Genomic DNA, 117,468 nt, shown 5'->3' on the forward strand with positions numbered 1-117,468 from the left:
ATCTTTTGTCAGTGGGCAGCTCAGATCCACTGTGAATGTGACATGAGGTGAACATAGAATGGGTACTCCAATTTCTGATGCTGACACAAGGGCAGTCCATTGTAACCAATACAGGTGGCCCAGTTTATACTACCAGGAAGAAACATATGAATCCTACAGCACCCACAGCCACCTAAAAGCTGCAGCTTGGATCCTCCATTTAAAAGACTATCTCACAAGATTGAAGTTTGACCATTCTGTCACCTGAAATGTTTTGCTCTGAGGGGTTTTCATCCATATGGGATCTAGTCACACAGTGCAGGATTAAGGTGTCTGAATTTGTTTTTGTTATATAAAGGAAGAATTCAGCATGATCAATTTGCTGGTGTTGTAGTGGCAGAATGTTTTGTTTGTGGTTTTATTTGCATCATCCAATTAGAAATGTGAGAAGTCAGAGCGGATACAGATAAACTTATTCTGACAGGAAAGAAAATAATCATACAAAGGCAAGAGTTGAGCAGCTTATTGTGTGCATTTTCTTGAGAAGTACAGTAAATAGACAGGCATGCAAACTTCTGTTTACACTGTAAGACTGTTTTGTTTGTAAAATGAAGCTGATTGCAGTTCCTGGTTTGGCAGCTGTCTTTGGAACTAGGTCTACTGATATTAGTAAAAAATTGAAATAAAGAAAATCGTGAACCATACACACATTTCATATTAGTTTCTAAATTCAGTCCAACTGAAAAGATGGTTCTGTGTATTGCTGATAAATACCTCAGCGTTGCTAAGTGCTTACTCAATAACACCAGTGACTTGCTGATTTGTGCAATTATATTATGCAAATAAATAACAAGAGTAAAGACAACACAAAACACTTAATACATGGAAAACCTATCTGTACACGATATCTTCATATGCTGTTTTGACAAGAGGGCCAGAATGTAAGGTTACAATACAGGACTCACTTTAATTGATATTTTACTTTAATACTGTACAAATAAATGAGAATTTGTAAATTGTGTTTGTTTAAAGCAGTGATCACAATATGGAAAAAATAATTTGCCATAGCATTTGTATTTCTGTGCAGTTGATGTCTGACTATCGGTACATGAAGTTGTTTGATTCCTGGTCTGATGTGAGTTCACAGTTTCCCTGTGCTCCCCTGAGTTTCCTCCCGCCGTCACATGGGTGGATGTCTGTAAATAGTCCTCAGGTATGAGGGTATGAGGTATACAGGCTTTGAATGGGAGTGTCTGTGTTTCAGTGGCAGCCCTGTGATGCATTGGAGACTTTTTCCAGGGTGCCCCAGAGCATGCTGGGACTGGCTGCCAGCCCACAAACCCTGGCAGAGGAATCAAAATGTTCCGCCTGGAATCTCTGGTGAGCAGTATATTATACTAACATGCATGCCTTATATTATACAGTCCCTTTCATTTAACATGAATGCATCACCACTTGAAATAAGAAGTGCTCGTTCCATATGCGTCAAGCGTATTAAAATGAGCAGGACCAATACAGGAAGTTGTTGAATGTTCACTTCAGAGTAAAACGGTGGATGTGAACGTCTGTGGTTTTGGTTCAAGGTGGAGTAAGGGATTTGACAACAAGCTTTCTCTAGAATCGCTGACAATGACAGCTGACATAAAAGAAGCTTGAAGGATTAATTGATTTTCATTAAATTTACAAAACTATGTTTGTTGGTACTACTGTGTGATCAATGACTGGTTGTGTTTCATCATTAGGCTATATTAACAAGCTAAGTTAGTGTTTACAAGGTCAATCATTTCGTTTTTATCAGTAGACCTAGCTGACTATGGCTATGAGTGTGCGACATAAAAGTGTACTTGTATGCCCATTTACTGCATCTCATTTTAATTTACATTTATTGTTCTGTTGTTTGGTCATATTTCCAAGCATGTGCCACATTGACGCAAGTGGTGCACGGCTTTTATTTTGAAGGTTTTGACCGGACCTGGTGTTCCTCGTTGTCGTCACTTTGACGCTGGTCTGCTGGAAGGGCTGGTTAGACTCGTTGACTGCGGCGAACGCAATTTCGGCAACATGGGAGACGTGGTGGGATTTATTCCAAACGGATTTTAAGAACTGTCGGGGAAAATGGCAGAGAGGTGAGTCCAAATACTACAACAACACACACACATTCCATCATTTAGTTTTTAATTCTAATTGTTCCCTCGGTGGCTGTTTTTACGAGACGCCTCATCTGAGAGGGAGGCAGCCAGCCCCGCGCCGAGGCTAGCAGCGGTTCGTTTGGTCGCTGTGCTTGAAACGGGTGTAAGCTAGCTCTACGACTTATTCGCTCAAACGGTTCAACAATTTTTTCAAGGAAAAAAAGACATCGTATCACATCCAGGCGTGTTTTTTTGCCCGCTCACTGGGTTGTTGGTTGTCGTATTGGGGCAATTTTCTCTGGGTATTTGTCAAGGTGGAGTGGAGGGGCTCGGCGGAAGGAGGCTGTGCACGGCTGGATGGTGATGGTGATGCTGTTGCACCTGTCGGTCTAAATCGCCGTCTCCTTTGCAGGAATGCGGCTGCTGCTAGCTGGATGCTATGGGCTATAGCAGCGAAAGCCACCTATGCAAGTTACCCGTTATGGTCGTGGATAGATGTTCGGCTATCCCGGGTTATATAAATCCTTCCTCGCAGGCAGCATCTCTCATCCACTATGATGGATGGAGGCGCCTCCCATGAGAGGAGGCGCTGGAAATGGAGAAGTGTGGCATCATCCTGTTCCCCCATCCAACCCCATCTTATTGAGCCCTGTACTTGTTGTCCAGATGTGGCACGCTGGGGTCCCAATCTGTGCCCTCACCAAATCACCTTACAGACATTTCAATTTCATGTTAACTTGCTAAATGGCAAATCTATATCACTTAACATAGGCCATCATAACACATCATTTATATTTTTTTAAATCAGGAGTTCCCCTTGGGAAATTCAAAGTACACATTCATACTAGAGAGCACATGTTAAAAATGCCCCAAACTATTTCCATGTTGGGTACTTGGCATGTAAACTTGCCACTGCTTAAGCAAACATTAAGAACGGCTGGGATTTGCAAATGGGTTCGGCCCAAAGCAGATGAAACTATAGCTGAACAAAGCATGTGATGGAAAAATGTTGTGTTTTAATTAGGTTCATTACCTTTTTAAAGTGAGGGGCTGAATTGAATGTAGACAGTGGCCGTTTCTCCCCCAGTAGCAAGCTAGCTCATAAGTCTGAGTAAATAATTGATGGCCGTTAAATTTGTGTTGTGAGGGTCATTCAGCCTCATGTAAATCACTCCTGCAGGTCTGGCCCTGTGCGCTCTGACGCATCAGATAAATCCCGGCATGTTCGCCCCGAGTCCTTTCACACATGTGTAGGCGCACCACGATGACTGATGAGAGACAGCTTCTGGTCCCTTGATCATATGTTGGTCAGCTGCTAGGGTCTATTGTAATATTGTCTGTTGAGATAATGCGTTCCTAGTGCGTTTCTGGACTTGTCTTATGACAAAAAGTGAAGGAGGTAGGCATCACATCAGAGCCTGCTTCTGGCCACTCTGTGTCTGTCCATCTTTTCCTTGAGGTTATATATTGGTTGCACTCACTCGGGAGAAAAAGAATTCCCCGGGGACAGAGGGAGCATTTTAAGCTCTGTCAGGACCGCACTGAGGTCTTGTTTAGGGTTGGTTGAAAGTATTTACATTGTTGTATTGACCCGTGACAGCAAGGTGGCTTAGGTTGAAAATGATAAATTATACTTTAAGATAAGATAAGATACAACTTTATTAATCCCCCGTAGGAGAAATGTGTTTGTTGCAACAGCTCAGCAGCAGTGGAAGGACACAGGATAAAAATTACGATGCAATAAATACAATAAATAAAAAGTGCTAATGCACAAGTAGACACTTATAGTTAAAGGAAAGACAACAACAAGACAAACAGAACCAATGATGATTAGTGATGCATGTACACATATATATGCGTACCTGAACACACACACACACACATGTATATGCAGACACATTGACATACACAAACACAAACATCAGGCACTGTTGAACAGCCTAATGGCTGCCGGCACAAAGGAGCACCTGAAACGCTCCGTCTTGCACCTGGGGAACATGAATCTTGTTTGGTATACCAAGATTTGGCTATTATATTTGTTTCAAACGATACCCAGTCCTACTTCATGGCCGAGGAAATGGAACCAGGCCTGGTAATATTGTAACAGCACAAGAGAAAGGAACTTAGGAAGAAAAAATACTTTAGGAAAAAGGAAATGTTGCTCTGAAATGGACCACCGCCAGCAGCTGAAAATATAGCCAGATTGTGTAATTTATTCCAAGTGACAATTGATTGGTGCTGGTTTATTGTAGGATGGCTGTGATTCACGCTGAATGTAATCCAAACTCATTAAGGTTTTTTCCCATTGCTGAATCCTGAATCTGTCATTTGTTTGACTTAAAAGTTGTTCAGTAACAGAGTCTCCAGACCCTAGCAGACAATGAGCTTTTCGTACCTTCAATAAAACATTTTAAAAGAATGATGCAAATCTCACAAGGAAGGTTTTACCAGTGGGCTGTGTGTTTGAGACAGGACCATTTTTTTAAATGTTTGTGGTAGAGTGACCACATACCTTTGGTAAATACCTTTCATAACCTGTAATGTTTCTTCTGCTCCTCAGTCCTCACTTGTCTTGTCACAATGTCATTCACATTGCCTTTCCACAACATTTATTGAGTTTGACACTTGCACTTAAGTAATTTTTCCTGGGTTTTAAGAAGGCTATGGTGATTTCTGGGAGGGCATTTCAAATTATTTGATGAAATAATATATTTTTATTATGTTTTTTTTCACGTGGTTATCCTTAACATATTTGTGAATGAAACTTGTCGTGTAAAGCAACCAATGCGATAGAACTCTGTTGTTCTTACATTTATTTTGATACGTCACTTAAATGCCTTTTTTACTTTGATTCAGCTTAAGTTGCCAAGCGAAAACACTTTGCTACACCTTAGCCTTTCTAATGTTGTAATAACCTTCAATGCACATACACAGATTGTGTGTCTGATCGCAGCTGCTGTCCAAACTCAGATCCTCCTAACATGTGTTGTGGTGGTTGTGCTGCATTCCAGTCTGTTGCGTGACTCTGTTGAGAACTTTTTGTGATTTTTTTCCTCCCCATCATGATTGTTGAACAAGGCAACTATTGATAGCTCTGAAAAGACGCTATTAATAGGAATTCTCCAAAAAAAATATGTTGACCATTTATTCACAAAAAAAGAAAAGAAAAAACTGATGTCAGTGAAGCACTGAAGAGCAGAGCAGTGCAGCAGATGTTTATTTTTATTTTGAACACTCTCACAGTTCCTAATTCCTTTAATCCAGTGCTGAAATTGAGGCCTCCTGAAAATTGTTTGTTGACAATCAGAATCCATACATACCCCCGCACATGTTTGGCTCCACGCCGCATGCATGTCTGGCAGCCAGCTTGACATTTGATCTCAGCAGTAGGGTGGGGCACAGAGCGTATGTGTTGTGCCAGCAGCACGTGGTTGAAATATTCATATCTCCGTGGTCGAGCCACCGAGCCACTGCCATATGTGTCACATACACTCCAGTTGTCTCCTGTTGGGAGACAAATAGAGAGGCCAGGTATCGCTGGGGGGGGGGGGAGCGCTGATATCTAGCTTCCATCGGTACTAACCAAACACTGCTGCCCATTGCCCTGTAGTTTATTACAAGCTGATCTCAACGTGATGTGACAGTTAACTAACACTGGGAGGTTATATAAAGAGCAGTGACGGTGAATGCAGCCTGCTGAAATATTTACAATTACAATGAGTGTCTTACCGAGATTCTGCATTATTAGTATTATTCACTACACTTTATTGTTTAATTATTTAAAACCCCCTTGGTTCCCAACTCACACTATGACCACACATCTCCGCCAGATGTTAACACGGGATCTGTGTCTGGATAATCTGTAATGACATCCAAGTCACTGACCTTTACAACTAAAGGAGAAGACATTTTACACATGGAATCCAGTCTGCTGCTCATAATGAGGAGTCCCAGTCAGCCCCTGAGAGCAGTTGTTTAAGGTCGTTTGTGGCTCCAGAAGAGCTATGTCACATTTGATCAAATCTAATATTGTGTTTATTAAACTTCAGGGAAATAAAGTATTGTTGGCTACGTCACACTGCAAATGTCACATAATCAATGAGTGAGGCAATTGATACCAGACTATTGTCTAATATCAATCAATCCATCACTTGATCTGCTTATTACATTGTGAGTTTGCTTTACAGTAATCCATCGAAGCACAGTGTGGATGACTCTGTTAATAAGTTGTAAATCGTTATTTCCCCTTCACTCGTTGGGATTGGAAATCTATGCAAAGAGGTATGCTGAGCTGTCGAGTCTTGTCGACAAACATGGCGTGTGTCAGGTCAACGGAAGCAATGTGGGGATACTCGAGGGACGGCTAGCACAGGCACGGAGAGGGTCATGTGACAGACACAGCTGAAAGCTCCTGCTATACTACACTTTAGGTTACGTCTTCCTGAGTGCATTTACACCTGCATGGCATGCTGCATTCATTTGTATTTTCTCTGATCCACACACACAGATCACTGATAAAATAAGGTCATTAAATCACAACACTTTAGTAACACCAACTGATCCACACTGGTTTAACTTTTGTCTCCCAAAGACTTTGTCTATTGCTTCAAGAGCCAATCCAGCTTGGACTTGCTATCTACAGTGTTAATGTCACTACTAGGGATGCACAATATACATGCTGCTGAGAACAAATTTTATAGCCTAACTAACTAGCTATATGCCTAAAAAGTAAGTTGAGTTCTTTTTCACAGAGGCTGAGGCTAACCAGTAAGCCAGTGGGTTAAGCTCACATGATTGTGGTGTTTTCATGTAAGCCACATTCACACTCGGATCCAAAGCACAGGTATGAGATTACAGTGCGGCACTATGACCTTTGCCACACAAATGATTTTCACATTTTCAGGCACACTGAATGATAATTACCCCAAGCATCGCCCGCTCATCTGTCATTTCGGACGGCTCGGTTATATCTCTCCATTTTATTCCTGCACATCTGTTTGAATGTGTTTGTGTGTGTTCAGTGAGGCAGCGAGCACGTGTGTGTGTGTGTGTGTGTGTGTGTGTGTGTGTGTGTGTGTGTGTGTGTGTGTGTGTGTGTGTGTGTGTGTGTGTGTGTGTGTGTGTGTGTGTGTGTGTGTGTGTGTGTGTGTGTGTGTGTGTGTGTGTGTGTGTGTGTGTGTGTGTGTGTGTGTGTGTGTGTGTGTGTGTGTGTGTGTGTGTGTGTGTGTGTGTGTGTGTGTGTGTGTGTGTGTGTGTGTGTGTGTGTGTGTGTGTGTGTGTGTGTGTGTGTGTGTGTGTGTGTGTGTGTGTGTGTGTGTGTGCGTCGTAGAGCAAGCATTTAGCGAGCAGCAGCACACCAGGCTGTTGGCTTAATAAAATGTTGATACACCACCTCAGGGTTGTTGTGTTTTGCTCTCCTGGGCTCCATCTCCATCCGTCGCCCTCCCTTATATTACCTCCACATGAAAGACTACAGCAAACGGTTCACTTCCTATTGATGTTGTGATATGAAAAGACAGCAAGTTGTGCCGTTTGAGCTGTTCATTTATCATCTGTGTAATCAGTGGTGGGGAGAAGAAGCATCAGGCAGACACATGTCACTGTATGCCAGGTTTATATCTACGGGAAGTTTGACTTGAGTGGGCCGGACATTGAAGGGCTCAGTATGCCTCAAAGGAACGACTTTGTGTGAAAAGTATTATTTTCTTCCTGTTCCGACTAGTTCTGATACACAAACCACAACCAAATTGGAACATTTCATAAGAGAAACAATTAGGTAGCAGCATCTTACTTTTTTTCTCTCTCTCTCTCTCTCTGGAAATTTCCTCAAAAGGACAGATTTTTCAAAGGACCTAAAGTAATTTGTATCCTGTCAAATTACCGCTCTATCTCTTCATCATTCCAGAGGATTGTTTTTTTTCTCATAAATCTCATGGTTGTGTAGTGGACTTTATTAAACATGACCCTACTGGAATTCAGAATTATAACATAATAGATTCTAAGGAATAAGTGGTGAAAAAGTTGAGGCTGGGTTGGCTTTCAGGTCTTGTAGATTCTAAAGTCAGAAATTCAGAAAATGATTAAGAAGTCAATCAGGGGGTGGTGTAGTGGTTAGTACTTGCTCAGTCCTTCTCGCAGCGGAACCAGGTTTGACTCCGGCAGTTCACTACATGTCATCCCCTCCCTCTCTCTCTCTCTCGCTCTCCATTTCCACTGTCAAATTAAAGGTATAAAAACCTTTTTAAAAACAAACATAATGAGGTAGAGGATCAGAAAAGTTTGAAAATACCCAGGCCATTTAGTAATAAACTATAGGATTATACTTTACTTATAATACCACTTATTGTTGTCTGACACACACAAGTGTTTTTTGGTGGATATGAATGTTATTATACCAACAAACAGGGAGAGTAGAAAGTCTGAGGAGAAATCGAAGATAAGTTGCAGTGAGACCAGACACTGCACTCTCAATTAAATAGACTTGTTAGGTCTGTAGGTGAGCTCTTTATGTCTGCTGCAGGCGGACTTGTTAAATGGGATTTCATGTGCGGGAAGGATGCTGGGAAATATGTATCACAAAAAGAAAAAAAGTTGCATTAGCTGTCCATTGTGATTATTAAAAAATCCATTCCTGTTAAGTTGGTTCATCTTTCTCATGCCACAGTTCATTGAGAGATGTATTGGCCATTGTCCTTGACGATGCTGATTGCTGAATAGGATATAAGGACAAAAGGTCATAATAACTCAAAATGTTCCAAACTTAAGTCGGACCAATGCGTTTAATTGTGTGGCATTCATCAAGGTCATCATTACTGTATAACACATAACACAGAACATTCAAATAATATAAATCTAAATGGTTAAATTGAGTTTTTACCCTTTTTTTTCCTTTCTCCCTGCACATTGGAAGGTAAGCTTGTGCCAGAAAGCCCCATTCTGCAGCTGAACTAACTCCTGCTGCCTAACAAATTACACCATTTGAATTGCCTCATTAAATCATATGTGAGATGGATGACCCTGACTGGCCAATACCCTTTGTTCATAAAAAAGTCTGTCTATTGATGTTGATTTCCCTATATCCAGTAATACATAAAAAAACAAAACAAGAAGCACTTTCCGTCTGCCAATTGCAGATACTTCAAACATGTCACTTGCATGTCATGTTTAATCCGTGTCATGTGTGAAATGATTTGTTGTAGCCATGCAGCTCTAATCTTTAGCTGGTCCGTGTGGGCTGGCAGAGGGCCGAGTGCTGGACAGGGGATGGAGAGAAGAGGATAGGGGGCTGGAGGGGGGAGGGGAGAGGGGGAAGCGACAAAGCCATGAGGGAATATTGACGGGCGGTTACAGTGGAAAAAGTAGCAACATTGCAATGAGAACAGCATGTCACCTGCATTGCTTTGTAGCCCCCAAAATGAATCTGACACAGTGTCGAGCTGTCAAGCACTCTGCTGCTGTTGTTGTTGGATGCTGATCGCTCGTGGCTGCAGAAAAGCCTGTTTGAATTAGAATAGGAAAGTGAGCAGAGATAGCAGCGTTATTGACTGGCATTGACAGTGGATGGAGGGGGGGTGAACGACATTGGGGGAAGTATCGACGGATGAAGAGAGAGCGCGCATGCGAGAGAGAGAGAGAGAGCACTTTCCCTCTCTAATAGGATTACTGTGCAAATGCGTTTTTTTGTGAGGGGCTGCCCCTAGAGTCTAGCAAACCTGTGTGTGTGCATGTGTGTGTGGCCCGAGTGGTAGATAATGAAGCGAAGCATGGATGTGCGACTGGCCACGTATTTTGCTGCCATCTCACTTACAGATCTGCTTTAGTGTCCCTGTTGGTATGTGTGTGGACGATAAAGCCAGTTCGGATCCAAGTATTCCAGAAAACCACCCTAAGAGACACAACATCTGAGGAAATGGTTGTCACAATCACAAACTTTAGTACGAAGAGTCATGGTTTTTCATTTATATCTGTGTTTCCTTTTCACATTTATTTGCGCATTTCCGCCTCATCATGCAAAAATGGGGAGGCTGAGATTTAGAGTGTGCCATGGAGTCCACTTTGCATCTATTGGTTGATCGACATCAGGGTGCAGGGATGGACTAGCCTCACTCGCACACTCCAGGCTAGGAGAGCTGAATAGCTAAGCTATTCTATCATAATATTATCAATCAGTCAATGCAAGACCAGTGGCCAAAGCTTGCTCATCAAAACACGTGGCTAGCGGATCATTTAATTTGGAGGACACGCCTATTATAGCCTTCACGGCAAATGGATTGAAACTGAACAGCTGAGAGGCTTCTATGGGAAACATTTGGCAATGCTTTCATCATCCTGAGTCCCGGTAATGTTCATGAGCCTCGTTACAGGGTTTATGGCAGGCCATTAGGTAGCATCCCGTCACCATGGAACAGGGATGTTTTTATTGTTGTGGGCATTTATTGTATTCATCAGTAAAATCAGCACTTCTGGTTGACATAGTGGTAAACTGTTGTTCCAGCAGGATGTTCATTTCCTAATGCTCTTTTATCAGCCCACTGTCCTGTGTCAGGGGCTGCTCACACTAAAACCTGCCTGTCAGCCTGTCTGCTCCCATTTACAGAAATCCACCCACACAGATGGAAAAACAAAAGCACTGCAAATATGCCAGCCCTCATAACTCCAAATGGAGTCTTGTGTATGACTGTGTGACAAATATTCATCACATTTATACCAGTAGTATTATTATGAATAGTATGATATCGGACACTCTTCTGTATTATTGTCACATGGGCAAGGTGTTGGAGCAGAGAGGATTATGGAGGGTCTACTTTTCCCTGATCCACCGGCGGAGGGAATCCTGTGCCGAGGCCTTCCTGTCCAACATACACACTGATTCAATAGCTACTCTTATCTGCACAGCCACACACTATACACACACAACAGGACTGCATTACAGTGCACATCACAGGAGTGTCCGTTTGTTGAGAATACACTTTGGGTGGTAATGTATGTGTGTTGTCCTCTGATCCTCAGTTACAGGTATTAGAGGCAGAAATGACACATTGATCGGGGGGCTCACTGTTTGTTTTTCACACCACAGGGGTTGCGTGTTGTCGTTGAATGGATATCGATTGGTTCTGTTGGTGGGGTGATGATGCCGTGGCAGGAAGGGTGGTTGAATGTGACCTCAGCTGCAGCAAACAACTCCATTACGTTTGCCAAATTGCCACATGCAGGCCGGGCTCTACACACTCACATAATTGAAACTGTTAAATTGTCGAGTACTTAAAGTTGCAGTATTTACACATCTGGTGTAAATGATGTCAATTCATTTCAAAGGCTACAAAGGTCATTCATTCAGTAAACCCATTCTGTATGGGTTTGATTGTATGACTAGATATCACTGTCATCCTTTCTATACGTTTTGGTTTACCTATTTAAGAGGAGTCATTTTACCGTCTAACCAAAATGATGTTCCGCACCGATTCTTTGGGGTCAGGATTATCCGATCAGCGGGGCCTCGCTTTCTGGTGTCCTCCGTCGTTGTCATTGATTAGCTGAGTGTAATGATAGGTCGATAGGGCATTCAATAAGTCAACCAAGGTAATTTTAACACTTTTTACTGCACCATAAGGCAACAAAACAATTGTTTCACCATTTAAGTTGCAATATTTAAAACGTTCAAATTCTTAATTAAAAGTGACAGCCCTATCGTGCAATTTCATGTAAGTCATGAATGAATATGCCTTTTGTGTATTAGGTTTGAGTGTTCTGATTTGTGTGCGTGTCCATGTTTTAGGCAAGATAAACTAATTATGAATCACCTAAAGCTGGCAGGATTCCTGATGAAGCAGGAGCCACCAGAGGTTTGCTTTGGAGCGGGTGGGAGGGAGGGTGGGCTTTCTCGACAAACGGGAGGCAATCTTAATTAGCCACGCTGCTGTCAAAGAACAAATCAGCTTTATGCGGGGGGGGGGGGGGGGGGGGTTAACACACACACACACACACACACACACACACGAGCACTTAGGAAGCTAGTGGAAATGAAAACATCCCCCGTAAGGCATTGTTAACGCGGAGCTGTGGGGGTGAAGTGGAGTGGGACACTTTGACTTGTATACAATCAACAGTCAGGCAACCCCAGTTTTTATTTAGCCCCTCATCCTCTTTGCATCAGGTTTTCTCCCCCCACCTCTTTTTTCATGGTGTGGTGGTAAGCCTGATGGAAAACAGTATGTGGCTTCATTGCGGAACATGGCAGCAGGACACACCCAACTAAACTAATCCTTCGAATGGAAATACGTTTTTACATAATGTTTTATAGGACCAAATAAGCCATGGAAGTCATCCCCAAAGCACTGTTTATGAAGGGATACGAAATGTTTCATGTACTTTCAGACACGTACCCCTTTATGTCCTAATAAAAACTCTGCATGGTCACTTTTACATCAAGCCAAGGTGACGATCTTATTATAGGTAAAACCCTGTAACATTTCCATAACACTTTAAACACGCATAATGCATATTCTAAAGTACAGATTATCCTTATTATATGATTGTCAGATTAATTTAAAAACAGTAGGCTCCGTACAACATTAGAAAGAAAGATTAATGTAACACCGTTTTTAAATCACTGTAATTAATGTGTTATCGGTCACTAGGAAAGGAGATTCCTCACCTGTGTGCTCAGAAAAACTATTTCACCCTTGCGGTGCTAAGAGGGGAAAAACAGGGTCTCTCTCTTTCTGTTCCTCTTTGTCTGTGAACTGCTCCTCTCGTGCTAAACATATTTTTATTCTGGGTCTAATGTGCTGTCATGTCTAAATAAAGCAGTAAGGGACATTAATGTTAAATGTACGTACTGTATGTCTGAATGACACAAAGCTATCACATTAAGCAACAGATGAAGTCAGTAATATGGGTTATTTTGTCCTGCCAGGCCTCTTAATCCAGCCTGTTCAGACCCAACCCCTCTTTCCTCCTACCAATGCCTCTGGTTGGTCCACAGTGTGTTGGCAAGAGGAGTGCAGGGGTCAAACACAGATACTAGTGTTCTGCTTACTATTCAAGAAGTACAAAGCCACTTAAAATCAGCCGTGTAGGGGAGGAAAAGTAACACAATATATGCTGTTTGTTGTTTGTAGGGCTGGCCCGAATGCCATTTTTCAGGCTCCGAGTATTTGTTGGTTTTTCCGAGCAAATATTCGGACATTCGTTCCAGAAAAACACACCATCAAACCAACATTAATAATGCCAATGTACTCACTGAAACCGAGTGTGTGAGCCGAGACAAGCTGCGTAGTTTGTTGATGCTTTAATAACTTTCGAACGGTAGTAAAGTCGGAGTTCCTTACTTTTTCCCCGTGTAGGCAAACAGCTGTTTTTCCGTTGCAAATCAGCTGTCCTCCGCACCATCGTAACCCATACAGGAGCTTATCAATTCATCCAGGAACGTGCATCTTTTCGGCAATTTATAAATCCATACAAAGATCCAATATTGATAGTCTTTTGTGTCCATATTATATCCATTATTGATTGCCTATCCCATGATGCAAGCAAGTCACGGTTGATGATGGCATGGCTGAATGTAAACAAACAAAGGGCAACTGCCAACTAGGTCAAAGTTCAAATAATTCGATAATATATTTTAAATGAACGTCTAATTTGTATTTTACAATTGTTTTATAACTTGTATATCCAAATATTATTTGCTGACAAAATATACTGCAGTTTGAGCTACCTTTTTGAAAAAAAATTAAAATAAAAAAAACTAATATCCCGAATACTGAATTGAGCTCCGAATACTAATTTAACAAACGAATACTCGAATATTCGAATAATTCGGGCCAGCCCTAGTTGTTTGCTGTATGAGCTGCTTGTTGATAAGACACGTTTAAAAAAAATAAAAAAATTAAACCTACCTATTGACGACCTACGAGATTTGTGATGGCTATGTTGTTTATTAGTTCAAAGCATGTCAGAAGTTGAACTTAACGTCACTTTAAAGTAACACACACTTTTAAGATCCACTTCCACTCAGAAACTGGTTCCAGCTTCTGAAATGGGTGCTGAATGTGAATGAAGTGTCTGCAAAATGGCTTTCACTTGAAAGAGACGGAGAAGACGAGAAGTAAACGAGGGCGGGGAAGATGCAACAAAGACCCTCAAAACTGTCGATGTTGCATTTCACCCCAAACCCTGCAGGCTCCAAATCATAGGGGCTATCATTTATTTTTCATCCAATGAATGTAAGATTCAATAGAGCTTCACAAGATATGTTGCTGGTGTTGTGAAGGAAGAGTCATGCATCAAGTCATATCAGAAGAAATACCTCATAAAATGACATCATTTTGTTTGCCTCAATTTAGATCCAAATTCATTGTAGGGGAGAGTGGCCTAAGTTGTGCATTTTGGAAGTTGTTCCACCCTTTGTTTCTAGAAAACCGTGGAAGAAATTGGAAATGTGACCACATATTTAAGAAGAGCCATCCATTTGACTCATCCTGTAAAGAAGGGAGACACAAGGAATAAGATATAATCACATTTAAGCTCAAAAAACTGTGTTTTGCCTTTCAAAGTAAAATTTCCATGATCAAGGTTTTTTGATTATTGTGTCTGAACAATTATAGACAAGTTTGAAAACATTTGACACATGTTTTAGTGCTTTGGTATGTTACATGTTGAGTCTATACAGTTAGCACGATGTCAGCCCTAAACTGCTGCATCATGCTTATTATCCAAAATTCTGGGGATGGGGTGATTTGTGCCAAAGGGCCTGGGTGAGCTATAAGTAAGTAAGTAAGTAAAATGTATTTATAAAAGCACATTTATGACAGTTTGCACTGTCCAAAGTGCTGTAGTGCATTCAGTAGGTAAACTATGAAGGTAAAATAACAATAACCAAAATAAAAGACGTAAAGCCCATACATCCACATAAACACAGATAGTAGTGCAGAGGTAAGATAGTTAATGGGGAGGAAACACCAGGGTGTACATATGGGTTTTGAGCCTTGATTTAAAGGCAGAAATGTAGGGGAATCACATTTGTCAGGTGGCAGTTGGTTCCACAAGCACGGAGCAACTAGTGCAAAGTACATTTCTGAGAGTTGTGCCAGTGGCATGGCTGTATACGCTGGTCACCAAAAGAAAGTGATTGTCTACAGTAGCTCAGAAGAGAGTGACATCTCAATTCCACTTAACGACACCACTGATGAGAGTTCAGATGGCTAGAAAGATGATGATGGTGACTTTGTCATTGTGAGCTTTGCAGGTAAAACCATTAGATCTGCTAGGCCTTTTTTAAGAAAATTGTCCTTCAATCTTTGTCAACTATTTACTTTATTTACTTTAAATAAACCTTAAATAAGTAATTGTCTGGATTTGTCTTGCATTACAGTTTATGAGATATATAGCAATGGCACAATTCACCCCATGGTATTCTCTCCAACTGCACAACTTACACCACACCGGGGGCAAGTTGTGCATCAAGACAACTTTTTTTCCGAAAGCTATATTTCTTTAACAGTTTATTCCAGATCCAAAGTTTTTATTGCCAGGGATGCACAACACCCTGAAATATATGTACATATAGTTGGAGACTTTACTGTCAAGGCCTTACTTTAAAGTCACTTTGAGTGAAAAGTTGCACAACTTAGGCCACTCTCCCCTATAGCCAATTTGCTCAGATATGTTTGGTCTGACAAGCGTGCATCATCACTCTTCCCATTTCTTCAACGACTCTTCCCGGTTGATGCCCACACTTGTTAGATAGCTTCTGGCAGTTGAATAGGGAACTCTCATGGATATTGTATCCCATCTAAATCCAGTCATTTGGATATTTGCTGTTACTTTTTCAGATATGTGACAATATAAAACGATTTCGTGCTCCACATTTAAATAGTTATTTTGTTCTCTGGATGTGATTTAGAATCGTGTGAATTCAGCCACCGTTAAGGACCTGTCTATGATCCATCAGCTTTGCTATTTTTGGACATTTCTCAAAACAACCCTTTATTTCCCAAAGTCTTGAGAAACTGGGGTGGAACAACCTCTTGTGGAGCAAAATAACCACAGAAGTCTGTGGCGTGGATCAGAGGGCCCGCTGATCATGCAATGGTAGAGGTGACTGGATTCTAGGAAGAGATGGACAAAAGTTTTCTTGCTTGTTTGTCTTCTTGAACAAAGCTGAGGTGTTGAGGGTGCAAGAGATGTCCCTGTGAGATGCGGACACTGAGAAACCTAAAGCTGGTGACAGGCTCAAGCCAGGATGTTGTCAATGCATCTCACCACCTGGTGATGGACCTTCTCCATGTTGTTGTTGAATTCAGTCACCCTTGTATCATCTGCAAGCTTGACGACGGTGTAGGAACCATGGACAGATACAGTCGTAGGACAGAGCACAGTTGTGAGGGTTGGTTAGGAAGGCCAATATCCAGTTCCAGAGGAAAGTGTGGAAGCCAAGAGGGTATCATGGTATTGATTGCGGAGCTCAAAGTGATATACAGCATTCTAACATATGCGTTTTGTTTGTCGGTAAAGGGGGGGAATGTAGCACCATGGAAATGTTATCCTCCGTATGTCACCTGCACTGGCAGTTTTGAAATGCATTAACCACTGACATGGACTTTTCCTATCCTATTCATTACCTACAAGGCTTTACATGGCCAGGTGTTAAGAGTGCATCAGTGAACTTTTAACTCCATACTGTCCCAAAAGGCCTCTTGCTGGCTAAAGCCTTTTAGCAGGTTACGGTCAAGGGGTGATCAAGCTTTTGCTGCACTGGCACCTCTGCTTCGTCCAGTCTGCCAGTTAGTATTTGGTCTGCTCGTGCTCTTTAGCAGTCTGCGGTATCACTGTAACTCTCTCAGTCCTACGCTTATCATACTCCGGTCTTATCGTAGCTGAATCCCTGTCTGGCTGTTTGCTATTCGAAAACTGACACATAATCTTTTACCAGAAGCAACTCGTGTCTCACATTTGCAGACTGCCGCTCTGTCTGATGTTGTTATCTTAGACTTTCCATGCACGGGGAACCACTGACTATCATGTGTCAACATCCATCTCTGATAATAGTCTTGTGTCCCGATAATCCCTTATGTTTTGAGTTCTTTTCTGCTTTTCTCTAAAGTTTATTTCCCTCTCCTTCAGACAGCCTTATCTTGCACTTATCTTTGACAAAGGAGGACAGCGAGTTGTTTTCAGACATCACGATGCTCTTACTCTGGGCCACACAGTCCTCTGTTGAATTAATATCAAGTAAAGCAATGTTCTGCACACCACTGGTTTAGATTACAGCCTGCTTTTACACACTGATTTTAGTGGTGCAGCTATTAGGGTAATTTCACATGTCCATCCATGCATGACAAATACCTGTGTGTGTGTGTGTGTGTGTGTGTGTGTGTGTGTGTGTGTGTGTGTGTGTGTGTGTGTGTGTGTGTGTGTGTGTGTGTGTGTGTGTGTGTGTGTGTGTGTGTGTGTGTGTGTGTGTGTGTGTGTGTGTGTGTGTGTGTGTGTGTGTGTGTGTGTGTGTGTGTGTGTGTGTGTGTGTGTGTGTGTGTGTGTGTGTGTGTGTGTGTGTGTGTGTGTGTGTGTGACACTGACTGTTTGCGTGTGTGGCAGGTATTCTATTTCCAGACCTACTACACACGTGCAGTATCCAAGGGGTCACGGAATTGCAAAGGCCACGTTGCTAGGAGACGATCTCCCCACGCTTTTGTGTTCAAGAGCCTCCAGCCTACATACTGCACACATCACACCTACAGACACACACACACACAAGGGCCTCGTGTCCACACGCAGAAGCAAGCAGAGAGAGAGAGTGTGTGTGTGTGTGAGTGAACAGACAACAGAGACAGATGGCTAAAGAATGGCTGCGATAAGTTAGGAGCTGGAGATGTTTTTGGTTTCCCTTTTACGGACTATACACTATATCAGGGATTTCTACGTAGCAGCTATTATGTTAGGCTAGTAGTGTGTCAGCATTATATTAATCAATAAAGGACATGTTCATAGTTGTACAAAGGATCATTGAAAACCCAATGTCACTTAAGCTGTTAGGTTCAGAAGTGCTGCTGCTGAAGTCTATTATTTTCGCAATTGATTAATGTACCAAACAAGTAATGATTTGGTTCATAGAAAAGTCAGAAAATAGTTGACATTTTCAAAGACAGAGAAAAGCAGCACATCCTCATAATTTAGAAGCTGGAACCAATAGGACTTCACTTGATTGCATAAAACTATTAATTGTTCATAAAAATAGTCAATTTGTTTTCTATTAAATGGTTTATCAATTACTGACATTTTCCAAACACTTCCCATTGATTAATCAAATTAAACATGTCCGGTGGGGATGAAGAATGAAATCTGATTAAAAGGAGGCAAAATAGTGGTACTAAGCTCTGATTCCTCCATCAGTTGGAAGGGGGTGGGGAATTGCTGCTGCTGCTGCAAAAAAAGGAAATACTGTACTGTAGCTTCATACTGAAGAATGAGTCAGTAATGATGAGCAATACTGCTGACGGATCACTGTGATTATGGGGTAGCCACGGCCTGTCATGAATATTTTGTATATATGTGTATCAGTTTTGGAAGATGCTGAGAAATGATGGTGCCCTGCCGGTATGGGCATCACAATCCATGTAGGTTCCTGTACACACAAACCTACATAGTTTGGGTAGAAAACTTTTGAATGTGTGAAATGTTTCATTTCCCCTCAAAACTCAATGGTACCGAATCATTTATAGAAACATGCCAGATTAAAAAAGAGAAAATAACTTAAGCAAATGGTGGTTTTTGGATCAAGTTATCTGATGGAGAGTCTGTTGTTCTGAGGCTGTGTCTAGACCAGAGAATACATAACTAAAGCATAATACACACACACACACCTTGTAATGCTAAAGGGTAAAATCTGTTTCTGAAAGCTGCTGTTGGGAAGCTTGTCTGTCTATAGAGTATGTGAAAACACTGCTGCTCCTGCTGCTGCTGCTGCTGGTGCAGCTATTTTTAGTGTGTGGGTGTTGAGAGGTCCAGATCAGCCTACCAGATCATGGAAGCTCCACAGAGACGCTACCTCTGGTACAGGAACACACGGAGCACTACATAACAGTATTTGTGGGGGTGATGATGAATAATGAAATCTGATTAAAAGGAGCCAAAAGTAGTGGTACTAATAACATAACTAATTCCTCCATCAGTTGAAAGGGGGTTGGGGAACTGCTGAAGAAGATGAGATACCAAAGCTTCAAATGGAACAATATGTCAGTAATGAGCAATACTGCAGTGCTATGCGGAATAATCACAGTGCTCCAACTGATTAGAGGGTAGCCACGGCTAAGGGTCAGGAAACTGTCATGAATATTTTCTTAATGGTGATTTGAAATTTCCTTGATCGATACTCACTGAAATCTTCATTCCAAGAACTTAGTCTTACAACAATCTATTTAGATAAAGCAGTTTAAGTAAAACTTTTAAAAATAAAAAAATATTCAGAGCTAGTAAAAGCCAGAGGTAGCCTGGCTCCGCCCGCCCACCTACTTCCGCTCAATTTTCATTTCACTTCAGTAGTCAGTCTGGGGCTGGGGTGTGTTCATGAAATTCTGCTCGTCAAGATTTTTGGTTATCCAATCAGCGAACAGAGTGGCTGAGAATGATGACGTCAAAGTCGCGCTCCAGTTTCAGTTGAATGCTGCGTTCCTTTATACTCGGAACTCGGAAATTTCCGACTTGGTTCTTCCGAGTTCCGACATGTCTGTGTTCCAGTGCATCTGCTCGAGAAAGTATGGACGCCTACAACCTTTCTCATCCAAATAACTAAACGTTAGGCTCTAGCAAGTTACCGTTGCCAGGTACCGGTAGATCCATAGACTACAATATGTAGTGAAGTCAGAAATTTCCGAGTTCCCTGTACAACTGAAACGCACCGTCAGAAGCCGACTCATGACGTACGTCTGACTAAACGTGATGCGATTGGTTGGCTAATCCAGAGTGGCACTGGGCAGATCCAATAGTTTTTTTTTTTTTTATATATTTTTTGGGCAATGCTTTATTGATAGTGCAGAGAGACAGAGGTGAAATGGGGCAGAGAGGGGAGTGACATGCAGAGATAGACCGCGGGCGGGAATCGAACCCGGGTCTGCTGCTGGGCCCGGCCGGGGGGGGGGGGGGGGAGGACACCCTACCAACTGAGCTAAGGGTGCCCCCAAGATCCAATAGTTTCCAACTTCAACAGACACCCGCCTCCAAGTGAGTGAACATTTGCCAATTACAGCACTTCCAGACCTTCTGTACAAATTAAATGATGTATGATCGTCTGGTTGGACCAGGCTAAGCCAGAGGCTCTGAGCCAAACAATGAGCACATGCCATCTATGGCAGCATGTAGTGTTGGTTGTCTGTAGACTGTATAAGGGTACGGCACAAATGGTAACCTAACATTACTTCATCCAAGAACCACATGTGCAAATAACTTCCCTGATTAAGGCTGAGTAGAAACGCGTAATCGCTAACTTTCGCAGAGCTAACGTGACAAGTTGAACAGGGTCAGAGGAAAGCTTCGTTGTTCAAGCGGTACATCATTTGTTTTGTTTTTGTGTTGTACTTACACGGCTTCGCAGTGTTTACAATTAAGTTAAATTTTTTGGTTCTAAAGCAGTCCGAAGCCAAACCGCGTCAGGTCATGTTTGTTTGACATCTACAGCAGCTTGTGGGCTGTTGAGGCTGTTCTGTACTTTTCTGTTCTGATACAACAAGTGAAGTATCTTCCCCTGCTGGTCATATGTCTCATTGCTGCCCGTACAATGTATGTTGCTGCCACATAGTGAAATTCATTGCATTGCTTCAGGACTGGACAAAATTCTTCTTTCAAAGGTTTTTTTATTAAATGTTAGTAACAACGGAATTGTAGCACAGCGAGTACAATTTTTTTCCCCTTTTTCTCCTGAACATACCCCACCCACATCCCACCCTCACACCCAACAACACAAAACACACACCACAAGAAACAAAAACAAACAATCAATATGAAGAAAAAAAGAAAAGAAAAGAAAAGAACACATAAAGAAATGAAATTTAAATCAAATAAAAGAGGGGAGGGGGTAGCTACTCTTCTATAATTATGCCATAATGTCTCTAATCCAATGTGAGTGGGAAGGAGGAGCAGGATCTTTCCACTTGAGTAAGATAACCCTACGAGCAAGTAATGAAGTAAAGGCCAGTACCTTCAGCTTCACTTTAGGCAAGCCCGGATTTGGAGCAATGCCAAAAATTGCAGTGAAAGGGTTCGGCTCAATTTGATGCTGAATTACTTCAGAAATTGTTTGAAAAACTGATGTCCAGAACTCAGTCAAGGTGGGACACAACCAGTACATGTGAAAGAGTGATGCCGGTGCGCTCTTACAGCTATCACAGGTCGGGTCTACATCGGGGAACATACGAGCTAATTTAGTTTTAGATATGTGGATACGATGTACTACTTTAAATTGCACAAGAGCGTGTCGGGCGCACATGGAGGTAGAGTGTATCCGATCCAGGACTGAATCCCACATGTGATCTGTGAAGGCAGAGCCTAGGTCCTGCTCCCACAGGGTTCTTATAGCTGCTAAAGAGGGGCTATGCAACTTTGAAATAAGTTGAAAAACACAGAAATTGAGCCTTTTAATGTGGGGTTTACAGAAAGAAACAAATCGACATGATTGGCTGGCGGTTTATAAGGGAATTGGGGAATTAACTTCTGTGTAAAATGCCTGATTTGCAGAAATCGGAAAAAGACTGGACAAAATTCTTAACGATCAATGATCGGTCATTGATTATTCATGCCCATCCCTAATTTGTACTCTGGCTGGTGCTGAGAAATGATGTTGTCCTGCCAATAGGGACATCTAATTAGAAACGCTATAGGTTGTTTCTAAAGACAATGGACAGCTGGTTTGGATTGTATGTTTTCAGTGTCAAAAAGCCAAAGTCACAAACAGAAAGCTGCCCCATGTGAGCATGCATGGTACCTTGCCACTGCTGCCTTACTTGACACTATTTGAACCTATTCAGCTGACCTGAAGCTGGAAAGGTTTCCTGAGAGGAGGACGTTATGGCAAAAAGCAGAGGACATAATTCTACTGCGTAATGTTAGCCAAGGAGGAGAGAGAGCATTTATTGATTTGTTAATGAAGGAAATGAGAGGGAGAATGAAGGCACAAATGGAGAGCAGCCTCAGGGCAATCTCTGTGCACTCTGGATGGGATTGGTGTAGATATTGCTGGCTTTTGCATCTTATGGTCTTGATCAGTGCGGCAGCCCTCAAGAAGCAGGCGTTGAGCACATCAGTGTGTTAAGTAGACAGTGATTTGCTTTTTGAGCTTGTTTCAGAGCCTGCAAGTGGTTGTGGTTTATAGTTTCTTCTTACGCGCGTGTTGGGGACAAGTATCCGATTAAATTAAGTTTAGTGTGTCACTTCTGTGTGTCCTCTAAGGAGAATGTTAGTGTCGGGGGCCGGGCCACATAATGATGTTGTCATGTGTGACCTGAAGTAATTACAGCGTCAAATTTGAAAGGAAACCCCAGAGACGTTCACACTCTTTACTGTGTCTGTCCTCCCGGGATTGAACCCACTGTGCTTGTTTTAATTCATTGGATTTTCACAGCTGGCTAGGCCACTGGGAATACTTAGCAGAATAATAATATGATGGTGATGAAGAGAGGGAAGAGTTCACTTGACTTTAGAGCAGAAAGACAGGCGAGAATGTGCTACAAGATCTCCCCAAGCTGCCAGTGTCAGCCTCCAGCCTGGCTGCAGTTGGCCGCGTGTCACACCAGTGACTGTGAGAGTCACACAGAAATTTATAGGATTCATATCGTAACACTGTCATAACAACATACATCGTTACATGAGGCTTTGTTTACTGACACCAAATGTCTGAGAACATTTTGACGTCATTTTTACGCAAACAAGAATGTTCCTCAGAATGTGTAAGGAATTTGGTAAGACAGGAATCCTTTTCTGCAAAGTGAAATAGTTAGAAAATAAATCACTGATTTTACATGTATTTTGTCTCATTCAAAATCTGATGTTTAATTTTTCCTAATTACACTGTGCTATAACAAATGTAATTTTAAATACTATATGTGTTTTGAGTGAGATTTGGAGTCGTTATGTGGTGGTGGTGGCACTTTATTTTGAAGACTATTTGTTATATTTGGATATTAGGGCAGGATTATGGTCAATCAAGCTGATAATTCTATCCCAACCAGTCCCATGGGTCACTCTTAGGTCAGCATAGATTGAGATTAATCATGATTGCTAATATTAAGATTAGTGACTGAGGGTGCATGTGTGCGTGTGGAAAGTGAAAGAGCAGGCCATGCATTTAACATGAGGCTTCTTGAAACTGGACAGAGCAGCCATGAATGTTTCATTAGATCCAGACAGTTTATTAGTGTGTGTGTGTGTGTGTGTGTGTGTGTGTGTGTGTGTGTGTGTGTGTGTGTGTGTGTGTGTGTGTGTGTGTGTGTGTTTTCTCTACACAAAACCTCTCATAAAACACAACAACAAACAGACAAATTAAAAGAAAAAAAGAACGTAAACAGTGTGTTTAGTGTTTATCTGCTGCCATTCTACTTCCCACAGTGACCAGTGAGCAGCTGGTTGAGTTAGGGAGCAGGCGGTGTCTTAAAGGAAAGGAATCACAGCTTCAGAGCCCTGGGGGGTGGGTTTAGCGCTGACAGGCTGAGCTACTACTGTCGGTTTGGTATGTGGACGCTCACGTGCCAATATATTCTTCTCACAGTTTCTGTGTGCGCTTCAACGCACATTTCAGCTGTGATTTTGAAGTGAAGCAGCTGAGGATGTGAAACTTTTACAAAGAGAAATTTGAGTTTTAGGATTTGTTCAATTTGAAATATTGAAAAAAAACTTCAAACTGCTGATCAGGGCGCAGTGTGGTAGCAGTGCTGGGTTGATAATCAGTTACACCATGTTTAATGCAAATGCTATAGTGCTTAGTAGTTGAGCCTAGCCCAACTGCTTTCACTCCCTCTTATGAAAGATAGAAACAATCATCTACTCCCAATTGACTCTGCTGCTGCGACTTACATTTATTTTCATTATTGATACAATTTCAACATTGATTTATTTGCCATAGATTAATCATTTGATCTGTTAAACGCCAATAAACAAAAGTCCTCCAAAATATCCTAAAGCCCAAGGTTGACTTTCAGATATATTCACATTTGAGAGATGCTGCAACCAGAGAATTGCATCCTTTTTTTTTTTTTTTTAAACAGTTGTCGATAAATGTTCGTAATTGTTATTAACATTTAACTTTAATTGTGAATGTGTTGTGTGAAGAGTGCAGTGGTGATGTGAAACAGAGCTGTGCTGATATTCTTGTGAGGTGCAGTGAATGGCTGAAGGCTATTGTTACCGCTGCCATTCAAGATGAAGTGGGAGTTGTTTTTTCTGAGTGTAACTCATAATAAAACACAAACTGAAAAACACATTTGCTGTTTGAACTTGTCAGCCTTTCAATTTGGCTGCGAGGTTTGTTATTTTGTTAACACCGTTTGTGATTCTGCAATGATCGTAGATTTTGTAAACAGGTCTGAACTCAGTACTACTGAGTCTAAAGCTCCCATGTCCTGAGTAAAAGAACGCACCACTGCAGCGCAGTTAATATGGCCCCTCCGACAGTATAACAGGGCAAAGCAGCAAATACAGGCGTTTACATCATTGGGTCATATGCTCAATCATCATTGTTTTAGCTCACTATTTTATAAGAGCATAAAAGACAATCAATTAGATGTTAATGTGTCATATATTACATCTTTAACAGAACAAAATAGAAAGTTTATAGTCAATAAAGACATGCAATAATATTTCATCTTGAGTATCTGTAGCCGACAGCTGGCTCCGGGTCTCGGCTGGGACTCAAGAAGGAATTCAAGGAATTCACTGAGGAGATTCTGCGCTTTTTATTCTGGTGGCAACAAGGAATCTCTGTGGTGTGTGCTGGTAGGACAGAGCAGATGGAGGGGGAGGGAGGGTCTCCCTCTGCTGTCACACTGAACATTGAATAGTTCCTAAAGACGGCTCCTAAATGAATGAATGACATCCATTTGCCAGATTGGGGTGGGGACCAAGTCCTTTTTGAACATGGTGGTAGGATGAGTCTCTGTTCCCACTGTGTTCTAACCCTCCAGCATCAGGCCCGCTGGCCCCTCGCACAGAAAACCCGATTGAGCCAATTGAGAGCAGACAAAGCCACATGAAGGAGATGAGTGAAAGGAGAGAGGCCTGAGTCCCACTGGTGCTCAGCCAAGAAGGAATAATACTACCACCAGTGGAGTGTGGATGAGGTCTAGACCGGTTCCTCTTTATCCATGTGGAGTGAAGTTCCATCTGTTAATTGAGTCTCTTTTATATATATCTACTTCACTGAATTAACATGGGGGATGGATTCACACTTGTTACATCATTATGATATGTCAGTCTTTGTTAACTTAGAATCAATATGCAAAGTGCCAATTTGTAAGGTTCATTTATGGTACACTTATGAAGGACAACACTAACCGTCACTTTGGTAAACTATTTTTTTCCAGGATAATTCAACAATAATTTGGAAACAAATATCACAATAAAACATTAAAGCTTTGACTGTTAATGTCAACAACATATAGCTGCGCACACACTGATTAACACGTTGATGTAGTTTTAATACCTACTTGCTGCTCTGTGGCATTTTAAATGATTGAAAGTAGTTCTTTGGTCCACATTGTTTTTCTGTTCCTGTTTAAGGGACAGGTTAAGCAGCTTCCAAAGATTCCTCAGGAACAAAACTGTCAGAAATAAATACATACCTCCCCACACAATTACTTTCTCACATCTACACATATGCAAATCGCACACATGGCTGCAGATGCCTGAGGCCAGTGAATGTCCTCCCCACATTGTCTTTCATTTCACTCCTGCCTTTTAGTCCATTATCCTGCCGGCTGCTTCATTCATTTGCGCACACCAGTTGCCCTCCCACCCCTGTCCCCTCCCCCGTCAGTCTTATCCCCTCTCAGCCTGCGTCTCCAACAACCTGTCTGCTCAACAACTCCCTCTTCATCTCTGTTGCCTCCTTCTCCACATAATTCACTGCAGGCATATTAGGCGTGCATGTGTGTGTGTGTGTGTTCGTGCGTGCGCACGTATACACAAACTGCAGCAAAATCTACCTCCTGTCCCCATATGCCACTTGATCACGGACTGAGCCTGAGAGGGTGGTTACTCGTCCAGCCTTTGATCACGGAGCTACATGTGGCTATCTAGGGGCAGTTCAGATGAAAAAATGGTAACACTTTACAATAAGGTACACAAAAAAGAGTAGTTACTTTTCAAAAAAGAGTAGTTACCCTTCAAAAAACTATTTTTTCAACAGTAACTACTCTTTTTTGTGTTATGGAAAAAAGTCAAGGTGACAGGATGCATTTATAGAACCCGTACTTGTGCTAAATGTTACGCTATTTTTAGATTTAAATGTTGTGTAAAACGTTGATTTTAACAAGTGTAAGAAATAATTACTTTCTCAACTTCATGCAAACTCAAAAAAAATATCTGTTTCAGACAGAATACTTGACAAAACTTTGTGAGCATTTCGGTCTGGTTGTGGTTTTTCATAAGGTCCGCTTTGCCTCATCAAGGTCGCTCTTGTCTTTGTCATTTGAACACATTTTGTTCCCATTTTAAACATCCACCACGCTAATAATACAAATATGAACCCTAATTGGGAGATTTTCCTTGCCATCACCTTTTGCCTGAAGCGGTTACATTGAAGATCACTCTTACGCAGTACTCTTTGTAATAGTTATGAAAATGTGTGTGAAAATCATAATTCTGAAAACCTGGTATTTTTTCTGTGGTTGCTTGCTGTAAACGGAAGCGAAGGACGTCCTGCATCAAACTAAGGAAAACTCAGGTGACAGTACTGCTCAGCAGACAGTAGAACTGATGTAGGTCAATAGTAATAAGATGTTCCTGTCTGGCTGACATCTCTAGATGGTGTTTGCTAAGATGCCATCTGATCAAGCAGTCCGGTAGATCTACCCCTAGCCTATTTGCTGCCAAGAATAAAATACCTCAAATCTTACCTGAGAGAGGCGGGAGAGCAGGCAGCAGGACAGTGCTGCAAGCTACTGGCCAGGCTAGCTCCCAGCTGGAGTGTGACAGCCCTACTGCAGAGATGGGGACATGTAAAAGAGGCTGTGCTGATCTAGAAAAAGTCATCATGAGTACTTGTTTTTTGCTTGTTTGTAGTTCTATTATACTTTATTGAATTGAGACCCAAATTCTGTGATCCCCGTAACTTGTCAAAATGTCTTTCAGCAAGACATTACTTATACAATGCTTTGTTAGGGTAAAAGAATAAGCAAGTTGCAACTTTTTTGATAATTGATTCACTGTAGAAATTATTCTTTAAGTGAAAAATCTGAACATGGTCAGCTGGTTCTGAAACGCGTGAATTCACAGCCTTCATTTGGGTTTTTGAACTGTTGGTCGGATATAACAAAACATTTATTTATTGATGTCGTCTTGTAAGAAATTATGATGTCCAGTTGAATTCAAAGATCAAAGTTCTTAATTGTCGAGTGCTCAACAATTACCAAAGCAGTCGTTGGCAATGAAATTCCTTTGAAAAGGAAATGTTCAATATTCTTATCTGGCTCTGTCCAAGTTCATTAACACACATGTTAACTGCTAGAGACTGCAAGTGTGAGAGTAGATAGTGCGGGAAGGAGTGATCCTTTGTTTTCACATAAAAACAGAAGTGTTTTTTATTCACACACATTAAAGTGTGAAAGGGGAGGCAGTGTGGGAGAAAGCGCTATGGGTCATAGGCCTCCTGCATACTCTTCACAGGATGAATGGGACTCCCTGCTCCCCTTGCACCCCCACTTTAGCCTTGCTGCCCTCTCTCCTCCCCACCTCCCAAGGGCACCGGGGTCGGCAGAGAGCAGCAAACTTGACTGAGAGCCCCGTGAATGAAAAAGAGGGTGAGAGAAACGGGAGAAACGAAGGAGAACAAAGCCAGTGAGACAGACGAGAGACATTCGATAGGGGCAGCATATGCTCGGTCAGCCGTCTACTTTGTAAAGCATCGATTGTGGCTGGTCGTGCTGTAAAGGCCAGCGGTATGACTGGAAGTGGAGCCACATGTTAGAGCCACACTGCTTTAGCTACACACCCAGAACCTCTCCTGCACTGCCGTCGGATTCATCGCTGTGTGCAGCCTCAGGAGCTGTGAGTTTAGAAGACCACTCCACATTAATTATAAAAAGTTATTTTCTGTTCTGTCCATTTACTGCCAATTCTATGCGTAAAGCTACTGCTCATACTCATCACTCCCTGCATTCGCATTTATACTGTAAGTAACCGTATTATAACGGGAAGGCAGTGGATAGCTTTTACTGTGAGGCCATTTTCTATATGAAAAGATTTATAATATAGATTTCTAAAATGATATCCTTTACTTTGAATAATGTAACATCTGATCGTAACTGCTGGAGTTGAAAAAAAAACACTGAGCTATGTAACACGAGTTCGGCAGTTAGCGTTTTTGTTTGTGAGAAAAAGAAAACGGAAATGTTTAATCCTGTGATTAACACATTTTCCCTTTCCCAATTTTTGCTGCTCCAAACTATTGTCATTATATTAGCCATTAACAATCAACGGTCGGTCAGTTTCTGACTTCTCTGTACCGACATTTTGATAAGCTCATGGACAAATGGCACTGTTATCGTGTAATGTTACTTCATTCTAACATTTTCAAATTCTTATCTGTCCCCCATGATGATGAAGCTGCCGGCATCAGGTGGTGATAACGTTAGACGTTGTGTAACTGACAAGGCAAAACGTTCTAAAGCTCAAGCTCACATTACTGAATTAAATGAAAGAGTTGCTGAGTTCAAAATATGTCTAGTAGTGTAAAGCAAGTAACACCAGCAACCTCATGAAACAAATACAAAAGTCTATCAATCGGAAGCATTCTAGTTTCTTAAGTGGGTGCTGCATCTACATTCTTAGTGCAGCCTCCCGGCTAGGATGCTGACAGGATTTGCCACTCAATAACTTAAAATTCGGCTGTCTCTGCCTCTGCCATATCAAGTGACAGTAACACTTGTTATTGTCTGTTACGAGCTGGCAGATAGCCATGTTGAGATATTATAATCGGTATCAGGAGAGAAAAAGTCAGTGGTTCATCTCTGGTACCTTTGTGCATTACTGTATGACATTCAATGACATTATTTGATTTAAAATATTTATTTGAAGAAATAAAAAGGCCAAGAATTGTGTCAGTTTAAAAATATTCCAACACACTGACAACGTCTGGTTCATTTGTTGTTGTGGGACTAGGTATCAAAAGGACAAGCAGGGGACAGGTGTTCAGGTTAATCCTATCTCCCTGTGCACATCTGTAAGCCTTTTCTCCTTTCTCTTCTTCACTGTCTGTATGTCCCACCTCCCAGAGCACACCACATACTCACACACAGATTACACTATTCAATCTTGATTAGAATCGCAGTGTCAGACTGCTGAATGCTGCCTTGCAGAGCGGAAAAGAGAGATGAAGGGGATGAAGGGACAAGGGCAAAAACGAAATATGTAAAGAACGGGTAAAGCAACATCCTTGCTGTTTTTGTCTGTCTGATCTGTCAGTATGTAAGACGACTCTGTATGATGATGTTGTCTGGCATAGCAGTAGAAGATATGAGGAACTGGACGTCTCCAGCAGACTCGGATAATCAGATAGAGTTGAGGAAATCTTATCAGGCAAACCTTTTTACTGTAAGTCTCATACTGTGTTTGAAACTATTACTGGCACTCTGCTAAGCTTATGTGTTCGAAAATGTATTTATCTGTGACCGACAGGTCAGTATTTCTTGTAAAATTTCTCCTTCAGTCTCACTTGCTCGAAAGAGGGGGAAAAAGGCAAACAGCAAAATGACTGCTCAAACTTTTGGTTGTATATCTATCAAAGTTTACGGACCCACAACCAGACCCACCAGCCCGCTTGAGCAGTAGAAATAGGATATGATATAGAATATGATGTCCAAAGGACAGGTTCAGGGAGGAGGCCTCTATCATCTTCATTACATTATATTTCAAGTTTAAAGCTTAACCAAACTGTAAAATACATCTCTCCTACTATCTATCTCCTACTGGCACTGCTATCCTCTATATTCTTATGATGAAAGTAAAAATAAATAAATAATACAATTACAATTCAGCTCCTAGTCCTGTAATAAATAACTACGTAAGTACAAATAAGTCTTTATGGAGTCGAAGAAGGCCGTTGGACCCTTGAAAAGAGCAGTCTCAGTGCCTTGATGAAACTGCAGTCTATATTGTCAAAGTAACTGGACATTAAAATATGCTGAGTTGGAAGAAGTTCTAACTATTTTACAATTTCTGACATTTATCTAGAGTTGAGGTGGTGGCAGAAGGATATGCAAGATAGTCCAGACGCCCCTCTTCCAAGCATTGCTTTCCGGCTTCTTCCTTGGGGATCCTTTCACATTCCCCAGTCAGATAAGACATTTAATCACTCCTGCGTGTTCTGGGTCCACTCCTCGTCTCCTACCTTATGTACGTGCTTAGAAAACATCTGAAGGGAAAGCTCCCATCCTGACCAGATGCCTGAACTAGCTCAATTGGCACCTTTAGTTCCGAGGGCGCAGCTGCACTTATCTAAGCTCCCTCTGGATGTCTGAGCTTCTTTCCCAAATGCTGTGGCCTAGCCCAGCCACCCTGCAGGGGAAACTCAACTCCTGACCATAGGTGAGGAAGATCGACTGGTAAATTGAAAGCTTTGCTTGAGCTTTGGCTCAGCTCCCTCTTCACTGCGCCGTTCCAGCAGAATGACCACAGTCCTGCTGATGTCGCGCCAATCCCCATCTTGATCTCACACTTTCTTTTACCTTCGCTAAGAACAAGACCCCCAGATACTTGATCTTCTTCACTTGGGTCAGCAACTAACTCTCAACTCTGAGACAGAAATCCATGGAATTCGGCATAAAAGCCTGGCCTTAAACATGAAGGTGCTGATACTCACTTTTTGAGATTCTCAAATGGCTCCCCAGGGGTCATGGTCAAGTCTTCTCCAACTCTGTAAAAGGCATGTAAACTAGATGAGCGAACTCTTTTAATACAACAGTCCTACAAGGTTTAAGAGCTGGTCCACTGTTCCAGGACAAGAACGAAATTCACATTGCTCCTTCTGGATCAGAGGCTCGACAATCAGTTGCATCCACAGACAAAGAAGGCATGCCCCTGCTAATTACAGTTGATGACAGTGTTTCCCCCAGCGCTTTATAGCTAAGGCGGCCGCCTTAGCAACGCCAGCCTCCCGCCTTGACTACCAACCGACCCCCCCCAAATAAAAAAAAAAAAAAAAATTAATTTAATTTTTTTTTTTTTTTTTTTTTTTTCGTGCTGCACAATTAATGTACTAGCAAGCGCGATGTGTGTGTTGTGCATGGTCATAACTGCGCGAAAGGCCGCGATTTGCGGTAAAAAGCATGTGTCCCCAAGCGTTTCTCTATCAGCTGCTCTGTGTCTGCGGCTTTGCGCGCGCGACCGCGTGCGACTACGGCATGCACGCGGGAGAGTTAAACGAGCAGAAGCAAACCGAGATTTAACTGGTGGCGATAATAAACGCAGTGCAGTTCTATGGGGATATTTAGCTGAACAGAAAGAAGTGCTCTGCAAAGCTAGAATAGTTTAAGACTCCACATCACTGTGGCAACACAACCTTTCTATCAGCTAGGACAGCGCAGAGAAAAGTTTGATGAATGCATGAGAGTCAGAGCCGGCCCGAGGCATAAGCGAACTAAGCGGTCGCTTAGGGCCCCCGACCGCCAGGGGAGCCCCCTCAAAAAAAAATATGATGTTTGATATCAACATCATATTATGCAAATGTGAGTTAACATACAAAAAAAAAGAATAACATTTTTTGGTCTAGATAATTAATAGCCTAAAAATGTAATCAGTTCATCTGGGAGGAAATCCGAATCGGATCATGTCACGTTCACATCCATGCACAGTGTGTATTGAGTTTATTTAAAAACAATTGGAAATGGGGCTGCCCTCAGTTGCCCATGCACTGTGTATAGTCTATAGCCTATTTCAGCCTCGTCTGTGGAAAAAAAGATACAGTAGCTGGACAACAGAGTTCTTCTGCTTCGTTCCTCTCACTGAATTTAAATGCATTCATTATATTACAGAGCAATATGTCCCGTAAAAGAAAAAGAGCTTCAAGCCCAACCCAGAGGACCCTCCATAATATTTGATTTTATATTAATATTTGTATGGAAAATCCATGTGTCCTTCAATAGCTTCTAATTCATCTGACCAGTGTATCCAAATTATTTGTTCACACAAAATTTCTTAATTTTTCTCTCAAAGTGCACCAGATTCATGCATATCACTTTAAAAAGGTTAGAAAAAATCTCCCGGGGGGGCATACCCCCGGACCCCCCTAGGAAGGTCGGAATCTCGGCTGTCTAACATTATCACACAGCTGCACAGTGGAGGCACTAGCGGAAAACACTGGGTGTGTGAATAATATTTAGCAAAGATCTATAGTTTCAGCAGCGCTAACATTGGACTTGAAGGCTTGGGCCGGCTCTGAATGTATGGTCCATTATTTATATTTAGTGTGTCTGTATAGTATTGCACCAAAACAGTAGAAGTTTTCTTTAATTGTGCTTTGTACTGTCTGCACGTTTACACATAATTTGTACCTGCACATAGCAAACAAAATTGCACAACTGTAAGGTCAGTGTCTGTTTTATTTCTTTACGGCGCATTGGCATCTTTGAGCAAAATACCCCTAAAATTTTCGCCGCGGCGCGTTGCGCCGCGCCTCCCCTGACACGGGGCAGTGACCACCTTGACTAAGACATTTTCTGGGGGAAACACTGATGACATATAGCTTATCCTCACTACTGTGTCACCATAATTTCTACCACTTTGCGAGGAAAATTTTAGGAATTTGATTGTTAACTCTGGAACTCCCCGAAAGACCCAAGTTTGAGTATGGGCTGATGTTGGCGGATCAACTGATGTTATGTTTTTACTAGGGCTGTCAAAATGAACGCGTTAACGCAGGGCGATTCATTTCTGGAATTAACGCGTTAATTTTTTTACCGCAATTAATGCAGAATGATCCACCCCGTACATCCCACCGGCTCTGCACTACAGTCACTCTAACGTTGTGGCTGACCCAGGATCAGTAGCTGCGCGCAGCCAAACATAGCAGCACGTTAGCCCATGCCGTGTTTTAAACTGCTAACGGCCACGTCTGTGTCGCGGGCATAGATAGTATATAAAATCAACTGCCGCGGGTGGCAGTTGATGTCAAAGCAACAGGAGGAGAAACCTTGTCTGCTCTGTTCAGAGCCCGCAAGGACACAAACATCTGCAGTTTTCAGAGGTGTGAGTAGACATCAACATAACGTCGGCTTCCTGGCACAAATGAACAGTCCCCTAGGTCGTGCACGCACACACACACACACACACACACACACACACACACACACACACACACACACACACAGGACTGTAATCAAGTTGTATTCAAGAATGCACAACCTATAGATTCACCAAATAAATGCCATTATATAGCCTATATTTGCCCAAAGACATAGCCTAGTAAAGTGACAGACCAATTGAATTATGGTGTGGTAGGTATTTTAGTTTAATTTAAATTGATTTTCTGTATTAAAACCATCATTTGGATTTTCAATTAATAAACATATTAATTTTAAATGAACATCGACCTTCTGTCATTTATCTTTCCGTTCATACAACAATATACAGAGAAAATTTAGAATTTTTCTGACATATTTCGAATGGTAAAATGAATCGTAATTAATCCACAGAATCCTGTGATTAATCTGATTAAACATTTTAATCTTTTGACAGCCCTAGTTTTTACTGACCACGTCAAAATAGTAGGGGTGGGAAAAATAATCGATTCTCCGATGCATCGCGATTGTCTCTAGAACAATTCTCGATTCCGATAAGTTAATAACCGGAATAAAAAAAATATATACAGTATGTTTAATTTATTTTTTTTTTGTTAAAGAAAATAAAACTGAATCGGTTAAGTTTTTACATACTTCCATATTGTGTTGAAATGCAAGCTGCATTGATTATTGCATTGTTCATAGAAAGTCAAGAAAAGCTTTTTTTAAGGTAATTCATCTGTTGATTGTCTTTAATGATCATCACAAAAGTAGGAAGTGATTAGCAAACTCTTGAGTAGCAAACTCAGATGTTTCGAAAATCACGCATGGAAATGTACATGAATAAATTGTTGCATCGATAACTGGTTTAGAATCGAATCGTTGACCTCTGAATCGGAATCGATTCAAATCGTGAGGTGCCAAGAGGTTCCCACCCCTACAATATAGTATATTAATTAATTGGTGTCTTTGTAGGTCGGGGGACAAACAAACAACAAACAGCAACTTAGAAGCATTACAGAGCAAAACCCATCCATCAAGGTCCTCAAACCACCTCCAAACGGTTCCCATGGACATCTCTCTTATATTTGATGCATGCGATTAAGATCCACTCTCCTCCATCATATATGGACCCCAGTGTCTGCGTGTCATGAGTAAGCATAACCAGAGATAGACGCAGGAGCAGGAAAGCCTATTAAGATAGAAACCAACCTTTAACTGGAAGGAAGAACGAACAGAAATGTGTTGAATTATTTCATACCTTCTCTCAGTTGAAAAAAGATTCATGACTAAATTAAAATTCAATGTCTGTAGGAGAGAGTGCTAGTAACTAAGTGTAATGCAGCTAACCTCTCCAATCCTTTGTTCTTATCTATTTTGCCTCACATGATGGCCACAGGAAAGAATATTAATGTGCTACACACATGCATGTACAGACATGCATTATAGGATAATATGTGTGTGTGTTACTTCTTTAGAGGGCCTAGTGTTGCTAATTCTTCTTCCCCCTGAACAAGGTAGAAGTGTTCCCCTGCTGAGTATCCCTATTCATTTGCATAATACATGGTTATTCATTTTTTTCTTCTGCGGCAGTGCTGTTCTTTGTCTGGAATCTAAATTAGAGGTGAGGGTTGACTGCGTGAGGGTGGAACAGGGAGGTTAGCATTATCAGACACGAGGCGCAGCACAAACTTGTGCTGTTTAACCCTTGGGTATCCTTAACTTTTACTACGCCTTGGTTACCTTAGAGGACAAAAACGTCCTCTCCCTATAAACTGCCATAAAAACATTATACATTAATATTTTTTTCTACTTTTTTTTTTACAAACCTTTTATCTCACTTGACCTCTTCACATACATATCAAATATTCATTCACTTGTAATTGCTTTTAACCCTTTACATGCAAGTTTATGTGACGACGTGAGCCATTTTTATTTTAAAAAAACACAATAATTGAAAAATTTCTCATATAATAGATGCAAAGTGGATTTTTTTGAGTGGGATAATTAGACTCTAGGATATGTTAATGATTTGCAATAAAACTGCTTTTGATATATGTTTAGTATTAGTGCAGTCACAGATGCAAATAAATACTGCCTCTCATGACCTTAGAGGACAAAAACGTCCTCTCCCTATAAACTGCCATAAAAACATTATACATTAATATTTTTTTCTACTTTTTTTTTTAAAACCTTTTATCCCACTTGACCTCTTCACATACATATCAAATATTCATTCATTTGTAATTGCTTTTAACCCTTTACATGCAAGCTTATGTGATGACGTGAGCCATTTTTATTAAAAAAAAACACAATAATTGAAAAATTTCTCATATAATAGATGCAAAGTGGATTTTTTTGAGTGGGATAATTAGACTCTAGGATATGTTAATGATTTGCAATAAAACTGCTTTTGATACATGTTTAGTATTTGTGCAGTCACAGATGCAAATAAATACTCCCTCTCATGACCTCCCTATAAACTGCCCTAAACACATTATACAGTAATATTTTTTTCTACTTTTTTTTTAAAACCTTTTATCCCACTTGACCTCTTTACATACATATCAAATATTAATTCATTGTTAGTTGCTTTTGACCTTTTAATTCCAGTTTCTTTGATGATGTCAACAAAGTAACAAAGTGAACCTGCAGCCACCTGAAAACCCACAAATTGCACATTACAGCTGCACACATATGCATACGCACAAAGACACACACACATACACACACAGTAATTTCACAACACACACACAGACACAACCCTAAGGTATCCATATGGATCCACACTTTCCATTAATTTCTCATATTTCTTATGTTTAGGCCTGCAACTCTAAAAAATTACAAAAAAGTACAAAAATGGTTTTAGGGAGCATATTTGATCCTCAAAAAAAACTGGAGAAAATAAATGATTGAGCTAGATAGGGCTAAAAAAGCAATTTTGGTGTCTTAAGTGTTGGATTATTGCCTAATATCATCAAATTTACATGTGTTTGTCATCATGGCTATGGTTTGAAAAAATAAAGTTTAAATTGGGCCATTTTTTCCATACACGTTTGAGTTTGTAAAGTTTGGCTGTGTGTACACAAACACACACACTATATTTTCTCAATACACACATATGCACCACACACTAGCATCCCTACCATCACACTCACACCATTTAGGTTGAATTTTTTTTTCTATTGCACTGTGGGGGGCAGGACCGAAAACCTGGAAAATTGCTTGTAATTCAACCCTATGCCAAATATAGGGAAATGGCTCAAAATTTTGATGGTGTTGAAAATGATCAATTTTGATGCTTTGTGTCTAGGATGAAAGCATAAAATCATTGAAAAAAATATTTTATGCTGTAATGACAGCAGGATCAAATTGGTGAAAAAAGGCCATTTTGAATGGGAGTCAATAGGGGACAAAAACGTCCTTAGGGAGCTGAGAGGAACAAAAAAGTGTACAGCCTTTATAATAGATGGTACAAAGTTGCTGAGTAGAAATAAACAAAATATTTGAAAAAAAAAAATCCCTGGCCAAAAATATTTCAGCTAACATAAGCACAGCCAAAGTTATACACAAAAAAGAGCGTAAAAAAAGTGCGAAAGGACAAAAACGTCCCCAAGAGCACCAAAGGGTTAAAGAGACAGATGGTGGATTTGTCATCTAATAGTGATATGTTTTAGGTTCACACCGACCCATTCTGTGATAAAAACTCTACCTACCTAAGGGTGTATTCACACATGCCGTGTTTAGTTCGGTTGAAACGAACTCAGGTGCACTTCCACCTTTGGTGCGCATCTTTCAGACATGTGTGAATACAGCAATCGCACTCGGGGGCGGACCAAACAAACGATCCGAGACCAAGCTGAAGAGGTGGTCTCAATGCGGTTCCATACGCACTCTGCTGCAGTTCGTTTGTGGTGTGAATTTGTCCGGACTCGATCCGACCCAATTGCAGGAAGCACTGTGCCTTTTCTTTTTTAATAAATCACCGTCAGCTTCACATTATGGGAAAGTGTTGCCGTTGTTGGGAAGATTAGTTGTGGTTTGACCGGGAGCCCGAGCAAATATATTACATTTGATAGACAGGACGTGTAAACATGCTGATGTGTTCAGCTATCAGATGAAGGAGAGGGGAGCGTCTCCCGCACAGTGCCAACAGGTTCACGCTGTGCATTGTATGAAGTGCGTGTTTTTATTTTGCTTCCCATGTTACGGGACCGTCAATACTATCCCCGTGTCAGTTTGGAGCAGAGCTGCGCCGAACTCACACAAAGCTGACACACGGCTATATCAGCTGTGTGTCAGCATGAGCCTATTTCCTCGCGAGCCGTGCGTCCAGCAGCAAAAATACAGTACATATTATGTTTCACATCGTAGGCTACAAGCCACATCATTGACACAGGCCTACATATTATAACCATATGAAACAACAATAATTTTATGTTTTTTTATTTTATTTATAGGCTAGATGTAGGCCTATTTATTTATTATTTGTAACCCTATATCGTATCAGTTATATATTTCGCAGTTTTCACTTCGTGCTTCCTGCTTCTCTCCACCCCAGAATGTCTGTCCAATGAATGAATGACCTCAGATCACGTGTGGTTTTGCTTCGTAATGCTGGTTCACTTGCAAAAGGGGCAATATGAAAGTGGACCACACCAAAAGAAAAAAATCTAAACTCTATTTGGTCTGGACCAAAGCAAGTGAACTAGCGGACCTTCCCAGTGTGAATACACCCTTAGTCTTCAAAATCTACCTCCTATCTGTATCTCATGATATCAAGAGCTTCTCTGAGAATTGTCTAACATAAAGAATTAAATTGCCATGTGCCAAAGAATGTTGTTTAACAGTTGTGTATGTAGAAGCAAGGAAATGCTCATGTTAGCATACATTTGCTGTATGGCTACTATTTAATACAACTATTAGCCATGTCAAGTCAAATTAATTTAGAAGGTCAAAAAAAAAGCTTCACAATCTGTACAATATACATCAGCCTCTGTCCTCAGGGAGGATTTTGAGCAACTTCAGGTGTCACCAAACAGATAGGACCTGATCCTCTCCACCATGGAGACCTGGGATAGGACAGATTACACAAACACACAAGAGGCAAAGCTTAAGCGCACCATTTACACAGACTAATGAAAGGAAACAAACGTACAGGGAGAGAGAGAGACAAGGACAACATGCACACAAAGGTGAGAGAGAGAGACACACACACACACACACACACACACACACAGAGTAAGAGAGAGTGTCCTCATTAGAGATCTAGACATCTGGAATTAGAGACCAGTTAATAATAGTAAATAAAACATAATGACCTGATATAATTGTAGTGACAAATACAGTGCTGTTAGTTTTAGGTCATACTTGTGGGACAAACACTAACCGAGGGGTAGAGAGATGTAGTGAGTTCACAGTATTTTTGCCAGCAGGACAAACATGAAAAAGTAATATTCTTTATAGATTCATTGAGATTAAGGGGGCTTTCACTATACCTGGTTTGGTCCGGACTTTCAGACTTTTCCGTTTGATCCGAACCAAAATTGTGAAACCTTGACAAGATCACAATCTGGACAAAACATCCAGACAAAAACATAGACAAAAAGGTGGTCTTTGTCCAGATTGAACTAATACCTAGTAGTAGACTTGTGTCCAGTGTGAAAACATTTGGATGGTTCAGGCTTTTGGACCAATGAAGTCCTGGCCGGATATCGCCAGTCACAAAGAGGATAAATAAGCTGCGGTAGTCTCAAGTTTTGAGGTTGATGTCAATTGTGCTGCTGGAAGTAATGCCATAAAAATATTATCATGGCAATAAAATTAATCTGAAACCCTTCATTTTTTCTTCTTTCATTCATTAATTCAAACTGATAAAGACCACCCACTGAATAGACACACAGTCAACAGACTTCTACAAACCAATCAATGTCCAGTAATAGGAGACGCAGAGCTGCATGTGAAACCAAACCTTAACAAATCAAATCATACAATGGAACAAAAACATTAATCTTGGTTTGGTCTGCTGTCCTGCCAAACTGATAATTGTACCAGGTTCAAGACCTGACTGAATATTCCGAATACTGAATTGAGCTTCGAATACTAACTTATGAGTATTTGAATATACGAATGATTCGGGCCAGCCCAAGTGTTTTGATATTCATTATATGTATATTGAATAGGAGATGAATTAGCCTGGCCTTACTGTCTGACTCTCTATCCCCCACCATCTCCAATCCTCGTCTGTCCTTCTCTCCTCGTCCAAGGCCCTCATCCTATTCATTCCGTATAAAAGTGTTGTCAGACTGCTCAGTAGTCTCCCAGCAACAGTGTATTTTAGTGAGAGAAATGCACTGGCAGAAGAACTGCAAACTGACCTTTTTAGGAGGACGGTAGAGGACCAGGGTCAGGGCTTCTATTCCCTGTTTTGAACGATGCTCTATTGCAATAATGGTCCCACAGTGGGTTCAAATGAACCCACTTTAGGTTCAAATACAATTTCTGACCAATGTCTCTTCTTAGATTAATAGTTAAATTAAATCAGAGCAACCTGAATTTTTTTCTTTAACTAATTTAACATTGGACACAGGGAATATGCACTTTTCCTTTAGAACTAATACCCTTTACCCTTAATTAAGCCATAATTCACTGTGTAATTAACCCATAATGTACAGTGCTTCCTTCAGTTGGGCTAGATAAAGTGCTCCATGTCTGCTTTGGAAGCATTCTCAAGTGGATTCTCTGGGGAAGCTTTCGAGGGTTTGATCTGCGTGCCCTGAACCAACTAGCTGTGAAAGTTAGAGATTTGACTCCCACAGGGGTCATCGAGGCTAAAGCTGTGTGCACACACACTGCTCTAAGCCCTGAGTCAAAGCATTACCCAAATGTAAGCTTGTGTGTGCCCAGTGAACACTGAACACCACAGTACAGATGTCCAATCCACAGGAGGCTCCAAGATCAGATCAGATATAAAAAGGGAGAGGTACTATGGCAGACATACACAGTTTGCAGTGATGGTGTGGGTGTATGTCTGCCATAGCTGTATTTTGATATCACACTATCACACACTGTTTTTTGCGTCAGTTGTGTTTGTGTTGATTGGTTTGATTGTTGATGATTAAGTAAGTAAGTACTGTAGAGATTACTTGTCATCGGAGCTTAAACTTTGTTGGAGGAGTACTTTGCTTGTTGTGATCATGGACCACTTCAGCTGTTGTGGGACATTATGCCGCCATGTTGGCCTCGAAAGAAAGACATTGGAAGCAGTTTTCCCCATAGTAGATCATCTGATCTGGCATACATGTCTGTGTCTGTATTGAAACACACTTAAACATGTTTTTATGACTCAATACAAAAATATGAACTTCTGAACCCGATATGACGTATGTGGAAACCCCTGTCGAACAGTTTTCAGTCCACATTAGCATCTTTCAGAGTGTATGCTAGCTGTGGTACTGAGCCTGTGTCTGCAGGCGCGGGGAGGAGGTTTGCCGGCTAAAAAACTGGGTCATTTGGAACACAGACACATCAACCAATTATGGCCAATTAATCCTACTATCTCCGCTCTAGATCTCTCTATTTAACTGGCCTGTTCTGCTCCATTTGACAAGCATTCACTCCGACAGCTGATGTACCATTTCTTTCTCCCTCTCACACAAACACAGGCACACACTTAGCTAGCAATAACTGTGGCAGCCTCAGTGACCAACCAAGGTCTGCAGCCAAAAGAGCACTGATGGCTGTCATGAATTCAGCTCCAGTCATTCAACAGATGCATGTCCTTTGATTAATATCATGTTTCATATTTAAACAACCTATGACTTGTACAGGTGGAGTCACAAATGAGCAGCACTCAAATAAGGCTGAGGGCCACTAGTTTTAATAATCTGGATAAACATTTGTTCTTTTCTGGTTTCCAACCTGTCTGATTGTCACACTGCTCTGTTAGACTGTTGTCACCATATTCTCAGATATTAGTAATGGCTAACTTAGTGAAAAGTAATAACTAATGGAAATCCATACAAAAATATAAGAAATTATTTTCAATTGACTAATATTATAATTTAAACTTTCTGTGAGGCATCGCTGTGTTGTGTTGTTCTCAAATGTATTCCTACAACAAACAAAAAACTACACCAAAATCAGTCTAATGTACTGATTTGCATTATTAGCTCATTTGTAGTCTTGAGAGGGGCATCATGGGTATTGGGAAGGACTTGTTTGGCAGTGGATGCACTTTAGTCGCTCTGTGATACATCAACTGTCAGGACTGTGGTCGATGCCGGGTCTCCTGCACAGGATGAGAGGATGTAAACCGTTAAGCTATGCTGTCAGTGCTGCTTGGGTCTGAGTGGATCATCACATTCAGATGTACTTCAGCCACACCTCAGGCACTGATTTGCTCTGTGAAATAAACAGCTCAGCAGCTGCTTTTCGTATGCATTCAGTTGGATGGTCAATGTCTGAAAGATATGTGAAAATGCCACATTTTTCACTGAGCCTCGAGTGTGGTTTACGCCCTGTCAATATTCACATACAGACTACAGGGCCCATTTTGTTTAAAGAAATCAAAGTTTGAAGTAATTGGAGAAGCCAATATCAACAGCCTCACCCAATACACTGTGAATCTATTAATTTTCTGTACTGAAATTCAACCTGAATACAAAGACTGTTAATTTCACCGGATGTGCACAACTTTATATGGCACAGTCATTTAACACACTGGTTAAATTTAACTGCAGACAGTTTCTCATAACGCCAAACCTGAACCTGTCTTGATTGTCTTATATTACATCCACATGAAGCATCATACGATCCTTGTACAGTCCTGTATCCCAGTGGTCACTGTGTCTTTGGTGCTTGAAATTGTCTCGTCTACGTCTGCATTTCAATGCATTAAGTATCCCCTTAAAGTATAAATATGGATTTTTTGACGTCTGTATTAATACAGTGCTCACATGCCATAATGTGTCTGAATGGTGAAGATACTCTGTTGATTGGTTTCCATTCATCTCAATTCAGTATGAAAACAACTTCAAGGGGCCGAAAACTTGCTTCAGATCAGTTATTCATTGCAGTGAACATCAAGCTGTGTTTTATTGAAGTCATTGCGGTTCAAGCCCATTACGTCCATTGCTTAAAGATGTTACTATTTAAAAATGTGTTCATAGATATATAGTTAAATAGAATACAATAAATAATTTAAAAAAGTAATTTCTTAACAGCTGGCCACCACAGTTTTCCACGAATGTGACTCCAACGGGACTATTTTTAGCGGCAGATTAATCCACATTTGGTGCTCTAGTGAGTATTTGGGGCAGTGGAATAGGGGTATGTAAGTCAAAGTAAACTACACTGTGAGGAACATGTCACCCAGTGTAAAGTGTGGCTCATTGATGTGTTTTAAAATCGTTTTTTGGTCAACAATGCAGATCAATGGCACGGAGCTATCATGAGACATATCAGGCTTTGGATACAGACAAAATACGTGTATGTGATACGTGTCAAAGTTGCTTTGGTATTTAGTGATAATAAGAGCTGCTTATCAGCCTCCTTTGTCGCTGTATCCCACCTCTAATAAACCCAGTCAAACTGAAATACAGTTATCCACCTACTCTCTGGCTGCTCAACAGCTACTGAGTGACTTCTTTAAGCACTACACACGGCTGCATGAAGACAGCTAACATGCAGGCTGTGTACTTGTTCAAAATGCAGTTGTTGTGTGTGTGTGTGTGTGTGTGTGCGTGTGCGTGTGCGTGCCTGCGTGTCAGTGACATTCTGGCCAATTAATGCGTCTTGAGTCATTAGTCATATTAAAGCCTTCCTTTGTCCTTCTGGAATACAAGACTGCATTAGGGTGTGTGTGTGTGTGTGTGTGTGTGTGTGTTTGCGTGACATGTGCAGAGGCAGACTGCTATGTGAGTGGGCTCAGATTTTATTATTCATAATGTGGTAGCTCTTTGTAATCCCTTTGCAATATGTGTAATGTTGAACTCCATTAACAACCTGCTGTGCACTCTTTATCTTCTGTTGCTTCTGTTACTGAACAAAACATGTTTGTTCATTTGGCCTTTGTTGTTCAGTTCAGAGACCGGGCTTAACCCAGTGAAGTTCACAGTAAAACCAAATATCTAAAGAAGAAAATTCTCTAGAACAGAAACTGATGCATTTATAATTCCATGAGCCCTACAAATGATAAACATAAACCATTTTTACATACACACAATAGTGCAAGTAGTGCCACTGCCAATATTGTACAGTATATAGTCTGATGAAGACATTTACATGATCCATTTGTGTAATCGCTTCAAATCCTTATTGCACACCTTAAGAAATATCACACCTACATGGCATTGTCCAGAGAAAACTGTGAAATCACATATTGTATTGCAATTTATAAAGGCCATCACCTTGTGATTTAACTCTGCAGCCTTCAGTCCTTTTCCACACTATTCTGTCTGTGACATTTCCTTGAAACTGTCACCATCACTCTGCCTGATTCTTATGATACATATAGCATAAAGAGTTATGTGGAAGGGCACATCCACATTGTACAGAGTTTGAGCTAACATGCATTTCTTCACAAAATGAAAAATGAATTGGTATCCATTATATTAAAAGCTTTTTATAATACATAAACGGTACAAGCAATCATGAGTTTTATTGTGATAGATTAGTTTAAAATGCAGAGCATTAAGAATTTAGATTGAACTGTGTCGGGGTGCTGAGCCATTCAATACAATTGATGTCTCTGAAATAGTTTTTAAAAAGGTCCTCCACAACATGATAAATTTGACTGGAAAAGTGAAAGAGCTTTTGCCCCTCTCTCATTACTGCAGCCACAAGGCGTTTAACCTCCGACAGCTGCAGCCAAGCAGTTTAGTGACCAGCACAGCAGACTGTGGTTCTAGTGGGAATGTGTGAACAGGGCCTTCCTGAGAATGAGAGCTGGATATATCATGGTTAAAAACTAAATTCTTTAGGTACACAGAAGGAAGCAGGAAGTGGGTCACATGCAGCTGCTTGTGTATGCATTCACAAGCATGGTAAAAGGAAAGTGTAAAAGGAGCCCTAATTGAAATCAGAAAACACCCCATATATAGTTGAATTAAAATAATCATCACATAATATGGTCTTTATAGTGGGAGTGGCTCTGCATTAATTGCATTTTTGACTTAATCATTGTTTTTGGGAAAACAGTATGTGAGAGTTTAAACTGTACTATAATATTTTATATTATCTCACTACTGTGTGGGTCTCTTTATGCTTCTGATTCCTGATTTTACAACAGGGAGAAGCAATAAGAGATTCTTGCTTCTCTTTTAAGCTGTGACAAATTTTGATTCTACAATGTCCTTCTTTTTTTAAGTTGTTGTCCGTTGTTGGCGCAGGTAGAGGTGGACCTCGAGCAGTCAGAGGTCACAGTCGACTTATTTCACACTCAATTTGCTAAAGGTCTCATTGGGAACTGTCTCCCTGCAGGTTGGAGTGGGTGGAGATCATCGAGCCGCGCACGCGGGAGCGCATGTACGCCAACCTGCTGACGGGCGAGTGCGTGTGGGACCCTCCGCAGGGCGTCTGCATCAAGCGCACCGGGGAGAACCAGTGGTGGGAGCTGTTTGATCCAAACACCTCTCGCTTCTACTACTATAATGCCTCCAGCCAGCGCACAGTGTGGCACCGGCCCCAGGCCTGTGACATCATCCCCCTGGCCAAGCTGCAGACTCTGAAGCAGCACACGGACATCACCAACCCCCGACCTGCCGGAGGAGGAGGGAGAGCGTCGGCTGACAACAGCCCGGGACGGAACAGCGGGGTCAGCCGTGAGGGAAGCACGTCCTCCTCCCTCGATCAGGAGCTCTCTGACAAACAGAGCAACAGAGAGGAGACAGACAGGTAAGACATGCTGCTCACCTCACATGAACCCAAATGTCTGTTGGTGTACATGTGAAAATACTTAATTGTGTTCAACTTGTTGTGCGGCACAAGAGGGAGCTGCAAGGGACAAACTTGCCTCATGCGATGTCACAAAAAGACTTCATGTCTTGGTCTCCTGCATCAGTTTTGAGACTTTGTAAGTTGTCCATCATGAGTTCAACTGTAGATAATAGTCAGATCCGTAACATTGAACATTGGCTTCAGAGTAAGATCATCACCCTGCGCTCACACCTAAAGCTTCATGAGCGTCGGGGGCAGCCGGCTGTCATTCATTTTCAATGTATTGCCCTGCTAAAAAAAGTAATGACTCTGATGACATATGACCATACAGAAAATGGTAAACCTCACTTTACATAAACCCAAATGACATGCCACCTGTAGTTTTACTGTAAAAGGTCAGAGTGAGACCGTGTTCAGCCTTTCATGTGTCACTTCCTCTGTCACTCTCCATTTATTTCTATCCTCTCACCTTCAGAGCCTCTCACCTCTCCTTTCCTCTTTACACTCTCTCTATCTCTCTATCTGTCCCTCACCCTCAGCATCCTCTCACCCCTCCTCCTCCCCTCTGTCTAACCAGTCTCGGTCTTGGTTTGCTGTAATCTGCTGCAGTCTGCAGTGATTGGTGGATATGCCTGGCTGGGGTCACAGTGTCCTGTAAATGTCTTCTTTACTTCGGCACACAAACACACACAAATACACACAGACACACACACACACACACACACACACACACACACACACACACACACACACACACACACACACACACACGCGCGCGCGCACACACAGAGTACATAGTGAGCGAGGCTAGCACCCTGGCTGTTCTAGCCAGTTATTCACATTGTGTACACTCAGAGGAGCAGCAAATCACTGTTCTTAAAGGCAATTACAGACTCCGAACAACATGTATAGTGACACAGATTTGTCATTTTATTACCACAACAATGGCCATGCTGACAGCCCCCAAGATACTGCTTTGTTCACTGTGCACTATGGAAGTGTTGGATGCGTTTTGAAATTAGTAGTCTCTCCCATAGGAAAACTGTGTTGCTTATCTGTCCATCATACCGATCTCTTGGGACTTAGTGTAGCTTCTCATTTTAGAATCATTCTTGGATCACATGTGTCTGAACTATTTCTACTAAAGGACCCATGGGAGATAAAAAAAGAGAAAAATTAGTCACTTTTCATGAGAAATACAAGGTGACCTCAGACATTTTAGAAATATTTGAAAAGTAGGATTAACAGAGGAGATGTTATCATTGTTCAACCTTGATGCAATTGAAAATGAAAGGGTATTAGCAGGGCATTTCAATAGAATATGATCTACTATAACAAGATATGGCCTTCTAGGCACTATCTGCTCAGCAGACCAGTTTTATATATTGCAGTGAGGAAGATGAAACGGCCACAGTGAGCTCCTAGATGAAGAGCTACAGGTGACAGATCCAGATTGTTTACTAGAAGCAGAAACATCTTTAAAACATTGTTTACTCCTATCACTGTACTGTGCTGTTCCATTGGAATACATTTTCACTGTGCCAGCTTGGATGCCTGTATAGGTGCTCAGGGCTCAGCACGGCACAACTATCCCCAATGCCCTGATATAACTGCATTGGAAACATCTGTACACATCATATCATTTGTCCTTCATGGAGGTCCGTATCTTAACCTGCACCCCCCCCATCAACCTCGGAAATTACGAGTTCATAATAGAAATTCGACGTAGGCATAAGGCATCATGCTATTCTCTTGTCATAGTAGTTCACCATCAGCATTTAGTCATAGCTGTTAGAACTGTGTGTCAGGCCGGAGACGGTCTCCGGAGAGAGTGAGTGCTGTTAAGGGCAGCAAGACAGGCAGCTTGTCATAGACCACACAGCTCTCCTCTGTGACAGATGGGAGCTATTGACCTCTACACAGCTCTGCCTCCCCGCACACACCTAGGATCCCATTAAAGGAGGGGGCGAGGGAGCGACAAATGGAAAGAGGGAGAGGAGGATGGAGAGAGGAGGATAAATGAGAAGTGCTTCTTCAGTTTGTCTGTCCCTCCGTGAAAATGGACTTGGCAATCAGGGCGGAAAAAGCAGACTGTACAGTCAATATGGACACCTAAAGCACCAATGGCTAAGGTCACCCGAGTTTGTCCAAATCATTGACAGCTATGGCTTTTTCAGTATGGCTAAGACCACACTGTGTTGGGACAATTTTGTATTATCACTCTCCTTTTTTCTGTTTTCTGAATATTTGGGTAGCTTTTAACCAAACCGAACAATATATCCTAATTTTTTTTTTCAAGTTTTCACACCATTCCATTCCGGCTTCAACAACGGCAGCATACTATAGACGACAAACATACACAGAATCTGGAGTTTAGATAAAATATAAAATAGGATCCGCCCCTCCATTTACAGTACAGGTCTCTGAAACTAATCAATAAAGATGCATTGAAAATCCTATAGCATGCAGTAAAAGGTCCAGTCACTTTTCATATTGGTCACTCACTGTCCTACAAACACATTGGAGCTGTTCATGCTATGCGTTATTTGCTAATGCAAGCAAACCAAACATTTCCCGGGGCTGCTCCTTCACATTAAAAGCATTACATTTTCTAAAACACTGTGGGTTTATTTATTTTGCAGCTGCCATGTAATGTATTTGTAACTGAGATTAAAATCCCAGTTTTTATTATTAGTAGAATTAACAGATCTCCGGTTTCAATGTGCAACAAGGTATCTGATTCTGCTAAGTGAATAGCTATTTTAAGCAAAATAGAAAAAACTCCTTCACTAAAAGTCCTTCACTAAAACGGTTACATTCATGAAAGCGATTAAAAAAAGAACAACCTGTCAATTAAACATTGTTCTGGTAATTACACTGCCAGGGGTGACTACTGTGTTATTCCATATCAGCAAAACTCATGCATCAGCAACAGCATGTTTGATATCCCCTCAGACTACAGCAGCAAATGTGTTTAATGCACAGTGGGTGGGGCCCGAGCAGCACCACCACATGACTGTGCTGTTAAAATGCATCTACAGTGTGGCTGCGGCAGAGGAGAAGTGGATTCCACACAAAAAAATAAATAAAAGGAAAAAAAGCTATCAGTAAAAATGGTGCTGGGGTGGGGCTGCTATTTGGCTTGGTTACAAAAATTACGAATTGTCATTGTCTCATCGCCCTCCTGCACCAAGCTTTTATCTGCCTCCCCCTTTACAGTTAAAGGGAATTATTCATGGTTGGTTCAAGAAACTGAACTAAGGCTACTTTTGTCTTTATATTTTTGATCCCGCATGTGTGTGTATGTGAGTGTGTGTATGTTTGTCCACATGTATGATCTTGTGTTTGTGTGTGTGTGTGTGTGTGTGTGTGTGTGTGTGCGTGTTTGTGTCTGTGTTTTTGGTAAGAGGCCTGGTGGCACAGCTGCAGACTGTCAGTCCAGATGGCTGAGAGATCGGCTCTCACACATCTTTTATTGGATCAGGTTATACAGTCCCCTCCAATAGTATTGGAACGGTGAGGCCAATTCCTTTATTTTTGCCCTGATGAACAAAGGAGTTCATCAGGGGCAAGAAATGGAAGGTTTTAGACTGGCCAAGTCAATCTCCAGACTTAAACCCTATAGAGCATGCATGTTACCTGCTAAAAAGGAGACCGAAGGGAGTAACCCCCCAAAACAAACAGCAACTGAATGAGGCTGCGGTGAAAGCCTGGAAAAGCATCACAAAAGAAAAATGCAAAAGTTTGGTGATGTCAATGGGTCACAAGCTTGATGCGGTTATTGCAAGCAAAGTATTTGCGACAAAATATTACGGTTTATTCACTTTAATTTATTTAAAGTCTATCTGTTCCAATACTTTCGCTTGCCTAAAAATTTGGCGTTCCTTTTCAAAAAATGCTATCTTCTAAGTTGTGTATCGGATCCAGATGTTAATACCTGGAAATGAAAGCTGAAATGTTGAGCTACTGTCTCATATTCATCGTTTGGTGTCAAACCTAAATGTTTCCAGTCTACAGCAAAAATAAAGGAATTGGCCTCACCGTTCCAATACTATTGGAGGGGACTGTATGTGAATTGTCTGCTATCTCTCTCTCTCTCTCTCTCTCTCTCTCTCTCTCTCTCTCTCTCTCTCTCTCTCTCTCTCTCTCTCTCTCTCTCTCTCTCTCTCTCTCTCTCTCTCTCTCTCTCTCTCTCTCTCTCTCTCTCTCTCTCTCTCTCTCTCTCTCTCTCTCTCTCTCTTAATTCAATTCAATATGCTTTCAATGTCATGTGAATCACTTTGCCAAACCATCAAGGGTAATACAATTCATTACAAGAAAATAATTTTACAAATTATATTACTATGCTATCTGTGGATAAACATATCTTTCTATAAGATAAATAAATACAAAGAAAAGAAAAGGGCATAAAATCTCTCTATCTCTCTCTCACTCAATCACTCACTCACTCACTCACTCACTCATTCACTCACTCACTCTCTCTCACACACACACACACACACACACACACACACACACACACACACACACAAACAGACTGTGTAAACTGATACACATACCACTTTCATATTCTGTGTACATTATATCGGTATAGTTTTGTTTTTATTGCAGTCAGTATTTTCAACGTTTCAGTTCTATTTCCAGGCCTGTGTGGTCTACCTTAATTGAAACAGATGACCTTTACATCATCATTATGGTCATATAAAAATGGCATAAAGCATGCAATAAGCAAACATTTATTCTGTGTGAAGTGCCAGTGCCACCTGACCTTGAAGGAAAGTTTGTGAGTAGCTGAAGGCATGATTTCTATTGGTGGCATCTCATTGTCCAGCAGAACATCCCTTCATGTTACCCTCTGTGGTCTTCACACTGGGCTTCCAGGTGGTTTTAAGTTTTGAATCAAACCACCTCTTTTACAATGAGCTGCCTTTCTGTCTTGCGATCCCTGTCACTGTTTTACGGAAGCCGAATTCCTGATAAGGTTTGACAGTTTTGGTATAGAGTCTCCTATTTTTCTGTTCATAAAAATCATTATCTTAAAGACCTGCCATTTTCAATCGGCTTTATTGACATTTAAAATGAGTGATGGAAGAGGAATTAGGAGTCATAGGCAAGTACTGCCACAAAGCATCCGTTATCTGCTCCGAATGAGTTGCAAACGTGTGCATTTATGCCTGTAAACCATCGACATAACTCTATTACAATTATATTAAAAAATGTGGCTGCTGAAGAACAGACGCTTTGTTTCTGAAATTGTTTCCTCTGTACATTGAACAGCAACAGAGTCTGAGTGCAGATAACCAGGGGGGGTTGGGATATCGTTTAGTTTTTCTTTTTTTTTCTACCTTTTGTCTCTTTATTCCCTTCATATTTAATTGTATTCGTCTTTGATCTCCATCGCCTAGCTGACAAACAGCAGACTGCCAGAGATGCCTGTGTTAAAGCTCAGGACGTAACATGATAACATGTCTTGTTCCATCACTAGAAATAAAGAAAACAAGTCATTTAGTTTCTGCGCAAAACACGCAGAATGCCGAGAAAGAAAATTCTCTAGAATAATTGTAATGCCCTTTGAACACTTGTCCTTTCTATTGTATTTGTGAATGAATATTATTTTTATTTTATTTTTTGCATTTATTAAAAGAACAGATATAATACTTGACTCACGCCCTCATAACCAACACTTTTTTAAATAACCTATCTGAAGCTTAAAAAAAAGACAAACACAACCACACACACATACTTTCAGATCTACAACAGTACATTACATACCATAAACAAAATCCACATAACAAGAAAGTGGTAGAAAGACATGTGTTACCCAACATTTGTTAATGTTGTTATTTATTAGATTTAAAATCAGACAATGTGAAATATTTTAATTCGTAAATTTTTCAGGGGACCATCGTATTTTTTTAAATTATATTTCTAGGGTGTCCTTCGTTTCTGCTGGACTACTTTTTGTAAGCAACACTTGTAGGGCCCGACCGATTTAATCGGCCGATTATAGCACATCTCCGAAAAATCGGCATCGGCAAAATGGCCGCCGATTTTTGCATTTTTTTTTCTTTTTTTTTTTTTTTTCTTCCAGCAATCATGTTGAGTGAGATGCATTGCTGCCCCGGCAGCAGCAGATGTGTTGTAATACATTGGATTAATTCACACTTGACAGTTCCCCCTGACACCAATAGCAGAGTCATTGGTCATCTCTTGACAGTTAATAGTAGTTGATATTACTATAGTTATTATATAGAATGTATATAGTGCTTTATTGGAGGTCATTCAAAGACACTTTACATCAAACATATAGAAAATCACACTTATAGAAAAAGAAAACAAAATACAGACAAATTAAAGATAAGGTTTGGAGTGGAGTCCGGTGTAATTATGCTTTCTGAAAGAGGTGAGTTTTGAGTTGACTTTTGAATGAGTTTATTTAGTCTGAGATGCTGATGTTTGGAGGGAGGGAGTTCCTGAGGGTTGGGTGCAGTTACATAAAATGCTTAATGTCTGAGTTTAAAAATGCGTCATGTCACTTTAGACATATTTGTAACACTTTATTTTTTTTTAGATAATGCATATTTCAATAAATAAAAAGTTCCTGTACACCTATTGACAGTAAGTATTTATATATATTTAAGGGTTCAAAAAAGTAAATTTTTTCAATATATATTTATGGGATTTTTTTTTTTAAATAATCGGCCGATTTAATCGTTATCGTAATTTTTCTCAGAAAATAATCGGTATCGGCACCCAAAAATCCATATCGGTCGGGCCCTAATCACTTGTAAAGTTCATGGCCTTAATGATTCTTGGAAATCCTTTTTCATCGTCTATGGATATGGAATAAAGGTTTTTCATTGGAGCAAAAGCTTTTCAACCAACATTGAGAAAATATTTTCTTCTTTTACATAAACAGAGCTACATACCCAAACTGTAGCTTTTGAGAATAATTCACCACATGTTGCATGTGAAAAAATTAAGTGGATAAACAAGAAATAGAATATATTACAATTAAAGGGCAAATGTAACCAGTCCTGATTTGGATAAAGGTGACTGTATTCTCTGCTGATGTATAACACGAGCAAGTGTTGTAGACGAGCCCATAGCAAACTGAGACCAGAGTGTACCGAGATCAAAAGACCTTGAGGGGTTGAGTCAAGACCAAGGCAGGGAAAGACAGTCAAAACCAGGACCTACACTATGTGACACACTTATGATATAATGTTGGCAAACCACAGGCAGTCATAGATCCATAGGCATTAATTTGTCCACATTCACATAAAAAACCACAACAAATAAATTAGAATTCCTTCATCCATATCTTTTATTACCACACTTGTCTCAACAGAGTTTTCTTGGTCTGAGACCCAGACAAGATTAAGTCAAAATATGGTCGATTCCAAGTGTAGACCTTCCGAGACCTTCAAAAAGACAGGCAAAGTCATCCCCTACACACTTCTGGATTCTGTCAGACAGATACAGGATTTTTGTTTGTACCTTGTTGGTGAAATGTGTAAGTCTCTAGCAGTTGACTGAGAAACAAATACCATTGTACATTTTGACAAAAATTTTACAAAACTGAAGAATCTGCAGATTTGACGCTGCAAGTTCAAGAGATGAGAGAGGTAGGTTGTGTTGGGAAAGGAAGGATGGGTGAAACTAGATGGAGAAGGAGAAGCCTATAGATCAGATAGGTTTGTTGGGAAACCGGAAGAAGAATTGGGTTAGAGCCTCTGATTGTGGAGCATGTTGCGGTGGATGCCAGGACGGCCCAGTAACACTTAATCCTGCCCTCATTGTTTGTCCTCCTCTCTCTCTCTCACTCTCAGACATGCATATTAACATCTACAAGTACACAAATGCTCACACTGCCATTATTGAGCACCGGCCCCGGGGATTGTGTGTGTGTGTGTGTGTGTGTGTGTGTGTGTGTGTGTGTGTGTGTGTGTGTGTGTGTGTGTGTGTGTGTGTGTGTGTGTGTGTGTGTGTGTGTGTGTGTGTGTGTGTGTGTGTGTGTGTGTGTGTGTGTGTGTGTGTGTGTGTGTGTGTGTGTGTGTGTGTGTGTGTGTGTGTGTGTGTGTGTGTGTGTGTGTGTGGAAGTATTTGTAAAAAGAGGGTGGCTAAACGCTGCAATCGATGTCACACTTCCCTCCCTCTGGCCCAGTTCACCTCTTGTTCTGCATCCCACACTGCGCTCCCTTCTCCTCCGCCTCCTTGTTGTCAGACAAACCAAGCCCAATGCAGGGGCCCACACTGATGAGTGAATTGGAAGTGATGAAGTAAAGGTCTGTTGTTGGCTTGTTTGGTGGTTATTAGCGGCCCCTGATTAAAGAAGCCCCGGCCTCAAGTGAACCAAGACCAAGCAGAGAGAAACATAAGAAAAATAATAGAACAGTCGTCATTAACATTTTGACATTCACTTATCCTTTTCATGTTTGAAGACATAATTACAGCCAGAGTGCATACATTCTAATTAAAATGGCCACGATAAAAAGCCATTTCCGGGATTTAGGTCCTATTTTTTCCATCACATCATTTAGCGGATTTTTTTTTCCAAAGCAACTTACAACTGGAGGTAGGTAGTAAGTATTCAGGGTCTTGCTTAAGGACCCTCACTAGATTCCCATGACAAAGTCAGTAGTGTTACCTACTGAGCTATCCAGCTGCATTTTCAATTTCACGATGAACCTTATTTTTTAAGTTTGAATAAAGATTTTTTATTTTTTTTTAATTTCCTAATGGCGCCATCTCTCCTCAAAGACAAGCGGAAAGTGACAGTTAAGAATGAAAGAAACAGTGTGAAGGAGAAGTTCAAACCTAAGCTTCTTTTACATCTATCCGAAGACGATCACTGCGTAAAGTGTGCATGACTGTTGCATTATGGGGTTTCCGAAAAGCCCCCTTTTGAATCAGTGCACAGTGTTATGGCATCTCTTAAGCCTTTAATCTCATGAATCTTTGAATCAATTTGGACTCCCTTGCCTAGATCATATTCCATCAGCCAACCAGTGACAGTGTTGCACACCCTTTCCATAATTTAGTACAGTTCAAATGCCTGAAAGGATCAATTGAAATTAGCCTAGACTACGCTAAAACAACATGATATTCTTGCAACAAAAAAGCTGAGGCTATGTCGAGGATTATTACAGTTGGCACCAAGAATATGAAGTGGCAACAGGAATATGTAATAAAGAAGGGAGGAAGTATAAACGGTATTGAACGTGACAGACAGCCTCTTTATTCACTCTGCCCCCCCTGACCCATAATTAAATCTTCTCTCCTCTGCTCCTTTCAGGACTTCTCCCTTCAGGTGGAACACTGGTACAAAGGAGCGAATGCTGATCAAGGTGACGGACCGGGAGCCCAGCTTCCTGAGCCACCAGGGGAATGGTTACTCCCCATGCGACCCTAACCCCCCCACCCCCGGCCCCCTATCCTCAGGGGGGGGCACCGGCTCACGGACCCGCCGTTCCTCCGGAGGAAACCCGCCTTCGGAACCCGACACCTCCCCGGTGCTCTACGCCGAGCGCCGGCAGTCTCCCTTCCTGAAGCGTGCCGAGCTGGGGGGCGGCGCCGGCACACACCGCCGCTCCTCTGCAGACTCCCAGCCCCCCTCGCCGCGCTACGCCTACGAGCCCCCACTGTACGAGGAGCCGCCCTCAGAGTACCAGCCCCCTCCCATCTACGAGGAGCCCCCCACCGACATGCACCTCCATGACCCCTCCTCCTTCTACGGCACCGGCAAGTCCCCTGCGCGCAAGTCCTCGGCCCCGCTCTACCACTCCCCCAAGCAGGGCCAGTCGCCCTACGGCCAGCTGGTTCTGACCCGGCAGAAGTGTCCCGAAAAGACCCAGAGTCTGGAGTACAGTCCCGTGGGCAAGGAGTACGTCAAGCAGCTGGTGTACGTGGAGCAGTCGTCTTCCAGCCCTCGCTTCAAGACCACTGATCGTCTGCTACGTTACGGCACTACCACCGGGGGCTACGGAGGCTCGTACGGTGGGTCCTATACTCTCCAGCACAGCCAGTCTCTGATCAGGGACCCCCGCCTACTGCTGGACTACAGTGGGGAGGGTGGAGAGGGAGGCCAGAGGTTACTCTACGAGGATTCCATATCCTGGTCGTCCAGCCAGACCCACTCCCTCTCCTCCTCCTCCACTACAGGGGGCCATGGGGCTTTCTCTCCGGGAGGGAACCGCAAACGCAAGAGCCGCAAGCCCTCCCTGCCCCAGGAGCTGGCACGCTGCGGCGGGCTGGAGGGGGAGCTGGCGGGCACGGCGTCAGAGGCCATGCTGGCCCAGGCCCGGCTGGCTTGGGAGGCACAGCAGGTGATGAAACAGAGGAGCAGTTGGGACTCTGGGCAGGGCGGGGTGGGAGCTGCCAAGGACGGCTACGAGAGCGACGGAGCGCTGCCCCTGCCTCTACCAGGGCCGGTGGTGAGGGCCTTCAGCGAGGACGAGGCGCTGGCGCAGACCGACGGCCACCACCACTGGAAACGCAGCACCTTCGATCGGCTGGGCTTCCCCCAGGCACTGCTGGAGAAAAGCCTCTCTGTCCAGACCAACCTAGCCTCCCCAGAGCCTTTCCTCCACCCCTCACAGGTACAGCCGCATAGTCATAATTCCCACTTTATTACAACTTCAAACTACAATCTCAGTGGGCCTGATGCCATCTGACGTTTTGAATAATTTCCTGATGTTTCTGCAGAGCTGCTGTGAGTTTATAGTATAATGTGTACTATAAATGAGGGCAGTTAATCAACTAGACAGCCACGGAGCTGAAGCCTTTCCCTCTGCAACTCCAGCAATTGCTCACACTGAAACACACACACACACACACACACACACACACACACACACACACACACACACACACACACACACACACACACACACACACACACACACACACCATCAGTGAACTGTCCACTCAGGTCTGATATGGTCCTGTGTAACAGCCCCACCCTGGTGTAAAGCCATTGACGTTGTGTCATGTTATGCTGAGCTTCAGGTATAACACGACTGATCTAATGAGGTGCTACTAATGCACTTCACCAGACACATAAACAACTTCATTGCTAAAAACAAGAGATTAAAAAATGTGCTTATTGCAAGTAGGGCTGATTTAATCTGCCGAATATAGCATATCTCAGAATAATCGGCATGGCCGTTTTTTGCATATTTTTGTTGAGATGATGATGTTGAGACTTAAAGTGCTCAATTAAAATGGAAATGTGAACCTATACATTTCCATGGAAAAAGGTAAAAGTCTCTCTACTGACTAAAGATCATTTGATACATTAGGATCAAAAGCTCTACAGCTACTGAATGGACAAGGAGGTGAGATTGTTTTGTCAGCTTGAAGGATACTATTAGCCTGGAAATCCAAACCTGCCGCTGGCAAATAAAAATTTGCTCAGCCTGTTTGTCTGGACACGATCTATTGAAGCTCATTAACTATGTCGGAAAATTCGGAGTTGCCTTTTTCCTGGACACTTAACGATTTGGAAGACGGAACTCAAATCTTTCATTAGCAAGAAAGAAGGATTTTCTGTTGCCGACCGACCACGGAAAAAGTTTAATTTACCAGTTAACCCCGCTGTTCGCTAAACGAACGGGGCTTAATTCCTCACCTTGTTCATTGCTCTGATTGGTCAAAGTGTTACGGCCCCCACACACATCCTGCGTCTACCTCTGGAGCGCGTCGCGTTACCTTACTGCTGCCTCTCTCGGACTTTTCTCGGACACACATGCAACGTCTCAGCAGCTGCTGCTGCAGCGCTGCTTCTAAAAGCCCTATCTTTCTACATAGAGTTTTCATAGATAATTCCCATTAAAAATTAAGTTATTTCATGTCATCTATGATGCATATGATTTATATTGAGTCTGGACAGTAATCCGTGCGCCCCATTGCCATTTTTTTTATTTTTTTTTGCCATATTTTCGCTTGTTGGAAGTTTTATTTTGAAGGGGACACACCAGGAAATGGTGAAACTACAGCGAAAGCTGCCAGTATGAAGTCAATATGACTCTCAGCAGAGTATTTCAAAAATCACTTTACTGATTTATACGGGAGAGAGAGAGGGGGGTGTGGTCGGGGAAGAAGAAGGCCGTAGACACAGATAGAGCAACGGAAAACTGTTGCGCTCATCATGATCTTTTTTATTTCTTCACTATATTGGATCTCTATATGTGTCATTTATCCAAAAATGAAATGCCAGAACTAATTGAAAATTAGGTTTTAAATCCCTCGGATTTTGATTGCACAATTAAATCGTGAAATAAAGGGATTATTCGCGTATACGACTGAGGGATGTTTTATTTTGAAATAAACACACCGGGTAAACGTGTAACTAGAGTGAATGCTGCTGGTATGACTGTCAGCAGAGTATTTCTCTATCAGTTAAAGCACAGAGACGTGAGAGAGACGCGCTGCTCTCAGAAAAAAATAGGCGAGCCTCCTGAGGTGAAGGGGAGCGTCGCTGCAGACGTGCCTCCGACGCGCCTCAGCAGTGCGTCTGAGGTTGGATGTGTGCTCGCTCTACGTTGATTACACAGTCTGTGACAAAAAGTCAGACGCAGACGCGAGGTAGACGCGCAGTAGAGGTAGGATGTGTGTGGGGGCCGTTATCCAATTGAGTTGGGAAGGTCTATTGATCGTGGCCAGACCCTATATCGTTCTAGATGTGGGTCTGGATTTCTAGGCTAAGATTCTATAGCAGTGTCACGATAAAAACCTAACGCGTTGTTTGACTGTGGAAAGCTTTTAATGTGAAGCAAAATTTGCAGGAAATATTCACAGCTTTAAAGCAGTAAGATGGGCTGATATAAAAAGGTAAAAACAGCAACGCAGAAGTCTAACCAAACTCCAAACTACAAAGATTCAGGTAGAACTTTGAACAGTCGTGAGAGCTGAACACGAGCAGAGAAAATGTCACAACAGTTATTTGTAGACTTATTTGAGATGCACGACTTGGAAGAGAAACAATTTTGTATTTGCGTGTCATGCTGCTTGAAACCTTATTTTTTTTATCCCAGTTCAAACACGAACTGAACATGGATGAGTGGATAGGGTGAGTGTCTGCTCGGTCTCTCCGAAGGAACACTTGAATATGGTGTTCATCATCTGAGGTTTGAAGTGGTTGACTCTGGCTGAAGATGCTGTCATGTCAAATTGTTAAGTCCTAGCACTGATTAAATCAGTCAGCAAATTTTCTGTGCGTGCCAGAAGTGTGGGATGTAATGAGGCCCACATTAAGCGGGGACATAAGCACGTGCCTTTATCTGCGTCCTCAGAGGCACGGAGGAGATAGCAGGGCTGGAAAGCACTTAGCCGAGAGCAAAACAGGCTGCCGCTTCTCTCTCTCTCTCTCTCTCTCTCTCTCTCTCTCTCTCTCTCTCTCTCTCTCTCTCTCTCTCTCTCTGTCTTTCTGTTTTAAACTCAGCCATGCAACGGCTTGGGTTTGAAGCTGTGAGCGTGAGGGGAGCAATCCACCGAGCACAATCCACCTTTGAAAGAAGAAAAAGAAGAGGGAAAGAGAGAGAGAGAGAATAGGGAATGGAGGAGGCACAGAGGATGCCAGAATAGTTGTCATGCAAATTCTCAGCCTCCATTACGGGAGCCACTTGTCGTAAACCACAAGCAACGTTGTGTTGAGGGGACTCCACCTTTATTCTAAAGAAATCGCAGTGACATCAGACAAAAAATTAACGAAACATGAAAATATAAAGAGAGCAGCATTCTATTTTTTTAACTGTTTTAACATGTTTTGGAAACATAAGTTATTCCTTTCTGTCTGTGGGTGAGGTGTTCGGATTGATATCAGTTTCGAATTTTTGTCAAGTACAGAGATTGGGTTAGCTTAGCTTAGCATAAAGACTGGAAGCAGCTGATAGACCAACATCTCTTAAGGCTCACTAATCAAAAGGTTAAAGCTGATTTGTTTAATCATTTATCAAACATAATTGTGGTGTGTTCGAGGGGGCTACGTAGTACTTGTTTGTGAGCAGTCGTGTGCTGCTTTTTGAAGAGCCCTAACGCCTGGGTCCTTACATTAATTAACTGATTGACAAAAGTAATTCACCTCAAATAAGACTACATTGGCCCATCTTTTTTTCCCCCATATTACTGTATTGAGCCTCCTGTCCTAACTGTTTTAGGAAGTAGTCTGATTGTCGAGGGTTAAAGCACAAAACCAGTCATCTCAGTCCATCTGATAAACTACCAGTCATATTATCAAACAACGTGTTATGGATAGACATGATGCCACCATTGGCATTCCAGCTTTTACATGTTAAAGTACACACATAATTCAAGCCCTTTTGTGCGGATGAGGTGACGATAAAAAATGCAATATCCCCACATGAGTGACTTTAAAAAGCTGTCTAGCTCGCTAACGCACAGTCCTTTTAATGATTTCCTGATTTGTTTTCAATTGCCTCAAGGGGGCACTGCAACTTGCCACTTCGAAAATCATAAACTTGTCACTATGGCTGAACGCTCCACATGCCCATTGTGTCCTCCACAAAAACAGAAGCCAATTTAAAAAAATATATATATATCAAATACAAATTATTTGGGCTAGAATAATCATGACATGAACTTTTCATACCCTCCATGGCCTACATGTGTGCAGTTTCACTAGAATGGCCATTGTAATTGATGTTTACTTAATAACGTGCAGTATTTATCTTGAAGCTGCTACAAGCAGGAGGACACCATAAAACATTATTTGATCATGTCTGAAACTGACTTCCTTTTGCTTGTGTTACTTGTTTGTTGATCCACGGCTGCTACTTTACATTGTTATTTCAATCAGGACATTCGGTAACAAATGGAGTCTTTGTTTCACTGATGTAACCCTTGTGGTTATTGACGTATTTACACGTCACTATTAATCCCATCAGCTCTCAATCAGCTCTTTACTCCGAGTGCTACCGAAGCATTTTAGCTCTCAAAAGCCACTCTAAATGTTCTGCAGCAGAGATGAATGACATTTTGTGTTCCCTCTCTCCGTCTCTCCTCCTCTCTCTGTTTCTTCACCTGTCAGTCGGAGGACCTCGGAGCCTGTGCCCAGTTTGAGGCCAGTCGAAATGCCAGGAATATGATGCCGAGCGCCAGCTGTGGCATTTTCCCAGAATTCACCCTGAGAAAGCCCTCCTCAGAGACCGACATTGAGAACTGGGCGTCCAAGCACTTCAACAAACACACACAGGTACTCCAGAGAATGTGTGTGTGTGTGCATGTGTCTAGCTGAATATATTTGCATGACAATCATCATCCACGTCACAATGCACCAGATCTCTTCTTCCCAAGAATGATTTCAACGGTGTATCTTTTCATGGTATTTCTGTCTTCACTATTTATAAAATACTCTCCAAAGTGTTGTTCTGGAATGTCTTTTAATAGCTTATTTTCATGTGAAGGTGTGCTGCTGTAAAAGACCATGGTTATTTAGTTTCACCTTTATCCGAGCACTGTCTATTGGTGTTTTAAAATGTAAGTTCCTGTGTCACATTCTGCATAATAGTGTATTTCCACATGAAATGTCAGAGACATACAAACTGTTAAACGCTGTCTGATCAAACTGTTACCATTGAAGTCCTACATGGGTTAACACTAAAAAACCCTGCTAAATATCAATCAGCTGATCACTAATCAAGTTTTGCTACTCAAAAGTATAATACACGAGTAGACCTAGAAGGCTTATTCGTGACCTTTGAAACAGTAGCTGGACCAAGAAAATCTCAACACAGGGTGGTTGTTGTTGTTGAACGCTTATTGTGGTTGAAAGTTAATATCTCCGAAGAGGGCATTTTTTCTTGCTATGTACCAAAACACTTCTGGGCTTTTGTAGATTAGATACTCATTTATTGTTTTCTTGCTATGTTGATCCATGCAGCATGTGTATTGTATTGGTTGTGTGTGTCCCATTCTCCTGAACTGAGAATAGGAGGTCAGAAGGAATTCAGTGCTAATCAATTTGTCAGTGTTATTTATTGGTTGTTTTTACACTGTAAATAATAATAACATTCAAGGTATTGACCCTTGATCCCTAATTCACATCATCGGATCCTTAACAAGCGTGGTTCCTAATGTTAGTTTGTGCCTGTATTTTATACTGGTTATTACGAGTAATTAAGTTGCTGTAAGTTTGACCAAAACCCTAACGTAGTTGATAAGTTGTTTATATTAATACTCTTTAATGAGCTGCCATTATTTTATAACCCTTCAGAATTCTAACAAATACAACTTGTTATTCTGACAAAGAAAGGGGCCAATTCAAATTAAGATAAATGAAAGTAGTATAACAATTTCAGTCACTCTTGAAATTCTCTACCTTTTTAAACCTTTGTATTTCTAATGATACAGGTTAATTTGTTGTTTGGCCTTCCTTTTTTCAATAAACTTAAAGTTGCTATTAAATCTAACTAAGCACTTCTTTCATCGTACACTTCTGCTGCACATACAATTGTCTGTGTTTTTGTATTTATTAGAATGATACATTCCAAGCAATTCCTCCTTATTATAGTTCCTTGCTATTCCTCAATGAAAGTGACGCCACCATCTCCCCCTCTCCGCCACTCCTCTAACCGTCTCTGTTGTTCTTCCTTCTCCCCAGGGCCTGTTCAGGAGAAAGGTGTCCATTGCCAACATGCTTGCCTGGAGCAGTGAGCCCATCAAGAAGCCCATGATCGTGACCTCAGACCGCGGCGTGAAGAGGGAAGCGGTGGACATCTTTAAACTCATCCAGACCTACATGGGAGACCGGCGCTCCAAGGCCGACCCCCTGGCTGTGGGTCTAGAGGTCTGTTGCTAGTCACAAAATGTGCTTATGAAACAAGGATCATTCTATTCCGGCTATGTGGGGGGTGCTGAATGTCTGATGCCTTCTCCCAAATAAATTATGTAAAGCGCCTATTGTGGTTGGTATAAATATAAGCCTATTATACTATTTATAAAAATCTGAAAATAAGTATTTTAATCAATCTCCTAAGTGTGTGTGGATATATCACCATGGTAGTCGCAATAAAATAAATTCATATGCCAAGTCAAGGAAACTTTAATTGGGTGTTTCAGCCCCTTTGTCTGGTATGGGGGAAATGGGAGCCAATGTCGTAAATAAATTATGGATAAAAAAAAAGAAGGAAACATGATTGGACTACATGTAAATTCCTAGTCGGGTACACCCCTTATATAATCCTTCTGTAGCGACTTTCCCACAATGCCCTTGACACTTAATTGTCACGCACATTGGGACTCACAAGTGTAGATGACACTTTCATTGAGAAATAGCAAGTCGTTTGCAGCGTCTGCAGATGACGAAATAAAATGGGATCACTTGACTGCTGAAGTGAGCAGGAGGCTTCACAGTCAAGCTGTGTGTCCTTGTTCACTGTTTGACTTTGAGGCGGCGCTATTAAAATACCAGTGGCCTCATTCATAAAACAGTGCAAAGAGGGTTTATTCCAAAAGTTGGCGTGCACACCAAAGCATAGTGTATAAAATAGATAGAAATAGAAATAGAGAGCGGAGAGTGCACAACAGCCACAGCTGTGCCTTCTAGCGCTCTGTTGCAGCATAGTCACATTTTTATGTACAAAAATTATTCAAAAAACGCATTTAGGAATATGCACTGTATTATAAGATTTAGTTGAAAAAATAAACTCCTGCGCTGTTCTCCAATTCTATCAAGAAATTGAAAGCAGTTTCAGATATGATATTGATTTATAAATCCACCAGTTGAGGTGGGAAGGAATGAGGACTTACAGGGTTAACATCAGGGAAAGGTGAGGCAGACTTTGCAGAAGCATCCTGGCCATTTCAGCAGTGAAATGATGCAATCTGTTACTGTCTGAGCAGGAGCATCATACGCCTTTCGTCTTTTATAATGTAGAGGTGCTCACTTCTAGCACAAACCATGTTACACTGCTGGTCAGAATGCATGATAAAGTGGATATCTTATTAACAAAATTAAATGGTGACAAGGGTTATAATAAGTTCACTACTTTACTGTCCGTGAGACCATTTTCACCGTTTGTTTTTGTAAATTCCAACTTTCTTTACGGGAAGTGTCACATTCACATCTCTCAAGCCATGTTTTGTGTGTATGCAACTGCTATCAATTATTCAAAGCCAACCAAATGCCAGTGGTGCTGTCAAATCTTCTTGGATAAAAGAGAAAATTAAATATGGAACCAGATTGTCATGAAAGATCAACACATAGCAGCATACCGACATAGCTGGTTAGCATCACTGAAAAAAACCCAGATCTTTTTTCCAAATAGGAGAGTGGCCTCAGGTGGAAACACCCCTTCAGATGAATGAACATGCTGCCCAGTCAGTGCCTGCTGAATAACTAGTCGTGCAGACGTTTGCCAACACATTAGCCGTGAAACATGTAACCTTAAATAAATAGAGTTTTTGGCTGACTCAACACTTACATAACCTTATCAGTTGATGCTGCATTTTACTGAAAACCATGTTGTTCTGTCAGCTTGTGGTGCGTGGCTGGAGTAACCAGGGTCTGCGTGACGAGCTCTACATCCAGCTGTGTCGTCAGACCACGGAGAACTTCCGCTACGACAGCCTTGAGCGAGGCTGGGAGCTGATGGCCATCTGTCTGGCCTTCTTCCCCCCCACACCACGCTTCCACAACTACCTGGAGGGCTACATCTACCGACACATGGACCCCCTCAACGACACCAAGGGTGAGTAGGCAGCACACGGAGACACGGACACACACACACACACAAACAGACCGTTATGCCCTTAATTTGAGATATTCATGGTCTCCAGAGTATAGCTAAGAATTGCCCCTTTACCAGCAATGTGGTTGACATTGTATCAGAAAAACTCTCACATTGTTTTCACATTGTTATCATAATATATACGTATATATTTAACAAATAATGATTATGGCTGCTTGAAACAAGCCCACCATCTTTTTTGAACCTCTGGCAAGTGATTTCAGTTGACTAAAAATAATCCTAAAAATGTTCATATGAGAAAATATACTTTTTCCAAAAATGTATTTGCTTTTGTAAATCAGCTTTTATTTTCCAATACGTTTGTATTGGGTCAGACTTTTTTTTCTTTTTAAGTCAATCTCAGCTGAAAGACTGTCTAGTAGCTGGAGCTTTCAATCATATTACATGATTGTTATCAGCAGATGGAGTTTGCCCAGCTGTCATGAAATTGAATTTTTCCCGCAATCAAATCATTTATTTCCTGAGCAATTTATGTCCATGTTGGTTTAAAAGTTGCGGTTGAAAATGTATTTTTGCTCTTGAAATCGGCAGTTGACACAGAATATCTGGACACTTTTGGCCTTTCCAGCCATTTAATTCGAACCTGTCCTCATGTGCTGTGGGTCAATACTGTGCTTGACCACAACTGCTCAGTATTGTCATTGAAAGCAAGTGTCCCATAATCTCAATGCAGATTGTGTGGCTTCTCTGAATTCAAAAGATACATTTTTATGGGATCAACTGAATACCACTTACTGTTTGGCATTACAATTTCCCAGACCATGCTTAGAAAGGGGGAAAGAATGGCCTATGTTTTATAATGGGGAGGATATTGATCGAAACTGCACTGAGAGGGACAGTCTTTGGGGAACTCCAGGATGAAATATCAGTTAAGAGGGAAACTGATACAGTTATACAATCCATATATATATCTTCAGACCAGTTAGTACTCGTATTTTAAACAGAAAATCAATATTCAGCAAAAATCCAAATCCCACCTAGAATATGTGTCTGTAGAAAACTCTAACTCCGTATTGCACAATCCCAAAGGCCAGCAAGTACTATATCAGCTACTAAATAACATGCCATGTCCGTTGTCCATACGCAGAACACTCAGTGGGAAACATCAGCAGTGGCAGTCCTAAATAAACTACCTACAGTGCATTTTAAAGGCGTTCCCGTTTCTGCTCATACAGTATCTTGGACAGAATACAGTGTACTGGCTCTCTGCCTCCCCCTACAGGTGAACAGAAGGAATAAGAGATGACCGTTATCATCTGAAAAATTCAGATTAGTGTAGAAATATTGAATTATTAACATTATGTCTTTTGTTTTTAAATATTTGATTTAATACAAAACCCTTTTTCCTTTTAGTTTTGATGAACCTTACATGACGCAGCTGTCATCCACTCAGATGTGTAGAGATCTTTTTGAACTATTTAATACAAGACTAAAATATGAAATTGCTGCTTTGGTAAAACTCAAATTCCATTTACTGCCAGTTTCATTCTGAGCTCTACATATGAAATCAGCTATCACTACATCCTCATGTCATACTTCGGTCAACGATGTCATAATCGTTTGAGTATGTCGAGCATTGGAGGACTGGGCCTTCAGAGGAGATGCCATGTTTCTTCTCTGCTGAAAAGTTTGTAACACTGGTTCATCCTGTGGGGGAAGCTAAGCCTGAAAGCTATTTGCTGCTGGTCAGGCTGCTTTTCACATCACCCTCAGGCTTAGTCAGTGGTAGGGATACATTTCCATGGTAACCTACTGTGAACAGCAAAAGCATATGCAGACAGACAGGCTGATTTTAATAAAATAAATCACATCAGGTTTGTCATTTTTAATCTGGCTTCATGGGAAGAAAAAAATGTTGATCATCATCTCCACTGTTCTGCAGCACTGCTTTGACCTTGTCCTCATTAACAAAAACCCAACTTCCAGAACTCAATGCAATTTCCCTATTTTTGAAACAGTATATATGCAGACATGACAAAAGAAGAAATCTTCTAATGGTGTAAATACGCCCCTTCTTTTCTCTGTTGCTCCAGGAGTGGCCATTAGCAGCTATGCTAAATACTGCTACAGGAAACTGACTAAAGCTGCTCTGACTGGAGCCAAGAAGGTAAGCCGCTTTGTGTCTTCATGTTGTCTCTCCTGCTCAGATCAAACGACGCCCCTGGTTTTATTTAAGCTGTAAATCTGTTGTTATTCTATGTTCTTTGTGAAGTAATCTCATTAGAGAGCAAAGCAAACAAGGTATTAGTCCATCTTCCCAGCTCTGTGCCTCAAGCCCATTGTCTCCTAATGAAAACATGAATTAATCCACATTGAATGCATTTGGTGGTCAAAATTAAAAGTACAGAGAGTGTGTGTGTGTTCCTGTTAATGAATGTCGAGCAGAAACACTTTTTAATATTATTTGGACAACAAAGGAGTTCTACTGCACGGAGGAATAATAATATATCGGGCATTGATACACACGATAGCTTTTTGAATTATTTTTTAGCAAACTGCAAAAATTGCTGCGAATTTAAGCGAGGCACACCCCAGGGGGTCCTGAGTATCTGGCTTTATCTTATGATAGAACAGACCTGCTGAGCTACTCACTGCTGATATCTTTAAACAACAGTGTCATTCTTACTTTGTGTCAAAATGTTCTGTCTAGCTCTCTTGTTTTAATGCAAGAGTGCCGCAGTGCACAATTCCAGCTTTGATAAAGTAGCTACGAGGAACTTTGGGTTTTTGTCGATTCTACCTGATAAAAATGGTAGTTTTTTTTTTATGACACCAGTGCCCAAGCGCCTGTCTGCGGTGCGTGCATTTGTTCAGGAAGCGAGAGACCACAGCTCCATCGCAATGACGTAATGTAATTATATGTGACTTTGTAAGATTAATAATGGTTGTATGACGATGGTAGAATAGCAGAGGAAACTTTGATTTAGTACCATTCAGGAAACACAAGCTGTTCTGGTGCGCCTGCTGTAAATCGTTCCCGGCAAAAATTGGATGCGTGTAATAAATAATTGTACTATATTTACTATATAAAAAGAGTGTTGTTTTCGCTCATGGTCTCATTTGCGGTTCGAGTTCATTTGTGATTATCAGATGAAAAATAAGACTGTTGAATGTAATTAACATGTAAAATGTTAATTACATTGTAGGAGGTTTTTAAAAAAATAAATTCCCGGTTTGGTGTGATAGATTTTGAATGGCTTCTGATCTCAACTCACACCTTTTGGGGAAAAAACAGAAAGGACAATTTGCAAACCATGACTCATCACCCAAGTCAGTGTTGGACATCAGTAATGCTCTTGTGGCTGAATAGGAGCAACAAAGTCCTTTAAGCAGAAGAATGGAGACTTTTATTTCAGCACATGGTTTTGGCAGTACATGTCACATATGTGTGTTGTGTGTGTGTGTGTGTGAATGTGTTGGCAGGCAGCAGCTTGGCTCAGAGCCTGTGTAGCATTTAGTGCCATGCCAGACGCTCAGCAGGTTCCTAACAGAGATCATTTGTCACTTTACAGGCTCCACAGCATTTGACTGGTGTTAACCTGCTTACATTAATGAGCTGTGTGTCCTGTGGACGGTCTGATGTCTCTCTCACCGATGTCACAATATCTGACAGTCCTCTCCTTCCAATGCTTTCTGACCCACATCCCTCAAGTTGCCCTTCATCTGCCCTGCTGTATTAACATTAACTCTGTGTGTGTGGTTGTGTGTGTGCGTCTGTGTGTCTCCAGGGCGTGCAGAAGCCCTGTCTTGAGGAGATCAAGTTTGCCAGGAGTGCCATCTTCAGCCCATCCATGTTCGGCTCGTCCCTGGAAGAGGTGATGGCCCTCCAGAAGGAGAGGTATCCAGACAGCCAGCTGCCCTGGGTGCAGACTCGCCTCTCAGAGGAGGTTCTGGGTCTCAATGGAGACCAGACAGAAGGCATCTTCAGGTGAGTGAGAGAAGGGAGCAGAACAGGGAGGGCTGCAGAGTATAAAGATCAATGTTTACAGTGTTAGCTGTCTTCTGCACTTAAACAACGATGAATCTTCTCAGCCCACGGTTTGTTTGGCTGAGCTCTAAGATGGTGTAGCTGCTTAAGGGTCTGTTTGCCATCCCTAGTGTTAAGTCATCAACTGAATTGGGTTTATAACTTAACTTAAATACGCATTAACAGATTTATTTGGCCACTTTGGGGGCAGCAAAGGCTTGTGAAACTAGTAAGTACGGTAGATACTATTATTTAAAAAGATATTGATTATGGCTGCTTTAGAGGTATTTTCCTAAAGAGCTTCAGTCCAAAAAAACATAAGCTTTCCAAAACCTTATTTTGAGCTGTGAAGGCATGAACTCACTCACAAGAAATACAGAGGAGATGTGAGTGAGACTGGAAAGACGAGTGGAAGTGTAACCAGCCTGTGACCCTTTGACCTCCAGGGTACCAGGGGACATAGATGAAGTCAACGCCCTCAAGCTCCAAGTGGATCAATGGAAAATCCCCACAGGACTGGAAGACCCACACATCCCCGGTAGACAAACAAAAAACACACACACACATAGACATCATTCATAAACGGTTCTTAAATGTGCTCTTATGGAGGTCTCACCCTATCTCTGTGCCCCCCCCCCCTCCCAGCATCTCTGCTGAAGCTCTGGTACAGAGAGCTGGAGGAGCCACTGATCCCTCATGAGTTTTATGAGGAGTGCATCAGTCACTATGACAACCCAGAGGCAGCTGTCAATGTGGTGCTGGGCCTGCCACACATCAACAAACTGGTGCTCTGCTACCTCATCCGCTTCCTACAGGTAACACACACACACACACACAGTTTACCAATACTACACCATAAAGCAAATTCAATCCTAGTGCCAAGCCACAGCCATACACTTATATGATCATGACTTACTAAAATATTGGCTGACTGTCACGTCTGTAAGTGACACTGTAACAATGGCACGACATGATACTTTTCCTAAATTAGAAAGGGATACCTCTAAAGCTGAAGCAAGCATCATTGATTTATTCATCCAGGTATTACGATATCTGTCTCCACAATTTAGGCCTCCACTCCAGTAAAAAAAAGAGATGAATTGAATTTAGAGAATTAAAGCTGGAACGACTTTTTACCAAAGTAGAAATAGTCTGTGGATTATCTAGAAAACCATTAGCATATTATCTTTATGGAAATATTGATAATTTTTCAGAGAAATTAACATAAACTACCCACACAGTAAGTATACATAATGTCTATCTACACCAGAGACAGAAAGATAAGAGAAAAGTGTTGTTGGTTTTCTTTGTCATTTGGGTGAGACACATCATACCACCAGTAGCATTTGCTCACAGCTGGGACTGTTTTTAAAGAGACAGGTGCATGGAAGTCCTTACCACATAACTTAAGGTTCACATTAAAAAATGGCTGAAGTGGAAAATACCAATTATTCCGCTGTGCTTTATGTATGCAGGTATTTGCCCAGTCTGACAATGTGGTAATCACCAAGATGGATGTGAACAACCTGGCCATGGTCATGGCTCCCAACTGTCTGCGCTGCCAGTCCGACGACCCCAGGGTGATATTTGAGAACACCCGCAAGGAGATGTCCTTCATCCGGGTGCTCATTCAGAGGCTGGACACCAGCTTCATGGATGGAATCCTATAGCCCCCCCACCACAAACAAACACACACACACACACACACACACAATCCATACTTTGTCCCCAGCCTCCCCTACGCCCGCCTTTAAACCCATTATCAGGCCCGTACACACTCCCCTAGCACAGGACCATCATATTCTGTATACACATTGTTGCTGCCAGGGGAATACCCTGCCTCTCCGACATGTTTACTTTCTGGAACTAACAAAAACTGCCTTGTTTTGAGTTTGTCCACTGTATATTTTGAGTTGAAACAGCTGTTTTTTTCTTTCTATTTCTGTAGTTCTTTAACTGACATTTAGATAAGGAAAAAAAAAAACAGCATTGGAATTCCAAGGTTTTCATATGAACAGTATCAACAGTGCTATGTGTGCCTTCACATACATTAATACAGTATTATACACATATGACGGAATTAGCAGGGATCCATTTAATTAGTTTCACAGGCACACTTAGAGATGAGTACCTTAAAGGAGAAGTAAGTGATATGGTCCTTTTAGCTAACTTCCTGTCAGTGACTGCAGTTAGCAGTTCCATCCCTCGTCCCTACATCACCACCAGATTAATGCGCAGCCGTTTTCGTCAGTTAGTGCCGCAATGCTCTTCAGAGCGAGTCATCATTCACGGGCAGAGACCCGCCTCTTTATAGCGATTTGTCTCCTGATTGGATAAAACGAGCGGGATACTCAAAATGTTATCTGACAATTACTGCAATACTGAATGACTGGGAGACCTGTGTTATGAACTGTGCATACTGTTTAAGTGATTGTTGTATAAATATAGAGAGATTGAACACATATAGTATTAAGAAAAAAATATCACTTACTTCTCCTTTAAAGGTTTATTTTAAATTCAACTTGTTTTATATGGACTAACGCTTCTATTTGTTTTGGCCTGCTTAAGTCACATACAAATTGAGAGAAACACACACACACACACGCTACACCCACATTAAGTTCATTCACACACTCGGATACAGTACTAATTCTTGCCCCAGCCTTCTACCATCTGCAGTGTACAATACCATCGAACGCCAAGTAAGATTATAATTGAACAGAGATGGATGGTCATTCAAACATAATATAACTCGTTCTGCCACAGGTGTTCAAATCTGCATCCATAGGGTTCAGCACCAGCTTTTCACAAGATATAAAGCCTAACTGCACTTTTCAATCAGTACTTTATTATATCAGATTGATCCTACTAGATGTATTAATGGAAAGGTGAAGCTGTGTTGGCCATTGTTTTTCTTTGGCACCCTGTTTTACACTGCCACAACTTGGAGCTGAGAACTCCACACACAAGCTCTTTTACTCCTCTATTTGTGATCCTGCCTCCAGATGGCAGACATGTGCTATCTCAATGGAACAGAAACCATAAGCTAGGACTTTGTTCTGTTAGTCAGAGGTTCCCTGCCAAAAAAACTGACTGTGACCAAGTGTAGCTGTGAAGATAGATAGTGATAAAGTGAAAGCTCTGTTGGCCACTTAGCCACTCAAGTGAGGAGAACTTGGATACTAAATCACCCGTAGTTGTGTTTTGACTTCAAGGATTCAAGGCAACACTTTCATTATGTTCGCTGCATTTTTAGTACAAAGTAAACAAAACATAGTGATTTTATCAACAAAGTGGGCAGTCACTCATCTCACTTGGTGACTGACTGTGTTAGGATGAATGGTTCCACAAGTTATATCAGTCTGCAGATTCAAAAACTCTTTAAAACCAGTGGATTTTGTTTGCCTTAAAGAAGGCCTAAGAGGGTACTGTATAAATTAGTCTTTAATATTTATTTTACAAAAGTAGAATAATAATAATAATAATAATATAATTGTGTAAAATAAAATCTATATATATATATACTATATAGTTATATAATTATATATTCCAAGCGCTAATAATCAATGGACTAGCTTTACAATTACAATGCTTGTTTGTATCTGGTTTTACTTGTTCAGACAACCTGACAAAAATGCAGCATTACTAGTTTGCCTAATTGTTGGCACTATACTAATACTTGGAGTGAGCCCATCTAACTTTTGCTGAACAGTCTCAATTTACAACAGTGACCATTATTGTGTAATGGTGGATGATAAAACACGGTGTAACAGTAAGACAAATAGTCATCAAACTGACTGAATTATGTCCAGTATGTAGAATAATCTATCCTAAGTTTGGTAATATTAGCTAAGGTTAGCCAACATAAGCTACTGGTCATATCAGACCAATTAAGACAGTAGCAGAAAAATCCTCGGGGTATAAATTGAGCAACAATGTGTTTTTTTTTCTGCTACAGCTTTTTATTATGCAGAACTGGAGTCAGTAAAATGTACGGTAGTTAGATTTTGGTGTCCATGTTCTAGTCACTTGACCTATGGAAGGCCAGTTTAGTTCCTCCTCACTAGCTGAACCTTTGCTAACAAAGGAAATCTGCCGACAGAGGATGACCTATCCTATCCGTGGTTTAAACATGTAAAGCGGTTCTCACAGAAATCTTAAAATCTTGAGTGTTAGGTAATCTTGGGAAAAGTCTGGTCATGTCTTTCTATTCACTCTGTCATAGTATATGGTTCAGCAGTCACAATGGCTTCTGAACATAGCACCTGCCGATACCCAAGAGCAACAGATACAGTAGTAGGGGAAGATCGCAGCACTGCCAATAAAGGCCCCTCCCACAATACACAACAGACTCGTACTTCCTGGGAGGGACTTAAGTGCCAACCCACATCCCCACTTCCTCCCTGAGTCCCATCCCAACTAACACCCATGCAGAAAGTCCACATCCACCACTGAGCCCTAACAGGCCTTTCTACTCACTAATGATTTGTGAATGTGTCTACCTGTCTGCGTGCTTGTCTGTCTGTCTGTACGTCATTGTTTACAAAATGGTACCCGTCCATGAGGTCTTTGTCAATGTGCAAGTACTGTTGTTAATTGTATTCATTTGAGATTTTTGTTGTTGTTGCTGTATTTAACAGATTTCTTTTGTAACCCATTATTTTGATATGATTTAATTTATTTATATTTATTTGAGATTTCCTTACTGCCTTCTCGAGATATTGTATTGTAGGCTCCAGTGCGTGTGCTTTTGGTCACGGCACATGCGTGTGTGTTTGTATGTATGTGTACGATTGCGTGGGATGTGTGATGTAGACGTGACTTTTTGCTGTACCAGTTTGATTCGTTTGAGGGTTTTTTGGACACAACTGGATGATTGTGAATGCTCCATGGAGACACACACACACGGACGATCATGGAAAAACACTGACTTCCACCTTAAAAGGTCCAGATGACACTCAGTCTCACGGTACACTTTGTATAAATGAGCCTTTTTTTTCATTGTGGAGACTGACGAGTGTCGCAGTGTGTGTGTGTGTTGTGCAACTCACTCACTCTGACACTCCACATGGATTACATGTACATTAACACTGTACAGACTATGTAAAAATAAGTATATAGAGAAACAAGAGGAGGAAGCGTCATTATGTAACAGTGGAACATTTGCTGTGGAAGTTAATTTAACAGGGTGGGAGGGGGCGTGTTTAATTTTGCTTATTCTGTTGAGTCTTGTTTAAAGTGTAAAAATGTCCTCACATTGATAGAAGTCTAATAAGTGGCAATTTAAACCCATCTCTAAACTGTGCTGACTTCACACCCATAATCCATTCAAATACCAGAAAGTGTTTTTAAGCCCTAATGTAAGTGTAGGTCCCATTCATACTACAAAATTAAGTGATTTGTCCAGAGAAGTGACTTTTTTTTCTTTCTTTTTTAATATTAAGGTTTAAGTCAATCCAGCAATTTCTAGAAAAAGACATCCTTTATGATCATTGAGATTATGGGTTGCAGAAGGCAACTAGCTCATCACCATCTGCGGCATGCTACGTTGCTACATAAGTTTTAAATCTTAATATGATTATCATTTCTTAGAGAAAGAGAAAAGAAAAAAACACAAACTTGTCCCTCATTTGACAACTAACTTCTTTATGAGGTACGAATACAGCCAAATGTTGAAATTTTATTTCCTGTAAAACCCCTAATAAATAAGCCGAGCCTGGCTGAAATGTTGCGGCAGTGTGTGTGAATGTGAATGTGTATGTGGTGTTTGTGTGAGAGAGAGGGTGCGTCTTTGTTGTATGTCAGAAATGGTTGTAGATAGACCCAGCAAATCAACCAGTTAGCATGCAGACATAGGGTCTTCACTCTCTTCGACTTGAATTTACTAAAATATGACGATATACAAGGCAAACAAAACCCAATTTACAGAAAGTAAGTGTTACAGTATTTAGCTTTAAACAAAAAAAATCCACTAAGAAAAAGATTAAACTCTTTTTAATCCATTTTTCTGATTGTTTTTTCTACTTGGTCCCTACTAATGATGAATTGGTAGTCGCTGTGGATGCTGTTCTTCAATGTAAAGAAAATGACAATGAAGAGAAGGTGTGAGACAGCTGCTGTGAAACGGCTCTTCACCTCAACGAAAATATTCCAGTTTTTTTTCAGTTGTATCTTAATGTCCACTGTCACTCACACTCTGTCCAAGGGAAGACTCTGGAAGTGTAACGGACATTGGTTTAATAAATGATTCAAATGTCAAACTAACATGGGATGCTCTGTTACTTTCCAGCTGTGCAATTGTGTAACGGATACAGGGAAACAAATTGAAAAGTTACATGCTTTTTTCACATCATGCTGATGTGGTCTGCCATTGCGTCAATGGAAGTCCATCCTCTAAGCAGTAGAATGCAGAATGGACGGAGCTTGTCTAATGCAAGGTTCCATGTTTTGGGGTCCCGATCCCCCGGGTTCATCCTGAGGTCAAGGGTTAGTCTGTCTCTGGGACGATGTGTCCTCAATCTCTCAGCAAACTCCAGCAGCTCAGCAGGCTGAATGAAGTTGGAGCTGTTCAGGATACAAATCATGGCACAAGATGTATTACTACTATATACACTGGGCAGCAGTCATTAAGGTGACAAGGGAAAACTGAAATATTCTATGTACTTTGGCACTTCGATTGACCCAATGGTTCATCAGCTAATAATCTAAGTATTTTAATCCAGAAAGAGTGTTGAAGCCAGAGGTAGCACCAGGCCGCTGTCTGCTGTTCCTACCTGATGTTGAGTCGTTTCACTGAGCTTGGTGAAGGTCCTGAGAACAGCTCTGCCAGGACACACACATTCTTGGCTGTAGACACAAGCAGAAACATCACTTAACACTAAAAGATTTGCTTTTTCAAACTATTATTATTAGTAAGAGATAGTAAGACCAAAAGCAGATTAGAGTAGGGCCCAGCTATTACATTAAAATCAGTCCTGGCTCTCCAAAGGTGGAATGAGCTCCCCTTTGACATCAAGACAGAAGAAACTTTACACATCTACAGTCACAAACTGCAATCTAAAGTGTTCAGACTGCATCTTTGGCCTATGTAAAAACAAAAACACTCCCATTTTAAATTTTAAATATATATTAGTTAATTCGCTGGAGGAATGCATCTATCAAACGTCCTTTTCCTTTCGGCTAATGAACCAGTTTCAGTCTTGTTTAAAACTGACCTTGTTAATAAACACTTATTTTATTTTCATTTGATTATATTATTTGATTACATGCTAATTGTAAGTGTTTTGCGTCAATAATTGTTGGCACATCAACTACATGGGGAATGAAGGAATAACTATGTACTGTACATATGGCATGTGTGTCTAGACCTAAAAAATTTAAATAAATAATCCATAGGATGAGGACCACAGTCAATGACAGATACAGATTAATCCTGTTGGTGGAAAGATGTGAAGGACGTGCTTACTGAGGCGATTCTGAGCCAGGCTAAGTGTGTGGAGGGAAGGCACTGTCTTCAGAGCAGCAACCAGCTGACGCAAACTCTCCTCCTTGTCATTCCACTTCTCAAGAAGACGACAGTCGTTCAACAGAAGCTCTGCGGGAGGGGGAGGAGGAAGGGCAAATAATTCATTTTGGACCCGACTCAACTCAGTGCAAATGATAAAACATGGGTGATGTTGTGCACAGCTTCAGAAGAGGTGAACATGCAGTGCATGCTGGGTTTTTCTGCTCGTAATTTTCCCTTCCTGCAATATTTAAAACTGGAAAAACAGCAACATCTATTTCTTATTGGTCGATTGATGTATTGTATTGAAGAATAGCTGAACTAAAGAAGCTCAACTAACTAAGGCTAATGTTTGAAAGAACTAACCAGAACACAGGAGTAAATTCAACTCCAAACCCCAGAGATTCAGTTGGTGGCAACAAAAAGTACTGAGGGCTAAAGACAGATAGTTTTAAGAGCAGAGCTTTCTGCCAAATCAGAACCTGTTTGTACCAAGTTCACATTTAGGAAATAACAGGTGTTTGCATTGATGGCTCTCCGGCGGTCATAGGTCATGCTCATGTTCTTACCTTCCAACCTGCAGTGTCTCAGTAGATTGAGGATCTCAGGGAGACAATCAGACAACTTAATGTCCTTCAAGTTGAGACTCTTCAAGCAGGGATTTGACTCTGAACGGAACGGAAATAGTTGGCAACAAGATTTTTATATTGTCGAACATCATTTTCGTAGTGCTTTTAATTGAGAAGGCCTGGCCACTCAAACTGTGATGAAGCCCTCTTATGGCACATTACCTGATAGAGTGTTGAGGAGATGGCTTTGAGACAAGCCAGTTGGTAATCTCATACCGGCTACATGAAGAGTGGTGAGATGTGGACAGCGTCTCAGCACAGAGGTGAACAAGTTCAGATCACTTTGGAGCTCAGTTACTTTGACTACCAGTTTCTCCAGGGACAGTTCTGCTGAAAAGCAGGTAAGGACACAGTCACCTTAGGTTCATTTTGAATACAGGACACATGCTTTAGTATTAAAAAGGTGGAGTCAGCAATTCTGGAGAATGCCTTTTGTCAAAATCACTCCTCGCAATCCCCTACCTGTCCGTACTCTGTGTGGTAGCTACTGTAGGCCCCTTTATTTACATATCCTTTGTTAACATACCTGTTTACAGAGCCTAGGCTGTGTAACACCAACAATTATTTCAGTGCACACACGGTACGTACAGGTAGAAGATTGTGAGGAGATATTCACAAATTTTGACAGAGCGATTTTGACAACAAGGTTTGCCCCAGAACTGCTGACTCCATCTTTAATTTGTGCAGTATTGTTGAGGGGAACTGTATCATTCTGATGTATGAATCAATTCCAAACACGCTCCTAGTTTTTTACCATGGCTACATTTGTTTGCGAAGGAGCACTTTATGATCATATTGGTAAGCAAAAAAGTGTCAGGGCTACGAAGATTAACCTAATCAAGTCTTCAAACGCTTCCAAGATGCTGATGATGAATTTCTTTCTCTTTCTTTCTTTTTTCCAAATATTATTGAGGAAGTAAATTGTATTCATTTGAATCTAAACAGGAAGAAATTTAAAAACCAGTCCATAACACTGAGACTACTCTCCTAACGACTACCCTATATTTGTAACTTCGCACTTTCCAAAAGACTCTTGTGTGTCAGTTTCAAGAGGTAAAACACACTTTTAATACCCTTGAAGTGCTACTTCTTCACTTAAATAGAAGCTTCACCACACCTGGCGCGTCTGACAGGGGAGTGGCGGGCTGCTCTGTTGGGATGTGTTGTCTCCACAGCACACTCTGGATCTCCACCTGCAGGGACTTGAGCTTGGGGCTGGCGTCCAGCAGAGTCTCCACCAGCTGGCTGTACGGCAGCACGCTGATGCTCAGATCAGTGAGGGAACTGTGGGAGCTTTCAGAGAGCCGACTCAGGGCTGCGGCCAGGCTGTACACGTCCGGGTCATAGAAGATTGCTGCGTTAACAAACATTGAACAAGTCATTCATTACTTGCACAACATGACAAATGTGTGTAGTCATTCAAGGTTAACGAACTCTTATTTCAGTTTGGTCAACAAATTCCATACAGTAATAATGCTTACAAATGCCATGTATTGAGAGTCATTCCATTGAATTTTGCAGCAATTTAATTTCAAAATTTAGATTTGCGCATTGCCTCCCACTATTACCTTCACTCCACTTCCCTTCGCACTCTTCCAATCTGTAGTTTTACTTCATACTTGGTTGGGATGTGGACTTCAACACAGCAGATAATTATTCCTCTATTTTATTTTAAGTATTATACATAGTATATACAGTACAATACATTTTAATGGAATCCAGGACTTACTTCTGCCACCTGCATGCTATTTAAATTAGTGTTCAAGCTAACCAAGCATCACATGCCGCACAAAGCAGTAGTGGGAAGCAGTGAAGAAGAAGAAGTCTGCATGCTTACAAACATGGACGTAAATAATGCTAGATTTAAATATTCTTAAAGGTGGAGTCTGCGATTCTGGAGAGTGGAGAGTGCTTGTTTTCAAAATCAGTTTGTCAAAATCAGTGAATATCTCTTCCGAATATGCTACCTGTCCGTACTGTGTGTGAACTGAAAAAAATCCAGGGTTAATAATACATACTATACCCGTTTACATAGCGTAGGCTATCTTAGCCTAGGTTATGTAAAGGGCTATGTTGCTGGCTAATATGGTGGGCCCCTTTTGTTTACAATCCCTTTGTTTCCATATCCATTGGTGTTTATTTACACCGGATTTGTTTCAGCACACACACAAATGTATTTAAAACTTATGATAGTCTTCAGCAACGTTTTGTCAACTGTGACCAATGCTAGAGCAAATTCATTGACCAAAATTACCCAAGACTCCACCCACCCCAGAACTTAATGCCACATAAATGAGCAAACTTACTAGAGCTTGTCAGAGTTAGAGAGCGCAGGCAGAAAAAGGTGGGCAGGGCAGAGTTCAGCACTCTAAGGGAACACGAGCCAACACGCCTGATCTCCAGACAGTGGATCTGTCCCACTGGACAGGCCCCTGAGGGACCTTCACATGGAGCCAAAGCTTGACACAGCTCCTGAGGGTCCACGCTAAAGTTTGCTTTTCCAAGTTCCTCCTCCTCCTCTTCCACACACACAGGATCCAACTTTAAACGTTTGCAGGGAGTGCCTTGGTCATCCTGATCTTCTGAAGCGCCCTGTGAAACACAGCGCGCCTCTTTGCTGTGTATGACCTTCTTCAGCTCCGGGTGGACATACTGCGATCCCCTTCCATGTAGGAGCCAAGCCAGTTCCACTGAACCCTCCACCTCAGCACAGAGTTCTTTAGCCACCCCATGGTCCAGCAGTCGATGGCAGACATATAAAGCAGTCTGTGACTTCTTATCTGAAAGATCGATGTTCCCTACTACACCGACCCTCGTGATGCTTTTCTCCAACAGGCTCAGAAGAGGCCGCTGGTCGGTCGTTAACCTCTGAAGGCCCTTACGAGTGTTTGGAATGATTGAAAACCGTTTGATACATTTAGCCGCGGCACAAAAGAAGTGCGGGGTGTCTAAATTTGTGATGTTTCTCACAGTGTAGGGATTCCTGAAGCCATAGAACACGACAGTAAAGAGCAGCCTCATAACTTCGTGTTTGGCCGCTGCTTCTGTGCGAAAGTCTATCACCTGAAAGGTAACAGAGGAGACACCCATCAGCATCATATTGTGCTTGTAGACGTTACAATGCATGTGATTTTTCATTATAAGAGAAGAGTTTGCACCTACACGGTCAGGGCCACTCATATCCAGGAGCACTCCATACCATCCAGGGTAAGTCGAGATTCCTGACAGAAGTCAGACAAGGAAATGGCATTACCTCGATGAACAAAGAAAAAATACGAAACAGGAAACAACATCTTTGCACTTCTCCAGCAATAGTTCTTCTCACCTCTCTGATTTAGGGGAGGCTGGAGCTCCTCCAGTTGACACACAGTCAGGTGAGGGAGAAGATCCTTAATGAGAGGCACTGGAAGATCTAAGTAATGAAAGATAGGATAGATAGGTCACTTATTTATTTAGTTTCCCAACAACATATGACAAACACACATTATTATAAAAGTAATTTCCGTCACACACCATTGGAGCAAGCAGCATGAAAAAATAAAATTAAAATAAAACTCACTATTGCAGCAATTATAAGGATGTATCAGGATTGGAAGGACAATAGAAACATGTTTAAATGCATTGGAATAGACACTGTTTCAAGAGTGACTGTTAAGTTAAGTAGTACGCCTACAACCTGAATGATAAAACAAAACTAGAAGTTAAGTCAACGGTTCCTGCTACTTGTTTTAATCTCTTGAATTTCATAACGTGATGTTTTGGGACATTTACAGAAAAAAGGCGCCATAACCTTGCTACATTATTTATTGAGGTTCGGTCTGACTATAAATGCTAGCTCCCGGTATCAGTAGTTGTCTCCAAGGCAAAGTTTAACGGTACAGAAATATTAAAGTAACATACCAAGAACAGCTACACTGCCCAAAGCAGCGAAATGTCTTCTGACGCCTCTGCAGCAAAGCTCCTTCAGACATATCTCTTTTGGGCTTGTTTGCTCTGCTTGGGGAGGCATTGTGTAGCATTTGGTGTTATGTTAATAATGTAAAATTTACCAACGACGGCGTTATTAACAATGTTAATAAAACTCAGCTAACAAGATAGCTCTGTTTTCATTTGTTTCCTTTGCCTTCCTTTTTCTTTTAATAATTTCTGGCGGTAGCAAAAGACGAATTGGTGCTATACCGCCACCAATTGGGGTGGGGTGGAACGTCTACTTGTTAACAAAACGATTTAAAAAAAATTATAAAAAATACTGATAAAAATACAAGAATAGGCCTATGTTGAAGTATGAAGTATTGTATGAGATATTGGTACTGGTGACATTGATTATTTGGGTTGAATTCATTAACTATGTATTTTTTCTTACAGGCACATTTTTTTATAGCCTACTTTGGGGAAATGGTTTTACCCTAGACCAGTGAGGGACCATAGTATGGTAACTCGATTTACCTTGTTTTGCAATATAAAAGAGAATTTATGAAACCATTTCAAAAGTTATATACAAAGGCATTTAAAAAGTCGTGTAATATCCTCCGATAACACTGGAGTTCACATTTTAAAATTCCACGTATTTCAATTAGCTTAGTTAATGAAGGATTAAATTCAGATACAATCTAAGCTATGTTAAGGCTTTCCATCAAATTGCGCCCTTCTGACTTATTTTTCCTCACACTCCATCACAACCTGTTCCGATGGTTCATATCGCTATGATGGAAAAATGTAGGGAAAACTGTCTGAAAACTACAGTATAGTATAGTAGATTATACAGTCCAACAGAACACGTATCCCCTGCTATATTGGACACATTTAGGGGAAACTGGCTATCGGAATGGTGAGGATCAGCTTATTCTAACACAGTCAACAGTTCCTTTGTGCCTCCAAACAAAACACTGAAGTGGGCACATGTGCGACTACACCACAGTTCACTTTATACATTAGGATGACTTGTCACAATTAAGTGATACAGTGAATCCATTAACAACAGAGACAGCAATTTTTCTCTGCACGAATGGATGGATAACCAATCAATCACTCTTTTATTTATTCTCTTTTAATATAAAACAAGCAAATGACATATACAATACAAACAAATAAATACTCGTATATACAGTTCATGTGTTCCCCATGCTATAGTACACCCTTTTGGTCCTCGTGAGAGCGCTGGTGGAAGACAAAGGAGACAGCAGCGTCCCAAGAGGCTTTCAACACTTGGTCCCTCAGGCCCTTCTTGTCAAAGCAGTGGTTCCAATGGGAGAGGTTGCTGGTACAGTCACCGTCATCTGCAGGAGGGCGAACCTCCCTACCATTCACACAGCGACGACAGCGAAACCTAAAAACACCACAAGAGGGAGGAAGAGAGGCGGATTCAATACCCTCCCATCATACATTATTATGTATGACAAGATGAAAGCTAGAGGGGGCCTGATGTAAAAACACTTTGAATCTACACATTGTTATACATCTGGCCCCCACAGTGTCACTTCATTGAAATATTAAACTACATGACCCCTGTTTGTGTGTTCCAAAACGAACAAAACAAGGTAAATAAATGCGTAAAATGGCTGATGATTCATGATTACTTTCTGGAAATATATAACATTCGGAAAAACTTGGGTCACTCACCATGAATAAAGATCTGATTTTGAACACAGAACTTCAGATAATTAAAAAAATTAAGTGTTTATCCGCATGTTTTTGTGTTCTTCTTGATTATGTGGTACTATTTGTCATAGAACAAAACATTCTCTTACTCTTTCCTATATGCCACAAGATATGGATTTTTTTTTTTACAAAAACAAAGAAAAGAAAAAGCTTCCAACTTTGAGGTCCTCTGGATTCATTTCAATACATTTGAGTAGTTATTTAGTAACCTTGTGTGTGAGAGACCCTGTAACAATCTACATGTGTGTTAATCGATATAAAGAAACGTAAACTTTCTCAGCCGGTTAAAAAGCATTAACAACTTGTAAGGGGAAAATTATCAACATCATTTAGTTTTACTTGTCATGTGTGTCGCTGGTGGTCTCCTCATTGAGAGTGAAGAGTTCCCTGAGTTCTCCCAGAGAGAAGTGTCGCTCTACGTCCTGCTCCTCGTCCACCACACAGCTGCTCAGGGCTTTCTTATGGGCCTGCCTCTGCAGGATCTTCTCCTCAATCGTCCCTGTCTATCAGCACACAAACACTCAAGTCAATCTCAAAAGCACAGCGTTGCTCTGAAACCTCGATTATGAAGTCCTGAACTTTGTTTAAACACTGTATCAATTGGAAAAAAGTAAATGTATCTACAGTAAATGAAAATATTATTGTGTATAACTTTAAAGGTGGAGTCAGTGATTCTAGAGAACGCTTGGTACCAAAATCCCTTTTCGTTAAAATCAGTGAATATCTACTCGCCATCTACACGTACGTACTGTGTGTGCGCGCTGAAAATAATCTGGTGTTAATACACAGCCTAGGCTCTGTTTTTTTTTCAGCACACAGACAGTAATGAAAGTAAGACATATTCACAGATTGACAAAAAAGAAAGTGATTTGACAACAAACGTTCTGCAGAATTGCTGATTCCACCTTTAAAACATAAAATAATAATAAGTGGTGATGGTTTGTTGTAAGTTATGTCTTCATACTATGAGCTACGTTGTACTCACCGAGAGCAGCCTATAGATGTAGCAGGTCTTCTTCTGGCCGTCTCTCCACACCCGTGCCATCGCCTGCTCGTCATTGGCTGGGTTCCAATCAGGGTCAAACATGACCAAGCGATTTGCACCAATCAGATTCAGGCCACACCCACCAGCCTTGCTGCTCAGCATGAAGATGAACTCTGGGTTCTGAGAAACACATGGATTTCAGATGCTGTTCAACTGATTTCTCAAAAGCTCACAGTCACAAATGTGTGGTTTAAAAACGTTTCAGTACTCACAGATGGAGTATTGAATTTTTCCACAACCTTGGCCCTTTTCTTGATGGACATGGTCCCATCCAGTCGAACATAGAGGTACCTGTTGAAAACCAAGATGAGGGTTGCTGCACACTTAAAACTGACAAATCACATAATAAAGACACAATGGAAGTAAGTTTCACGAAAAGCACCTTCTAGATCTGCACAGCTTTTCAAAGAGGTCCAGTGTTTGAGTGTAGTTGGATACGAGCACCACCTTGTCACTAGTTGTACTCCTCGTCATTGCCAAGATGTAGTCAAGAACAAGCATTTTGCCTGGAACAAAAAAGAAACAATTTCTTACCCACAAAACAGGAAGATACAACTCTTAAAAACGTCCTTCTTGTAGAAAGCGAGTCAACAGGAGCCATCATGCTGTATATCTGGATAATCATTTTTTTCACACCTTCAAAGCTGTATTGTATATTGTATACATTATTACCCGAGAGCTGAGGCTCCACAGCTTTAGTGCAGTAGCCAGGTGGAAACAGATCCAGTGCCCCTTCAAAGCCCTCCTCTCTCTCCACACATTTATCATAGATGAGAGCTGGGTCTGGAACACAGAACAGTGATGAGTACTTTAATCAAGCAGATAATTTTAAATAAGCATATTGATAATCTATGCCATGAAAGACAACCAGTCAGAATCCTCATCCACAGTCTCTTCCATTTTGTGCGTTACATTTGTGCATTTATTTGAGTAAACTATGATGTACGACGCAATATTGCATGTATTTGTACTTCTATGTATTGTAATACTTACGATTGCACAGTTTCTTGAGTGATGTGATGGAAGACAGGGAGGAGACACTTATCTTGCCCTCTTGTAATGCCTCAATGGGTTTGGCTTGCTTCAGGAAGCGCTTATACAACTCAGTCTGCAGAGGAGTCAGCCTGCAGGGAAACAGTCACAGCCCCATTCATTCATCTTTCTACACATTTAAATCAAATATCTCTTTTCAGACAAAAATACGAGGACAATTTACACTTTCATTTTATCATATTGACAGCAGGGTTTAAAATGGAAGCACAATACTTTTTGATGCGCCTGGTACCATATTTTTCAACGCTATTTCAATTTAGATGAAGGTCTTTTTACATGTTTGTCTTGAAATAGTTTTCTAAACTAATGTAGTCCTAGTTTGGTTAAGGTTTTTGAAAGAAAAACATGTAAGGGACACAAAGTATAATTTTTGTATTGGTACTTAAACTGGACACAACAAACATCTCGTAAATATTCCATCGTGGCTTTTGCGTCAAAACCGAGCAAAAAAAAACTGAGGCAATCCTCTTACCTGCAACACACAACCTGCTCAATCTTCACAGGCAGATATTTAGACAGGATATCAGATGTTCTCCTGATCAAACACCTGTTGAGGCAGAACATGCTCGGTATTACACAGGGACAAAGACAGTTAGATACAATCAAAGAAATATGAATGATCCAAAACACTTTTTGCTATAGCACTGATATAGGAAAAAATCTAAAAGGAATATTTAAAAAGGAAGTCAGAGAGCAGAATACAATAAATAAATAAATAGACAAATTGTAGTGACTGACCAATGATATGTACAGAAATGTGTCTTTTGGGGGTTTATGTGGTTTTTATATGGTTTGAAGCAGCTGAACATTAAACAGAACAGATAACTACTGGAACAAGTTTTAAAACAGGATGAAGTTTAAAAAGAAACTTTTAACAGCCTCAATTAAGTTTAGTTAATAAAAAAATAAATTATTGATTTAAATAACACAATATTTAGAAAACAATTAAAGCAGCACAAAGGAATCTTGAATGTCCTAAGTGATTATTTGTTTGCAATTCAATTGCAGGTAGACTGGTTTTGAAACTAAGTTCCTTAGCTTGTAGTGACCATAATAACTAAGGAAATTAAACGAGAAAAAAAAATATATATATATATTTTAGCAAAAACAACATAAGAATAAAACAACCTGTACGTGTGGTTTGAGCTCACCTGTTAACAATTTTGATCAGCTCTTTGAGTTTCTCCTCTCCAGTCTGTCGGTCTTTGTCACTGGCATCTGAATCGCGACCCTTGAGGATGGGAAGCTCAAATCGTTTCTTGAACTCCTGGGCTGTACCTGTCATCCAGGTGGAAAAACACAAGGAAAGGGGATCACGACAAACAGCAGAAATAACTGTGTTTCAGCCGTTTTATGTGTGTGGTGGAGCTGCTTACCAAGGATCCCAGCATTGACAAAGTGGACCAAGCTGAAGTACTCCAGCAGGTCGTTCTGGATGGGTGTGCCCGATATCAGCACTCTCCTCTGGGCACTCATGGCATTCAGGGCCTGGTACGTCTGGTTGTCAGAGTTCTTCAGCCGATGGCCCTGCAGCACACACAACTTATGTTACATCATCGCGTCAACAACTGGACGTAACAGCTTTAAAGTGTCATGGAGGAGATGAAATACCTCGTCACAGATGACCAGTCCAACTTTGCCCTTGTGCAGAACCCCAGCGTGCAGCCGAAACGTCTCGTACGAAATGATCAGAATCGGCGTTGGAGCTCTTCTACCATACTGAGACATGAAGTTCACTAGAAATCACAGAAAACAAACCAGTTACTAGGCAGAAAATGACTAAACTTGAATATTTTCCAAAAATCCTGCAATAAGGGCTGAGGTTATCGGTCGGTTTAATAACCCCCATGTTGGTTAAATCAAATGTTACACAAAATAATGATTACTTTAAAATAAAGGAAATATATATATATAGTTATCTGCTGGCAGTATGTAATGATACATTATAAACATGTTGGGGACATTCACATTTTACACTGGGATTTGTTCTATTGTTCATTTCTTTAGCTGCTTTGCTTTGTTTTGATTTAACCACAAGATGGTGCTACAACATTTGAAGCATAGAAGAGTAACAATACAGGCGAGAGAGACAGAGGCCTGCCTATTGAATGCAATTTTCTTAAAGGATACCTTGTATGAGGTTTGAAAATGTATTCAAAAGATGTTTTCAACACACTATTACTGTTTGTCCACTGATGTAAGCTGAAACACTCGACATTAAATGCTGCAAAAATACTTCATAAAGCATAAGTGTGTGAAGAAAGGGTATAAAATGGCCAGATTTATTTTGAAGTCTGCTGTATTTATCATGACAGAAATGAAAAGGGATTAAACTACCTAGTTGTCTATCGATCTCGTCCTTTGAACCTCCGTCAATGGCCACCGGTGTGACGCGTCCTCCCAGCCACTTCCCTACTTCATTGTACCAGTTGCGCACCAGACTGGAAGGTGAAACCACGATGACCTTGTCTATCTCGGCCGTAGTGTCGGGGCTTTGACGTAGCAGGGTCCACACCAGGGCGATACACTGCAGAGTCTTGCCCAGGCCCATCTCGTCAGCCATGATGCAGCCGTACGATCCCGGGATGCGTCTGCCCGTCACACACTCCCACAGGAATTTCACCCCCTCGAAAGGAATGCAAGACATTTTCCATTTTTATTTATAAAGAAAATAAATCTTAACTCGTGGTCTCGTCAAAGAATGTAATGACTTCTCAATCCATTCCTGATGAGAGAAATGTAACACTGTTTACTTAAACACAAGATTCTTCAAACCTACTGTTTGTCGGAATTTCTTTTTAATATTAAATTTTTTTCAGGAGAGTTTAGGGGAAAACAATCTTGGGTTTACCTCTCTCTGATGGGGTCTCAGCACTTTTCCTAACACTGGATCCACAACAACATGGACTGGTAGTTTCTCTCTGCGCAGGAAAAGAACCGTTTTGTTAGACATTTCTCTTTATCACAAAAACTCCCAAGCGCCAATATAGCAATGCCTACAAATGTTAGGGAGTATTTCTCAGGGCTGCAAATCCATAAATTGATGAACATTACACATTTAAAAGGGATTGCATTTTGCAGTACCTACTGTAATCTAACACACAAACTTGGTTCACACAGCTTCAACCTTTTCACTGGAGATCAAGTTAAAGATTTAAAAGATGGAGTCAGCGATTCTGGGGAAATGCTTGTTCACAAAATCACTTTCTCAAAATCAGTGAATATCTACTTAAGATCCCCTACCTATCCGTACTGTGTGTCTGTGCTGAAAATAAGATCTGGTGTTAATACACATTCTAGGCCCTGTAAATATTAGGTGCGGTGGCAACTTTGTTCACATACCCTTTGTTTACATACCAGTTTACAGAGCCTAGGCTGTGTATTAACACCAGATTATTTTTTCAGTGCACACAAAGTACGGACAGGTAGCGGATGGTGAGGAGATACTATTCACTGATTTTGACAAATTATTTTGACAACAAGCATTCTCCAGAATCGCTGACTCCACCTTTAATGGAGGGAAGGGTCCCACCTGATTTGACACATGAGTGAACCTACTTGTCAGCTTTGATCAAGTCATGAGCGCTAAGGGTCGGAGGCTCATAAAGAACCAAAGCGTCTTCTGCGAAGGGATCGTGAAGGGCTTTCCGTACTCCGGCACGTTTTAGACCAAGTGCCCTGAGTCCCAGAACTCCTGTGGGTAAAAAAAATCAAGACACTCATTGCCTTTTGTATCAGACACGAAAGACAAGCTGTAGTGACAAAGAAAAAAATGTTACCTGTGTAATTTTGAATAGGAATTTTAAATGGCTTGGAGAGGATACTTCGGATAAATGCTTCCTGTGAAAAAAATTTAAATAAAAAAGTCAAGTCCAGTCATGGCATGAAATTGAAACCATAACAAAATGTGACAGATTAGATTTGACAGAGCAGTCAACAGTGCTTACATGTTTGTCTCCGTCCATACACGCAGGCCGGTTGTTCAGCTGTGTCAGAGGCTTTCTGAAGGGAGATATATGGCTCTCTATCTTCTCTTTAGCACCTTTTTTTCTTCTCTCCTGTAAAATGCATTACACAAATGTTTCACCCTCTAAATCATACCGTTTTACCTTTTTTCTTGACGACTTGGATGGGCAAAAGAATGGCAAAATAAAAGGCATGAACAGTACATGTTAGATCATTCATTATAAAACAGCAGCAACACTCGTTAAATACATTTTTGAGTGATTCAGCAATTAAGAATATACATGATACATGATTGTAAGATAGGCTATAGTTGGTATTATAAATAAACTTTTTTCTATACAAATAATTACTGCTAAGTGACTATTGCCGAATTGAAGAGTGGTTGCTTACGGTTCATGAGATGTCATAGGATCAAATATACACGGTCTGTATATATGTTTATAAGCAAGAAAACATCTAACTGCCATATTTATTGACAGAGTTTGGCTTACGGGTTTACAATCTCAATATGGGTGGTCAAGAAAGGTTTGTTGTTTTGAAGTCAGCTTTATATGTAGCTAACAGCTTTGAATGAAGCCTGGAATGTATAATAGTTACTTACAGTCATACATGTCCACTCTTCATCACCATCGGAATCACCTGGTTGCTTCCGTTTAGCAACCTGACTGGGAGCAAGACTCCTCCTCTGGAATTAGGATTTTATATATGGAGGATCCGCGTTAGACAGTAAAAGTTGGTTGTAATGTCCATGGTTGTAAACAACAGAATACAGTCTGTAGCAACATGGATATAAATAAAAGTAATTCGGCTTTCTTACCATTGTCTTTGTTTCCTCGCCTTGTCTTCTTTATTGAGATGTCTCTCCTCTCCGTGTTGCTATCGTTGGAATTGCTCCTTGTTACCCAGGGACAGTTAGCAGCTCTGCCTGCTTCATTTCCACAGCAGCGAGCACTCTTTGAGATTGTTTTGCTGTTAAAAGACAACCTGTAGGCGACTGACTTACAGAAAGTATGGCAAATAAAAGCTATTATTGTCAATGTTACCTCTGACATGCAACTCCAGTTTCCCTCTGTTTTGGTTGATTCCCGTCGGTATTGAAGTTCGCGCTAAATGTTGCACAACACTACGGCAAGCCAGAAAGTTCAAACCTGCCATGGCCGCGCGCTGGTCTTACATTGGTTTCTCATCAGGCCACCCAAATGCATTTCACATCCAGCAGACACTTTTTATATATCTTCATATTTAATAGCATACTTTTTTCTTATTTAAAAGAAAAAAACACACATTCTTGTATTATTGTTTGACAAAGAAGATAATGATCTAATAGGCTTTGGCCTAATTTTTGTTTTAAAACGAATATTAAATATGTATCGGCTACATAGAGGACTCGTGTAGGCCTATATGTAGGCTAGGCCTAGCTTCCTTCCGCTTGATCACATGCCAAATATTGTGGCGAGCTGTGATGTTTCTGTCGGTTGCTCCTGCAGTAAGAATAGGCTAGTTACAAACAGCATAAAACACACATACAAATAGTGACTCCTTCGTTTGATATTTCTAAGCAGCAATAAATAATGACACCTATTTAGGCTATATGACTGAGTGCTGGAGCATCTTTAATAGTGTCATTAATTATGGAGCTACAGAGCCCTGCTAAAGTGTATGGGAAATTTTAATGAATGAATGCACTAGAAATTAATCAAATTTGACAGAATTTAGTGGCCGTATAGTTTTTTTCACACTTTTTTTTAACTGTACTATTTATTCAAAATAGTATACCTTGTTATATAGAGAGATCACACATCCCCCTCCTGCATCTGGTTGGCATTCAAACAAATTGCATTGTGCTGAACAGGCTGGTAGTGTTTGTCATACTGTCTTTGATGGTGGTGGTAGTGGAAGTATAAACTGCTTTATCTATCAGTGAGGGAAATGTAGATGCTAAGTAATCAGGCAAATAATCTGCTTGGACATTCAAATACTGTTCACTGATCAAAGGGATGCAAGATGGTGTGGCATGCTCACTTCCCTATCAGCTAGGATTTCAATCAATAACAGTAGATTCATTTTTATGTTTCCTTGTTACTGTCATCTCCTCTACCATAGTAGCCTACTGGATACATTTATTAAATATTCAAATGTCAATGTCCCAAATAGGAAAATTAAAACATTGTAGAGAGGTAGAGGGTATGTTTCAATGTTGCCATGGATGCTTGTCTATTTCCAAAGAAAAATATGTTGCCATGCACCTCCTCACACTATTGATGGTACTTTGTCTTAAGTATTATCATCACTGGGCTGCTCTCTGTTCGACAACACTGTTGTGTTGCTTATATTTGAATCATGTTAAGTAGGAATTACAAATCAAGGAATTTGCCTGGGTAGTATTAGTGTATAACAATAAACATAGTTATTTTACTAAATATAGAGTAGGTACGATAACATTAAAATGTCATTATCATATAATAGAAATAACTGCAATGTATATGTAAAATATTTAATATTTGAAATGTGTATGTTTTTAAAATGAAAGGAGTCGTATAGTCTTTCAAATGTAAAGGATTGAATGTGCAAAATATTGACCAAGTATCATGCAAATGTTCAGAGAAGCTTTCCAATAAAATATTTGACCACCCTCAAGTTTGCTGATTAGTCGGTTCCTACTTTGAACCCGATACTTGTAGTACCGTCAATACAACAACAAAAAAACGAAATCCTATGCAGATAGAGTCAACTAAAAAAAATTATAGATTCCAGAATAGAAACACAATAATAGCCAGACTTTTTTTCATTTAGAATATTTTAATATCTATAATGTACAAAAATAGTGGTAGGAAGGCATTTAAGAATACATTGTCAACAATTCTGAATATATTCAAGATAATACAGTACCATGACATATATAAAGACTATGAACATTTCTTATATGAGGTTGTCTTTTTCTAAAGTTTTCAACAGCTAAATGTTGAACAATGACCTGACAGGCTCACGGAAGAATACTGTCTTATTAAATGGGTTGTGTCATACAGTAGGCTACAAGTCAGTTTTAGTATAGGAGCAGGGTAGTAGCCCTGGTTCAGCAGTGCACTGCAGACTGAGAGAGGTCAGAGAGAAGCCACTTTAGACTCGTCCAGAAGCGACTGTAGTCATGTCATATAGGGAATGCTCTTCTCAGTAACACTTTATTTGAAGACTTGCTCATTAGGGATTATAAGGGATCATAAGCATGTTTGTTTGTAACTGTATCTTGTCAAATCTTTTTTTAAATCGTTCAATTGGATCTTACTCTTTTCATTACTGGAGTGTGCTGACAGAAATATAACCAGACTTTTACAAAGTTTAATAGTATTTCAATAAATATAATTGAAAATATGAAAATAGACAGGAAGCTATTATAAATTGATTCAACAATTTGTTTACTGTCCTGCAATCTATTAGTTTATCCATAAAATGCATTGTCACTCCGCTGTATCCTTTGCATTCAAAAATATGCGTCAAATAATTATTTGAAAATATTCGAAGGACAAGTTAGTCATCTTTTTCTTTCTGCCTCGCAATGAATTTGTTTCTTCATACATTTACATTCAGGGTTTCCTTATGTGAATGCTTCATTCAAAATATCACTCTCTTCAGTGTGACAATCTGTAAGCAGCATGGTACCTTATACTAAACCAACTCACAGAGCAGAAGCAAGAGCTCTGATTGGCCTGTGTTATGTGTTGGCGAGGTGAGAACATTTGGAAGTTTGAACAGCTGATCAGAATTTAACACTGTACAAAGCTATTTATTCTTCTGGTGGCACACTCCAGACACTTCAGAATGAACACTGGGACTTGAGGATTGCTATAAGGCTGATGTCAAATTCAGTGAAAACACACTGACCCGATAATATCTATAATATCTAGATGTAATGGGTTTAATCATGTGTCAAAATGTACTTCAGTTAGTGTTACTCCCTTCCTGACTTAAAAAATAATTGTTTAAAAGATGCTTAATTGGAAAACATAAATATACATGGCCACTTCATCAATGATAAAGATAATCAAAACAGGTTCAACAGGTTTAATGCAAATAATGAATAAATAATAATAATTTAAACAATAAATAATCTTATGTACAGTAAGGCAACAAGATGCATAGCATCTCTCTATATAAGTTATAGGTACAGAGAAGTTTTGACTTGCACAGTGACAGAAGGCCTCAAAAACTATGTTTCTAGTGATAAACTGCATTGTATCACATTCACACAAGCTGACAGCATGACAGAGCCAGCATTTTTATCACTGCATCAACTTCTTCTACAGTTTCGTATACTGAAGTAATCTCTTTTACATATCACCTTTCTGTTTGGGTCAGGTACACATAGTGTCTTAAAGGGACACTCCAGAATTTTGTGTACGCTTATCCTTTCCTTGCATCTCTTCCCTATGTCCTTAGATTCAAGGATAAGACGCATGTGACCAACATGAGGAGACATTTCAGACGAATGCGAAGCACCCATTTTTAGTTTTTGTTTATCTAACCCCTTGGACACGACAAAGCAGAGGGAAACAGTTTGTCAAGTTCTGTAAAATGGGACATTTTTCCTCGTCCATTAAGTTCAAAGCTATCTGTCTTATCTACATGCGGTCAGATGTTACAATAAATGGTGGTTTACATCTGTGAAGTGTTGCCATAAAATACAGATATCAAGGTACTCTTTCCTTTGCCTTGATTTGAGAGACTGATCACAACTAATAGGCTAATGCATTGAGCTGTTCCAATAGGATTGTGTTTGGACCTTTATGTGTGATAATTATTTCTAAAGAATCAGTTTTGCCTCTAAACAATACAATCTCGTATTTGCTGTCATAAAAAAAAACAGTTGGTGAGTCGGTGTAGCAAATGTGAGATTGTGTCTGAGATCTGATGAAAGTATTCTTCAGATGATCGAGATGAACCACAAAAAAACTTTGGAGGTGGTTCAGTGAGCTGAATAGCGTGAGACAGAACCAACTGTAGGAATCAAAATATGTGGAGGTGTTTTGTCATCCCAGTGTTATCTGCAGAAACACACTCTTCAGAGATACATACTGCTAAGATACCAAGACAACAAAAACAGGCTAAAGCTTCACTTGGATATTCTTAGAGTTGTTTTCAATGCAGCTGAACACATAAAACTTGACTGAATGTTGAATTAGAGCGCTTGCATTTACAAACTAAATGGAATACCATACAGAATGTGATACTGATACTCCATTGTAAACTTTCTCTACGTTTAGGGTCCAAAATGGTTTTTTTTATTGGTCAGATGTGGTAGGACTGGAAACTGGACCTTCTTTTTTGTGTCAAGCTATTTGGTCCACTTAAGTTTTTGAAGTCTCATAAAAATCTGCAGTACAGACGGGTGGAAAAAAATCTTGTACCTAATGTTTGAAATATTATTAAAAGTGCAATAAGCATGTGCATGAACACTCATCATGCTTTTTACACCCAGAGCCAACATTTAGTGTCAATGAAAGTAGTGTGAAATGTAATAAATGAAGTAATAAATGCACATAATGTAGTAATTGCAGATACTGAAATAAAAAGTGTCACCTGCATATAGCGTATTAGAAGAGCACCATAATGGTAGTTCTTTTTCTGTGTAGAGAGTAATACATTTAAATATAACATTATAATTTCAGTTGCATTTTGTCATGAAAAATGTAATAATACATATTGTAATAACAAGCCAAAATATTTTGATAAGGAAGGACAAAAACATCGTTTTGTACACCTTAAACTATGTTAATATTGACGTGGCTCTGATATTGTGTTTTTTTGCACTTAAAATACACTTAATCATTTACTAAATCATTTGGCTCATTGCTACAATATACTTTGTGCTAAGAGGTTACATTCAAAATAGCTACTAACAATTAAAAAGTAAAAAAGTTAACCTTATAACGTACATTTCGTACAACATTTTATTGCGATGTGTGCTCAACGTTTTAATGATAGGAAGTTTGTTATAGTATCAGTTTATATTAACCTTAACCCTGATCTCTCCTTAACCAGTGGTAACCATGCTAGGATATTTGATTTTATGGCCATTTTCTCTGCCATTATCAATTTATTTTCCATTTCACATTGTCTGAAGTTGCGTTAGTTATGATTAATGCCACATATAACTGGACTTAATTTGTAATTTGCTCAATCACAGTGATACACAAGAACTAGAATTGACATTCAAACTGATACTCAACACTTGTTTTGTTTTTACAGTAATCTACAGGTCAGTGGTTGTGAGTTACACCTGGTCTGAAAATAAATCATGTGGTGAAAAGCTGTCACTATGAATGATGGTTGGCTCATGACTATATTTGTGATGGCATCTTACAAAAGGTTGTTGACAGGAATGTAAACAAGCTTTGCTGAAACAAGCTCTCCAGAGCTACAGTGGCATCTTCAATAAGCATAGGTTGGCTTTGAGGACAGTATGTTATCCGATCATTGAATTGTTAAAGACACTGGGTTCATGTAAAGCATTACACATGTCATCCATTTAAATAAAGCAAGCAAAACACTATTGAAATTCTAAACTAAAACAGTGTGTGTGTGTGTGTGTGTGTGTGTGTGTGTGTGTGTGTGTGTGTGTGTGTGTGTGTGTGTGTGTGTGTGTGTGTGTGTGTGTGTGTGTGTGTGTGTGTGTGTGTGTGTGTGTGTGTGTGTGTGTGTGTGTGTGTGTGTGTGTGTAAGAGAGAATGTTTATGACATTGGAAGACTGACTACAGATGCTTTCATATTAAGTTTTCCTTGACCAGATAGTATGTTATTGAGCTGCCCTGGAAGGAAAGGTAGGGAGTTGTATCACATGGTGAAAGCAAATTTTGGTCTTATGAAGACCATTGCATTTACACAAAACAGGAAAAACTTCTTCTTCTAAGCATGTCTTCACATAATAGTATTTGGTCTTTAAACTGGTTAAAACTTTGTTTTTGGTTGATTTGAGGCTGTTAATGTCATGCTGTCTTGACTTTAATTTCATTGAGGAAATATCCAGAAATTACAATAGGCTCCATCCTGGAGGTTCACTGAATGACTGGATTTTGGCACGTAATCTTCTAGTATTAAAGACTATAAAACACCCAAACAAGAAAATGATAAATATTTTAAAAATGCTGTGTTTTGGATGTAAGGTAAGTGAGTAAGCTAATGTTCAAACTACAATTGAATTGTCATATAAATTGGCCTTTTTTGTACATACAGTGATTAGTCCGACCTGAACAAATGATTGAGTTTCTGGCTTTGTTTGTTTGCTAAGAAGTTAACAGGCTAACCACTAACATAACAAAATGTAAATGTTAAAATGTCTTAACCAAGTTTATAAGCAGACGTTCTAAGGGTATCAAGGTTCAAAGCATATGTAAACCCGTTAACAGTCTTAAAACTTCAAATTAATTTGAATAGTAATTTAATTTATCTTAATATAACCGTTTTAGTTTTTTGTTTTTTTCCTTGCCAGCCTATTTCAGCCTATTTTTTTTTTACAGACTTAAGCAATAGTTCAAATAGAAGGGCTTTGCCAAAATATGTTGCTGGTAAAGTCTGTTATTAATTTAAATGCATTATATGTAAAGGGTAAATGTTCTAAATGTGTGCTCAAATGTAATCTTCTACTCAAAGAACTGGCTGCCTGAGGGTTTTGCGTTACCCAAAAGCCTTAAATAGGCTGAATAAAGTACACAAAATAAAGACAGGAACAGTACTGATAGTTTCCTCCTTTGTGCTTATTGCTGAGCAGTTCAAACACACCTTCCACTGCCCAAAGGCTGGTGGCAGACACCCAGATAGCCTGCTGGTGCCTTAAGGCTCACTCTAGAGGTATCTGAACCTCCATTAACAACTCCCAGCTATTAGCGGAGGGAAGGCCCTGGACTCTGGACCCCTTCCCAAGCCCAAGCTCCAGACCACATGAACCAGGTTTAAGTCACCCACGACAGAGACTAGAGCTTGGGGCATCCTGCTCTTTCACACAAGAACTTTTCTGTGTTTGGTTATTGCAGACAGACACTTGTGTTTGCAATCAGCCCACGCAGCTGCAGTTGGCCGCAGAGAGCCACTTGATTGTCTGCCAGGTAGTCTGTGTGTCCATGAAGGACACGGTTTCATAGCGTGTGGGCCGACAGCAGGGATGACTGCTGACCTTCTTGCCAGAGATGCTCCCGTTGTCCATGAGAGCCTTCAGGGCCAGGTCATAGTTCTTGCGGGAGCTGTGGCACGTGCCTACACAGTACTTGAAGAGGATGATCTCGTCCGAGTCATAGCCGAGGCCGAGGTCCCGCACCCTCATCTCCTTCTTCTCCAAGTGGCAGTCGTGAGTGCTCTTGCCCTTCTTACGGCCCCTCCTTGACGTTCTGGGTAAATTTGGATCACGAGGGGAGCGCCGCCATCTTGCCTGCTGCATTTCCTCTTCCTGCATCAGTGACCACTCTTCTAAAAGAAAAAGGAAACACCCTTAATTATTTAATTCCCAACATGCAAATATTAAAGCTCCAATGTGGAGGATCAAAGACAGTGACTGCAATTCTTCTTTCCAAATTATAATTTTTTCAACATTAATATGGGTCCCCACTCGCCGCTGTCTAGAGACTCCCAACGTATAACAAAAGAAAACCCTCTCTCTTTTTCTCCGCCTCAACCCTTCTGAAAATCTGTGTTCAAAAACCCCAGTCAGATGTCTTTACCCTTATGATGTCATAAGGAGAGAAGCCATGCCCAATCTGACCTAGCAATAAACGGGTTTCTTGTATACAAACAGTACAGGGTGCGTGCGCAGCCTTGGGGCAAAAGACGTCTTCTGTAGCCGAGTCAACTGATATTATCAGAGTATTTTTTGCGGTTGGTGCAGTTAATAGCACAATAACTGCTCGTAATTTCTGCTACTTGGCCCCGGTTGAAAACAATGTAGAAGAGTCGTCTTTCTGGCCCTTTGATGCGCTCGCATACATGCGATGACGTTGCACAGAAACCCGTCTATACATCCATCAGTGAAAAGCACACTCCACATATCCCTGAATCTAACTGGCAATTAGACTCAAAACAGCAGTTAGATTCAAAGCCAATCAAAGCAGGCTGTGCTTTTTGGAAGGCGGGGTTTAAAAAGAGAGGCTCTAAAACAAAGCGTTTCGGAGAGAGGATGAAAAGAGGAGATTCAGCAATGCCACCATGAGAAATGTAAAGTTTTTTTTGGAAGCAACACCTTGAAAACTGTTTCTAGTACAAACCCAAAATACAATTTTGAACCCGAGAATGAGCATATGTGACCTTTAATGTGATAAAATTCCTGTTTAGACAAGCTGTTAAACAGTGAGACACACTAAAAACTTATCAGTTATGAAGTGATAGGCCGCTTGCTTTGTTAGTGTCACACTCTGCCTCTCTGTGTCCCTCCAGTCACGTTCTCACTTGTGCACACTGGTTTATTTCCATTCTCTACTTTAGAACCAGAATTCCCTGTGACTTTTTCTCCAATCCATGTCACCTAACTCCCACATTCAACCACTTCCTCTTGCTTTTCAGTAGCCTCTTTCCTTTCAGCCTTTCTCATCCGAACTTCCCCGTGGACCTGCTTACCTGTTTTTGTTTTTCAAAGTGTTCAAAGCCTTTCCTGTCTCCTTACTTAGTAAGCTTTGTAACTAAATAGTCTGCCATAGTTGTCTGCATCAGATCCCTTTTGCTCTGCTCGCACCAGTTGTGACAGATTGAGAAAATGGTCAAAAATAATGTGTGATAACTTAATTTGTTGCCTTTTTGGTTACACCTCATGGTGCAGCACAAGGTCACTGTTAAAGATACACTGTTTTCCAGAAAGCAAAAGGCAGCCGGACAATCTGTAAATATGCCAAACATGTCTGAGAACATTTGCCTTTTTACACAATCCAGCAGACACAAAACAACACTGGAATGCATTTGAAGTCGGGCTATGTCTACATGATGGATGCAAGTTTGGTTTCCACCGACTCTTGAGAAAAGAATGTGGCCCTTTAGCAACTTAATGTTCCACTGTGTTCACCTGGTACAGTCTCCAACTGTGTCTGTCTGCTTATTGGTGCTGAGCATGTTGTGTACAGGAGGTTTATCAGAGGTTTTTTAATGTGAAGCTGTAATTGAAAGTACCCTGTTATTGCACAAATCTAATCTGCTATAGTAGGGTAGGAGGGTATCAAGAGTTCACAAAGACATCTTGTATCACTTTTATTCACTTAACCGTATGTTAGAGAGCTCTACTGTACTCAACTCTCAAATTCCTAGTGTGAATAAAAATATTTGGCATGTCAACTATACTCTTTTAAGGTAATCTCTCACATCTGCATGCGATCGACAACCAGGTGCCCTAAACACTGACTGGAGCTGTTGAAATTAGTGATTGTATTAATAAAAATATTTAAAACAAGCACGAAAATCATATGCAGCTGTATTCACTAAATGTCCTACGGCTCAAAGTAGCCCCCAAATGACCGAGATAGGAGAAACTTTCAAAAAGAAGGGTCGTGTCAACTTTAGGACTCTTAGAGTTTTTGGTGTTAAGAGTATTTCAAAAAGCATTTTAGTGATGCTGTTTCTTGGTGGCGAGTTCCGCAGAATCCATCAACTCACCAACAAATAGAGCGATCAATAGCAAAGCAATAACATTTTGCAAAATGTTACTCTACTTAGATATTTGAAAAATGCAGTTTGCAGTGGTGATGAACTTGGAATGTCTCAAGCATTTGTGAGAACTATTCTTCAAACTGAAATACAGGTTAATATTTAAGTTTTTTTTTCTGTTGTATAATTTATCTAATAATTTCAAACATCTTTTAAATTTAATGAATATATCTAAATTGATAAAGTCCCTCAGTTTAAGTAGCTTTCAACAGCTTTGTAATTTACTCCCAAGAGGAAATCTTTGCTATCGGGAACTTTTTCCGGAATTTTAGAGAACTCCTGATGGTAAGATAAGAGGCTTTTTGCATATGGCCCCTCATGTCTCTTCTAGTCCTTAAATGAAAGGTGAAAAACTCTTCTTACACTTACGTTTATGTACTGGTTTAGAGTTTATGAGCCCGCTGGCGAGAGCATGTGTGATTAAATAGAAAGCAGACATGGGCTCTAAAACTGGGAGTGAAATTCCTCTGGTTATCAGCTGAGTGGTTCAAAACATACTGTCACCATGCGGGGTCATTACCAATATGGGAGCGGAGCTGTTGGCTCCGCTCTGAAGTTGCTTTACTCACTGCCAGGAAAATTCCAAACAAGATTTACCCATTACGCTGGCCCTGGGCAGACCTTGCCTAGGTGTTTTGACTGATTTCTACCCCCTGAACTGGGCATGGCTTTCCCTATTTTCCTTAGGGAATGGTTATTACAACGGTAGAAGGCTCATTCACAGCAGCATAGGTGCTTGTCAGTTCATGCCTTGATGTTTACGAAAAGAAAACTTGTAATCATGAGGGGGAAAAGAACAGAAAAATGCATAGAAATATTCCCCAGGCAAAGAGCACAGGACCCCTCTCAGTCAAACCCTGCTAGCGTACATATTCAGCCCTGTTAAAACATGCCACATGGGTTTGCATTATAATGTAATTATACAGCTATTCCATGTTACAATGGAATTGGGCAATGTTCATGCAATCATGTCTAACTGTACTTAACTTTATTATTGTCTTTAGTGAGAGCGCAGTCACGAGAAACTATTCCTGTGATGCTTTAGGGTGTCAGTGTAATATTTTCCATCACTTTTATGAACACGGCACAAGAAGGAACAGAAGAACAAAACGTGGGTTTGACAGACAGGCACGTAGGTAAATATGACAGGGAATACGTGATTTTTTAATAAAAGTTATAAGTTGCAGATGTTCACAAGCAGTAAAGTATGGAAAGCTTGCTCATTGGTCAAAAATGCATGAACAATCCCAAGTCTGAGTCTGCAAACACTCTTAGATCCCCCCGTTTTCTGTGCCATTGTATAGTCCCGACATATACCACACAAATATGATCCTGACTATGAGTGGTGGGCTCAAGTGTCACCTATAATATTGAATACTCCACTAGACTGTGCCTGGACTGTTCTACTCTGTCTATTTACTGGAAACTCAACTCTACACACCATGCAGGACTGTTGTACAGCAGAGCAGATAGCACTCACTTCCTCTGATTTATTTCATGTTTTATATTTTCAACTCAACAACAAAGACAAACAGTTTATAAGAAGACATCTATATCAGAGTTATGCTTGAGGTACACACTTTTAAACTGATTCAGTCATAATGCAATAGGGAGGTGGCTTACTTCGACCCCTTTTTAATTTCAGTGTTTTCATTTCAGCTTGTTGGTATTGTATTATTAAATATGTATTATACTTCATAAAATAGACTGGGGGTCTGGCTTTGCTTCGTACCAAACTGACTGGTAGAATAAACAGACATAATATCCAGTCATTCATCTTATTACTCTGCTAGCTGTGACGAACAGGACCGTGATGAATGACAGAAGCCTGCACATTGGATTGATTATTTTTACCCTGTTGTACACAGGGGCCCGTGCTCAGTTGTCCAAGGCCATACTCAGTGTTGAAAACTACCAGGCAAATTTCCAGAGGCTATATTAGTCATCCAGGGGTGACTGCAATTTTACGGCCTCCACTCCACTTCAGATTTATGAAGCGTTTGTTTTCGGCGTCTTGGCTGCACAAAAAACGAAGTAAGTAATGTTACAATGAAGGATGGAAATGAAGTGTCCTTCACCAGCTTATAAAAGCTCAGCAGTGTATACATGCAGGAAGCAAATGTAACATGGCCCCTATGGAGAAGTGGAAGAAAGTATTTTATGTGTTCCCTCTGGGCATGTCTTATAAAATGACTCAATATAGTAATACTAGTAAATGTCTGCATTGCTATCTCAAACTCTGATGAGCACATTTTGAATCAGGGAAAGACAAGGCTTGTACTAGGATACGGAGTGTATAAGGTGTATGAGGTTTGCCCTATTCCATAGTGATGGGCCATTTTCCAGAATGGTCTAACGGGATTGATTGTCATAGATTAAGTTAACCCAGCAAGCAACAACAATAACTTGATTGTAGCCATGCTAATAAAAAAAAGGAAGAAAAGAAATACGTACCCATGGCTTCAGGCCAGGGTGTGCGTACCCTGCTGTCCTGTTCCACATGCTCTGCAGGAGACCAGGAGGGCTGCCTGAGCACACGCTGGAGGTCTGAACGAGCCTCTTTATTGTCCTCCTCCGAAAACACATCTTCTACCAGTGTCAACAATGACGCTACCACCCACAGAATCACCTGGCAATACCAAGGAGCACATATTATAGTTACTTTGGTCAGCAGGCTGGCTGTTCGGTAAGGGGAGCTGAAAGATTCAGTGGAGAGTGTTGGCAATCATAAAGGCATATGCACTCAAGTGTTTTTCACTGGAGCAACCAAGTGGTAGGAGAGAAAAAACACACAAATCCATTGATTTGAGGTGAGGACACAACCTTTTTGACAACTTGACAATGAAGTCATTTAAGTATGTTATGACTTGTTGGTAGCTGGTGCAGCCAATAGGCTTAGTCGTTTTAAAAAAGCAATTAATTGTATCAGTAATACCAAAGTCATGACACTATCACAAACATGTTGATTGTTTCTTTAGAGTGCCTATTTGGAAAAATGCAAAACATACATTATTTACGGCCATATTTGCCTGCAAAGCAATCTTCCTCTTTCTTGCTTTTCTTTGTTCATTTCTACATTTCTTGGCACTATATCACCCTAACAGTTCATCCCCAAATAGGACACACAAGGAGGTCTGTCCTTGTGTGATATAATAAAATATAATAAATTATATAATTACAATTATTTATTTATTTATTACTTAAAACATTTAATGAACCATGAAAGTCGAAGCTTTTAGAATTCCTCCAAGACCAATAATGTCAATAATGTCCAATAATGTCTAAACCAATTTGCAAAGCCATTCATTCTATAATTGATTCTGATGGACTTTATCATCCCCAGAGCTATGCCACAAGGAAATATTTATATTGGCATTTCATTTCGTTATATAAAATGTAACATATATTGCGGAAACCGAAAGCTTCCCTGGGTAAACTGATCCATCCTGTTCCATCAGCTCTTTGACCTGGAAATTGTGTTCGGGTTCCCTGTGTCTGGGTTAGAGCCTGTAGAGGCCCCGTTTCCACTGCATTATGGGATACCTGCAGCCAACACCTGCACCTCTTTAGTTACTTAATTGACACGTGACACCTCCTCACTGTGCAGGTACGCTTAATATTTTAACATCACTTATGAAATTAGTTTCTCTGCCGTGTCTGGCAGAAACCTTAAAGCCCAGATCAAATGTGCCAATGTAGCGGGAACTGGCTGATTGTGAAATGCCCAACAGTTTGCCTGCAAATCCTACTGACCTACTTTTAGAATTTTCAGATTTTCACACAATCACAAACTCATGCTCACCTTCCAGTTCTTCAGGTGATGCTGGGTAGTCGACGCTTCCTGCCTCCACCAGGTTTTTCCATCTGAACAAAAGGTGAAAATAATAACAATAATTAAGAAAAGTACTCTTCATTCAGTTGTCTTAATAGACGTTCTTTTTTAAATGCCTTTGAGGTATGTTTTCACCAGGCAGGAGGGAATTCCCACACTTTAATAAGAAGGTTCAAATGCTGTTGTTAAAATCTTTACTCATCAAAAGACTTTCACTGATGATTCATGCTCTGTTTGGTTCATTGACGCATTGAGAGCCAAGTGAACTCCGACAGCACGTCAGAGAAGCATTTCTGCCTGATTGTTAAAGAGACATGTATCTGTAGAGGGATACTGCTCTTTAAAAAAAGATAACGTTCTTTTCAAACCTTAGACATGGAAACTCCCATATCTCTCAAACAAATGAATTAGAAATGAATGACGCAAATGTTAACAAACCAATTCACGCTGTTTCAAATTCAGATCAGTAGAATTCACAGCTGGAGTGTGGTTTTGGTCTCAAAAAGTCTATCTTCAAGTCTCATATATTTTACTCAAGTTACTTAGGTTTGGCCACCACTCTCATCTACAGTCTTTAGTTTTGACAGTGGAGTTTTCTCACTCCCTATCGTGCATCGCCGGCTGTGCTTGGAACAGGCTGCAGAGGCTGTTCTGCTTCAGAACCAATTTCAGCCTAGTCAGACATTCCACATAAGAAATAAAGCGCTGCCAAACTGCATCAAAACTCCCAGTGGATCCCCGCATGCAGTTTATATCTTATCTTTTTTATTTAAGGACAATACATGACCTCACAAATCCATCTACTAAAAGAAGGGGGTGGTCACTTGCCAGAAGGGCTAAGTAATCAACTTGGTTGTGCTTTGGTCAGGTCAAGATAATTTGATAGTACACCAAAAAGACAAATAAGAGGGCACGGTTTAATGGCTTGACTTATCATCTCTGAGTATGCATCAAATATTTAAGCCCAGAATTTGTTAGATGTTCTACCCGAGCCCCAGGCCAGCCCGACCCGGGCCCCCTCTGAGGCCTGATGAAAGGTCATTTCTTGTGTTTGTTTTTCTTTTTGATTGGTAGAACCTTTTTGGCTATATTGCCCTGTGTGGAGAGCAAGAGTGGCATAGGTTTTGAGATAACTGGGCAACGTAGTTGGGATTACACAAAGCGGCACCCTGTTTCCTGCTTTAGGCTGACATTACATGCATGAAAATCCCATTGAATCCAATAAAAAACGTTTTTTTGTACTAACTTGTTGCAGCATATGCAGGGTGCATTTCCCTCACAATGGAGGAGATGGTATTTATCCACCCTTCTTCTCTTCTTATCTTTTGTATAAAACCTGTATTTAGGACAATTACTATGTTGGCTAATCATTGAATAGCCCTAACTCTAAATAAGTTGGTCAACAAACTACCGGAAAACAATTACTTTCATCCAGCAAGTTTACACTTGTCTATCGCTTGCTGTTTTCCTCCTTCTCTACAGCTCATTCAGTGGATACTACACTGAAACACTTACGTACAAAACAAATACAAATTAAACTGTAAAATATACTGACAAATTAAACAGTTACTATCACTGAGTGTCATTTTTGAAAGTTTCATTTCAAATCAAACAACTTAACATATGAATGCAAAGTATTGTTCTTGTAACTGCATTTATTTGACTCAAATGAAGCTTAAACATGTGATATGCAACATCAGTTCATTTTAAGAACAAATATTTCCACTACCACTACCAATGATTTCAGAATAAACATTACATTTCCATATAGAAATCACATTATAGATAAAGACAATACCATCTACATAGCAATTTGGCCACAATTCATTACATCGACGACCACACACAGTCCAGCAATATTCTTGACCTACTCCTGTTTTTACAACTTCATTAGTCCAAAAATAGCTCAGCCTCTCTCCGCTTCTTTCAGCAAAGCAAACATGGATGGAGAGTAGGGTACAGCATTGACCGTGTGTGTGTGTGTGTGTGTGTGTTTGTGTAGATTATAGCTCACAAGGACACACAATACTGTATCAAGCTTGCATACAGCTACAACATTTAAGAATGTAACCAAATAAATTGAAGGTAGGAAAGGTAATGTTGCTTGAACTGAATCATTTTCCATAGAGGAGGCCTTCTATGTTATCACTGTGATTATCTTTTGTAATGAAATAGTTATTGAGCATGTTTAACAGTCACACTATTGGCCCTATAAGACTGAAAAGTGAACAAGTTTGCTATTAAAAACACATTCAAGATACTTCAACCCTAAAAGACTCAATTATTCGACTGTGTATAGCGATTGCTTTGTGGTAATTAATTTGTAACCTTTTTTGGGAACATTGAAATATGCACCAATTTGAGCATAATATCACTGATTTGACGACGGCCCAAAAGCAACACTGTATATAATGCACATCAAGTTGGCTAGGGGGGTTAGTGGGTTAACAGAGCCTCAGCTAAGTCTTGCCTCCTAAAAATAACATACCTACTTTGTATGTGCTTCTGAATTATCTGACTGACCCACTCAGCACACTGTGGAACAAACCTGCCTCCTCAGTTGAAAGGGCTTCATAGGCTATCAACTGACCATGAGCTAACACTCCAAATGTACAACTTTCTCTCCAACATAATCCTCTACTAATCGAGATATTGAGTCTAATAACAGTATTTTCTGAGATATAACAACTTTCAGGCCAACCAATAAGTATATTGTATACTGTATATATTAACCGTATAGGGAAATAAAATACAATTGAGCAGCTAGCTGAATAAATTAAATAAATGAAAAAACACTTTGTCTAAATATCTACTCATGGGCCCATTAGTAGTACATAGTGACAGTGACAAACAATGTATAGGGGATTTAAATATTTACAGAGGTCTTATATATCCTTCAACACTGAAGGGTCAAGGAAATACCGCCTGCACCACACGGCCAGGCTACATGTCTAGCCTTTCTCTTTGCCTTCTCTTCGCCCTTCGTCCATTCATGTTACAGTACGTAGTTGGTTAGGAGAGACATTAAACCATCCCTGCATCACACAGAAATGTTTTTTCATGATTACATCTCTTGGTAACACCTCTCTTTCAGTAACTCACACACACACGCACGCACACACACACACACACACACACACACACACACACACACACACACACACACACACACACACACACACACACACACACACACACACACACACACACACACACACAAACAAAGCAAATAAATGAATCAAAGTCAAGCCAGACCTTATCCATTACGCACACTTTGTAAATATGTCCATTGTGGACATCTCAGTGAGAACCACAATGTGAATCCTTCAAACAAAGACGCTGGAGTTTGATTTCACGTCAGCATGGGAGGCCATGTCAGGAAAAACCTGTAATATGATGAATGATTATAAACCAAACCACCCACATATCATCCTGAGGGACAATCAAAGTCTATTATGTCTAAAAGTCTAATGCAACAACCCGAGGGCATTTCCGTGATTAACTTTAAAGTTCATTCAAATCATTGTATACCCTAATTAAAAGTGCATCATGCTCTCTATACTCTTCTGTTCACATCTAATTAAAAGTAAAAAGATGAGCCACTGCCAAAATGCAAATCAGTCATGGAAAAGCCTTTGACAACTCGTATGTAGAGTAGTTCCGAGTCCAAAGTTGCCTATGTTACAACAACCTAAAACAATACTGAACACTAAAGCAATGTGATGATTTGGTGTCTAAAGCTTTACCTGTGGTGGCTGAAATGGGGTCAGTAAATACAAATGTTCATCAAGGTAGAATTATGAATTTTGCAGTATAATATGATACTGCAGAGCATCAAAGTCTTCATAACATTTCAATAAAATCTGCCTGTTAGCTTTAGATATATTTCCCGCGTAGAGAAAATAATATTTTGACCTGATGATAGCAGCAGATGGGAGATTTTGCCTCTCCATTAAAGGGAGCTATGCATATCCACAGTATCAAATCCAACCATTAGTTTTATTGCTGCTACTTGCTTATGTGTCTAAATGTTTATTTTTTCAAAATAGGGTGTTATAGGTTTGTGTAGCAGGTACCAAAGGAGCCGACACAGACCTCTTAAATCTAAACAGTGCCTTGTGAAAACCTGCACGTCGAGTAAAGCTGGGGGTTGAAAGTGGGTTGAATACAGAAAAGAAAAAAAACATCTAAATCCTTTCTTAAAATCCAATCACAAGTATACTCTATAATAATATGATAATCTCCCCAACACCATCCAATTTGCATCGGAGCAAAAATTCATATACAGTCCATATTTGTGTGTCCACAGAGACATGCCCTGTCTGAACATCAATGATGGATGTGCCAAGGTCAGTTTTTATATAAATTGAGCTTTTATAAATGAAGTGGGGCTGTTTGGATCTGTGAGCGTGACTGGTGTGGAGCAGATGTTAACGTGAGCTCAGCAGCACGCAGACAGCTCCCCACTATACCAGGCATGTGGCAGAGGGGCTTCTTTTCTTTTCTTTACCGTTCACTCAATAGTTACACAGTCAGTGTAGCTTGTGCGGCTGTGAACAGCAAAGTCCAATCTACTACGTGTTTGGTACTATACATGTGTCCTGACACTGTATAAGCTTGAGTCTGACACAAGGCTACAGGAGCGGCTGATTAGGACGTCAGAGTGTCTCAGGGCTACGTCTGGGAGAGGTCAACTCTGTTTACAGAAATGCCTTTAGTCATCATCACAAACTGAGCTAACTTCATATTTCCAAGAATGGCCTTTTTGCTTCTATATTAAGCGTCAGCCATTATTTATCAAAAATAAATGACCATAGAAGCATAGACACCACTATATCTGCTTTCTACTGGAGATTAAACATTAACACACAAGCATGAAACAGCCAGTTTCTAATAGACCAATAAAGCATGTTAACGAAAAGATAAGTAACCAGCCCCTTTCCTGGTTAAGGACTTTCTTTACTCGTGGTAAACTGTAGGCATCTTTTTTATATCCAAAATATTCAGAATGAATAAAGATACAATTTCACAACCAGGGACACAACAGAAAACAGACGAAGGTGCAAGCTATTTCCACCAAATTCCATTTATTAGATAGCAAACTGATTCCCTATTATCTGGTTTATCAAATACAATGTCATGAGAGCAGAGAACGGTCACACTATTTATGACTATTCGAGATCAGACAACCGTAAAACTAGAGCACATCACAGAGACTGGAAAGGTGACAGCAGGGGCCACCGTGCCGGCCTCCTAGAGACAGAGCAGGAGTTTAGACAGAACATGCTCACAGCAACACCAGTAATAGGAAAATCCAAATACTTTTAACACAGTGTTTTCCAGGACCAGTGCCAACTTTAAATTCTTACAATTCTCAAAGCCATAAATAACATTTATCTCAAAGCTTGATTTAAAGTCATCATCTCTCTCATCTATCTAATTGAACAGATATGCTTCAACATAGATTTTAATTGATACATCTGTCTACACAGACCATGCAATGTCTTGCATTGTATGCATGTATCCATAAATTATATTTTTATCCTCCAAATCAATTTTCTTAAATGTCCATGTGTGTGTAACTATACAGGCATTTTGGAATGGGATCTGAGCGCTGCCAAAATGTGTACTGCTGCTGTTGCTGCTTTACTCACATGCTGTTTTCACTCCGCGGGCTGTGTAGACACAAAGGGGACATGGATACTGGACCTCAAGATGCGGGCCATTCATATCAAGTTGCTCACTCTATTGCACACAGAAATATCTTTTCTAGTTTCTTTAAAAAAATCCAAAAATGAAACCTTCATGATGTAAAGATTTACAACCCAAAGTTTAAAGAATATGTTGACATCACAAAGCAGAATATTTTGTATTAATAACAACAACAGTTTAGTTATTAGGCAAGTTACAGAGCGCTCGTGGCTTAATTGGTCACTTCAATGGTACAAAGCCATTGTGATCTATTGCTTGTAGTTGCACCTACTTTCCTGCTGTAACAATTGAAAATGTGCAGTTTGAAAAAGGTAAAATAACCTTCTTTGAAATTCAGGTGTCCTGTCTCTTTTATAAGGGCGCTCAATGGGGAAAATGCTTTTCTGGATAACGGTGGATGAACTTTTGAATTGTTTTCCAGAAGTAAGAAAATGCTTTTAAATAACACAATATCAGAAAATGCAGCCTTGGAATATGTGTCTGAAGTTATATGGTTGTATTTACCACATTGTCACCACATGGTAAAGGATATTACATTTCCTGGGAACGGACTTCGTTAACAGACATTTTAAACCCAAACACAGACATTTTATTTCTCTAAGTGATCGCCCCTCCGAGCAGTCTTTTTCCAGTTGACACAGTTGTTAAACAATTCAGTTGCACCAAGCAGAACAGACCACACGCTCAAAAGACAATGAAAATAGTGAAGTTCAATGGTAGAGATTGAACTGTTATCTGTTTTTGTTTCAGCATGGACAACAAGTTTCTTTTTAGATAGAAAAAAGGACCTGCACCTTCTCTTGAAAACTAATGACAGTGCTCAATGTGCAATTTATTTCACTTCTTTGTGAGTCATTTCTTCTGTAGTCCTTTGGCACTACAGTGAACAGACCTTAAACAGACATTCAAGGAAGAACTACAACCAGCCAGTAAGATGAGTGATTAAAAAGTGTCTTCCCATAAAACGTCTTCCAGGTCCCTGGTATTTTACTGCCATTGTTTCCACAAACATGCTCACCTCTGCCACTGGTGACCTTCGCTGCTGCTGATCACACCTGGATGTTCTAAGTATAACTCTTTAAGCAGCCAGATGCATAAATGAACTCTGTCTGATAGATGTTAACTGCTATATTAATGGGTCATTCATCGACACCGCAGCAGTTTTGGCTGTTAGAGAACACAGGTGGAAGTGTTTCTATGCCTGCCAAACTTTGCTGTTCATTAGTACATTTTGCAATAAAGCAGACCACTGCTATTCCGCCAGCCCATAACTCTTGCTAATGCCACCTTGCAATCACTGGCTTTCTTTTTTGGTGGTGGGGGTGGGATGAGGTTATAACAAAAACACCAGTTTTATTAACTCCTATATTTGCCACACAGAGGGGGGCTACAATGTTTTATTAACATTTTATTATTGCTGCAGCTCCATGTGATCACACACTTCCTGTATTCCCGTTCCTGTGAAGTCACACAACACACACTGATCCAGGCGGCTCTGGAGAACTTCACCAAGAGCGAATAAATATTGCGACTTTCCTCTAGTCTCTCGCCACAAAAATACCTAATGACCCTGAACAGGCTAGAGTATTTTCTCTTTATTCTACAGTATTAGTTCACAGCAACATCTTAGCTCCAAACTTTATACTTTCACCAATCACTTTAAAGGTAAGTATCACATTTTCAGAAAACAAAAAAATTTGAAGTATATGGAAAACTATATGGTTAACAATCCAGAACATGATCAAGATGAGTAGCAGCTGTCTCGCAGCAGTGACAGGCTAATGTTAGCTCTGGTGTTTTTCTAAATTAGGACCACATTTTCCACAAACCCTGTTGATCTGACTCCTACCTCTATCTCAAATTCAAAAGTGATTTTCCCCATCTGCCTCGGACTCTGTAAACCATCTGCCACATGTTTTCAGCTCTGCCGGCTTTGGAGTAACAGCACCCTTTTTTGGTCAGTCTTTCCCTGCAAATATGACTTGAACGTTTGATACCAGGGAAAGGCTGGATATTTTCTGGTTCACCATACTCAAGAACTGCACACAAGTTTGATGCTTGCCGATACCAAAGGATATGTGGAAATAACACCAAAGACAAATCAATTTCAAATTCTGTGCTGTATGTGAATATTTTAGGCTACTGAGTATGCCGATGATATAGCTCTTATCAGCCTCTTACGGGAAGGACATAGTGCTCGAGAAAGTATGTATTTTAGTTATGTCGCATTTCTCCAGAAATGGTGTCAGTCAAGTAGCCTTGAGATATCAATTAAACAGTGGTTGAAAGCATCCTGTCTTTTAACTTGGTCGATTGGTTCGGACACCTTGATGTCAGAATTAAAGAGAAAATTCCAGAGTGGTTTAAGCTGCCAGTAAAATGATTGGGACGGGCCGGACACAACTGCACTGCAGGAATGAACTTAATATTAAAAAGTAAGCCCTCAACATAACAAATGACCCGACCCCTCCAGCGTGTCCTAAACAGTGTGGCTAAGGTAGGGTAGTCATCCATTGGATTGCAGGGTTGGTGGTTTTGATCCCACTGCCTTCCGCAACATGCAGCGGCTTTAGTGAACCCCAATTCAATATTCATATGTGCCACCAATCATCTATCAGATATGAACACCATCTACTGTAGTTTATGTGAACATCGATGCTGTAACGGACTCATGTTCCCCTGAGGCTCTGCTGATGGTACTGTATGTGGGCCTGCACCTTTAAAGGGAACCTGTATAGTAAACTAATGGATGCTACTTGTGATTTTATAGAAGCTTTTTTTATAGCCAGTGTGCAAATGGCCAGGGAACACTATGAACATGGTCAGTAGTTCAGTAAGAACGAGAACAACGTTTCGAGTAGTGTGCATTTAGGTTCTTGTGGGAATAATGCAACATTATGTGCTGCTGGCAAAGTACGGGCTCAACACGTTTGCAGATGTGACATATTTCCTCAGTGAGAATCTACTGTATATCACACATAGAGTATCCCAATCTCTGAACATTACCTCCTCGGAGCACGCTGGGCGGGCATAAATAAAAACTATGCTAATTAAAGAAATGATACCATCTGGCTGGTGCCGTTTGTTCACATCGTAAAAAAATAAAACTCTCCATCCCCATAACACATGGTTTCCTGGTGAAGCCTTCCCCTTTCTTGAGTTATCGTCTTGCTTCACTGTGATTATCTCATCTGTTTCAGCAGCGATGTGTCTGGCGCTAGAAGAGAATTATTATCTATATTCTATAAGGACTATATTCCACAGCCCTTTTCCATAGTGCTACTGCAGGTTTATGCATGTGCACACCGCATGTACCACTTTGTTCTAGTTGTTCGATTTGCACCATTAAATTGATGTGTTCGCTTAATGCGGCGTTGAAAAACTTAAGTACACGCTGACAGATTCAAGCCACCACATGCAGTAAGCTTTATCGTTTGTGGCATAACTAGTGAAGACATAGTTAGTTGAAAACGGTAAGTATAATTTTTAGAGCTGCTTTGGTCTCCAACATCTCCTGGGAGAAATATCTGGCTCCTCAGCTGCTCATTGCTCCACTATGTTCACCAGGTTGTCTGTCTAAGCTGCTGTTTGGAAATGGACATGGTGTACAGTGGGTTTATCACAGCTTGTTTACTGCAAACAGCTGCCGGTTTCTGCTGGAAAGGGACTTGAATGATGAGATTAAACAATGGCATGAGGTCTATAAAACCAAAACAATGAACTAAAATACAATTTGGTAACACTTTACAATGATGGTACATTAATTAGCTGTTAGTTATTATACGGTCAGTCAATGCGTAGTTAATGCGCATCAAGCATTAACTAACTGTTCATGCTTAATTATTTACGGCTAGTTAATTCTTGGTTAAGCATTTACTAAGCGGTTATTAATATTTAGTTAATGTACCCTTATTGTAAAATGTTACCTACAATTTAAAATATAGCAATTAATGCAGCTTTAATGATGTATTGATATGAAAGTAAATTATAGTGTACATGTAGAACCTTGTATGTAACCTATGTGATCCTGTGCAAAAGCTCATCAAGTTTTATCATCTGAAGTCAAATTCCTCCCACGTGTATTATTCTTGGATATTCTGGTTGTGCGAACAGTACAGAGAGCTGTTAGATATTGGCTTAACACATTACAGTGATATCCTTAAAATAGACACTTGGACAGAGAAGAAAGTCACTGCTGAGCTGAAGCTCAGTCCAACAAATCGTCATCTCTAATGTTTTCCCAAATTGATAACTTCCATTTCATCAAAAACTGCTCTCTCAACACAAGGCAGAGTTGTTATCTATATTCTTTTACAAAATGGAAGAATTAAGTAATGAGAAACAGGCAGAGCTGCAGTTGTAGAAACTAAAGGGTATAAAAAAGCACATTGTTTCCCTCCATGTATATCCATGCTAGAAGCTGCAGAGGTAAGAACAGAAGAAAGAGGTTGTCTAAAAAAAGAAATAAGCCAGGTCCCTGGAGATTTTGCTTATTACTCCTATTATTTGATTTCACTTAATAAAAAGACTTGATCTCATATTACAAACCCATTCCACATGTAACACATATTTTAGTAATGATCGGCATATTCAAACTTAACATAACATTCATTATCAAATTGCTGTGACAAAGCATGTTACATATTCACAGATTGTCCTCTATGGAATGAAAGTTCAGATGTAGTTCCACAGGACAATGCAGCTGCAGAGATAACCCCTCAAAGATCTACAATTATGTAATGAGTCTATAACGTTTATATAACGTTGTATAACGCTATAAAGCATCGTAATAAATATTCAGTGTGTTTGGGATAAATATTTGCATCGTTTGCTTGTGGGATATGCTGCCTAATTCTCCTGGAGAAATATCCCTTACTATTTTTTTTTTCTGTAATAACCACTGATGAGTAGAAAAGTTAGACAGATTCCCAGAGGTGGGGATATTAGGGAGTTGACAATGTCTGTATATTAATTGAATTTACAATACTGTATATACAATATATTATCATTGCCTCTCCAATATAGATATTACCAAATTAGGCAATACGTTTTGTTTATATATTTTGTAAAACAATAAAGCAAGCTAATAAGTCAAGTATATTTGAAAATATAAATGAATGTAAAGGCATGTGGAATCTATTCTAAAGCAAATGTGAAAATGTTACAATTATCTACATAATCATGTCAATACATGGCTCATATCTATACTTTCAGCATACCTGTTCTAAAAGAATGGAAGCTGTTACAACCTTTCTAAGTAGTATTTATTACATTGGGACGGAGGGGTTTCAGGAACTTTGTGGCTGAGCTCAGGTCAGTAACCTTACCTTTGCCGAGTTTGTTCGCCCTCCCGATCATGGACGTCAGTGTAAAAAGCAAACTGCCTTCGTTTTGGTGCTGTAGTAATCCACACACACTTGGGTATTCTCTGCTGAGCTCTGCGTTGCTTCCTTGGTTATATCCCGTGGCATAGTGGCGCAGTCCTGATTTCGGTGTTCCTCATGTCAGAGAGTGACAGCGCTGACCGCAGAGCGGATCCTGCGGGACTGAAGTGAGTGCTGTCAGAGGAGCCGCTGTTGTCTGATGAGCCCAGGGAGCTGCCGTGCCGTGCCGTGCCGTGCTGTGTCCTGTCGTGCGTCCTGCTGCAGGACAGGTGTGGGCCTACTGAAGCCTCACGTCCAGATGTGTGTTTGTGCGTGCATGTGTGAGTGTGTTTAAACTCTACGGTGTCATATTCCCTCCCCCATCACACGACCGCCTACTGAGACATTACAATCCTCTCAGAACCAGATACATATTTCACATAGCTCGCAATAGGAACGCCACGGGACACAATGCAGATAGAGCACATGTGATGATACGCATCGAAAGTATGCACTTGATAGCCACTTCCATAACTTTTTAGATGACACTAATATGTATATTATTCATGCTATTTATATATTTGATTTGACAAGTGCAGATTTTATTCCATAATTTATATTGTAGAAAAAAACACAGAGCTGTTAAATAGTTAAGCATATGTTTTAAGTAGGCCTAATGCAATGATGTATGTTATTACTGTAGTTACATGGCTGGAATAAATTGTCAATAGACCCCCCCACATAGGCTGTATGCAATGTATTTGTGCCATATTGCCTCCAAGTTCCCATCAGGCCCAGTGCAACCAGGACTATTATGCTGCAATTATGTAGTTAAGTTTATGTAGTACTGTAGCTTATTGTCATTTTATTGGACACCACTTTGTTTAAGAATGTACGATTTGATGACAATATAAACTAATAGGCCTATAACAAAGCTTGTTGGCAAAGTTTAGATCTTGAGCAAGTATTAATCATTTTAACCTTAATTGGATGGACTCAGTGAAGATACAGATGCCGAGAGAGAGAGAGAGAGAGAGAGAGAGAGAGAGATTATATGAATAAAGGTCCCTGGCGATGATGTGGTTATGGTGAATCTTAACCATTGGATTAACAGTGGAAGGCATCAGATCAGAGTTTCTGTGTGCCATTCCCATAGGATGTCACAATCAATGTTTTTTCGTCATTTAATCTGGAGGACTTGTTGTTACACATGTTTACTGAATCAATCTCATTACATAATCATTCATTGTCAGCAAAGTCAGCTCTGTGAGTAAATGAACCTCAGCACAATTAGTGCAAAAGAGGACTTTCAGATTACCAGTAAAAAAGGTGAAAAAAACTAAAACTAAAAAACAAAACAGGAGTGAGATAATATCTGACATAGGCACCAGTATTTCTTAAATGGCTCAAAACGCTGCCGTGTTCTTCTCGTAAAGGATAAACTATGTTTGATGCAGCAAACTGTTTGCGCAGTCAGCACAAGCGAAAGAGGGTACAGGTTTTTCGGGAACAAATTTCCCCCCTTGGCGAGCGCTGGTGTGCAAACCTCAATCCTGTGCGACTTATCAAGATTGGCTGGGACTCAAGGAAAACTCAGCTCCAGCCTTTTAAACCCCTCTCCTTGATTGTGGCTCCCCTCCGCACACAGCATCTCCAGCAGCCCCTCCAGCCAAACACACAAGATTAAAAAGCCCCTCTGAAGGACTCCAGCTCCTTCTATGGGCAGCAACGGCTGGCTTGATCGCCCGCTGGAGCCTGACCCCTGCCACCCTCCGCCGACCAGGGTGAAACGCTGCTTGATGGGTGGGGGGTTTGGGGGGGTTGGAGGGGGGGTGAAGGCCTGGCAGGGGCAGCAGGGGCAGCAGGGCGCGAGACAGCAGCTCAGAGGGGCACTGAGGAGTGACCCGGGATGCACGTCTCCTCCAACCACACTTTTATTCATGACTACCCTGCTCAGTGAGCTTTGTTTGCTCCACAGAAAGAGCCTCCTTCTACTTCTGCTAAGTTAGCCAAAGGTTCTTGAAGAAACTTGTGAACAAAGGAGAAAAGACCTATACAAAACATTCCCGGAGACCTCTTCACTTTTGAACTTCCTCAATGGTGGGAATTACCTTCACAGCCATCCAGAGCAACAGGGTCACTTCCATCCTGTGTCAATTACTTTTAAAAAAAAGTGCCTCCATCTTCTCTCCACATCCCCTTCTCTGTTCAATCTGATTCATCTTGAAAATTATTTATTTCTCATTCAAGCACTTCATCTTGGCCATGTGGAGAAGGACGTGACGGAATTCAAGCCTTAAATTTAAAATAGATCCCTGCAGTCAGCTCAGAGTTCAGGGGTCATTGTGTGAAAAAAAACAGACAATACAGTCTGTATTACCATTGTATTTCAATATATCATCAATACTTTGTTCATCATATAGAGACAGGTGACAACTTAAAGGTCAACCCAACATAAAGTGTCTTAGTGTTAGGACGGACCTGCTTCAATACTTTTTCACATTAATTCAAAAAGTCTCTGAAAGTCAACTCCAGTTGGATGACCAATAAAAGATACTCCTTCATTTGTTTTTGTTGGTTTTTGATGATGATGGTAGTGGTGAGCACTGTCTAACAATTCGGTCCAAAAGCTCCAATTGGTTCAATTGGGTTGAAATAATATGAATGTCAATGCCATATAGACATACATAGCATATGATTCATATCATTTTCATCTTCATTTAACAGTTCAGGGACCCCTCAAGTCGTCCCTAAGTGTACAAGTGGAATCAAACGATGTCAGCAAACCCTCCCCCCCCCCACATTATGAGAGAGCCCCCGTATCCTTTCACTGTAGTGGTCCAGCATTCAGAGAATATAAACCATTTACTGGCCATTACAGTGTTTGGCATGGTTAAGTACACACAACAAGATTGCAAATGTTTTACATTCCTGCTGACTGATCTGTGCTGCAGTCATTTGGATTTCTGGATGTGTTGCTTGTCTTCCAGGCAGCCACTGGATTCCATTCATTTCTACTACAGGGGAAAATCTACTTGCTGAGACTTGCAACTTGACATATAGATCATCCATCACAATAATGTCTGCTTGATTAAGACATACTTTAGTTACACTATTTTCATTCCAATAATGTAGCTTGTAAATGAAGATTTACTGCATTACTACAAATCAGTGTCTTGGTGATGATGGACAACCAACTTCATGAAAGTTTTGAGTTTCTGTAAACTGATGGTCATTCTTTATTCAAATGAATGGACACCAATGGTCATTGGAAGGAAGCAAAAAAACGATCTGAACAGCAATTTTGAGTACCGTATTACAAATGATTGAAATCATGGTTAGAGCCTTAAGAGAAAACACAACCTTTTTAATACACCCTAGTTCTCCTTTAAAACGTAGTCATTAGATTACTATAACTTATACTACAAAACACACATACTGTATGTTCAGCCAACAATTCCAACGCAAAGGTATTAGTGCAACATTTGTTTTCCATTCTACCAACCAAAGAGACTTGATACTTCTGAAGTCATGATGCAGATTTAAGACATAACTCTCATTCCACATTCATTATAATGGATTACCTAACCCAAGTCGGTTTCTGTTTTCGATTTTCATCCCGCAGTGAAATAAATTGAAACCCTGACTGTTTGGGAGGAAGCAACGACACATTGCACCACTAAAAACCATGGAGTGAACTTTGGTAAAACTGAACTCGAACTCTGCTCTCCAGGACACCATTCCTGAGCTACATCAGTAGAGATGCCACAGCCCTCCACGTGTC

General features: G+C 40.6%; 4 protein-coding genes across 5 annotated transcripts; 1 reads left to right on the forward strand and 3 right to left on the reverse strand.

Moving 5' to 3' along the window:
- Nucleotides 1-29,958: 29,958 nt before the first annotated feature.
- arhgap39 (Rho GTPase activating protein 39) lies at nt 29,959-69,924 on the forward strand (the record flags this gene model as incomplete). The annotated part of the gene is made up of 11 exons (XM_080032831.1): nt 29,959-29,981; nt 45,062-45,475; nt 54,816-56,118; nt 60,567-60,731; nt 62,139-62,324; nt 64,014-64,227; nt 66,321-66,394; nt 68,016-68,215; nt 68,701-68,792; nt 68,900-69,069; nt 69,730-69,924. The coding sequence occupies 11 exons, from the start codon at nt 29,959-29,961 to the stop codon at nt 69,922-69,924; spliced, it is 3,036 nt and encodes a 1,011-aa protein (XP_079888957.1).
- A 3,915-nt stretch (nt 69,925-73,839) lies between these two features.
- lrrc41 (leucine rich repeat containing 41) lies at nt 73,840-80,497 on the reverse strand. Of its 2 annotated transcripts, none has more exons than XM_080032002.1 (10): nt 80,288-80,497; nt 79,713-79,799; nt 79,550-79,608; nt 78,694-79,450; nt 77,505-77,741; nt 76,550-76,714; nt 76,328-76,426; nt 75,720-75,848; nt 75,028-75,100; nt 73,840-74,818 (listed from the first exon to the last, which is right to left on the reverse strand). In XM_080032002.1, the coding sequence occupies exons 1-10, from the start codon at nt 80,394-80,396 to the stop codon at nt 74,599-74,601; spliced, it is 1,935 nt and encodes a 644-aa protein (XP_079888128.1). In that variant the 5' UTR covers nt 80,397-80,497; the 3' UTR covers nt 73,840-74,598. The 2 variants fall into 2 exon arrangements, with proteins under 2 accessions (XP_079888128.1, XP_079888127.1); XM_080032001.1 differs by having other exon boundaries at nt 76,550-76,717.
- A 1,014-nt stretch (nt 80,498-81,511) lies between these two features.
- On the reverse strand, nt 81,512-88,789 carry rad54l (RAD54 like; the record flags this gene model as incomplete). The annotated part of the gene is made up of 17 exons (XM_080032832.1): nt 88,711-88,789; nt 88,091-88,201; nt 87,923-87,983; nt 87,702-87,837; nt 86,995-87,064; nt 86,481-86,769; nt 85,755-85,879; nt 85,520-85,670; nt 85,295-85,421; nt 84,616-84,690; nt 84,084-84,214; nt 83,763-83,873; nt 83,473-83,596; nt 83,303-83,381; nt 83,031-83,210; nt 82,385-82,548; nt 81,512-81,713 (listed from the first exon to the last, which is right to left on the reverse strand). Exons 1-17 carry the CDS (start codon nt 88,714-88,716, stop codon nt 81,512-81,514), a joined length of 2,142 nt encoding a protein of 713 aa, XP_079888958.1. The 5' UTR covers nt 88,717-88,789.
- A 7,364-nt stretch (nt 88,790-96,153) lies between these two features.
- On the reverse strand, nt 96,154-113,735 carry artn (artemin; the record flags this gene model as incomplete). The annotated part of the gene is made up of 4 exons (XM_080032306.1): nt 113,649-113,735; nt 102,580-102,641; nt 101,232-101,406; nt 96,154-96,563 (listed from the first exon to the last, which is right to left on the reverse strand). The coding sequence occupies exons 1-4, from the start codon at nt 113,677-113,679 to the stop codon at nt 96,154-96,156; spliced, it is 678 nt and encodes a 225-aa protein (XP_079888432.1). The 5' UTR covers nt 113,680-113,735.
- Nucleotides 113,736-117,468: the final 3,733 nt, after the last annotated feature.

This window comes from Ammodytes marinus, assembly GCF_949987685.1.
Source record: "Ammodytes marinus genome assembly, chromosome: 8".
Taxonomy (NCBI): domain Eukaryota; kingdom Metazoa; phylum Chordata; class Actinopteri; order Uranoscopiformes; family Ammodytidae; genus Ammodytes; species Ammodytes marinus.

What these genes read in the sequence shown, in the direction of transcription:
- lrrc41 (XM_080032001.1), bottom strand. Translation starts at nt 80,396, where the DNA reads ATGCCTCCCCAAGCAGAGCAAACAAGCCCAAAAGAGATATGTCTGAAG. An exon ending in ATATGAGTGGCCCTGACCGT is followed by an intron (nt 79,451 to 79,549) that starts GTAGGTGCAAAC and finishes GTTACCTTTCAG; the next exon opens with GTGATAGACTTTCGCACAGA. An exon ending in TCTAACTCTGACAAGCTCTA is followed by an intron (nt 77,742 to 78,693) that starts GTAAGTTTGCTC and finishes TTGTTAACGCAG; the next exon opens with CAATCTTCTATGACCCGGAC.